At 41.7% G+C, this 144,179-nt stretch overlaps 6 protein-coding genes across 7 annotated transcripts; 2 read left to right on the top strand and 4 right to left on the bottom strand.

Moving 5' to 3' along the window:
- The first annotated feature begins 5,672 nt into the window (after positions 1-5,672).
- PEX13 (peroxin 13) lies at positions 5,673-9,385 on the top strand. Its single transcript, XM_078581110.1, has 5 exons — positions 5,673-5,858; positions 7,059-7,283; positions 8,517-8,827; positions 8,914-9,006; positions 9,090-9,385. The coding sequence occupies exons 1-5, from the start codon at positions 5,849-5,851 to the stop codon at positions 9,288-9,290; spliced, it is 840 nt and encodes a 279-aa protein (XP_078437236.1). The 5' UTR covers positions 5,673-5,848; the 3' UTR covers positions 9,291-9,385.
- A 372-nt stretch (positions 9,386-9,757) lies between these two features.
- On the top strand, positions 9,758-12,804 carry AAT1 (amino acid transporter 1). Its single transcript, XM_078581109.1, has 2 exons — positions 9,758-9,915; positions 10,472-12,804. Exon 2 carries the CDS (start codon positions 10,483-10,485, stop codon positions 12,253-12,255), a length of 1,773 nt encoding a protein of 590 aa, XP_078437235.1. The 5' UTR covers positions 9,758-9,915; positions 10,472-10,482; the 3' UTR covers positions 12,256-12,804.
- Positions 12,805-44,645: 31,841 nt separating this feature from the next.
- AIR9 (Outer arm dynein light chain 1 protein) lies at positions 44,646-83,702 on the bottom strand. Of its 2 annotated transcripts, none has more exons than XM_078580555.1 (38): positions 83,544-83,702; positions 82,698-83,446; positions 81,816-81,887; positions 81,468-81,533; positions 81,225-81,296; positions 81,062-81,127; positions 80,911-80,973; positions 80,776-80,841; positions 78,998-79,097; positions 73,817-73,918; positions 72,064-72,296; positions 71,869-71,983; positions 70,891-71,011; positions 70,301-70,476; positions 62,599-62,734; positions 61,835-61,935; positions 61,707-61,754; positions 61,427-61,611; positions 61,228-61,345; positions 61,011-61,138; positions 54,839-55,007; positions 54,643-54,761; positions 54,391-54,559; positions 53,795-53,879; positions 53,623-53,696; positions 52,315-52,434; positions 52,047-52,239; positions 51,500-51,621; positions 51,216-51,423; positions 48,620-48,693; positions 48,364-48,502; positions 48,100-48,284; positions 47,836-47,991; positions 46,572-46,703; positions 46,429-46,487; positions 45,728-45,760; positions 45,521-45,658; positions 44,646-45,095 (listed from the first exon to the last, which is right to left on the bottom strand). In XM_078580555.1, the coding sequence occupies exons 2-38, from the start codon at positions 83,439-83,441 to the stop codon at positions 44,919-44,921; spliced, it is 5,064 nt and encodes a 1,687-aa protein (XP_078436681.1). In that variant the 5' UTR covers positions 83,442-83,446; positions 83,544-83,702; the 3' UTR covers positions 44,646-44,918. The 2 variants fall into 2 exon arrangements, with proteins under 2 accessions (XP_078436681.1, XP_078436682.1); XM_078580556.1 differs by having other exon boundaries at positions 45,521-45,652.
- A 439-nt stretch (positions 83,703-84,141) lies between these two features.
- On the bottom strand, positions 84,142-100,336 carry LOC144707447 (uncharacterized). The gene is made up of 19 exons (XM_078580557.1): positions 99,961-100,336; positions 99,131-99,234; positions 97,367-97,453; positions 97,208-97,283; positions 97,030-97,104; positions 96,518-96,571; positions 94,995-95,054; positions 94,769-94,885; positions 94,022-94,116; positions 93,721-93,923; positions 93,362-93,459; positions 90,495-90,598; positions 90,252-90,417; positions 89,997-90,119; positions 89,735-89,817; positions 87,510-87,648; positions 87,399-87,428; positions 84,804-84,877; positions 84,142-84,729 (listed from the first exon to the last, which is right to left on the bottom strand). Exons 1-19 carry the CDS (start codon positions 99,997-99,999, stop codon positions 84,363-84,365), a joined length of 2,094 nt encoding a protein of 697 aa, XP_078436683.1. The 5' UTR covers positions 100,000-100,336; the 3' UTR covers positions 84,142-84,362.
- Positions 100,337-102,740: 2,404 nt separating this feature from the next.
- Positions 102,741-105,038, bottom strand: LOC144708021 (pollen-specific leucine-rich repeat extensin-like protein 4). The gene has a single exon (XM_078581316.1). The coding sequence runs from the start codon at positions 105,026-105,028 to the stop codon at positions 102,992-102,994; it is 2,037 nt and encodes a 678-aa protein (XP_078437442.1). The 5' UTR covers positions 105,029-105,038; the 3' UTR covers positions 102,741-102,991.
- A 1,584-nt stretch (positions 105,039-106,622) lies between these two features.
- LOC144707620 (thiosulfate sulfurtransferase 18-like) lies at positions 106,623-109,698 on the bottom strand. Its single transcript, XM_078580827.1, has 7 exons — positions 109,561-109,698; positions 109,407-109,484; positions 108,650-108,727; positions 107,250-107,326; positions 107,091-107,161; positions 106,949-107,002; positions 106,623-106,857 (listed from the first exon to the last, which is right to left on the bottom strand). The coding sequence occupies exons 1-7, from the start codon at positions 109,578-109,580 to the stop codon at positions 106,738-106,740; spliced, it is 498 nt and encodes a 165-aa protein (XP_078436953.1). The 5' UTR covers positions 109,581-109,698; the 3' UTR covers positions 106,623-106,737.
- Between the last annotated feature and the right edge of the window lie 34,481 nt (positions 109,699-144,179).

The raw sequence follows: 144,179 nt of genomic DNA, 5'->3' as shown, positions 1-144,179 counted from the left end.
ACAAAAATATGAAACAAATTACCTCACCACAAATGTCATTTATGATTTCCTTTATCCTTGAATGAGTTCTGTAAACTTGCTCTTGCGTGCAACCTCTAGAAGTATCCCCGAAATCCTTGGCATGCCAAATCTCCTCCTTCCCCTTGATGTGCTTCGTACACTTGTTGTCATTAGGATGTCCCAATCGCATTGGGATTTGGAAGGAGCTATGGGGAAAAGAGAGAAGAAGGGGGAAGACCCCTGAAAAATTTTATCCTAGGTGAATTTCATCAAGGCCTTCCCCTATTTCTACTTTATGGATATTTCCAAAAAACCATTTGTGTGTGACCCTCTAGGCCTAATGTCAGTCTAGTTAATCAATCCATTGGACCAATAACATTTATTAGAATTTTAAATTAATTAATTATATCATCATTTGGATAAAAATATGTCAGAACCGATTTAACCCAACTAATAGGTTGACTCTCAAGACCATGGGGTGCCAAGCCACACCTAGTGCTCTAAAAGATAAAATAAACTAAAGTTTGTGTTCAATAAGTCATTTTGAGGCTCTAATTTATGCAACAATTCTTATAAAATTTTCCTTAGTTAGAATAAGGGACAGGTGGAATCCACAAGGAGCAGGTAATGAAAGATTAATTTGTAATTAAAATATATTTTAAAAGTTGTTTTAGGTGATTTTATATTTTCTTGGATTTTAAACAATTTTATAAAAAACAAATAAATGAAATGAAGGAAAACTGGTAAATTTTTTTTGAATAAATGAAATAAATATTTACGTTGTTTACGATAAGTCATAACAATTGATTATGATTTTAAATAATTTTGGGTATATTTTACGGCAAGAAATAAAATTTACGGACAAGTAGAACCTTAAGCCACCCTTCCTATAGCAAAGTTTGCATGCGGCGATTGTCCTCTGGCCAACAGAATTGGGTAGAAATGGGTACTTGACGAAAAATGCTGTAACTATCCACTATAATATTTACCTAAAGAAAAAGTGAAAAGAAAAAAAACAAACATTCAAAAGATCATTGATAAGTTCAAAAATATGAGTTTATATGTCGTTATTTTAAGGGTTTTTTGAACTTAATCAATAAAATTTATTTATCCCTTAGTGCTTAAGTAAGGGGTCGAACCTAGGGAGGCAATAGTGACGTTCAATTTTTGATCGAATAAGGTTCTAGAAATCCAAATGTAAATGAGATGAGTATTACTTAGGTGATAGGAAGTGCGTGCACCTTGCATTTGCCACTCTAATCTTTCTTTTTTAAAAATTCAAACTATCAAAATGAACCCTCTATTATTTATCAACAGAGAGTTAAAATGCCTTAATTTCTGTATTCTTGGTAATCCATGAGAATTAAATTTATGTTTACTTAGCAATTCTTGTTAAGATTTGCTAAATAGTCACCTATTTGGATCAATCATGTGCCAAATTGATTTTAGAAATGTATTTAGAAAATTTGATAAATTCTAATGGATTTATTACAATTTGTTTTGATAACTCATGCTCAATGTTTCTCACGGATTTAGATTGTTAAGAAGGTTTTTATTAAAATTTTATTTTATTCTGATTAATTCAAAATGGCAAAGATGTCCTCAATTAGCAAATCGTGAATACGATTTGCCAATTTGAGAAATAAGGGACTAAAATGAGTGAATTAAGGGCCGAATATAATTCAAAATGGATTATTCTAAACTCAACAAACACTAATTGAATTCAAAACAAGGTGAATTTCAAAATTAAGATGATTAAAATCAGAATTTAGGGGAAAACGGCGAACATGAACAGAACTACAAAATCACTAAAATTGAGTACGAAATCAGGTGTAAAATCAAAGCAATAAGAGCCTAGGGGTACCAGGAGTGATTCTGAATCAACTGAATGGAATCCTGCACAAAAAAAACCGAATCTCCCGCGAATAGGTGCTTCAATCTGGGAACGAATACGGTGCCGAATCGTCAAAATTCTCGTCCAAATTGAGCTCCAAAATGCACCTAGGGCGTTCTTGAGTCTTTGAGGAGGCTAGGTGATCATTCGTCGAGCTTAAAAATCAAGAATACAAACTCCATATCGATTTTCCCCTTTTATTGCCGTGCAATCGGAAAAACTTGTTCTTCCAATTCTGTTACTAACTTTGTCCATGTCGCTTTGTATGCAGTTGGCACGAAGCAGCGCGATTGGTCTGCGTGGTGCCGTGTACATGTCTTCCTTCGTACGCACGACGCTGCGTGCATTCGATTTGCACAGCTGAGAATTCACAGTCAGCATCAGATCTGAAAAATGATTGGTCCACGTCGCGCGTTGCACACGACAGAATTATGTCGAGTGTGATTGGTCCATGTTGTGTGGCGTGTTCTGCGCGTCATGCTTGATGTGGTGCGCACCACGCACGGCCTTGCGTGCGTGCGTGTTACGCACCAAAACCTGGTTCTGGATTCTGATTCGCCCGCGCGCCGCTCGGTGCATTTCCCTATGCATTTAACAAACATTTAGTGCTTAAACCGGCCCAATAAGGGCCAGTTTCAATAAAAAAGAGTTTCTATTAAAAAACACTTAAAATAAATCGTAAAAATTGCTTCTTAATGCATAAGAACTAATTTATTAATTTCTAAAATATGTTTCATTGTTTACTTGCTTTTTATTTATAGAAATAGGTCAATTAAACATTTAACTTATTTTAAAATTCATTTAAAAATGTTTAAAATCTATATATCGACGTAATTATTTATCAAACGTATTATTTAACTTGAAATTTAAGAAATTCTTCTTTTAACCTAAAATCATGATAACATGCATTAAAACTTAATGTTTTATGTATTAAAAGCCCAAAAATAGGATGAAATTAACACTTTATCAGCTCCTATTTGCATGTTATCAATCACAAAAACCTTGTTGTCACTTCCCTCAAGGACCAAGTGGTGCACTTTTTCCAATTATCTTGATCAGCTTTGAAATCTCTCTCCCACATTCTTTTAGAGCAAGAATGGATCAAAGAAACCTCAAATACTAGTTCTCTAAAAACAAGTTGGGAGAAGAAATCCAAGATGAGATACAAAGAGAGGGGATGAGAGACTAAATAGAAGTGCCCTACTCTCCAAGCCATTTATCTAATTCCAAATATTTGGAGTTTTTTCAGTACTTGATTACCGTCTAAATACATGTTATATCCTTCCTGAATTTGAAAACATACCTTTCAGATTCAATTTGTGGGGTATTTCCATTAATTCTCGTCTTTGGTTAACCCAATTCTTAAAGAGGTCGGAATGTGCTCCAAGAGTGTACTTCTTGCGTATTGGGCATCTTCTTATTATCTATGAGATGGCTTAGGTTTCTCCTTTCTTCCCATTTGTATCTCAAATTCACCATTGCATTTACCTAACTCCTGTTTTTCAAATACTCTCCAAGAAGATGTGAGATATTCACTTGACTATGAGGAGTCAAACGGGGTTAGTCTATAAAATCAGTAAAAATATCTGAAAATAGACATTAGGAAGCAAAATCATAAATTTCATATTTTATCCTTAAATGGTGAATAATACTAGTGCAAATCTAAAAATAAGTGGTAAAAAAGAAGTATAAAAGCATAATATTACTGATCTTATTTGATGTTATCAAGATACAAAGGAATGCATATCAACTAACTCATAGAACTTGTCCGTAAGCGACTATTGTGTATGTATAGTTCCTCATATGCTTGATGCTCCTAGGATGACTTAGGGTATGGTCAACTATCAAACCGTAATCGATTGTTTGAGTTAGTATGGATACGTTCAAAAATAATCATATAACTCTTTTATGATATTTCATAACCTTGACCAAGGACTTCATCACATTGTCTTCCTTGAGATATTTCATCTTATAATGAGGGTGGACGATCCCATCTTGACCACTCAATTGTCTTCGTGAACTTCTTGATGCACCCGAACTAAGATTTTTAGAATCCCATGATTAGGAACTCGTAGGTCATAGTTAAAGTATAATTGTATGTTTACAAGAGTTCCTTGGTGGTTTAGGTCCAATGATCATTTACATAACCATGACATCAACCTAATTGACAGTTTGGTATAAGAGATTTCTACGGATCAATTGAGTGAATTCTTTTTGTCGAGAGCACAAACTATTTATCCTTAGTGCTTCTACACCAATGGCTACCTGAACAACAATACTCATCATATGGGTGAATCTAGATAGTCCTATTCTATCTGGATACTTTGATGTCCTTCTTGAGTACCCTTTGAAAAATAATATTTAAAACATATGCTTAAAGACTAGTGATCTCCATATTACAATCTCATCATAACTCACTAAGTCCAATCATGCATTAATGGACTTCATTATAAGCATCACATGCGCACTATAATACATACATTCTATGAATGAACATGGAATGAGACATGGAATGATATCTAGATAGTTGGTCACATTAATTTCCATCATTACAGTGGTCAAATACCAAACCAAGATAAATGAATACCCTTGATTGGTCAATCTTTATATTTCTGACTCAATTTTTACTAGTTTTTTGTGGTTTTTTTGGTTGATAAATTAGCTGTTCTAAAAAAAAAAATTTCTAGAAATTTTTTGCAAAAAATTAGCGGATCCAAAAAAATATATCTCGTTGCAAAAAATTTTATGGATATTTTTTAAATTATTCTTGTTGGATGATAGATCAATTGGCTGAAAAAGCAGCTTTGAATTCACTAACCTAACCAAATGATGATAGTGTTTAATATGCATATTTGCAACAAGCTGCCAAATATCTCTCCAATTGAAAAGTGCCAAGATTTTTCCCAAAGATGAACATGCCTGGCCAGGAAAAAATATATTTTTTTCCAAATCATGATACAAATCGATGTATAACTTATGTTAGTACATGCAAACTTACCTCAATATAGAAATATACTTAAATATAAAATATTTGGTCAATAGACTATCATATAATTAAGTGCAAATTCTGGATCCCAAGCTATTGCAAAAAGGGAACAAGTCCCACTTTTGGAATCACTGCCATGATAGTAAGTGCCCATCATCTGCCACCATCAAGCCTCGTCGACTGCCACTCCACAAGGCAGACAACACATCAAGTGTGCATGTTAATTCAGACACTGGTCGACGTCAACATCGTTGACCCTCATTGACGACACTATTGGTGGTTGATGGGGTGTCATGGACGGTAAACATCATTCATCAACCAATTAAAGTCTGCTCAATGTAGGAGTTAACCTCAACAGCCCCAGTCGAAGACAACGTAGCCAAAAAACTTAACACTACTCAAAATATCACTATGCTTTAGGCGTAGTATCTCGACTTCATCAGTAAAGATGTACACAACTACGAAGACCACATTGACGTCTCGTTGGCATCAATATCACGGGGGCAAAGTTATATTTTTTTTAATTTTTAGCAAACTATTTAGCAGGGAGCTTTTTAATTTTTGAGGCTTGATAATGCCGGAAGAAGAGAATTATGCATTTTTAATGTTGATTTAGTCTCCCCTATCCGGTGAGGGATCGAACGGCGGTGATACGACCGAGTCAATAACGGCGTCCGGCCGGCGGGCGAGACAAAGAAGGCGGCCGCCACGTCATTGTGGGACCCATTCAAATTTCTTTTTCTTTATTTCGATAATAGAACAAGGGAGAAAATAAGATAAAATTTAGCGCTGTTCTTCCTCTCTCGATAACCACAACTTCTCGCGGCGTTCGTCTTCTTCTCATCGGCGACGCGTACATCGCTTATCGGAGGAGATTTGTCGGATTCAAGCCTTCGAGAGGCGGCGCCGCCGCCTGATGCAGTAGCCGTATCGAAGAGCTTGACGACGACGCCGCCGCGATCTTCTCGATGGCGTCCGGTACCGTTGATTTCCTTTTCGCCTGGTTTTTTCTATTTTTTGTTTTTCTTTTCTGTAGAATGGTTTGTTATCCCCTATCCAATGATTTCGCCCTGTTTTTCTGTCCCGGGATTGGTTTTCTCTGAGGATGCGCGCGTGTTTTCTATTGTTGTGTGTTCTGCTCTGAATCCGCTCTCTTCAATCGTACGTGGTGTGGCAGAGTAGAATTAATGGCCTCTGAAATCATTGGATAATGTATAATTTTATGTAATTGATTATTCGCCATCAAATAATTCTTGGGGAAACCGTGGATTCAGAACATTTTCTTCAGCCTTTGTTCTATTTTTGTGTTCTCCACTCTGAATTTCTGTGTTCATCCCTATCCGGTCCATCTGTGTAGAATTAATGGACATAGAATAGTTAATTGGTCTCACCAATGACAGGATGATGTCTAACCCTCTATAATTGAAAGTTCGCCTTCGATGATTTTTTGGGGAGATAGAATTTGAATTCCCTTAAAGAAACCCTTAATTCAGTAGAATTCCTTAGCCTATTTCTACTGTTGTGAATTCAACTCCGACCCATTGTTATCTGAAATCACAGGGTGATATCTAATTTTCTATTATTTCATAGACGTTCAAACAATGTTCCAGTGAGCTGGAATTTTGATTCCCTTTTCAAAAACTTTAAATTCAGAATCAATTCTTTAGCCTATTTTCCACTATCGTGTGTTACCTCTGAACCGCCCAGCGACGATCCGTCTGAGTAAAATTATGGGCCATAGAGAATGGAATTGGTCTCTGTAACTACTGGATAATATCTAGTTTTCCATAATTCCCTTTTCATAAACTCCAAATTCAGTTCTTCAGCCTATTTTCCATAATTGTGTGTTCCCTCTGAAACCGTCCGGCGTCGACCCGCGCTGTCTTATTAGAATATCGGGCCATTTAGGAGATAATTGTTGTCTGCAACCACATGATGATATTTAGTTTTCTATAATTGATAATACACCTTTAAATCATTTACCAATGAGCAAGAATGAGAAGGAATTTCATTTAAATTGAATATTTAAACCTTCTCAAGAACAACCTTCTATATTTAGTTTTCTATATAATTTTTAATTCGCTTTAAATCATTTACCAATGAGCAAGAATGAGAAAGAATTTCATTTAAATTGAATATTTAAACCCTCTCAGGAACAACCTTCTAATGAATTTCCAGGTGGCGCGCCTCCAAGGAAGCCCTGGGAGCAGGCCGGAGGATCGTCGGGCCCTATGCCGTTCAATCCTCCATCAAATGGCAGCACGAGCGAGGTCGTGGAGGCCTCTGGGACCTCCAGGCCCGGCGAAGTCGTGTCTGCAACAGACAGCGCTGCTGCTAACATAAACCCTGTTGGCAGACCAGTCCCCAATAGGCCATGGACATCAAGCTACGGAAACACAGGAGGTAAAATTCCTTATCCATAAGTATAGTTCCAGATCGTTCGGGACGTGTACGATGGACGGGACATGATGAAGATCGTCCCGTCTGACGTGCGGAATCTGTTCAGGGACGCGGACGGGACAGTTTTTTCATCCAAGACCTCCGGATGGGACGGTTTTTTTTGTCCGAGTGGACGAAAACCGTCCCGTCCGGAGGTCTCGGGATGAATTTCCGTCGAGGTTTTCGTCCAACCTCGCGTACGGGACGATTTTTTCGTCGTGGGATGAAAAAACCGTCCCGTCCGCGTCCCTGCACTATATCCACAAGCTGCCGTCTTCAAAATAGTTATTTTTTTAAAAAATTGTATCATCTTGATTTTCTGAGTTTCTAAGACAAGGTTTCTCTATCCGATACAGGCTAAAAAAAATCCCCATTAGCTACAATGTTAAAGTAGTTACCTTTTTTCAAGTCATGTATTTTGGTTTTCTTTGAGTTGATCATCGATTCCGGGTGGTCTTCTCATTTTTTCTTAAAAAAATGTTTTTTTTTGTTTTCTGAGTACCAAACACTAAAATTCTCAATCCAAAGTTTCGATCTGTTGGTCGAGCAGGAGGGACCCATCATGATCTTAATCCTGATCGAGTAAAAACACTCGATCATTTTCGATCGATCGAGCAAGATCCATTGGACCGATAGAGCGGGTTTCTTGGAACCATTCTGAACGATGAAGAATGAATATAAATAAGATTTATCTGGCTTACCACGCAGCCAATGCCATATCGGCAAGTTACTTTTTAATCGTCGATTAATGGTTCAATCGACCCTGCTCGATCGGGACTTAGATCACGGTGGATCGGATTGAGCAGTCGTGATCGATCTATCTCGATCTGATTTTTTCTTATCTATCGCTCTACTCTATAGATAGAATCAGATCAGAATGAATCAATCATAATTGATCTACCCGATCCTCATTATTAAAAAACGATCGATTAGACAATCGATATCCACTGAACCGATCGAGCACGATTGATTGAACAATTATTTAACGATTAAAAAGTGCCTTGCGTGAATAGATCATTTGCCATTCGATTGATCGAGATTTTCAACTCCAACCGACTAATGATCCCAATCCCAACCCTAGTCCATGGTACAAAAAACAAAAATGAAAAAAACCTTTCCATAAACTACTATCTTCCTTGGATTCATATTCTTAAAAAAATACATTTTCAAAAAGATTATGCTTTCTCTCTGATACAGGCTATGGCTCATCGATGAACGTCAATGGCATGGGCTACGGGTCGAGCACGTACGGGTCAAGCTATGGAGGATATGGTGGAATGTACGGTAACAGCATGTATCGCAGCCCGTACGGAGGAGGCATGGGCGGTGGTATGTATGGTGGGGGGGGAATGTATGGTGGAGGCGGTATGTATGGTGGTGGCGGATATGGCATGGGCATGGGCATGGGCATGGGAATGGGCATGGGTCCACCTGGAAGTCAAGATCCTAATAACCCATTCGGCGGCCCAGCCTCTCCTCCTGGCTTCTGGATGTCTCTCATGAGAGTGGTATGCCTTAATCCACATGCCCATCTATCTCTCCTCTGACGATTTAGCTATTTATCTCTCCTAAGATGCGCTCTTGAACATGGCAGATGCATGGGGTGGTGGAGTTCTTCGGAAGGATCGCATTTCTCATCGATCAGAACACATTTGCTTTCCACGCCTTCATGTCTGCGCTTCTCCAGGTTAGCGGCATCATCACATCACATCATCATCATGATCATCATGGGCATTATGATGAGATCATCATTTCATTATAATCGATCAGCTGTTCGATCGGTCGGGCATGCTGTACGGTGAGCTGGCGAGGTTCGTGCTGAGGCTGCTGGGCGTCAGGACGCGGCCCAGGAAATCGATGCAGCAGCAGCCCGGTGGGCTTCCGGCCCAAAACGGCCCAATGCCGATTGAAGGCCCAAAAGCGGAGGCCGGCTCCTGGGACAACGTGTGGGGCACGCAACCTGCCAACTAGGCTTTCTGTGTGAATAAATATAAAGGACGGTTCAGATTTGTTCATCTCTTCTTGAACTGTACGATGATAAGATCCCTACGGCTCGGATTTGTTTAGTCGATGGTCGGCACAAGTTGACTGATTTGCTCACGTAGTCGCCGGAGACTTCAACTCAAAGTGTGGGTCCCACCCAGATCAACGGCTGAGATTTTCTTTCTTACGGTTCGGATTTGTATATTCTTCGATCGGCACAAGTTGACTCATCTTGCTCACGTACTCCAGGGAGATTCATAATCAATTTGTGGGTCCCACATTCAGATCGACGGTTGAGATTTTCCCACCGATCGATCGATATCTGTTACCCGTCCGATGAATGAATCCAGAAACAACCCGGTCGCATCGGGGTTTACAGGTCAACGGCGCTGAGTTTGGAAGTTCAGAAGGTGACACGTGTCGGTTTCCCTCTCGCCGATTGAATCTCTGGCCAGGCTGGGCCCGTTCTACATAAAAAGCTGGGCCCGTTCTATCGGATACTCTTGAAATCTCTTCGCCCGAGCCGGATTGAAAGACAACGACGGCGACTGAATCCTTCGCAAAGATCACTACGCTTGTTGCAGATCAGGAACTTTGCCCGGAGATTCCTGCGGTAATTTAATTTATTCTTCAGAGATGCACTTCCTCTGCCGTTTGAATCGAGATCTTTGTGGATCTCAATTTGCCTTATTTTTTCGGCGTATTCTGTGATTTAATTAGGTCAATTTGCGGTGTTTCTCCTCCTGGCCAGTGATACTAGAGAAATTTCGGACGAACCGAGTGATTACGCACTAGCTGTTGTGATTTCCGAATCTTCTGGTTATGTTCTTGACGCGCGCTACATCTTTGGGGTCCTGCCTCTCGGTTTTTGATTTCTTCCTTCTCACTCCGAGTCCATTCAACGAATCAATTTCATAAACTTAATTTTTCCGTGTATTCTGTTCCCTTCCAGTGACAGTCGTGAAATTTCGGACGAACCGAGTGATTTCGGCCGCGGATTTCTCTCTTCCTGTTGTGTTTCTCTCGTCAAACAAGATTTCCGAATTTTCCGATCTAAGCTTCCGACATACGCTACATTTCCGCGGTTCTGCCGCTCGAATTTTGAATTCTTCCTTCTCTCTCTGTGGCCACCCAAACTATTTATTCTTCATTTCTCGTCATCGTTGCAGAACACAACGCGATGGGCGCCGTCGGCGACGAATCCTCCAGCGGCGGAGCGAAGCGGCGGGGCTGCAGCGGGTGCAAGGAAGCGTTCCTGCCGGAGGAGTCGTTCCAGAGCTGGGGGGCGTACCGGAGCGCGGTGAGGCAGACGATCCCACGGCTGTGGGACCGCGTGACCACCAGATCAACGGACGAGATGGAGACGACGGAGATGAAGGCGCGGAGCGGGTACGAGATGAAGAAGAACCTCTCGTGGTGGGACCTCATGTGGTTCGGCATCGGCGCCGTCATCGGGGCCGGCATCTTCGTCCTGACGGGCCTCGAAGCGAGGACCGTGGCCGGCCCCGCCGTCGTCCTCTCGTACGTCGTCTCCGGCATCTCCGCCATGCTCTCCGTCTTCTGCTACACCGAGTTCGCGGTGGACATCCCCGTGGCCGGCGGCTCCTTCGCGTACCTCCGCGTCGAGCTCGGCGACTTCGCCGCCTTCATCGCCGCCGGCAACATCGTCCTCGAGTACGTCATCGGCGGCGCCGCCGTGGCCCGCGCCTGGACCTCCTACTTCGCCACGCTGCTCAACCACCACCCCAACGACTTCCGCTTCCACGCCGCCGCGCTCTCCGAGGACTACAACCGGCTCGACCCCATCGCCGTCGCCGTCATCGTTGCCGTCTGCGTCTTCGCCACGCTGAGCACCAAAGGCACCTCCCGCTTCAACGTCGTCGCGTCCGTCCTCCACGTCGCCGTCATCCTCTTCATCGTCGTCGCGGGGCTGACCAAGGCGGACCCGAAGAACCTGACCGGGGACTTCGCGCCGTTCGGCGCGCGGGGGGTGTTCAGCGCGGCGGCGGTGCTCTTCTTCGCGTACGTGGGGTTCGACGCGGTCGCGACCATGGCGGAGGAGACGAGGAACCCGGCTCGGGACATCCCGCTGGGGCTGGTCGGCGCCATGGGGGCCACCACGGTGGTGTACTGCGCTATGGCGCTGACCCTCTGCCTGATGGTGCCGCACCAGAGCATCGACCCGGACGCGCCGTTCTCGGTCGCGTTCTCGGCCGTGGGCATGGACTGGGCCAAGTACGTGGTGGCCTTCGGCGCGCTCAAGGGGATGACCACGGTGCTGCTTGTCTCCGCGGTGGGGCAGGCGCGGTACCTGACCCACATCGCGCGGGCCCACATGGTCCCGCCGTGGCTCGCGCGGGTGCACCCGCGGACCGGGACCCCGGTCAACGCGACGGTGGTCATGCTGGGCGCGACCGCGGTCATCGCGCTGTTCACGGAGCTGAGCGTGCTGTCCGAACTGCTGTCCATCTCCACGCTGTTTATATTCATGCTGGTGGCGGTGGCGCTGCTGGTGCGGCGGTACTACGCGGTAGGGGAGACGGGGGCGAGGGAGAGGAATTTGCTGGGGTTGTGGTTGGCGGTGATAGTGGGGAGCTCGGCGGCGACGGCGGGGTGGTGGGCGAGCGGGCGGGGGGGGTGGGGGGCGTACGTGGGGACGGTGGGGGGGTGGGCGGCGGGGACGGGGGGGTTGCAGTGGGCGGTGCCGCGGGCGAGGGAGCCCAAGGTGTGGGGGGTGCCGATGGTGCCGTGGCTGCCGTCGGCGTCGATCGCCATCAACGTGTTCTTGATGGGGTCCATCGACGGGAAGTCGTTCGTGAGGTTCGGGGTGTGGACGGGGCTTCTGCTCGTCTACTATCTCTTCGTCGGGCTTCACTCCTCGTACGACGCCGCCAAGGCCGCCCCCTCCCTCCCCCCTCTCAAGAGCTCCGACCGCGGCCCCGCTGCCGTTTAGCTCTCTCTCTCTCTCTCTCTCTCTCTACCTCTTTCTCTCTCCCCCCCCTCTCTCTCTCTCTACCTCTTTCTCTCTTCCCTCCCTCTCCCTCTCTCTCTTTCTCTCTACCGCTTTCTCCCTCTCTCTAACTCCATTTTTCTCTCTTCCACCCTTCTCCCTCTCTCTCTCTAACTCCATCTTTTTCTTTTCCCCGTCTCCCTCTCTCTCTGACTCACTCTCTCTCTCTCTCTCCCTAACTCCATTTTTCTCTCTTCCACCCTTCTCCCTCTCTCTCTGACTCACTCTTTCAATCTCTCTCTCTATAAATCCCTCTTTCTCTCTTCCCCCTTCTCCCTCTCTCTGACTCCCTCTCTCTCTCTCTTCCTCTCTGGCTCCCTCTCTCTCTCTCTCACTCTTTCAATCTCTCTCTCTATAAATCCCTCTTTCTCTCTTCCCCCTTCTCCCTCTCTCTGACTCCCTCTCTCTCTCTCTTCCTCTCTGGCTCCCTCTCTCTCTCTCTGTCTCCCGCTTTCTAGAATATATCTGAATCTACGACTCTCTCTCTGTTTAGCCCTCTCTCTCTATGACTCCCTCTTGAAAGGACTGGAGATCTTGCGCAAGAACAAGAAGAAGAGAGAGGAAAAGGAGTAGAGAGAGAAAGAGAGATAGAGAGTTGTTAAATAATCAGTTTCTATAACTTAATCATAGCTGTTATAACAAAGTATAACGGCCATGTTAAAACAAATCATTTACCCTTGGATTAACCCCCATCTATCTTGGATCCTAACCACCAGGTTGTTTCCTATCTATGTTTAATCCTGACCATCTATCTTTGAACTTATATTTAATCCTAGCCTCTAATTTCTCATAATGAGTTTATAGAGTAGGTGGCTCACTTTTTGCTAGCTATAGGGCGGTCTTCTATAGATACTTGTATCTCTTTGAGAAGGGATTGTACCCAGATAACTTCTGAGGCGCAGTTCGTTAAAGCCTTGTGTTCTGCTTCCGTACTTGAACGAGCTACTGTTGGCTCTTCTTTGAACTCCAGGAAGTGATTTTTGCCAATGGATAGTAAGAAAGCTCAGGTAGAACGCCAGTCAGTGCTGTCACCTGCCCAATCTGCATCGCTAAAAGCATTGATTGTGAAGTCTGAGTTACGATGAATGAACCACCCACACATAATTCTTCCTTTTAGATATCATAGGAGGTGCTTGAGAGCCTGCCAGTTGCTATTAGATGGAAATGCATCTTTTGACACGCTTTATTTTCCACAACGGCGATGTCAGGTCGTGTACAAGTAAGATACTGAAGTGAGCCAACTATTTGTCAGTATATTGTAACATCATTGGATGATTTTTCATTGTCCAAAATAGGAGAGACAGCACACGGTGTATAGAAAGATTTACGGTGTTCCATGCTTGCACGATGTAAACTTGATGCCATATATTTTGATTGAGATAAAACAGATCCTTTTTCATGTTTAATCAACTCGATACCAAGAAAATAATGTGTCGGACCTAAGTCCTTAATGTCACATTGAGAGTTCAAATGATGCATGGGTGTAGAGATTTCAGAGATGTTTGGACAGATGATGAAAATATCATCAACGTAAATTAGTATAGATGGGATTATTTTGTAATTTAAAGAATAACAACGTGTCAGTTTTTGAAGCAATAAATCAGAGAGCTGAAAGACACATGGTGAGTTGGTCTGGGAGATTTCTTAAAGAGATATAGTGATTTGTGCAAGTAACACATGATGCAGATAGAGTTTACTATTGAATCCTGGAGGCTGCTTCATGTAGATCGTTTCATTGAGATCGCCATGTAGAAAGGTATTGGATACATTTAATTGGTGTATTTTCCAACCATTGCTTATAACCAATGACAACAGTAATAAAATGATTTTGTCTTTAGCTAGTGGGTTAAAAGTTTCATGAAAATCAAATCCCTCCTGCTGGTTCTATCCTTTTGCAACTAATCTTGCTTTATTCTTGTCTATTTCTACAGTAGGTTTATATTTTAATTCGTACACCCATTTACATCGAATGACATGAAAGTTGGTATTTCTAGGTACCAATGTCCAAGTATTATTGGATGGTAAATCAGGATTAAACATAGATAGGAAACAATCTAGCATTTAGGATCAAAGATAAATAGGGGTTAATCCAATGGTCATGATTCGTGGGTAGGAAGGAAGTTTTCGTGACTTTGAATTCTTACAAGAATCACATACAAAATTCTTGTTTGAATGAGTGGCTGGTAATCCATATTTCCTAATAATAGAAAGTAAAGTTTGTAGTTGTGGATGTCCAGCCTGCTATCCCAGGTTTCCATTGATGCTTTTTCACCAACAAGAGCAGACTTATTCCAAAGATGTGGCTTAAGGTAGTAGAGGCCGACTCTAACTGTTCCTCTGAGGAAGATCTGATGTGTAGCTTTGTCCTTCAAAAGACAATAAGAATCAAGAATTTCAACGTAGACATTTTTATCCACAGTTAGTTTTTGTATGGATAACAAGTTTTTGGTAATATCAGGAACATGTAATATATCTTTTAAATCTAGAGTACGATTTGAAGTAGAAATTTTAAAGGAGCCAATATAAAGAATTTAGAAACATGCAACATTACCCGACTTAAAGTGTGTCATTTCCATGATACTCTTGAATTATTGTGATGGTATTCTGATTTGGTGTAATGTGATGTGTTGCACCACTGTCAGGGTACCATGATTGATTCTCCGTCAGACTTGCATTAAATGCTTGTGCTGTGTGCGCTTCTTTATTGAAATTTGAGGATTTCCAGCCTTGAGAACTTTTATGAAGATCTGGAGACTCTCAAGGCCTGTGTTCGAATTGTGAGCACAGTTATTATAACTTTTATTAAAATTCTTTAAATACGTACAAATAGGAGGAATCAACCATTTTAGGTGCCCATGTTTGCCAAACCTGTCCCCTCTCCTTATCTTCTTCTAAAAATACTCCATCTAATTAGTGAGACTTTATGGTGCAAAGACCTACAAGATCGTCAATGAGAGTAAATAAGTTTAAAAGGAGATCCAACAATTCATCGATGACATGTGTACATCTAGATGTCAGCCTAAGGAGATTTCCCTAAGGAGCAAGTCAAGAGCGTACCAGGTTCCACAAAATTTATTGATAGTTTTGATCATTTTTGTTTGATTTTTATTTATTTCACTGCAATTTACATGTTTGCATTACATATAAAGCCAAAGAACCCCAAAAAAATTCCTAGTTTTGAAGGGGTAAATGGCAGAACTTTTTATTTTTTATTATTTAAAGATAACTAAAGATATTTATGGGATTGTAGGGAGAGAAAGTGATGTATCAGAGAAAGATAATATATATTCATGTCCAAAGGATGGTGAAAAAGGCCCCATAAAATCTAAACCCCATAAATCAAAGATCTCTATTTCTATAATCAGTTTTAGTGGCATGGCATCATTCTTTCTTAGATTGGTCATATATTGGCATTTTAAAGAATTTTTGAAAAATTCTTATGAATCTCAAAATAATGTAGGCCAAAAAAAACCGCATTGAAGAATTTTTGAAGCAGTATTTTTTGATGAAAAATGTCCCCCACAGAAAGATGAATGACATAACTCTAGGATATTCTCATGTCCGTCTTCTAGAACACATCTCCTCAAGATTTGATCAGCCCCTAAATGAAATAATTCAGGATCTTCCCAAAAATAGTATTGGACTTCTCTCATAAATTTCTTCTTTTCTTGTTCAGACCAATCCTCTAGGGTTCTACCTGAAGCTAAATAGTTAACCATGGGACTTTTCAAGTGCTAATCTTGAAGATATGCTCATTAGGGAAATTTTCAACGATAGGGATTGGGTCACTAATATTTAATCGGGATAAATGATCAGCTACATAATTTTCAGATCCTCGTTTATCCTTAATCTCTAGGTAAAATTCTTGCATTAATAATATCCACCTAATTAACCTAGGTTTTGCCTCTTTTTTATTTATTAAATATCTAATAGCTGCATGATCAGAAAATACTACTATTTTACTACCTAATAAGTAAGATTGGAATTGATCTAATGCAAACACAATCGCTAGCAATTCCTTTTCAGTTGTAGTGTAGTGTACCTGAACGCCTCCTAAGGTTTAGCATAGTAGATGGCCACAGGCTTCTTGTCAATTTGTTGACCAAGCACTGCTCCTACTACAAAGTCGAAAGCATCACACATAAGCTCAAATGGGTAGTTCCAGTTTGGAGTTTGTAATATTGGTGTTTTCACTAGAGCCTCCTTTATCTGGAAAAATGTGTGGTTCCCTGCATCGTCAATTATGAAGTCCAAATCTTTAGCCAACAAGTTAGTCAACAGTTTTGATAATTTATCAAAATCTTTAATGAACCATCTGTAGAAGTCTGCGTGGCTGAGTAACCCTCAAAGTTCCTTGGTGTTGGTGGGAATTGGAAGGTTCTGGATCACCTCCACTTTGGCATTCTCCACCTCTAACCCACGGCTGCTGACCATGCGTCCCAGTACTATTCCCTCTTGGACCATAAAGTGGGACTTTTTTTGATCGAGCACTAGCCGTATCCCCATGCAAATCTGCAAAACCTTTTCTAAATTAGTCAAACATGTGTTAAAATTTTGTCCAAAAACAAAGAAATCATCCATATAAATCTCTAGACAGTGTCCAACTAAATCTAAAAATAAAGTCGTCATGCATCTTTGAAATGTAGCTGGTGCGTCACACAGTCCAAATGGCATTCTTCTCAATACAAAAGTTCCAAAAGGGCAAGTAAAAGTAGTTTTTCCTGATCATCAGGGTGAATTTCTATCTGGTTGTATCCTGATTATCCATCTAAGAAAGAAAAATAGTTTTGTCCTGCTAATTTTTCTCATATTTGATCAAGAAAAAGGAGCGGATAGTGATCTTTCTTTGTGATTGGATTAAGCTTTCTACAATCAATGCATATCCTCCAACTAGCGGGCAATCTGGTTTGAATTTATTCCCCTTGATCATTTTGAGTTACAGTGATTCCTGTTTTCTTAGGGACTACATGCACATGACTTACCCAAGGACTGTCAGAAATGGAGTAAATAAATTCATCTTCTAACCATTTTAATATTTCCTTTCCAACTACATCTTGCATGATGGGATTAATTTTCTTTGACATTCTCCAGTAGGCCTAGAATTTTCCTCTATAAAAATTCTATGAACACATGTAGATGCACTAATGCCTTTGATATCAGAAATAGACCATGCAATGGCAGATTTATCTTTTCTAAGCATGTCGAGTAATTCTTTCTCTTGTTTCAAAGATAAAGATGATGAAATGATAACTGGAAAATCATTGTTTACTCCTAGAAATGCATACTTTAAAGTTGATGGTAATGATTTTAAATCAATATTTGCATCAAGAGAGCATACATCCATATCAACAATTGAAGAGTCTGAAATTTCTTGAGGAGATTCATACAAAGAGTTTTTTATCAATATGCTCAAAAACATCGAGAAAACATAAGTTTTCGGATGATTTTTCCGGATATTTCATTAACTTGGATATGTTAATCTCCACTTTTTATTTACCAACTTTCAGTTCTACTATTCCTTTTTTCCCAATTCGTGTTTGCCCTAGCTGTGGCCAAGAAGGGTCTTCCTAAAATGATAGGAGCATTTCTAATGTCATCGGTCACTTTCATATCGGCGATAATGAAATCAACAAGAAAATAACATTGTTCTATTTTGACGACAATGTCTTCTAATAATCCATGTCTGCCTAATAGAACCATCTACTAATTGTAACTCTAAGACAATCGGTTCTAATTCCCCAAACTTAAATTTATCATACAAGGCTTTTGGCAAAATATTCACACTAGCTCCTGAATCAAGAAGTGATTTAGAAAAAATCATTCCTCCTATCTCTCACTTGATTAGGGGGGATCCTGGATCCCTATGTATTTCTGGAAGATTTTGAGAAATAGAACTAATCAATTTTGGATAATTGAATTCTCTTATGCTTTCAGCTAGGTGTGCATGATTTTTCAAAAAATTTCAATAAGAAGGAATATGTTGGATTGCTTCAGTCAAGAGAATATTGATAGTTACTTGTAGGGATCGTCAAATGTCATCCGTCACGTCACGCGTCACCGTGACGGACACATGATAGATGTGACGTTGACGGTGACGGTGACACGTGATGGGTTGCCCGTGACGGTGACGTGACGATGACGGGGTAGTCCGGACGCGTGACTTGACAAAAGGTCCGTCATGAATGACGTCCGTGATGGAATTTCAATACAATTATATTTTTTATTAAATAGATGTTAATAATTAATTAGTTTAATATGAGATGTATGGTTTAATATGTTATGATAATAAAATTATTGACCTAAAATTTGGAATGTAGATAATTTATTAATTAAGTTCTTGAATAAAAAATTGAAGAATATAATAATTAATTTCTTGACAGAAAAGTGAAGACATTTATATATTTTTTATATATAGTTAAATAACTAATTTTTTGCCACTTTCCAGGGGATGTAAGAAATTTGTTGTACTAATTAATTTATTGACCGAGAAATTAAGGATTTATTAACGCAAAGTACAGTAGAATTGAATCATTTTTTACAGATTTAAAAGTTTTAGTTACATTTAAATAATGAAAAATCCGAGTATAAGAATTTAATAAATTAATATCATGTTGGAAAAATGTAATATTTACTGTCTTATGGTTTGATATGTTAGTATACCAAAATTGTTGACGTAATATAAGTAACTTAAGATTTAAGTTCTTGGTTGGGAATTCAATATTTAGCTAAAATATTTTGAAAAAAGTAGAATTTTTTTTAAGAATGTGAAATTATGAATGTAATATTTAACCTGTTGATGCAGTCTTCAAAAAGTCATATTATCATATTAATTTAATAATTTATTGAACAATTTAGTGACTCACGAGGGATAGAGAAAATATATAATAAATTAATATAACGATAGAGGAAATGCCAAAATTCAGAAACTGATTATAAAAAAGGTATCTGTTTTGAAGTTTGCTCAAGATAACGTAATGATAAAAGGAATTTGAAACTGTAAAAATATCTAATCAGCTCATTTTTCTTGTAACCAAGGCCCTCTCTCCTCCAGGCTCCAACCAACTGCTCTTGTTAGTTGAAGAGTGGCGTTTGGCACCGGCTTCTCCACATGCTATGCAATCAAAAGCATAATTGAAGAAATGAAAGAGATTAATTGAATGAAAATTCAAAAAGTCTACGGTGTATCCATTTTGAACAGAGATTGTACCTTTGAAGAAAGCGGAGACCTGATCCCGTCTTGAGTGATGTACAGTTTCAATATTTGTGGTGGCAGATTTTGCGGATACCCAAAATCCATAATTTTCTATTCAAATTTCATAGGAACACCTCAAGGAAAAAAATTGGAACAAAGAACCATATTGGTCAAAAATTTTCATGATACGATTGTCATCAAAACGGTTTTCAATGATGTTTTCATACACCTATATGTTGAACCAATAAACCACTTGGATGTTAAAAAATGAAGAAAAAAATCCATTGGCTTAATATAATTAGAGAACGTACGATTATAAAATCATGGACTTTATTCTTGAGAAAGTACGATTATATAATTATTCTAAATTAACTTCCTGTGATTAAATTCAAGCGACTCGATTCCAGAAAGGTCTTTCCCCGAATTAGGAAATTTTCTTGGATCTAGAAATAGAGTTATAACGTAGAAAAATAGAGGAAAATTGAGAAAATTTGGATCTAGAAATAGATGTAAATTTATACATGTTTGATATGATTCGATCAAGAGTTAAAATAGAGAGCGGAAAAAATGGATCTAGAAATAGATGTAAATTTATACATGTTTGATATGATTCGATCAAAAGTTAAAATAGAGAGCAGAAAAAATGGATCTAGAAATAGATGTAAATTTATACAAGTTTTAAACAATTAGATATGAAACCTTATACCATAAACTCCATGATCCTGACCACCACAGATCAGTTTAGCAAATACAACAGCATGTGTAGAAACTTTCCCCAGACCTCCAGGCCACCACTGTTCACAATAATACAGAAAACCATTTAGTTTTCAAAATTTTCTCTACAATTTAAGCGTAAAGAGATGTTTGATTCTGAAGAAATGTAGCGGTATTCATTTTTCATATATCATTGATAAGAGACAAGGCCTTCTAGGCCTTCCTTGACTACTTAACATGACTTGCAGCAGTTAGAGGACTCGTGGAAATGAAGCATTGTTGTAGACATTCCCTGATCAGTTACTTGTTAGAGAAGCTTCCCTACTAAAAACTGAAAACTGATAGAAGGCAACAAAAGTAAAAGAAAAATAAAAATATTCACTCCACTGACAAGTACAAGAAAAATATTTTGAGTACAAAGGATCCTCAAACATGTAAGGACAGAAACTTGGCGGACTAGTCAATGATAAATGAAAGAAAGAATGTAAAAGCTCTGTAATATATCGACTAATGTGACGAGGAAAATCATTAGAAATGTTTCAGAGAAACACAAGAAGGAGACAGAGAAATAACATATGCTGTCATCAAATTGAAAGAACCTAGAGAATGTAAATAAGATAAAATCAATCACAAAATTACTGTTGAATAGATGACATTCCACCTCAAGAAGAGCCCATTTCCTATGCTTTGCCAAAATAGGGCGAGTAAGTGGAACTTCCTTTTCTGGTTTCGTAAATTGGAAATGAAAAGAAAAAGACTGTCTTCCTAGGGTAACTGTTTTTCATAGAAATATGTTTCGTTGAAATGAAATATTCATACAAAGTGCTAAGCTAATAAACCAGGATCAATTATGTCACAAAAAAATAAATGGGTTAATTTTTTGTTCATGACAAAGTTAAGAACACGACAACAAAAGATGGAGCACAATCGGCCAAAAGAAACTTACTGTGTCAATTTTCCCCACCAAGATTGATCCTGCTGCAAAACAATTGCCCATTGAAATTACATTAGAAGATTGGATCGATAGAAGTAAATTAAGAGTAAAGACTTACACTAGTCTTCGTCGTCAAGAAAGTCATCCGCCCTATCTCCATCGCACAGCTGAGTGTTCTTGGCACGTAACCAACACTTGATTATGACAAGAAGCTCGATGCTTTCAGCACTAAGACGTGCCCGCTTGAAAGTGACAATTGCACGTCCCGCCGAGAATAAACGTTCTGCTAGGGCACTGGTTGCACATACTGAGAGAAATTCTTGCGTAAGTGTAGAAAGCCGTGGGTAGGTTTGTGCACCCATACGTGCCCACCATCCCAACGGTGTCTCGTTGTCCTTCCTCTCTGTTGATTGTAGATACGCCTCCAATTCCTCGGCTAGAGTTGGTACTCGTCATTCCTTCTCTCTAGCTGGTGCTACGCCATAAATAAGTTCTGCGAGCTAGTCCTCATCCTCGGGGTCGCTACAGATTGGGTCTTGCTCACCATGTTGGGGCATAAGTCGGCCAAAAAATGCCAGTGCATCCTGAATGCCACTAGAATCAAGTGACGCTCAATTGTTGAAAGGGTCAAGAATTACAGGTGTTGTCATTACTCGGTTTTTCGAAATCATCTTCTCATATTTGAACATCTTCGACTCCATGCTCTCACAAGCTTTGCGGATGGAAGCAATTTGTGCGGCAGTCATCCTTCTTCCCGATGCAAATATTGTAGACATATCAAACTTCAGCAAGATCGTGTCGATATGTCGCATCAGCGTCTTCAAGCTGCGGATCACTTCCACGACTCTCACTGTCTTCAAGCCACTAACGTATTTTGTCGTCTGATAAAAGGGCCCTAAAATGTTGATAAAAGGGACTCTCACTGTCTTCACGTGAGATTCTGATGTCCTTATTGGTCACCGACATGCTTTGTAACGCCATAAAGTCCACGACTTCTCGCTTCTCCAATGTGGCATGCAACATGTTATGCGTACTGTTACACCTCGTCGGGCAATCTAACAGAAGTTGGTTGTGATTCTTCCCCATGTTGTTGCACGTCTTCACGTACTATTGTCGTCGTTGTGTCGATGCTCAGATGCTCGTGACTAATTTCCAAACACAGGCAATCACATCTCCCAGGACGAGGCTAGTATCATGGCTGACCATTTCTGCATGACTTGCCGCAGCCTCTCGCGTGGCATCCAAGTTGTCTATGTCAGCATCGTAATCAGGTTCATATATTGCGTCTGATGCGCTGCTGTCAGTAGTCTTAGGAGGATGTGTGGTCACTGATATATTTAATGACTCTAGTGCAGCCTGGACGATGATGTTCAACACGTGGGCAGCACAAGGGACATGTTGGTCCTCAGTGAAACAGTCGTTAATCGGCTTGAGTTCTTTTGCGAGTAGTGCTATCATCTGCCCGTTGCTTGATGCATTGTCCGTAGTGATCGATCCAACCTGCATGATAAAAATGTTAGTTTTTCAATACGGTAGTACGAACCTAAAATGAAGCAAGACTAGAAGCTACTGACCTTCGTCTTCAATCCGAAGTCTTCCAATGCTTGGATCACTACTGCGCTCATATTCTCGCCATTGTGTTTGCCGACTAGCTTGCGTATAGCAAGTACACGTTTGCATAGTTCCCACGAATTGTTCACCCAATGAACCGTGATGCTGAGAAGACCACATGAATTCTCAGCGGTCCACGTATCAACTGTCATGGAGACCATGGGGACATCTGCCAATAAATCTACGAACCAGGCGTCGCATCCTTTATTGCCTTCGAACCAGGCGGGTCGACTGTCATCTCCACGGCGTACTTCCACATAATCTTGAACCCTACGGGGATTCCGTGAGGCAGACAAATTGCGCTATAATCTCCTTAGTCTTCTCCAGTGTCTTCTTGACGGCACCATCCTACCCGTACGCCTCAGTTATTGTACGTTGATCGAGATTAGTCCCCTTCATCTCATGGTATATTCTGCTATGACTAAACTCCAAATGCCTCCAGAAGATGTTTGTAGACCTGTCTTTTTGCCGCTTCGACCTATTGCGCAATGGGTCAACTTTTTGGTCGCGACATAATAGGCACGTCCACACGCCTGACCCTACCTCTGTGAAGTATCAAAGTATTTCAGCCTTCCCTTTACGTTTGGGACGTGACGGCCCTACCACCGGTAGAGGCATTTCTTGAATGTCCTCATCCAAGGACTCTACGTCCAAGTCAACGCACTCATCGCCGCTTGGAGTGCCCATTGCAGACTATGTCCTAGGGAATAGGTGAAAGAACTCATTTATTCATTCATAAATTTATCTTTGAATGAAAGACTAAATGCTTCACATTAAAATCCATGGAGAATATAACCTTAAACATCCATCTGACAAAGTGACATCATTGAGGGATCCATCTAACTTGAAGATCTAAGGATGCCCTATCCTCTATTAGCTTATCTAAAAAAACATACCTTTTCAAAGCAGATTCAACATCCAATCTCCATGTATTTCACAGTCACTAACTTTTCATCCTAATTTCTAATAATGATATAATTCAAATCTATGGATGCTTCATCTATGAATTAAAATTTGTGACTAAAGTGGTGACACTTTTCACATTCCTAATTTCTAATAATGATAAAATTTGTAAGGCATTTGCAAGCATTTTCCACAAAAACCAATAATAACTATTAAATCAAGTAGCAGTTTAACTCTCAGTCTCATGCATTGCCGTAGTGAATGATGAGATGAGAGGGTGGAGTAGAATAATGAATAATCCCTTTGTAGGTTTTCAAAACTAAAATAAAATAATCCCATGGTAGGAATGGGAATGGGAGGATACATAGAGTCTAATGGATTGCCATAGTGCATGATGAGATGAGATGATATAAGTATGGACTCTACCACCTTCTGCCCAGAACAACCTCTATAGAGTATGGACTCTACCACCTTCTGTTTAAGGTGCAAGCCTTCTTCCTCTACCCAGAAAAAAACTCTATAGAATAAGGACTCTACTACCTTCTCTTTAAAATGCAGGCCATCTTTGTCTACCCAAAACAACCGCTGTACATAATTTCCCAAAAAATTCCCAAAAATCCTATATTAATTTTGGATCATTAAGTTTTATCCAAGTCACCGTCATTTCTATACTTTATTCATTAGTCCTACAGAAATAAGGATTCCATATTCCATGATCAAAAGAAGACAACTTTCCTCGTGCCCTGTAAAAGGGCAGGAAAGATGTGGTGGGTTGGCGTATTTGGCAAGAACGGAGAAAAAGAAAAATATCCTAATACAAATGGTGGAAAAACTATAGAGATGGGTCGGTAATCGTGGCACAAACCAAGATTTTGAGTAAGAATAAGCAGACCCACAACAGACAAGACATTTTCTCAGAAAAATTAGTGAGACATTCATAAAATAAGAAGAATTCCCTCAAAAAGAAAATAAGAAAGTTGAACATTCTCAAGGATAAGCATTTATCAAATGACCCAAAAATTAAAAAATCCTACAAGATCAAGTTTGTTTTTTTTGCTCTGAAAAATGGCCAGAACTTCATCCGGGTTTAAATCCTACGGAGCGGACCTCAGGAGACGAGACATTTTTTCAGAAAATTTAGCAAGCCATTCATAACATAAAGAAGAACAAGATCAAAAGCAAATAAGAGAGCTGAAGAGAGTACCTTATGAGGGATCGGAGACGTTGTCGCCTCGTCTTCAGGCCCAACTACCTTCTCCACACTTGCCCCTTCCATTCCATTACCCATATAGTTTAATATCACGTGACGGACAAAAATATAAGTTTTGTATGACAATTTATTTTTTGTAGAAAAAAAATTCAGAATTTAATGGTTTAATGGGTGGATATAAATAGCCCTCTAACCATTTGTTTTACTTGGGAAAAAATGCAATTTCATTTGGTCTTTTTATAAGAGGGAGGAAATATTTATTAGTATGGAATATGGAATATTTATTAATTCTTTCCCCCCATAAATAGCAGAAAAAAGAGGGATCTAAGAAAAGATAACGCCCATTCAATTTCCTTCCAGAGCAGTAAGAATATCGAATTGAAATGAAACAAGGTAAATAGAATAATTAGAGAATGAAATTTACATCCATTCCCTTTCCCTAAAAATCAACAGAAATCAAATGGGGATCTAAGATGAAGATCAAGCCCATTTGAAATAATCCGATGACTAAAAGAATATGAAAAAGCAATTTAATTATATTGATACTCAAATTGAGATGAGAATGCTCGGCCAACCTTCTCAGGTGTCACGCCTTCGTAGACACTAATCATGTCAGCGTAGAAAACTGTCAGCTCTTCTGATCTGCAGTGGACGTTCAACCTAAGGGCCGCCCTTGAGAAGATCTGTGAAGTGTGAACTACGAGTTCATCCACGGTCATTCAACCTAAGGGCCAGGGGGCTTCGACGCAGAGATCTTCCCACGGTCATTCATCCACGGTCATTCCCTGGCCCTTAGAGGAGCATAAAAGTTAGATAGTAAGTGAAATAATAACATATTATAAGAAAAAATAATTATTATCATTATTTTCCCTTAATTTAGTAATTTCCGTCAACAGTGACAGTGATGTTGTCACCGTGATGCTGACATGATGGAACGAGGAAGCATGGACGCGTGACGGGTACATGAGGGATTTTTTTGAAAATCCTTTGACGCGTGACATGACGGTGACGTGACAAACATTTTGTCACGTCATCGTTCATCACGGCTCATCATCCGTCCCGTCACATCCGGGGTGTTGCGTTCCGGACGTGCCGTTCCCTAGTTACTTGTTTAAAAATCTCTAGAAGCCTGATAACACCCTGATTTCGGTCTTTATTTCATGTTATTAGCATGATTTCATGCATTTAAAGAGCTTAAAATTGGGCTGTTATCATATATTTGCATGAAAATAATGTTTGCAAGTAATTTCTGATTTTTCCCTAATTTTCTGTTAATTAAATGAATTTTTAAGGATTTATTGAAGCTTAAAATAATTATTTTTGAATTAAAATGACATATTTAATATTTTGTTTTGACATTTATCAGCATGGGAATGAATCAGGGAATTTTCTAGAATTTTTTACGAATTTTTAGGAATTTTCTGGGATTTATTTCAAGAAGAAATGCCTTTATTCTATTAAAAAGGGCATATTTATAAGAGAAAAAATGTATTTATGCAATTTCTAGACTTTTCGGGGCCTTTTTGCAACGTTTTGTTGCAAAAAGACCCTGAAAACAGCTCTCGGTCGCCACGGCAGGCGTAAAGATCCTATTTAAAATCATTCAGGGTTTTATTGCAATTCCATTTTTAATTGTTTTAATATTTTAGAGAAAATCGGAGGAGAGAGAAGGCGAAAACGATATATGTATAAATACATTTAAGCGGCGTTTATTTGCAAAAGAATGATTTGTAAGGGGTTTCGCGCAAAAAAAAGTCGGAAAGAAGCTTGGCAGGGGCGACGTGGCGCATCGGTGGCCGTCGGATGCAGATCGAATGGATTTTGAAGAAAGAGAGGGTGCGGACGGTAAGATCACCGCCCGTGCGGCGCATGCGAAGCACTCGCACGGGGGGTGACGTGGCGACTTCTCAATGGGTCTTCCTGCGACCAGACGCACGCAAAGGCGCACAGCAATACGTATGCATTTTTCGCACTTTCGATTTTTCTTATGTTTTCTTTTTTTTCGCAGGGGGTACGTGGCACCACGAGAGAGCATCTGCCAAAAAAGATTTAAAACGTCGCAGCCAATTGGCTGTCGACACGTCATGGCGTGTATTATTAAATAAATCAAACTTTAATCCAATGGCTAAAATTGGTTAAAATTGATTTATTAATAACTTTTGATCCTGAAGTCTGATTGAGATGCTTTTTTATGGATTTGCTCGTCCTGATCCCCTCTTTCTATCTGTATGGTTGGATCATTCAGATCTAGCCTACATTGATAGATAAAAATTAATTACTAAATGGGGGTAAAATGGTGATTTTCACCATGTGACCTAGGTATAAAAGCTGAATTTCGAGAGGAGGGGCTCATTCTGGAGGGTGCTTCATCACAGCTGCAAGACAGAGAGGAGTCCCAGCCTGGATCAAAAGTTTTGGTATTTTTTTCTTTCATTGTATTCAAACTTTTGTGCATTTTGAATGAAATAGGTTAAGTTGTTTGTTTCTTCATCTCCATTCTAGTCTGAACTTCTAAATCGCTTGGCTTGAGCGGCATGTACAAGCCCGGATTAGGATTGAGAGGAGAAATTGAGAAATTTTACCTGGGCATTCAATTGCATTACAAAAGAAAATTATAAAAAAATTTAGTTTTAATTCTTAGAATTCTCAATTTCCCCATTTTAGTTCTGAATTATCAATCTGCAAAAATCAACCCAACTCATTTTAAGAACCCTCTTTCAACCTCTCTAAATGATTTCTTGGATCCTTTAATTAGGATCAAAGAAGGAAATTTAGAGCCCTTAATTCTTCTAGTCTTCTCATCTCTTCTATCCCCCTCTCTAAATTCTCACCTAATTAGGGTGACTTGATCCTCATTGAAGATCAAATTCACTCTAATTAGGATCTAAAACACCAAAAATAAAATCAAATTGAAATTCCTACTTGCCTCCCTTGGACGAAACTCATACTTATCACTATACATATTAAGTAGAGTTTTATAAATTTTATTGCATAAGCCAAAAATTCACAACGACAAGGGCTAAAAAATTTGCGTAATTTTCACCCCTATTTTTGGCTTATCAAAGCCTTTCCCCATGAGGGCTTGGTTTAACTCTAGAGTTTTTTAGAGCATCAGGGAAAGGAATGGGTGGAACATAACCTATTGGATTAGGCTCTATTTTGGTAGAATCATCATTATCTTCCTGAGATATTTCTACTTCTTCTCTTTGAACTTCAGAAATATCTGGCAAAAATTTCACATTTCGTAATTTAGAAATTGCATGCATGGCTTCGTGCGAAGATGAATCATGACTTTCAATAAAATGTAAATTCCTAGGATTAATTTGGGGTTGAGTTGGTAGTCGACCTGTTTCATGGATAGGGAATCCGTTCTCGTCCATTTTACCTTTTTTTTTAGGTCGGCTCTTGAGTTATTTTCTTCTCTCATTCGCTCCATTTCCTTCTCGAATTCTTGTAGCATTCCGATCATTTGTGCTTGCATCTGCTCCATTTTCTCTTGTTTCTCCTGCACATTCCTGTAGAGCTCATCATACTAAGGATTAGTAGCTTGGTGAAAGGTATTGTGATTATGCCTTGGATAGAAATTTCTCTGTTTCTGTTGAAAAGGAATAGGATTTTGATATTTATTTATTGGCATATTATTCTTTAGATTGCCACTATCTCTAGGATTCCAGGAATTTTGAGCTATAGGTCTATTCATTGTGGATCGATCAATAGCCATGATTTGCTCATGCATTGGACAATCTATTTCTACGTGATCAGCACTAGAGCAATGATGGCAAAGTGACGTATGCATTTGCAAAGAATGAGAGAATTTAGGTGATTTTAAACTATCAATTCGTGTAGTTAGATCAGAAACAGTTTTTACTAATTGCTCAATTCGTATATCAGGTTCAATGGCATTCAGGTCAATCATCCCTCCCTTCTTAGGATTTGCATTTATCCCATTATGATTATGAGAAGCATAATATGCATCATTTTATGCAAGTGTTTCTAACATGCCTAGTGCTTCATCAAAATATATATGCATAAACGTACCTCCACTAGCCACGTCGATCATCTTCCGATCGTGATCTCGTAATCCTGCATAAAATGTTTGAACTATCTCCCATTCTTCTATGCCATGGTGTGGACATTTTATACTTAATTCTGTTAACCTTTCCCATGCTTCTCCTAAAGATTTGTGGGGCCCTTGACAAAATTCTCTTATCGCTTGTCGATATGAATTCATTTTTCCAACGGAGTAGAATTTTTTTAGGAATGCAATTTCCATCTCTTTCCATGAATCAAAATTCATAGATAGAGATGTAAACCAACTTCTAGCTTTATCTCTAAGACTGAAAGGAAATAACCACATTTTAATAACCTCATTCGTAACATTACGGAAGTGAAATGATTGGCAAATCAAAGTAAATTCTTCCAAATGTTTATACGGCTCTTCTTAAGATAAACCATGGAAATTAAGGAGCGATTGAATCATATGATAATCAATTTTAAAATTTGAACCCTCGTCAATTGGTGCATTAATTGTAGTAAGAGGATCGTATCCTAAAGGAGCAGAAAATTTGTTAAGTCTATGTCTTCTATTTCCTTCTTTAATACCACAATTCTCAAGGTGGTTGTTTTGATTATTCAAACCCTCTTTTTTATCTCTTTCACTTTCAGTCTCATTCTTTTTTTGTGATTGTCTACCGTTCATGATGAGCTATATCCTTAAATTGTAAAAAAATATAGAGTTTTTAAGATGAGAGTTGTACCTTTTCTTCGTGTCTTTGTCCGTCTCGTCCAGCTGATTGCACTACTCTGATAACGATTACTAATAGAATGAAAATCACCAAAATAAGAAAAATTAAATCATTAATGGCTACCGTTCCCCGGAAACGGTGCCCATTGATAATTTCAATTTTAGGGTTAAAATTCGTCGTTGATGATTGAGATTATTCAATAAAATTATAGTTAACCGTACTTAAAAATACTCAGCTAGTGATGAATACGGATCGTCTCCACAGGGAACGATGATTAAGGAATTACTTTCTTATACTAGTGATTATCAATGAGAGGATTGATGAAAAAATATTTGAGGACGTGAGCTAGTGGTATCGATTAAAAATACATAAGTTATAAGTTAATTTAACTTAAAGAAAAGAGTAAGTGCACATGGCGGACATGATGGTGGATGATGGCACAAACGTTGATAGTGATTAGATGTGGAGTGGTATGGTGGAGAGGATGGAGAGACGAGAAAAGAGATTTAAAGTACGATTGTAAATCCTAATTATGTTTAACTATAGTGTCGGGAAAGAGACAACGTAAGGCGAAGACACTTACCTTAGATCCTTATGTTCCACCAGGATCATGGCAACTTACGAGGGCCAATAACCTCCCCCTCTTCACCAATGCTTCTTCCCACACACTTAGGACACCAAGAACACTCTTGATGGATCTCAAAACTCACTATCTTTCAATCAGCCCACAAAACTAGGAAGCAAGTTCAAGATGAATTTTATATTGATCCAGTCCTCTATTTATAGATCAGAGGGTATGGATAGAAAGAGGAGCGGAAGACGAAGCAACGCTTAAAATTTCATCTCAATTGGAATTGTAGATCAAAAGTTATGGTTTTTTGAAGTTAGAGAAATCCTAGCCCTTGAAATTTTCTCTCTCCTCATCATCGTCATCCTTTTTCGAGCACGTTGAGAAGTCAAGGCACCCTGGATTCCATGCCGCTTGGTCTTCTGTGCGTCCTTTTCATATCCTGAGCGGCGCCTATTGTTTTCCGCATCACGTGCGCCTAGAAGGAAGACAAAAGGACAAAAAAAATAAAAAAAGAAAAGAAGAAGATTCGTGTTGACGTGGCGGCGTGTCAACGCGCACCACGTTAGGCACGCTGAATAATTTTTTTACTAATGGTGGCTGCACGCGCGCCACAGCATCGCCGCCGGAATCCAAAGAGAAAGAACGAGAAAAGTCAGTTCTTGTCTTATCTCCGTCGGTTTTCGAAACATTTATTATGAAAAAAGGTTCTTTTTTTTGGTTCGTCCACGTCACCCTACGCAGAAAAATCAAAATTTGTTTTTTATTAGTATTGATTGCAATCATCGCTTTGTGAATCGTGAAGCGATGATTGTGTGCTTAAATGATTGGTTGTCGCCAACCATTAAAATAGCTTCTAATTCATCGCCTTTCGACGAATAAAAGAGCGACATGTGGCGCGCAAAGTAAAAAATGTTAAAATATATATTAAATATTTAAAATTTCTTATGAATTAAAATAAAATCCCAAAAAATACATATGAATATATATTTCGACATAGAAAAATCATATCTTTCCAAATTTAATGTCAAAAATTCCAGAAAAATCATATTCTGTCTCAAAAATAGTATTCTTTTAGAATATATGGTTAGAAAAATACCTAAATAATGCAAATAATTCAGAATTTCATTCTAAAAATATATTTAATCATTTTAAGCTTGATAAAATGCAATTATGTGTAATTTAATGCAGATAAATATGTAAATATAATCTTATAAGGTATTAGAAATGCATGTTATCAAGCACCCACTATCTGTCCTTAGTGTCTCCACACTAATGGCTACAGGAACACATGCTTAAAGACTAGTGATCTCCGTATTACGATCTCATCATAATTCACTAATTCAAATCATGAGTTCATTATCTTCATTATAAGCCTTACACGTGCACTATAATAAATATGTTCTATTAATCAGCATGGAATGAGATGTATAATGTGTGATTGGCTTGCTGGCCACATATGTTTCCATCAACTATGATACTCCATCCTTCCATATTTCCTTTAAGTATTCATACTTTCTGTTATTAGTATATTATCACTTCTTAATATAACCATTTAAATTATTTTTACCCTCTTATTTTTAAAATTATCTCTTCTCATCTCCTAAAATCCATTAAAAGAAAATTGAAATTAAGTTCCTTGTGGATATGGCCCTTTCTCATCTAGATTTATTCTATAAATATAATTTCAAAACTCAATTAATTAAAAAAACCTAAAACCCTATACTTTAGTTTATAAGTAAGTTTCATGCTGGCTGATAGACCTGACCCTAGAAATGCCTTTTGGTAGATTAAGGTTATAACAAGCAAATAATATTATGAATTATATGGATTTTTGTATGAATGTGTCAAAAATTTCCATAAAATACCGAATAATCCATATAATTCATAATATTATTGTAAAAATATTTTTTTAGCATTGTAATCTTGATAACATGCATGTATGCTCATTTTATTCAAACAAAAATAGAAATTGTGTCTTATAAATATAATATAAATGTGTTATCAACATCATAACACTACTATCTCAGAAAAAAATGAAGGAGAAGGTGACCCTGAGAGGATAAGATGACAATATAAGAAGTGCATATTTTAATATAAGGGGATTATACATTCAAGTATATGTTGACTTATTTTATATGAGTTCAGTATTTCAGGATCATCTAAACTCAGATAAATATTCATGATGAATTAATTGATAAATATGTGAGAAAGTTTTACTTGTGAAACATCATCTTTATTTTGTTTTGAATAGATTATCATAATTATATTTAATTATTCTGTGAGTTGACCAAAATATTTATTGAATTAAATTATTATCTCTATTATGCATACTTGCAAAGAAATACTACATATAAATTTATTATTTCCTAGAAGGCTGTGGGAGAAAACATGAGAAGGCTTTGGGGGAAAGGTTAGAGAAAGCTTTGGCGAATGAATTGAAGGATGTGGTTTTTTTATCATCCATAGAAGAATGTGGGGTTCACGGAGATAAGAGATTCATGAAGATTATGAATTTCTTGGTCTCCAAGTTAAAGCACGTCATATTGGCTTGGGGGGGCCTTACACAAATGCAATAGTTAGGGGTTTTAATACCCTAGACTGGATATCCATCAATCATCAAGGACTAGCCTAAGATGTATAAATACAATTGATTCCACCATATCCTCTGTATCATTTCACACATGTGTCATAGATAGTATAACCACTTAATTTATATTTGGTCAAATTTAGAAGGGCCTACGACCTCTCCCTCTTAGGTTAATCCTTAGCCAGTAAACCGACACTTTCTCTACAAAAATAAAAAGGTAGGAACATCTGAAACACATGAAATAATGTGTGTACGATCAGAATTGGGCGGTATGAATGTGTGTGTTCATCAGGGGGCTTGTTGACGTGCTTATCACATCTTAAGTTAAATAAGTGGGATCTGTCTCAACTCATGAACCACAACCCACAAGCATCCATTAACAACATGATGGATTGCTGTTGCAACGCTCAACCTGCCAAGCCAACCCACTGGACCCTTTGACAATCCAATAAGCTTAAAGATCAAATGATATGTCAAGCTGACCTGTGACAGCTTTGCCAATCCAACATGCTCAAACTTCCAATGTGCTGGAAAGCTGATCTGATATAGCTTTGCTAATCCAATTAATACCTCTTCAAACACACATTGACCTATAAGACAATTCATATGTTTAGAAATTGTTGCAAGTTCATAAAAACGTATATGACTCCACTTGATATATAGTATTTTATATTTAATCAATAAATATGATAACAAGAGATAAATTGGGATATACTAAGTTACATTGAATCCCAAAATATTACAAGTCCGTGCAGTAGATTGTAAAAATATTCAAGAGTGTTTTTGTAAGATAATTTTCAAGAGTATTTTTGAGGTGCAATTTCTGGAGTCTGATCAATAATTCTTAAGTGACATAGGATTTGCACCAAAAATGGGGTTTGTGTCACTTTCTTACTGGGGATCTTCATTTTATCTTGAAAATTGTTGAGACCCATCCCATTATGAAGCCAATGCCCACAGAAAACCAAAAAAGAACCATTTTTTAGTTTCACCTATAATCTCCATTGTGCCTCTACAAAGTCACTACATGCTATTTTTCCACTCAAGTCTGGTTGTAAATTCGAACCCGACAAAGGTGCCTTAGGGCAGATTATGTGTTTGACTGTCTGACGCCTATTGAGGCAACATATCATGTTCAACTGAATCTGATTCTTTGAGCCACTCAGCGCTGATGACGGAACATATCAGGTTTAGTTACCCCAAGTCAGTACAACTTGTGCCCACCACTGTATGTCATGCATCCACCATCCACACTCCTGCATATCACACTACGTACCTAGCAGCTTCCAACACACCATCTCATGTACCATTTACACTCAGCCAGTGCGTAGAGTTTCTAGAGCACTAATAGAGGCCCATTTTCACTCTTTCTGTAGTATTCATTTTCAAAAAAAATAAAAGCATAAATTTTTTGTAATGTCTTATTCTAATTTTTTCTAGTTTCCTTCTAAGAAGTAAAGTAAAAGAGAGATATGTAAAAAACTTGTCGAAATAGCAAATATTAAATAATTTTCTTCATTTGGATTTGACCATTACTCTATACTAAGTAAAATTATATATATATTACTATTGCATTAACCATGGTTCCTCAATAAAAATTTTAACTGTAAAATCCTAACATATCTCTTGTGGGTAGTAACGATATACAGCCTTTAATTAATGATGACTCAAATAAGTTTACAACAAAATTTAATATAATTTTCCTAGGTTTAAGGGAACCCATTGCGACACTCTAGCGTGCAGTCTGCGCGATGCCGCCGCGTTCGGCGCCCCCGAGCTGGGCGCAGCACGCCCAGCACTACCCACCGGAGCACTACACGCCCGCTGTGCTGTCTCGGCGCTCTCAGTGCGCCACATGCCTTAGTCTCCTGGCGGGATGTCTCCCAGCCCCGCGCCCCGCACGCGTAATGCGCGCGCTGCCCGCGCGGCCACTGCGCGGCACCCCGCACAACTCCGCGCGCTGCAACTGCGGCATGCCGCCCGACCTGCGCATCCCGCACCCGCACGTAGTGCTTCCCGCTCCGGCGCACAGCGCTCGACGCTGGCGGGTAGCGTTGGCGCTTGCGCGTGGCGCTTGGCGTTGGTGCGCGACGCTTGGCGCGCGGCGCACACACACTGTTCAGCCCGCGTGCCCAGCACGCGCGGACCGTTCCTGATCCGTCCCACCGTGGGCGTGGACGGGCACGTGCACAGTCTGCCGTGAATCACCATCGACAGTGGCAATGGCCTGAAAGATCAGGTATGTGGGCATCGTACCCATTATGACTCAGTCCTTAAAATGTCGTGAGCCAAAATACAACGGACATACCCTCCCAATAAGCACGTAGGCCTCTGGGCAGGGAATGCCGCCTAGTTAAGGGCCTAACACCGAGACATCAAGTATGTAATATGGATGAATGCTTATGTTTTGACTATGAACTATAAAGCCCTAATCACACTATTCAAACAAGCTTCTTGCGGATACATCAACAAGTTCATGAAGGTACCAAAATGGTCAATATGGGATAATCATTGATATAAGATGATAATACAATGATGTATATGGCTGATGTAGTGGACATATCCTTGGACTCCTAAATAATGATATTAAGTTTTGACAGTTGGTTGATGTAGTTAATTCAGTCTAAGAGTGCCACACATATTGATAACTTCAAATGAAGACCATAGCCTTTATATTTGGTATTGCCCCTTTTCTTAGGTTTTTACTTGCATTATTCAAAATTCAAGATTAAAATGCCACAATTTAAATTTATTTCCCTAATTACTATTTTATTTTTTATTGACCTCTAATACAAACTGGACTTTAATCCTTAGATGTAAGTAAACTTTTCTGACACCTTTTGGAGTTGTATTTGAAATACAGGATTTCGGTGAATAAAATGGTGAATTTTAGACCCAAATGGGAGTAACTAGAAGTTCCTGGTGCAGAACAAGAAATCCAAGGCATGTTCCATATCACAAGAAGAGGCCCAATGCACAATAAGTCCATTCTTCAAGCCCATGTTAGTCTCTTTTTAAGAACGGGTACAAGTAAATGCAAGAGTGGTGGAACTAACCCAAATCTGAAAATAATATTTACAAATATGGGTAGGAAGGCACAAGGATCAAGACTTGAAATCAAGTCATCCTAACCCTCCAAAGAAAAGACATGGATATTTAGGGCACTCCTATTAAAAATTGTCTCCCCCACTTGGTATCCCTGCTTGGATTTCTATTGTCAACCTATCATTGGTGGCCTAGTGCATCAGATTTCTTTCATCCAATCTTTTTCTACAAAATTGTGGGAAACACAGTTCAAGTTTGATCAAGATTCTCAGAGGAAAAAAGAACCACTTAGCCCTTTAGAGAAATAAAAAAAATTCAACATGACAAGATGGTTTGTGTGATATGCGGTGTGTTTGATTTCAACTTATTCCCTTTACGCCTAGATGACTAGCTTTCTAGCACGTAAAACTGCATTTAAAAATTCCTTCTGTACCCAAAAGTCATATACTATTTGTTTTTCCTCTACCCATCTCTGTCCCATTCTACTCTATAATGATGTGCCATCACCCCACGAATTGTGTGTCATTTATTGAAACAGCCCCCAAATTCTACAACTAGCATGTCGTTAAAAGGTACTTCAATTTATTAAAGTTGATTTCATTGTCTAAAAAATATGAAAATTTCCTTAAAATCATATAAGTTATTAATAAATAAAAAATTAAACAACTCTAAAATTATTATAAAGTATATACTGCAAACATTTTAGTCTTTCGGTACCTGCTCCTTGTGAATTTCACCCTTACCATGTCCAAAGGATTTAAAGGAAATTGTTTCATGTGATACATGGGCTTAGAGGGTGACGCAATTTTTTTGAGTTATGAGGATATGCCTTAAGTGTAGAGAGTTTTATAAAAAAACATTTAAGTATTAAAGGAAGTAAGCCCTAAACAAAATATGCCCATGCCAATCTGAGTATCCCTCCTCCCTCTCTCATTGGACACCCTCCCCTCCCTGTTGTGATTTGAATGATGAGAAGATCACCTCCGATTCATGATGACAATTATCAACATGCTGAGATCTGCATGGGTATGGCTACATGATAGACAGTTGTGCTGCTTGTGATGATTTATTGGACAAGCCAAAATGGCTCCAGATTCAATTCGGTGTGAGGTGATCTGATTATCATGTTTTTTAATGTCTGCCACTATTTATTGTAATTTATCTGCTATGAACCATCTTTGAATCATTGATGATGACCCATAACCAACATAAGTTTAAGGTATTTGATGTGCACAAACTAGGAATAAATTTGTAGGATTAAAATATATATTTATCAATTTATTATTTCCACTACTACATGTTCGAAAACTATTTGTTCCTAAAATAATGGTTATATAAAGTCATAACCTAATATTATTTTTCATGATTTTATTTATTGATTTTAGGAGACTTCTACGCTTGATTTCCTCAAAGTCAAGTAGGAAAGATTTCAAATCTTATTTGGTTCACAATAATGAAAAGGCATATGTGAATTTAATAATGATTTAAAGAGCCATTTTAGGGAGATGAAAATCTCAAACACACAACCAGCCCAAAGAAGAACGTACAAACACAACCCAAGGACTTAAATGGCCCAATAAAATGAATTAAAGAGCACCCAATGCCCAATAAAAGGATGTCAAAACTCATCTTTATCCTAAATTTGGGTGATAAAATGAAATGATCTAAATTGTTTAAATGAATCAATATCTCTAATTTCATGTTAAAGGAAGCCTTTTGTTTTCACAAGAAAAGAGGCTTTATGAATGAAGCAGTGAGAACCAGAGTCTAATCATATTCAAGAGTCCAATGGAGGTTAGATTTCTAAAAGTTGTTTAAGTGATGAAGTGCATGTAAATCACAGCTTATGACACACATCGAAAAGAAATTTGTACCAACCCCTCCCCTTGGCTTTGACTGATTTCCTGCTTTATAGATTATATTAGGAATTGATATCAGCCATTATCACACAAATATTCACAAATATACATCCTCTTTCAATAGCACCTCTATCTTCTCAATATAATCGTTATATAAAAATAAATATATAGAAAGTCATCTCTAATCAATCTAGTCACCTTTCTAAAATTAGACAGGTCATAATATCTGTCAACGTCATAATTATATTATTATCCAATACCATGCCATTTCTAAAAAATCTCCCATTTTTCACTACATATCCAAACTATATCTCAGATAAATAATTTTTTTATTATTTTTCTAAATTATTTTATTCGAGAATTAAACAAATGGATTAGCAAATAAAAGTGCTAACGCCACAACTAGTCCATAAATTGTTAAAGCTTCCATAAAAGCCAAACTTAACAATAAAGTACTTCATATTTTACCTTCTGCAAACACATATATGATGTATAACCTTACAAAAATGATTTACCATCTCCAAATTCACATCCCCTATTCATACTTCTTTATCCTTAGTCTCCCAGGTTCACCTTTCGTACTAGAGAACATAGTCTTACTCTGCTTATAATAATAATTTTTTTATAGAAAATATAATTTTTAATTACTTTTTTTGAAAAAATAAAAAATTAACATTAAATTTTGTTGAATTCATAATAGTGATGTTTTTGGGGAACAGTGTGTGAAACAACAAATTTCTTATATATTGTATTTTTGGAATTGCACTGTAGCATCACAGGAAATTTGATAAAATTAATATTATTTTAATGCTTTTATTTTTATTCGAATGGCCCTTAAAATAATTTTATGAACCATAGTGGATCAAAAAGACCTAAGCGGATGCACCTTGATTCTGTTATAATGTAGGAGGTATAAAGATGAAAAATAGAGAATAATAATTGGGTTTATTTAAAAATAAGGAAAAATGGCCTTACCTTAAATGCAATAAAATACAATAATAAATTTTTGAGAGCATTATGCCCATTTTTTGATGAAAAAGCATCACACTAATCCATGATTCAAGGAGATAAGTGTGTCTTTTAAAATATAATGCATTTATGATTATTTTACCTAATTCTAATTGATTATCATATCAATATTGGAATAATAATTTGTATGTATATACTTAAAATATTTTTAAAACAATAATCCTGGAATTAATATTAAAATTATTAAAATGAATTTTTTCCTCACTCTTTGAGATAAATAAGAGGAAGGGTTTAGGAATTTGGGTCTGAGATATGAATTGTGTGATGATATAAATAAATTATTAATGAATTAATTATTCATTGATTAATACAAATACTAATAAATATTGATAAGAGCATTTAGTAAGGATGAGACTTCAGAGGAATTTTCGGTCCTCATCTAGAAGGACACTCGATGGGGAAATTATATTTTTTAAATAATGAAAAATATTCCACAATTTAGTGAAAATAAAATTAAAAACTTGACATGACTTTGTATAGAAATATTTTTTGATAAATATGACAGGCTTGTCAAATTTATGGTGAAGTTTCCAGAAAACGACTTTAAATTTATTTTATGATAAATGTGACAAAGAAAATTATTTTTACATGTCAAATGAAGGTAAACTAAAATTGAGATGAATAAATGGATGGAGAAATTAGAAAACTGTGCCAAAGCTTTTATAAATTATCCATAAGTTTAGGAAAAAATTTTACTATGATCATGAATATGGATAAGGTCAATAAAATTAATAAGTGAATACATTGCATTGTGATCATCCTGAAACATCATGGGCTAGAAGAGGAAATAAGATCTGAATAAAATTCCTAGAGATGGAGAAAATATCACTACTATCAAACTCAAAAATAAAATTTAGATCAAATAACATTCATGAGACTATGATTAAGTTATTGAAGGAATTAATGGAGAAGCAGGCAAGGCAGATACAACAGAAAATTCAGACAGACTATTCAAGAGATGGAGAGAGACATGTAGAACACACATAGAAGTTATATCACACAGAATAATTTTTAAAATGTAATTTTCCTACGCAATCTGATCTTAATCATAAATATTATGTCATGATTCATCGTCTTTGAATCTCCTAATGAAATTTATGCATGGATTAATAACATCGCTGAGTTCAGAAATAGAAAATGTAGTTAAGATTACGTTTTTCAAATATTTATAATTTTTGAGGAAAAAATCATAGGTTTATCATAAATGAAGTTATTGTTTCTATGTTCTCAAAGGAGTGACATATTAGTGGGAAGAACAAAATAAGCCATTTTCTACCATGCATTCTTAGACCATGGTTCAGTATGTCTTTATATAATGTAAATAGTGTTACATTATCTAAGAAATACTTAATAATATATTATATATCTTTAAATGTAATTTTTGTACTTTTTTACAAATTCCTAAAAATAAGGACATGATAAATTATGATAAAATATGAATTCATACTTTGATACTCATTGTATGTCATATAATTGGAATAAATTATCAAAATATTAGTAAATACTTTTTTAAAAGATTAAATGATATGTAATGCTCATAACCATAATTTTTAAAGATCAATTTCTAATTTTTTAAGCCTCAATTTACAAGATAATGCTAGAGTCTCTACATAGTTGGCGAGGGAATTTGTCTACCTTATGACTGATGAGTCTCCTTGGATTGATTTGGATTCAGACCCATGGGTAGTTTCTCGCACTTTGTCATTGGTATTTAAGCTTCCCTTGCATCCCTCTATGGTACATCTAGTCCATCTACACCCACATTCAAAAGTTTCAGAAAATTCTCAGGTGGTGACTGTGCCTGATGCTCCAATGGATATATCTGGCTGTCAAGCCAATCACATTTCTATGTCATGATTAAGTTCATCAAAAGGATCATTTATTCATGTGTCATGTTTATAATGAAGCCTTTGAATATATGCAATGACTTAAGGACATAACATGACACCACAATACATTGATCATTAGTCTTTAAACATGTATTCTTAGTCTTCAATTTTGAAGGACACTTGAGACAAACATCAAAATATCCAAACATAATAGCACTATCTAATGCTCCTTATATGATAAGTGTGGCTGATCATGTTGAAATTGATCTAAAGACACCAAGGACAAACAATGGGCGCACTTTAGGAAAAGATTTCACTTAATTGATTATTTTGAATTCCTAAATGGTATTATACCTAAATGGAATTCCTTAGACCTAAGACACTAAAGACATATTCTGGATGGACAAGTATGTTTTGACTATGACTTACAAGTCCATAATCATATGATCCACATCAGTCTTAGCTCTGATATTGCAAGAAGTACACAAAGGTTTTTGAGTGGTCAGATAGGACAGTCCACCCTTAATATAAAATGATATTGACTCAAAGAAGAAGTGGCATTAAATCCTAGATTACTGTAGTGAAGATATTGGAAAAAATGTTCTCCAATAATCTCCATTATGAATCAATACCAAATGGAAGGAAGGATTAGGGTTTGACTATTAAGTATACCTTGCGTTTTTCATGAGTCTCGCACAGATTAAAGTTTATACATATCAGTAACAGATGATTGTAAAGTTTCCATGACATAGCACAAGGGGTAACTTAGCACCCAATGAGCTGGAAAGTTGACATATTGATCAGGTTACATTGATCCTTGATTAATTAATTTATATGGTGTTACATTTAATTAATAAAATTGACTAATAAATGTTATTGGGTCATTAACATTATTAATTAGACTGATACATGGGCATAAAGGGTCATATGCACAAAATCTAAGGACATTGGTGGATATACTTAAAATAAGAACTATTGCTAAATTTTCAAATTTAAATATAAATTTATCTGGCATGGTGAAGGTGTATTCTGGTGATAATTTTAATATTATCGTAAATTTTAATTTGCCTAAAGCAAATAAAAATTGTAATCATCTAGTATCAATCTAATATGTATAGGAGTAAGGTTGTCTCCATTGGGCTGGCCTATAAGATGGATCTAATCTATGAGTTAGGGTTGGGGAAAATAAGATGATGAGTTAAGTACTAAGAAGATAAGTGAGTAATAAGATAGCATAAGGGATGGAGTAATAATAATGAGATGGTATTGATAAGGTAGATGCATTGTAATATGTGGAAAGAAGTACTTGAATCAGAGAAGAGATCAGGATGATATATAATAATAACTAATAATATGTAAGGTTCAGGAGAGCTAGAGATGTGAAACCTAATATATCTATAACAAAATATATTATTATTATTAAGATTAACATATTTTACAGATATTAGAGATAGTAAGTAAGTGGGACGTGAAATTTGTTTGTAGTACCATAATAAAGGGAGAGAGTAGAAGAGTTATTACTTACATATAAGACTAATATTGTAGGTATAAATAAGATACTATTCTTAAGAGAAGATATTTTTGTGTTATTATTTATTTTTATTCATATTTAGGTTATATGTAGGATAGGATAGTATTGGAAGAAGTTAATAGATAGGGATTTACTGAATAGGGATATTTTATTTTAGTAGAATATAAGAGGAATGATAGAGAAGAAAGGGATATTTTATGTAAGATAGATTGGGGAAAGATATTATCTAATCATCTCTAGATTAATTGAGGGATAGAGGTTACACTTTTTTTATTCGCAAAAATACGGTGCCAAGTATGACCAATCAAAAGGTTGTGCTCGTAGACCAATCCAGCTATGCCCTGGACGCCACCTAGGGGGGTTTTATATTTTAAGTGAAGTGTTTATAAGCATTTATTGGTGTGGAGTGAGTGTAAATGTCCTAACTACACACAGACCCTACTCATCCACACCCATGATACAAAAGGAAAAAGATACAAGAGTGATATTGATAACTTGCAAATTATAATGTTAAATTGATGAATATTACATTACAGATATGTGTTTAATAAGCCATATTTGCATGTTATCATACATAAATGGACATAAATGATTTTTAATATGATTTTATGATTTTTTTTTAATTTTTTAGTATTGTTTACATGACATTTAACCTAAATGCGTTGAAGAATTATTTTTTCCAGGGCGTAAAACACTTGGCTAGAGGTTGTTAATGGTTTTAGTAATTTTTCTAGAATTTTTCCATATTTTTTATACTTTTTCCATATTTGCTATGGTGATGTGTAGATAAAGGCTAGGTTTGGAGCGTGTTGATGAGATAAAGATCTTGTCAAAACACTCTATCGATATTAGTGTAGTATGGGTGCGTAAGAGTGTACGCCAATGGTGAATAAATTGGTGCCAGAAGTCTATAGAAATCTTCCTACAGAAGAAAGGTGTTCATAGTCTCAACCTGAGGAGATATTTGGCAACAATGGCAGTGCAAACTAAGAAAAATTTAAGAAATTAGGTACATTAAGAGAGGATAAGAGAAAATAGTAATCACTAAAAGGAGTAATTGAGAGGTAAGTACTTATATTGTTATAGGGTTTGGGGTAATGAAATACAATTTATATGGTTTACATATTTAATAAGTAACCCTTAATATATATAATATAAATTGAGGTAAATATGAGAAAATCAAAGAGCAAAGGTCATATATGATAGACCTTTGATGAAATGCCTCAAAGATGTTGATCTATAACACTCACTTCAAAGTCCAAATCAACAGGTGATTTAAAGAAAACTTGTTTAACCTAAGATGTTTCTCTACTAATCTCCATCCATATAAATTTCAGAAGATATCAGATCTTCTGGTATTTGAAGAACAAAGGGTGGGGATGCTCCCCCTCCCTCCTCTTCTCCTCCATGCTGGCGTGGATCATCATCTACATGCATTTCCGCTGGAACTGACCTGAAGCTACCGACCTCCTCCGACGTTGTCATGCCCCGGGATGCACTAAGAAATCTCTAAAAGGGACTCCATCATTGCTCCTCTTCCTAAAACAGGATATTGGGATCGAATTGGGGCTTAAATAGGGTCCAGAGATATCTTTATAGACCCTGGATTTCATGAACCTTGATTTAACAGCTCTCTTAGGGTCATTGTATCAGATTACATCCTCTCATCGTTGATCTCCATTAGCCTGCCGATGGGGGCAACAGCCGGGGGTCAAGATGGTTTGGTTTACCCACTGGCCGTTTAATATTCATTATAGGGCTCCAACAGCCGCAATTAAGTTGTAGTTGTGGACCCCTTCTCTTCTGGTGTACCCGATCTCACCAGATCAGCTAACCCATCGACTGTCCAGTCGGCCGCCCAGTTAGCATATCATGTTATGATTCTCTTGTCGAGGGGACCCCCATCCTCATCCGCGGCCATCAATGAATCAGAAGCCTACAAAAAACAGATATAAAAAAAAGAGTCAGTTATAAGTTTGGCCATCCAATCTTCTTAAACAAGATCATTTGAGAGATTAAGTCTAGACGCCTATCAAAATAATCTTTTTTGTATTTGTTACGGGTTTCGTACTGATACTATTGAATCAATAACCTGTTACACATAAAACTTATACGGGGGATTCAGCGATATTGCTCTATGCACATCTTAGAATTTGAAATCCCATGGAAGATTTTCAATCAAAGCATGAATAATCTTGGATTTTAGAAGCCTAACACATGATACCAACAAAAACCTCAATATTTCTCTCAAATGATAGAATCTTAGGGACTTCACACGGAACTATAGTCTCCAAAATAGAGCTCATCGTTTTTCAAAATTATAAATATATATACAAGGGTTCAGGTTGTGCTACATAATGACTAAACCATTAGTATATGCTATTTAAATCTTGAATATCTTTGCTATGACACACTCAAGGATCTTTCAAATCATAAAACAACGAAGTTCCAACATCAAACAGGTTGATTCCTGTTATCACTTGATTTGAATGTGAACAAATTCTTGAAAATCATCTATCTCAAATTTTTTGGCATGCTACACTTTATTCTGTAAAACCAATTAGAAACCCAAATTAAAACAAAGATATTTTGATTTCATTGAAAGGCAACAAATAATTCACATTAGTTCTCAATATGGGCCCAGACCAGTAAATCATATATGCATGTTCCTTTCTTTATCTTTATTACACGGTCTTACTCTTGCGCTGGACCCAGATTGGGAAACTGCGGCTATACCAATACAATACTTGATAGATAGACAGATAGATAGATAGATAGATCGTGGGCGAGGGAAGAGAGAGAGAGAGAGGGAGAGAGAGAGAGAGAGAGAGCATGGGTTTGGTTTCCTAGGTTTCAATCTTGAGGAGGGAGTTGAGGGAGGTGCTGTTGAATCGCTGGGCAAGGCCACGGATGACAAGGACAACAATATCTCGGATGTGTCGCGACTGGGCAATCAGCTCCATCTCATTCTCTCCGTCCACCACAACCTTGAACCGGTGTGGATCGCTCCGTACCACCTCCACCTATCATAATCAGGCAATTCTCTCAGAGTTCTCAACATACTTAAAAATCCTAACCCATAAATAGATAATTAGGCATTTTTATACAGATGAAAATATTGATTCCCCTAGATAAATAAACATACCTATAACTAGGTAGATAGTTATATGTAGAAGCTCTATTGATTCACCAACGTATGTTTAAAATCAGACGCATATGTGGAGATACACTACAAATGCATGTATACGAATGCGGTGAACCAAGAAATTTATAATTACCACAAGGTAAATATGGATGTGGATTCAACATATATATCCAGTTTGATAACTGGAGATACATGCGCATTTATAGAAACATATATTGATGCACCTAGACAGATTAAAATACCTAAAGATAGATAGGTAGAGAGAGAATTATATATATAGAGAGAGAGAAAAGAGAGACTCACATGGAAGGGAGGGGAATAGGAGCCGCGGATTTCCGTGGTGGGAAAGGAGGTCTTGGAGCCCGGCTTGACGACTTTGACCCGTTTCCTGTTGACTTCGAGAATTCTCCTCTCTAAATTTCCAGTGCCTGGAGCCTGTGACTATTAACAACCCATCTCAATTTAATCTTGCAAGAACTCTGCTCGATGATAAATTAAACAGCCAGTTACCTTCTTCCCGCTTTGGTTCCTCTCGCACAGCACCTGAACACCAAGGAGGAAAAACAGAAAGGGACACGGAGAGAGAGATAGATAGAGGAGAGGGACATAGGGAGAAGGAGAGAGATAGAGAGACAGATAGTGGTGGAGGGATAGAGCGATCGACAGAGGTAAATGGATAGAGAAAAGAGTGAGAGAAGAGAGGAGAGAAATAAAGAGAGAGAGAGTGAGAAGAGAGAAGAATAGAAATAAATAGAGAGCAAGAAGAGAGAAAGAAAAGAGAACGAGAGAAACAGAGAGAGGAGAGGAGAGAAATAGGGAGAGTGAGTGAGAAGGGAGAGAGAGAAAAGAGAGAAGAGAAATAGAGAGAGAGAGAAGAGTGGGAGAGCAGAGGGGAGAAATAAATAGAGGGAGGAGAAAAAGAGGAGAGAGAGAGAGAGAAGAAGAAAGAGTCAGTAGTAAAAAAGGAGAGGGAAAGAGGAAGAAAGAGAGAGTAGAAAAAAGGGAGATAGAGAGAGAAGAGGATAAATGGAGAGAGATAGAGGGAGAGAGAAAAAAAGAGAGGAGAGGAGAGAGGAGAAAAAAAGAAGAGAGAAAATGAGAGAGGAAGAAAGAGGAGAGAGGAGAAAAAGAGGAGAGAGCTGCGAGTTAATTTCTTTCTCTTCGGAAGAGAACAATACAAGAAAAAAAAACATTGAGCAAGGAAAATGCACCTCAAACTTCATGGATCCGAGCTCAACTTTCTGCTTCACTTCACTGTAGACCTCCGGTTCTGACAAAAACCAGAAACTTAGAGAGAGAAACTAACCTGAATGGGAGTTTTAAGAGAGTGGATTGATATCCAGGATGAACATACCCACGGTGATAGGATCGGTGGATGCAGAAACAGGCTCGCCCTCCATTCCATCCTCCCTCACTGGAGTATAGACCACTACCAGCCGATAACCCACATCATCGACATTTGCCTCATACATCTTTCCGGTTTCACCTGCAGTCACCATTCCATCACTTTGTTAAAAGACCCCATCTTACTTCTTCCTCTCATAAACAATCCAGAGTAACTACCGATCAGAGCATGTATCTTTTCTTCTTGACGCAATTTCATCAGGAAAAGGTTCGTGAGGATAAATTGTAGAGGCTGATCTCAATTTTAATCCAAAAATGTACAACTTTTACACAAGACTAAAATAACTTTGGGTTGAATGACAATGACGAGCAGACGATGGTGATGATGAATCCCCTTTGTCCTCCGGCTTTTAATAGCCGTCATCATCGCCATCATCCATTGGTCGTTAAGAAATCGTTATCATCATTGCCATTTGGTTTCCATGAGGCAATCACAATCACCATTATCCACTGGTCGATAAGGAATCATTATAATCATTGTAATCTGGTTTCCAGGATCCATCATCCTCCCCATCATCCATCAGTTAAATCATCCTTGACATCGCCATACGGCTTCTAAGAGTCATCCTTGTCACTATCATCAAGTGGTTGATAATGAATCATCATCATCTGGTTTCCGAGAACCATCATTATCACCATCGACCATATGTTGATAAGCAAACCCTTGGTGTCATCATCGTCCATCAGTGACCAATCTAAAATAGAACATTTAATCATGAAGCCATCATGAACATCGTCCTCCTTTTTCTGGAGCCATCATGATCAATGTCATTGACATCCATCTATTGAATTCATCATTGCCATCGTCATCCTTCGAAACAACACGTGGATTCATTTACGATGATGGCAATGAAGAATTCTTCATCGAATGCCAGCCCTAAATATAACAGGGAGAAAAAACTATAATACTAAATATCAATAGATCTTATGACTTGCATGGAAAATAATAAGAGGAGAGGCAGAATATAAGAAAAAGTAAAGATATAATACCTAGAAAACTTTCCAATCTTTATGAATCGTCGAAAAGACAATTCAAAGAGAAAATAAATTGTAAGATATAAGTCCATGAAAAATAGAGCCAAAGTTTGTTTAGGTGTACTTTCTCCGGTTATAGCCAGAGTTTATAGAGGACAAGGCACCCATCGGAAAGAAAAAAATAGAAAATTATGGGCTGTTACGCATGTTTGATAAATAATAATAAAAGACATCCGCACCGAGTATGGAGATGAGATCTGGGCTGCCAACCATGGATCTGAGCCACTGGATCTTGCTCTTGCCTTCCCTGCCCCCAAAATATATGCCACGGGCAGCGTACAGGTTTGTGTGGAAGCCTCTTCCTTCAATCTCCAGCTTGCTGATTCTAGGGACGCCTGCCCAAATCAAAATTAAGACAAGGCAAACATTTTTTTGGAAATTCCACAAAAGAGTAATTATCAATATTAATAGAGATTAATATGAGTAACAAGTTTATAAAAAACCTGGAATTATAGGAGATGTGATAGCTGAAACAGGTTTGCTGGATCTTCCGAATACATCTGTGGCTATGCACTCACATCTTAGTCGCCGACCAATGTCCGTAAACTCTAATCTAAATGAGCACGAACGTTGGGAGGGTAAATCCACAAAACTTAAGGAATTATCCTCGTCATTTTCCACAAAGAACCTGAGGAGTAACATATTTATGCGGATTATGAAAAGAATTATGACGAAACAAACACAGAGACAGTATATTTCATCATTACCATTGATACGTAACCTCCTTTTTGTAGTTTGTCCAAATATTTTGTTGACAAGCAGTCTCAGGGATAATTATTACTGCCGTCAGAGTCTCTCCTTCGACTGCTCTCCCAGAAATGGAAAGTTTTTCAATCTTTGGAATTGCTGCAAAACGAGGGCAATCAAGGACAATCGTTGATAAGTAACACTCTCAAGTAGAACAATAAAGAACATGGGGATAAAAAAATGATAGATTAGGCAGCGGAAAGTTAGATGAAGTACCCGGAAGAATTACATCAGTGGGATCGGAGAGTTTCAAGGCACCAACCAATGAATCAGAACGAACAGGCGTATAGCTGTAATAAAAATTTGAGTTCAATTAATTTTTTTCACGTTACCCCTTAAAACATTTTGCGCTCCCTTATTAAAAAGAAACAAAAGGGGAAGCAAAATCTCAAATATTATAGACAATTTTACAAATATTTCTAAATAAAATTGGAACAATTACGATATCCAAGATTATTGGTTAAAAACAACAATAACGAAAATAAAATCCAACAGTTACAATCCCCAAGATTACCAATAAAAAAAATTATGACGAAAAAATGCAACAGTTGCAATCTCCAAAATAACGGTCGGGGATCCATTGAAAATTTTGATCTCACTGCTCCAGTCACCCAAGCCTTCAGAGCACGACCTAGGCATATACCCAATTGATTGATGATTTTAATCAAAGCATGGCCAAGTGATACTAATCGATCAAAATATTTGATCCATCGATGAACAACCAATCAATACCTATTGATTGGATCGGTCCTCATCGGAATTTTAACAAAATAAAATTAACGAACTCTCCTTCCAATCAATGGTACCATTAGCTTCCTAAAAAAGACAGAAAAGAGGAGGGAGGGAGATCATCCCGCTCCAATCAATGGGCCAATCAAGATCTGGTTGATTGAATCTGACCGATAAGACAATAATCTGGATCGTCCGATTGGTCTAATGTTTTGGTTAGGAGTCAATCAGACCTGGTTGCTACGTCCAGATTATTGTTACAGTTATAATCTACATGATTATACACAAGAGACAACAATTATGACCAAAAAGCTCAGAATCTTGGGCTTGCAACAAGTTCTAAATCAGATCCGCCCTAACCCGGGGGAATTAGATGGCTGGGATTGGACAAGAGCTCCTTTCTCAGTGGGGAAAGCCTATGCACAGATCTGACAGGACAACAAGGAAGACAAAAATATGATCCAAGTGTGTCGAGCCATCTGACATCTAAGGTTCCGCTTAAGGCCAAGATTTTTGGGTGGCTCTTGCTCCGAATGAGACTGATGACCGGCGTCTTTCTCAAGAGGATGTATCCAGATGCCCTGACGGTATGCGCGTTGTGCACGAGAGATGACGAAGAGTGTAATCATTTATTTTTTGGATGCCCTTTCGCACGCACAGTTTGGGCCACCCAAGCACAGTTGGCGGTGAACCGGTCCCAGACATAGAGAAGTGGGGGGCTGAGCACTGACAGTAATCTGGGGAATTTGGCTACACAGTAATGAGGTGATCTTCCGAGAGGGGAAGGCCTCTACAGACGGGCTCGCCCATGAGATAGAAGGTCTCATAGCATCATGGTTTTCCTCGTGATGGGGATGAAGAGGGAAGAGGAAAATGTATACATGTAATAGAGTCCTAGGGCTCGAACCATGTACTTGTCAGGTGGTTACCGATTTCTTCGGGTGACCACCTCATATGTTTTCAAAAAAAAAAAATTATGACCAAAAAATCGCCACAGAAGCGATGTCCAAGATTCCAATTATAACTTCCTGTGAGTTTCTGAGTGGGGATACGAGCCAATACCTTAAGGCTTAGGAGCCCTAGATGACAGGAGGTAGAAGGAACAAAAATGATTTTCCTTACTTACCCTAGAACCACGTACCCCTTGTATATTTATAGGGTACTAATATGGGCTATGTAGTAATAAGCCTATCATAATGGGCCATACACGACATAAAGAAAAGTACAAACATATAAGTGTAAACATCATTGGTTGACTGCAGCTAACAATCCCAAATAGTGGACTAGTAACTAGAATTATATCCAAGATTATAGCTACAATTGCAACCTCCAAGATTGTGATCCTAAAATAGTATTAATACTCATATGTCATTCTGATACACCTTGTTCGTGTCAACGAAACATTCCCCCATTCCAATTCAAGAAACACAATAGATCGCCAATGTTGAATCGATAAACTCGATCAATAGAAAAAATACAAAGAATAAGAACCACAACTGTAATGTAGAGATGCTCCTTCCTCCTAGCTGGAGCTTCCCGCCTCTGGTTCAGGAGGCTGACTCCTGCTGGTCCAGCCCCTCTGACAGACATAACTGTCAGCCTTCAAGATTTCAAAACAAAACAAGATGTCCTCCCACTCTCCTCTTTATGTTATTTACAGGGGTTCCACCCCCCTTAGTCAGCACGTGCAGCCAATGGCCCTTGACTGGATCTCTTCTTATTTTTTCTTTTATATTTCCTCGAATAGAACATATCACGCTCCCATTACAATTTCCAAGATTATGAACTAAAAACTACAGTCATAGCAAAAAATCGTTTTAGTTACAATTCCTAAGATTATGAACCAGAAACTACGCTTATACCCAAAAACTGCGACAGCTATGATCAACAAGACACGAAACTAAAACCTACAGTCATATAAAAAAACTGCAACGGCTACAATCCACAAGATGATGAACCAAAGACAATCACCAACATTATGTACTAAAAACAAAAATTACAAATAAAAATCGCCCCTTTACCAATTCTCAAGATAATGAAATAAAAAAAAAATTATAACCAAAAATTGGAGGCAGAAATTTACCCAAATGATAGCCGGCAATTGTAGTCAAGATCTGTAACTTCATATACGGTTGAGTCTGCTCCGTCAATTTGGGTAACTGTTCCGTCGTTTGTTTCTCTATACCAACTGAATAAGCTTGTCCCCTCATACCCTCCATAGTAAATACCTTCGCCAACATATACTCCTACTGACAGCTCTCTGATTTGGACAGCAGATACCACCGGTGGGGCTACACATTATTTTCAGGAATAAAGCATTAATTAACAAATAAAGTAGCATTCAATAAAATGAAGAAAACAAATTACCTGCCGCAACAGGGGAGTTGCTGATGGCAACAAAAGGCTCGCCCTTTCTTCCATCAATACGCGTTGGCACCCAATGAAGTACAAGATATGAACCAACATCTCCAAGGGAAGGAGTATATTTCCTGATATAGAAAGGTAAAAATGAATTTAGAGAACAGTTTACCATCACAGATGACAACGGGAAGTCAGTCATCGTTCCCATCATTTCTTCTGCACCATGAAGGCGATGATGATGAAATCATTATCATCATTGTCTCTCATCAGCAGGTAGGAAGACAATATGAAAGCATTTTTTCTCGATTTGGCCCTCGTCATGCTCTCTCTGTTAAACTCGCTCTGAAGACAGAGATGATCATAAAAATAATCATTGTATTGCCATTCGTCTGCAAACAGGATGAGTATGACGATGAAAAAATCATCGTCATCACTCAAGATGCAGAAGACAATGACGATATTTTGGATGACGATTCTCGTCATCATTCACAAAACTAGTTGAGAACGGATGCTCAAATAAACTACGATATACTATGTAGCTATGTGGACTTACAATGTCTTTCCACATACAACAGCCTCGCTAGAGAGTGAGATACTGTGAATCTCTGAATCAAGAAGCTTTCTCCTGCTTTTGTACCATATAAATATCCCCTCACCCTCTTGGCCACCATAATAAGACCTTTGAGGAACAATTTCTTCATCCTCCAAGCAATCCGGAATAATAAGTTCACAACCCTTGGGCTCCGCTGTTTAAATTAAATATAAAGATAAAAACAAAATTAGATGATTCCAAAATAAATATCTTTAAAAGAAGTACACACCTGGAGATACCAGGAAGGAGGTTATAGTGACTGGAGTTCCTCCCACTCCATCCTTCCTTACAGGGGTGTAAACGAGTTCAATGCAACTGCCGACGTCAGAAAGAGTCAAATCCAAGGACTCTGAAAATGCAAACCCTGCATCAGCTTTATCCTCTTTGTAACTAGGACAAATCAACAGATACTTTGGCGATGAGGATGTGATGTTTGAGCTAAACTGATGAGCATTAGGGAAAAGGCATTAAGAATCATAGCATGCAATTCATACGGCATTCATTAGAAAATTGATACGACCCACAGGGCGTTTAAATGGATAGAGAAGTAAACTCAAAATATGCTTCAAAAGTTGCCGGACTGTCTGATAACCAAGAGGATGTGAGAGAAAAGAGTAGAGAGAGAAGTCGAGGATCATGCGGCAAAGGAACATATCAAAGATGAAGAAAGACTGTCTGCCAGAAGAGAGAAGGGGGGAAGAGGGATCACGGTAATAAAGAGAGATAGAGGGACCAATCAAACTTTAAATTACTCTAAAAAAACTTCAACTCTTTGATGTCCTTTGAGGAGAGCTACATATATTTGAAGGAGACTAACCAAACTGTAAACGACAACAATGTCCCTGCTGGGCTAAATGACAGAAATACCTCTTGATAGGATGGGGACTGTATCAAACAATCTCTAAAATAGAGCGCAAAAACAAGATGAATCTCAACAACATGAAACTTTGAAATATCAAAGTATTGCCACCTACAGTGCCGAATGGGCAAACACTCATTGGATCTAGTAGTAAATGCTCAATGACTTACACCTCACTCCGAGGGATTATATTTTGCACAGGAAGAAAACGGCGGTCATGAATTTAAACGAATAAAGAAAGTCCATATTTTGCAGACGGTAGTCCCAGAAGATGATCACAATGATCAGTGAGAAAAGATACAAAATAGTAGGCTGTTTAAAAAAAATTTAGACAGTAGGGTTTTGAATTTGATGATAACCCCTATCAGGTTTGACAAAAAGTGAGATCACATCGAAAGAGACTTTTAGAACAGAGATGAAAGGAAAATTTATGTAAAGCTGTAATAAAGACAGATACTATGCAAAAAAAAATGCATAACTTTCTTACTGGCAGAATCAGCAAAGAGAATCTCAAAGCTACGGTCAAAGATATTATAAATATCTTTACCAAATCACCATCATTCTACAGTACGTGGGTTCGAAGATGGTAACAAAACCAATAATCACTATCCCAGGAGATGAACATGAGGATTATATGGCCTACTTGTCCAGTTAGAATTCTAAAAATAAATGGCTCACCAGCACTACTCAATTTCTCCCTGAATCTTTTGTTCTTGACCCGATACCATTCATGCAAGCAGGTCCCCCTCTCCCTGGAAATAAGGTAAAAATAAATATCAATTATTTTTGCAACATATCTATAATACCTAATCACCAAAATGTTCCAATAGATTATCGTTCACTGCAGTACCCTCCGGCATATGAGGCAGAAAAGTTTAGACGTTCCCCTTCCATCATTGTGCCCAAAAATTTGAGGGAACAACACACAGGTGGGCCTATAGATAAATCAAGTCAGAATGAAATCTTGAGATCAGAAGTATGCGCTGAAACTAAAACACATTTTTTTGATTCCAAACATAAAAACTAAAGAAAGAGTTATACCCCAAAAACTCTCATTCTATTCGTTCAATGTTAAACTGTGCTGCAAAAGCATGAAAGATGAACAAAAGTGATGATATAGTGCTTGTTTACAATTAAGTGTACAATTGCTGCGGAAGTTTTCAGCTAACTTGGGATAGGTGTCAACAAGACGATACTAATTCTGAAATAAACGAATTAAAAAAGAAATTTCCTGAATAGACTAATGATTACAGAAATAAGTGGATGATTAATCAAAATAAACCAAGAGCTGACTGGCTGAGAACATTTTTTTCTATAAAACCCTTCTAAAATTGAGATCAAGCACCCTACCCCTGTCTTCTGACACAAATATAAGGTAGTAAATGTCACGAGTAAAGCAATTACTGCATCCTTCATCACATTATGTCAATGTTGAAGACATCTCACCCAGTAAAACAGGCCCAACACGTTCTGACAAAACAATTGGACCGCGAGCTTCATCCTTCCTCACAGGCTGGCATGAGACAAATATTGCGAACCCAATATCATTACGGGACAGCGTGTAGTGAGCAGTTGATGCATCTTTAATCTCATTTTCTAGTCCATCAGAGCTTCTCTATAAAAGAAAAAGGGAAATTTTAAATTAAAAACATTTTTAAAAAGAATTGGAATAAATCAATAAAAAAACTAATCCCGTACCCTGTACCAACGAAATAATGAGTCACCTTCTTCCCCTCCCCAATATTCTTTATCAGCCAATAGAGTCACACCTTCGATTGCCTCACCTATTATCCTTAGCGATAACAACCTCGGACTACCTACAAATAGATTTGAAATAACACCAATGAAACAGTAATAAATAATACACTGGAGTGACCAAGTTTGACATTATCACCAGGCTGAATTTTGTCTAATCCAAAGCAGGTTTTTGGCTCGCCGATGCTGCCATCATCTCTCATAGGGGTACATTCAAAAGAAACAAATTTGCCAATCGCCTCTTTGGTTATTCGGTACTGAAGAGATCCCGATGCCTCCAGAATTAAGGAACCTGGATCTGTTTCACTCTGCAAACAGTATAAATTAAAGATAAACTGGGAGGATATGTAATACAATCTATTTGAGAATGTACCGACGGGAAGCAAGAGAAAGCACCGAGATTATTTTTAAGAGAAGTCATAGGAGAGGCCTGAGACCAGAAGAGAGAAGAATCGATCTGATTCTTCTCAATCTATAACCCTTTTCTTCTTCCATGTGCTTGTTCTCTATTTCTTCTCTGTGGACATTTACCCATTTTGATGTGAACAATGGGATTGCTGAGTATACATCTCTTGATTCTTGTATGAAATTCCAAATCAGGAATATTATTTCAACGGAGGGCTATTGCAGAACTCCCTACTTGATACCCTGACAGTATCAGCATGAGCTCTTCGTATGGAGGGAAGCATATAGGAGTCTGTACATACTACTAGCGTTGATCGTGGGCATTGACTATTTGACGATGATCAAATCCATATCAACAGCCTTAGATGTCAGCGTCAACATGAATTAGGGTCCGGCATGTTCTAATGATGTTGACATTGACATTGGTCGGCAGTTTTTAGATCGTCACCAAAACCAATGCCAATGTCATCATCACTATCAACCATCCACATATTAAGAAAAATTTTGTCAATATCAATGGCATCATCAACTTGGCCAGTTGACGTAGATGACCACCTTGATATTGACAGTATCGACAATTTTTGAAACCAGAACTTTATTAAGTTGACAGCCGAAGTTGACTGAAGGCGTCAAACATCTGTGATACTCATTGAGGGCGTCAACATTAACCTTGTTGATCTGAGTATTACATGTCTTTATTTTCTCTCTCTTGTTAGCCCATTAAGGGCCCTCTCTAGTCAGCCCATTAGGGCTTCCTATAAAACCCTGTAATCTCTTTCATTTGCTATCAAGAATTGTTCTTTTCTTGTTTACATGGTATCAGAGCCCTAACCCTAACCCTAATCTGGGTTTCCTGGGCTCGACCTTGCGCTCCGATCTTCGGCGGTTCTCACGACCGCCTGATCTCGCGCTCCGGTCTCTCGCCATCTCGCTCCGGGCCTCCCAGGCGCTCGCCGTTCTGACGTCCGCCGTCCCAGCGTCTTCCGCTCCGGCGCCCGCCGTCCCGGCCCGCGCCGCCTCGGCTTGCGCCCTCCCGGCTCGCGCCTCCCCGGCTCGCGCCGCCCCGGCGACCGACGTCCCGGCGCGCCGTCCCCGCGACCGCCGTCCGGCGCCCGACGCCCCAGCGCCTGCAGTCCCGGCTTCGCTGCTCCGCGCCTTCTAACTGTGGTCTACTCTGCTTTCATCATGATGAACCCGGTTGAAGCCCAGACCTCTACTGTTACGCCAGACTCGACGCCGGTATCTACGCCACATGCATCTGCGGTGCCTCTCGAGCCCGGGAATTGGTCGTCCTCCTCTGGACCATCCTCTTTGCCTCGGATGCCTCCGGATGGTATGTTTACTTGATTCAATCTCCTGCAATGGCGCCAGTACGTCCAGATAACTTTAAAAGGGCGTCTCATGCGCCATCTTCTAGAAGACGGACCTTCCCAGACCGATCCCAAGTATTATGACTGGCTGGACGTTGAGGGGGTAGTTCATCGTTGGCTCTTGGACAGTATTTCACCTAGTGTTAAAGGTGAATTCATGTCTCTAGAGTCGGCTCGGGCGGTCTGGGAAGCAGCACTTGAGAGCCACTCCAAGAAGCACAACATTGCGACTCTGCATGCAATTGGTACATCGGGCCGCTAACCTACGTCAAGGGGACCGGTCTATCATGGAGTACAGTACGGAGCTCATTTCGTTGTGGAATGAAATTGACTACTACATGCCGCCCGACCCCCATTCGGTGGACCGCCAATATACTCTTCAACTTCGGGTTTTCCAGTTTCTTATGGGACTGAACCCGGAATATGAAGTTGTACGGGCTCAGCTTATTCATCGGGAGACTAGTCCTACCTTCAAGGATGCGCTCCACAGTGTGCGGGTTGAAGAATCCCGCTCAGCAGGCCCAGAACTCGGCCGCACTTGTAGCTCATTCCGCTTCGCCTGCCCGCCCCTCGTCCACTCCACCACCCGGCTCTTTGCCACGTGGACCGACGGCTCGGACGGCGGACTCTCCAAAGGGTGATCCTTCGCTGTTTTGCAATTACTGCAAGAAGCGAGGTCACTCTAAGGAGACGTGCTACAAGCTTCAACGGAAACGCGCACAACCGAGCAACCTTGCTGCAGCCGCCTCGTTCGTGCCCCCCCCGGGTCAAGTGCCTATGCTGTACGGTCTTCTCCCGACTAGTGCCTCGCCCGCTAGCTTCACTCCGGAAGAGATGGAGCGTCTACGCCGCTTGCTTGATCCTCCAGTCGTGGGCTCATGCTCCTTGGCCCACGCAGGTATGTCCACCAGTCTTCCCACACCTACATCCTCCTGGCCATTCTTTTTCCTCTTCCACTTGGCTTGATTCCGGTGCCACCGCCCACATGACCCCAAATCCTCGAGCCTTTCAAACTTATGCACCCGTTTCTGGCTCCTCCAAAGTTAAAACAGCCTCCGGTGATCTTCTCACCGTGGCGGGTATTGGTCGTGTGGCCCTTTCCTCTTCTATGCATCTATCTAAAGTTCTTCATGTTCCTCGCCTTACTCATCATCTTCTCTCCCTATCTAGCCTTGTTCATGACTTGAAACAAGACCTTACCTTCTCTCCTAATTCATGTTTTTATCGTGATAAGGTGTCGGGAGGACGATTTCCATTGCTGAGGAGCATGAGGGGCTCTATCTTGTCTCGCCCTTGTTCGAGTTCTCTTGCTTTTGCTGCTGCGGCAGGTTCCCTTTCGGCTTCCCACGAGCGTTTGTGGCTTCTTCATCGACGTCTCGGCCATCCTTCTTTTGCTACTCTTTATCGTCTCTTTCCTAAACTCTTTCAAGGCCATTCTGTGGACCGCTTTGTTTGTACTGCTTGTCGAATTGCCAAACATCATCGCATCACGTATCCTATCTCGTCTTCTCATTCTTCACCCCATTCTCCTTATTCACACCGATGTGTGGGGCCTTCCCTATTCATAGTACTTCCGGTTCTCGGTGGTTGTGGATCTTTATTGACGACGCTACTCGATTCACGTGGGCATATTTCTTGAAGAACAAATCGGAGATATCTTGTGTCATTCCTCACTTTTACTCCCTTATCCAAACGCAATTCTCTATATCGATTCGTCGCTTCCGCTCCGACAATGCGAAAGAATACGTTAACACCAGGTTAAGCAAGTGCGTACAAGACAAAGGAATCATCCATGAAACATCTTGTCCCTATACACCACAGCAAAATGGCGTTGCGAAGAAAATTCAGTCACATCTTTGAAATGACTCGGAGCCTTCTCTTCCATATGCATATGCCCAAGTATTTTTGGCGGGAAGCCGCCTCCACCGCCATCCCTCTTCTTCATTGCCTTCCATCTCGAGTGCTTGACTACTCCACTCCCATTGACCGTCTTCAGCATTCCTTTCCAACTCTCTCTCTCCGAACTCATCTTACTCCTCGTGTATTTGGATGTGTATGCTATGCGCCCAACCACCAACTTGGTCGTGATAAACTGGATCCCCGTGCTATCAAGTGTGTGTTTGTTGGCTATTCTTCCACCCAAAAAGGCTGTTTATGCTATCATCCACCCTCTCGCCGCTCAGCTCACCAAAGATGCCACGCTTGATGAATTGCTTCCCTACTATTCCTCCTCCTCTCCTGAACCTCATCGTCCCCATCTCCCTCCGATCCACTCGAATTCCTCATCCTCGTCCCTCGTCCCTCTTCACCGGCCCCGCCCGACGTGTCTCCGCCTGTTGCTCCAGCAATTGTGCCTCCCGACCCGCCTCCGGCCGCCGTCTCAGTCCCTCCTGTGGAGCCTCCTCCAGTATCTGCTCCTGCGCTCGACCCTTCTGCTGCACCGTCTTCGATTCCTCTGCTCCCTATCCGTCGCTGCCCGCCTGAAAACGCTATGGTATTACCCTTGCTCGCCGCAAGCCTCGGCTTCCTTCTTCGCCTCCTGCTGCCCGTCTCCTCAACCTCCACCCTCCTGCCACCTCCTCATTAGCCGTGCTGCCCTCTTCCCTGCCTCTCCTCTATCCGTTGGCGGAATCTATCTCCTCTCATCGCTCTCACCCTCTTATCATGCCCTTCTCACCTCCCTTGATGCCACTTCCTTCCCAAGACGGTGGACATTGCCCTTTCATTTCCGCATTGGCGTCAGGCCATGGCGGAAGAACTTCAGGCTCTTGCTCACAATGAAACGTGGGATCTGGTTCCTCTACCGCCGAAGCATCTCGTGGGTAGCCGTGGGGTGTATGCTGTGAAGCATAATGCTGACGGTTCTATTGAGCGCCACAAAGCCCGGGTTGTGGCACAAGGGTTCACTCAGAAACATGGCATTGATTATCAGGAGACCTTTGCTCCCGTCGCCAAGCTGAACACTGTGCGGATCTTATTGGCCCTTGCTGCGGATCGGGGCTGGATTTTGCAACAATATGATGTGAAGAATGCTTTTCTGCATGGAGAGTTGACTGAGGAGATCTACATGGCATTACCTCCTGGCTACACTTCCTTAGTGCCATCGTCTCCGCAGTCTGTTGTCTGTCGCCTGAAGAAAGCATTATATGGCTTGAAGCAATCTCCTCGTGCCTGGTTTGGTCGTTTCACGACGGCCATGCAGAGTCGTGGATACCGTCAGTGTAATGGTGATCACACCCTTTTCTACCGCCATTCCACGTCAGGGGGAGTCGCTATTCTTCTTGTGTACGTGGATGACATCATTATTACGGGTGATGATACGACGACCATTACTGAGCTGGCTATGTATCTCTCGTCGGAATTTGCTATTCGCCATCTTGGCCCGTTGAGGTGGCCTATTCTTCCAGCGGGATCTTTATTTGTCAGAGAAAGTATACGGTGGACCTTCTCTGTGAGCTTGGAAAGGAGGACGCCAAGCCTGCTTCGACACCGATTGATGCGAACCATCGACTTGGTGCCGATGCGGATGAGGAGTTTGCTGAGCCTGGCCCATATAGAAGACTTGTGGGAAAACTGCTTTATCTCACCCACACTCGCCCGGACATTGCATATTCAGTGGGTGTTCTGAGTCAGTTCATGCAGACTCCTCACATGAGCCATTTTCATGCTACTCATCGGCTCCTCCGTTTCCTGAAGGGCACCATTGGCCGTGGATTATTGTTTCGTCGCCATACCGGCCTGCGTCTTGAAGTCTACACCGATGCAGATTATGCCGGCTCTGTGGTTGATCGTCGGTCCACATCTGGGTATAGCACCTTCTTGGGCGGCAATCTGATTACTTGGAGGAGCAAGAAGCAGAAAGTGGTCTCTCGATCGAGTGCTGAAGCGGAGTTCCGTGCCCTTGCGCATGGTCTGTGTGAAGCACTTTGGATTACCCAGCTTCTTCGTGAGCTACGGTGTCCAATTCCCTCTCCTGTCCAGCTGTTCTGCGACAACAAATCGGCGATTAGCATTGCTCATGACCCCGTTCAGCATGACCGTACAAAGCACATCAAGATCGATCGCCATTTCATCAAAGAGAAGCTTGAATCGGGAGATTTTTGCACGCCTTATGTTCCGTCCGCTGAACAGCTTGCAGATATCTTCACCAAAGGGCTTCATGCCCCTAGGTTTGAGGAGCTCTGTTCCAAGCTGGGTGTGGATAACATCCACGCTCCAGCTTGAGGGGGAGTGTTGATCTGAGTATTACATGTCTTTATTTTCTCTCTCTTGTTAGCCCATTAAGGGCCCTCTCTAGTCAGCCCATTAGGGCTTCCTATAAAACCCTGTAATCTCTTTCATTTGCTATCAAGAATTGTTCTTTTCTTGTTTACAAACCTCATCAACTTCATAGTCATCAACAACAACCCTAACATGCATCAACAGTGACGTCATAATCAACTTCAAATAGGGTTGCTGAAATTGCCGAAGACAATGACGTTGACAAGTGCCAAATCCTGATGTTAACTTCAATCTGCTAGCAAAACCCAAAATTACCTCATGAAGGAACCATTTGTAAAGGCTTGCACCCTCATGCCCTCCTATATAACCATACGATGCCGTTAACACGTCGCCCTCAAAGTAGTTGCCAACCACAGACAGGAAATTCAGGCTTGGCGGCAAAGCTGTGAAAAAGTTTGGTCTAGTTCAGAGAAAACTATAAATACGACCTAAATATCTCTAAAGAAACCTCATCCAATAGAAAGACCCTTACTTTCAACTGGTGTCTCCGAAACAACATACACAGGCTCTCCTGATTCACCATCTGGAGCAGTAGGAGTGAACTTAGTGACCAAGTAGTAGCCAAAAGCACCAAGGGGAATGCGAAATGCCTGACAGAAATATACAAATTTAGAGAAAAATAGCATCAGCATAAAAAAATGAATATGAAAAATTGTATTCCGTTTTCCCACCTTTGCATTTTTAGAAATACCCATCGCTTCAAGCGAACTCTCGCCTTTGAATGTTGATGTGTTGGACTTAAACCACTGAACCTTGCTTGACGCTTCAGTTGCTCCAGTAACAATGGCAGTCACAGTCACCTTACTGCCTTCTCGCACATCCCCGACTATTTTCAAATTACTCACCCTTGGAGAGGCTACAATTTAATATCGATGCAAGAAAAAGGAATTATTAAGAAAGGGCACAATGTCGCCTGGAAATAAAGATGCAAGTATCAGAGACTGAATGTACCCTTTTTAACTTTTTCACTGACTACACTCACAGATTCGCCCTCTTGCCCTGAAAGTGTATCATACAGTGATGATCAAAGGCAAAGGATAACTTCAGGAAAAATAATTCCATACGATAAATTTTAATACCTTCAAAATTTATGGGAATATACACAAACGATAATCTCCGATCAATATCATCTTTGGTCAGTGTATACTCTGCCGCGCCAACAGATACTACATGAAATTCTCTGCAATTGGATAGCATGGATGTCATTTGAACATGAATCCGACTGTTCATATAGCATTTATTCATTATGGTCAGATTTCTGTTTCAAGCATGAAGTAAAAGCACCTGATAGAACTCAAGTATGAAAGAAATAAAAAGCAACTGTGATTGTATGCATCGATCCAAAAGATAATAATTTAACATTTGCGAGGGATTTGCTATTGTAATACGTAGTATTTGGACCAAAAGAACTTTTTTAAGGACAAAGTCCATCGCAGAAGGTATAATTTCATTCATACGATAGAATAACATAAATTTTTGAGCTTGGGGAAGAAACGAAATGCAGTAAAATTTATAGAATATTTAAGTTACTGTGGGGGCCCAAAATTTATACTTCTCTCAAAATTTTATCCTCTTGGATTGAATAACAACAAATTTACAGAATGTGTTTTTCGAAATCTGCATTGGAACATACTTTTGATATTTCTATCACATACTAGATGAATGACCCCCGGCTCAAAGATTTTGAGTTCTTATGGGCTTAAGGATGAGGAAACTAAGAAAGAAATTATACCTGCATAGTGATGGCCAATTTTTAATAATGAGAGGAAGATCACCCCAAATCGGTGGTCCTCCCAAAGTGATAGATTGATATTCATTATCAATGGGAGGAAAGAAAACTAACCCATTATCTCTCTCTTCCCGTAACCATTCAAATTTGCTTGGACCTTCTTTCCCGCCAAAATATTCACCAACGCCTTTGATAGTACTCCCTTCAACAGCATCACCCAATATCCTCACATTACGCACTGATGGTGAAGCTGCAAAAATAAGAAAGTTCAGGGAACGGGACAAAAATCATTTCAAATTCCCATTTTGGAGATTTAAAAGAGCCCATTAAAAAGTGACAATAAAAAACAAAAAGCTATTTTGCGAGGAAATATAAAGAGAAGTTTTTCAAAGATGTAATTCAACCGGCACACTAGTCTGTTACAATCTACTGCCTCTTGTAAGCCCACAAGGGGCATTCTCCCCTTTGCATTCTCATCTTGCATCTCCCTTTAACTTCATGTCATGCCCTCTTTGTTGAAGGACAGGACATGAAGTTACAATTTAGCGTTTCCCCTCGGTGGCTACTAGCTCACTCGACGACACCCACTCCGTCGGGTCTCTTCCCCTCCGGCAATGTCCACTCTGCTGCCCTCATCCCCCTTGGCGTTGTCCATTCCGCCAGGGTTACCTCATCCCCCTTCCTTCTCGATACGATCCCTGGCAGGGATCGTATCATAGTCCTTGATTAAAATAGTATTAGAACCACTAGCTACAAGGCCAATGTGTCGTGACTACTCATTGTCTCTGTCATTTGTTTGCACCAGGATGATTACAAAATCATCGTTGAGTTCATCTCTCATCTGAAGTTAGGATGACAATGATGATGACAATTTCGCTCGTCCTTGCCCTCATTGCCCTCTGATATGGGTAGTCAAACTAGCCATTAGAACTAGTAGTTAGAGGCGCATATATAAATGTAACCAATTTGTTTAATGAAAGTGCTATCTTTTTGCTGTTCTATCTTCTCTTTTCTTCTCTATTCCCTCTCTCTCTCAAGACATCAGTCTAAATCGTCAAGAACCACTAGCTACAAGGCCAATGTGTCATGACTACTCATTGTCTCTGTCATTTGTCTGCACCAGGATGATTACAAAATCGTCGTTGAGTTCATCTCTCATCAGAAGTTAGGATGACAATGATGATGACAATTTTGGTTGTCCTTGCCCTCATTGCCCTCTGATACGGGTCCCCCTAGGACATACATGGAGAAAAGAAGGAAACGAAGCTGTCTTTGGTGCCATATCAGACTGTGTGAGACAGCTGAGAAGGGGACATCTCGTCAATAAATATGAAAGACAGCCTCAGACGGGAGGGAAATTTTTTTTGGAAGTGGTTGCTGCAGCAATAGAGCAGGGGTGTGATTCTCCTCTGCAGAAGATCAGGCAATCTGCCTCGTCTCCCTACACCTCTCTTGTCATCTCTCATCTTCCTCATTATTTTGGTTTTGATTCTACTTCTGTCCTCCATTCAATCCACTCTCTTCTTCACCAGTTATTGGGTGATCTTCTTCATTTGGGAAATCCCATGTTTTCTTGGGAACGGGAACTACAAATTGCAAATCTGAAGATTCATATTGAGATATACTTCTGGGAGTATATCAACCTGCCTCTGTTAACCTTCTTCATAACATGAGAGATGATGACGCAAACATTATCGGTTATTGTCACTCATCTACAATAATCTATCACTTGGGAGGTCGGGAGGTCGGAGGTCGGGAGGTCGGAGGTCAGGAGGTTGGAGGTCGGAGGTCGGGAGGTCGGAGGTCGGAGGTCGGAGGTCGGGAGGTCGGAGGTCGGAGGTCGGGAGGTCGGGAGGTCTGAGGTCGGGAGGTCGACGGGAGAGGTCGACGGGGAGAGGTCGACGGGGAGAGGTCGACGGGGGAGAGGCCGACAGGAGGGAGGTCGACGGAGGTCGGGAGGTCGACGAGAGGAGGGGGAGGTCGACGGAGGTCGGGAGGTCAACGGCGGGCGACGAAGGGCGACGGAGAGGAATCTGGCGATGGAGGAGGCTGACGATGGTCGTCGGTGAAAGAAAGGGGGAAGGCCATCTGCGGAAGCTGAAGGAGAAGGAGCATGAAGGAGCGTAGAAGAAAAAAAAAAAAAATTGTTTGGGGGTGGTCGATAGGAGGAGCACGAAGGAGGACCGTAGGGAAGAAAAAAAAAAAGGGAGAGACAGTCCGGGGAAGACCAGAGGTGCATGGCATTGGTGAAGGGGAGTCGGAGGTGGGGGAGAGGACCTTTGGAGGAGGTACTGAGCAGGGCGTGACAGACATGCCGGGGCAAGAGAAGGGGTGGACGGAGGTGAGAAAGCGCGGGGGAAGGGAGCCAGGATGGGCGGAGGATGGCAATGGGCATGGACAGCCGTGGCGAAGGAGGAGCGAGACGGTGGGGGGCAGGGGTCGAGAGAAGGGGTCTATTTGCTTCAGGTGTTTGGGGTGGGGGCATCATGCACGTGATTGCCGGAGTTCGTTCATTTGCAGGCGATGTCGGAGGGTGGGACATCGACAAGTGCAATGCCCAGAAGTGGCCTCGGATCATAGAAAAACAAACAAATTATTGATTGCGAGGCAGGTGAGCATTACCCAGGCCGTGTGCATTGTTGGGAAGATTGAAGCCGGTGAAGTGAGAGAAGAGGAAGTACGAGGGGCATTGGTGAGGAAATTCCCGGAGATGAAGGGGGCGGAAGTAAAGAAATTGGAGACGGGAGAGATATTGATCCGACAAGTTCCGGTGGCTGAATGCATAGCAGTGTGTGGGTGGAGGCAGGTGATTGGGGAAGCCAGACTCACTTGGCAGCGCATCATCTGGACAGGGAAGGTCGTGGATAGAGCATCGAGGCTGGCTATTATTGACGTCAGGGGAGTACTAGCTGCATATCGTTCCACCCGGAATATGGAGGCATTGGTCCGATCTTTCGGGCGGCTGCGAGGGGTCGTCTCATCGGGCCTAGAGTCGGGTGATCCGGATTTGGCGGTGTTGGATGTGGCAGTGAAGGAGGATGCGGTGGCGTCGGCGCGGGTTCTGCTGCAGGGTCGAAACGGCACATATAATGTTAGAGTACTGGAGCGTCAACCACCAGCCCCACCTGATATGGGAGGTCAGGATTCTGGGGATGGGCCGGCCGGTGGCGAGAGGCGAAAGAGGCTGTCTGAAAGGGAAGGGGAGATGGTGACGGATGTAAAGGATGGCGAAGGGGAGGTGGAAGAGAGGGAGGCAGGAAGCAGGAAGGTGATGGCAGAGGGGAATAATGTGGCGGAGAGCCCGCGAGTATCGCAGGATGTGAATGTAAGTGATAATGCAAGTGATGGCAGGATGGAGATCCAGAGTTCGGGAGCGAGTGACCAGAAAGGGGCTAGGAGAAAGGGCATAATGCGATTGCCCAGAGGGAGACGGCTATTAAGGGGTGATTTACTGGGTCGGAGCATTGGTTATGAGCGGCAGCAAATCTTTATCAAGAACGTCGACGGAGAGAAGATATGGCTGGAGGTTGAGAAAGGTGGGAGGATGCAGTTCCCCCCAGAATGGATGGCAGTAAGAGTGGGAAAGACGAGGCGAGACAAGATGGAGAGGAAAGCAAATAAATTGAGAAGCAGGGCAATGGAGGAGAGTGTGATAGAGGAGACACTTGAGCCGGAGAGGGAGGCGGTGGTGACCGAGGTCGACAATGCGACACAAGACAGAATTGTGGGTGTGCTCAGAGGCTTCGTGGAGACTCAAAAGGACCGAAGGGGTCTGTGTCGGTCCCCATGAAATGCATATCATGGAATGTGTGGGGGCTCTGGGATGCCAAGAGGAGAGGGATTGTGGGCAAATACTTAAGGGAGTGGGGTGCCACAGTGTTGTCCTTGCAGGAGACGATGCTGGAAGAGTGTGGAGCAGGGGACTGGCGTGGGGTTGGAGGAAGTCTGCTGGAGGGGTTCGAGTCGGTGAATGCAATCGGGCGATCAGGGGGGGTGCTGGTTGCTTGGAACGAGGCGGTCTTAAAGAAGGAGGAGGCATGGCATGGCCAATTCACAGTGGCAGTAAGGTTGACACGAAATGATGGTTTGGGGATGGTTATAGCTTCAGTGTATGGACCTGTGAACGTCAGTCTGAGGGAGGGGCTATGGTTGGAGCTGGCGGAACTTGTGGAAAAATTCCGAGGGATGCCATTGTTGATCGGGGGGATTTTAATGTGACCTTGAGGGCAGATGATAGGCCTAATGGGGGGGGGGGACGAGACCAAGGGTCGGAGGAGTTCTGGGCATTTTTGGCGGAAGCAGGGCTGCAGGAGATGGGGCCAAGTGACTGTTGTTTCACATGGAGGAGTTCGGCGAGAGCGGCTTATAAGTCCCGGCTGGATAGGTTCTTATGCTCAGTGGAGTTGATGGAGAGGTGCCCGGGGGCAGATGTAAGAGCCCTGCCTAGGCCTATATCGGACCATACACCGATCATGTGGCAGTCCCATGAGGGCCATGGGCGGACCACATACTTTAAATTTGACAAGTCATGGTTACGAGAAGGGGGTTTCAAAGAGGAGGTAAAGGACATATGGCGGACACATTCTGAGCAGGAGCCAGGGGCGAGCAGATTGGCATCTCGCATTGATGGGCTGAGAGATCACTTGAAAAGCTACAGAAGGAGGATAAGGGAGGCGAGATGTAAAGTGAGAGTCGAGGCCCTCACAAGAATTAGAGAACTGGATGAGTTGGAGGACGGTCGGACATTAATGGGTGTGGAGATTCAGGAGCGAAAGAAGTGGAGATGTGTGGTGGCAGGAGGATAGGAAGGAGGAAATGGATTGGAGACAAAGATCCCGGCAGCTATGGCTAAAGGAGGGGGATGCAAACACGAGGTTTTTCCACCTTGCAGCAAATGGCCGAAGAAGAGTGAATCAGATATTATCAGTGCAGGTCGGTTCGCAAAGGGTTACAGGGACACAGTCAGTGGGTCGAGCAATGGCGGAGCACTTTAGATCGATGTCACGGCAGGGGGGTCAGAACAGTTGGCGGTGGACGGGACAAGGGGCGTCTCAGTTAACGCAAGGGCAGAGAGATGGTCTGGTGCGGCCTTTTGATATGGAGGAGGTTAGGGCAGCTATGGCAGGGCTGAATGGCGAAGGCGCCCCAGGACCGGACGGCATACCGGTATTTTTCTACAAGGAGTTCTGGAGTGAGGTTAAAGATGATGTGTTCGCCACATTGGGGGAGCTCAGGAACCCTCAAGCTAATATGGAAAGGATAAACAAATCCTTCTTATTCTTACTACCGAAGCGGCAAGGAGCAGAGAATGTAGGCGACTACCGGCCCATATCGTTATCCAACTCCATATATCTTATTGTGGTTAAGGTACTGGCTAATAGATTACAAGGGGTACTTGGGGACTTGGTTGGGCCGTTTCAGTCTGCTTTTGTTCCGGGGAGACAGCTGGTTGATTGTGCAGTCCTGGCAGGGGAGATTATTGCTTCGTGGAAGAAGAATGGAACCAAGGGGTTCATGTGGAAGGTAGATTTTGCGAAGGCATATGATTCTTTGGATTGGCGGTTCCTATGGGCAGCATTACGAAGGAGGGGTTTCCCGGAGGAATGGATCAAATGGGTGAAGCGATGTGTGACGTCTCAGTCGTTTGCCGTGTTGGTAAATGGACACCCAGAAGGGGGGTGGATCAGACCGCAGAGAGGGCTCAGACAAGGGTGTCCACTAGCGCTGATGCTTTTTGTTCTGGCAGCTGATGTACTAGCCATAAGTACTTCTTTGGTATGTGGAAGGGGTTGTATTAAAGGTTTTCAGACGCCGAGCCAGCCATTGGGCATCCCTCTGCTACAATATGCCGATGATACACTGTTCTTAATCGAGGGATCGGTAGAGGAGGCCAAGAATTTGGCGGCACTCTTGCGGGTGTTCGCAGAGTGTTCGGGACTGCACATCAACAAAGGAAAATTGGAATTTGTGGATTTCGGCCTCTCGATGGAGGAGGAGACCCAGTGTGCCAGTGCGCTTGAGACGCCAGCGGGTTCACTGCCTATGAGATACCTGGGGCTACCCCTGTCGGTTGATAGCCTACAACAAGCATACTGGCAACCAGTGGTGGAGAAGGTGGAGAGACGGTTGGAGGGGTGGAAGCAAAGAGTCTTGTCGCGAGGGGGGAGACTAGTGCTGCTGCGATCGGTATTATCAGCAATTCCATCTTTTTATCTATCCGTGTTTAAAATCCCGATGGGTGTTGAGAAACGCCTGAGCGGGATCATGCGGAGATTTTTCTGGAAGGGGGCAAATGCGGGGGAAGGACGGGTCATGGCGCTGGTGTCATGGAATGACATCTGCACGCCAACTAAACAGGGGGGACTTGGGGTGCCTGACCTAAATACACTAAATGTGGCATTATTGACGAAATGGGTTAGACGGATTGTGGGACCGGAGGATGACTTGATTAAGGAGGTGGTGAGGGACAGATACGGATCCAATTTGGATTGGGAGATGATGCGTAATGTGCGAGTGAAGTCGGCTTTTTAGAGAGGGCTGAGGAAGGTATGGACAGTGGTCAAGGAGTTTTTCCGGGCTCAATTGGGGAATGGCACCGGCTTCAGGTTCTGGACGGACAATTGGTCGTCGCATGGACGACTCTGTGATCTGTTCCCTCGCCTATATTCCCTTGCCCGTCACCGGCATGCCTTGGTGGAAGAGTATTGGGATGGAGTGTGGTGTCCAACTTTTGCGGCCATCTTATCTAGTCAACGGGTGGAGGATTTCTTACGCCTTCAGCAAACTCTGAGCAACTGGAGGCCAATGGAGGGGACGACAGATGGGTGGGTATGGGCATCGGGTCCGTTCTCCAGCCGAGGTGTTTACCAGATTTTGAGACCACACCACTATGAGGACCCAATCATCTTAAGGGCATGTCGCTCAATTTGGAGGCAAAAGATTCCCTTAAAGGTTAGGGTGTTTGTATGGTTGCTCGCCAGGAAGCGGACAATGACCCGTGTGAGACGGCGAAGGTTCTTCCCTGCTGAATCCTCACTATGCCTTGTGTGTAGTGAAGAGGAAGAGGAGTGCGAGCATCTGTTCTTCCAGTGTCGGCTTGCTCGGGCGCTGTGGGCTAGCCAGGGGCTGGCAGAGGTTACGTCGAGCTCGCAGCTATGGGCCACACTGTCGCGGCGCAAGCAGGGGACTGACAAGGAGCGGGGGCTAAGATTCGCGGTGCTTTGGGCGATATGGACTCACCGCAACGAGGTCGTTTCCAAGGGGGCGGCAATGTCGGTGGAAAGGGCAAAAAATGATGTTGAGAGACTGGTTTTTTGTTTGTTTGGTCCTGGATGAGGGGGTGGATAGGGGCGGAAGGATGGGCTTTTTGGCCTAGACCCGTCCATGTGCACGGAGGGTCACCAAGTTGGGTGATCTTCTATATTATTCAAAAAAAAAATTGTCACTCATCTACAAGTAGGATGATGGAACCATCATCATCACTCGCGTTGCAGATGATTTTTTTTTGAAAGATGATTTAAGCTGTAACCACCCAAAGGTACACGTGAAGAGCCCCAAAGCTCTACTCGTACAAGCTCTACTCAAGCTGCAGATGATGATGACTAGATTTTTTATGATAATGCCAAATTTGCCATCATCTCCAAAGACCACAGACAACAATAAGAATTTTTCATATCCTTTCAATTCAAAATTAAAATGTGTTCTTTTAGCACAGAAAAAACCCAGAAATACGAAACGAAGGAAAAAATCATAACCAGAAAAAATCATGTTGAAAGAGAAATATGCAGCTGAAAAATAATCTCCTGAAAATACCCACCTGCTTTTACAAAATCAGTCATCGCATACTGTGTCTCCCCTTTGACGCCCTCTTCTGTCACGGGTGTGCACATGAAAACCAGACTACAGTCTATGTCATCGGCCCTCAAGATATAGTCTTCATCTTCTGCTCCAGGTATTACAACAGGACTGCTGTTCCACCTTCTCCTCAACCAGCTGAAACATAAGATCGAACCACATTAAATCTGCCATAAAATGCAGATAGGTACGTGAGAAGTTTAAGCTGTAAATAAGATTTGCTGACACCACAGGTAAGAATGAGAGGATGATGAAGACTTGTCATTGTCCTTCAGCCACAAATTATTGATGCTTGATAATGATGAGTCATAATTGTTCTCTCATCACTTTCTCTATTCTTACTCTGTCAGAAGACAAAGGATGATGATGTGTTGTCTTTGTCCTCATCATTTTTTCTGCTGCTAGGATGCCAATTTTGACATTGCCATCCTAGCCGTGAATGAGGACGGCTTCATTTCACCCCTTGTAGTTGAGGAACTTGTCATCCTTGGCAAACCCTGGCTGAAAAAATTGTTCAAAAAAAACACTGGCTGAAAAAAGATGATTGTTCACCTTACAACGCATTTCCCAGGTGGCCCCCCACACCATGCAATCTCTGCAGAGCCTCTGATTGTATTGCCTTCCACTAGTACCCCCGAGACATTAAGACTAACAACTTTTGGACATCTAGTGCCTGCAGATTCCATTGATGTAAGCTCACGGCAGTTTTATGGGAAGTCAAATCAAAATATTTGATATTCTCAGAACATCAAGAGATAATAGTAATCTTTCAAAATTTTCAGCTGCAGGGTTTCTACAGTTCTTTCTTCACACAGGAAAGATGGGATGGTTGAGCTTAAAGCCCTTGAAACAAGATATTAAATTCAAATGTGAAAGTCATTCATCCGCAGACAAATGTACAAAAAATCTCTTGATAGGTAAAAGATGGATACCCCATCGTTTATCTGTAGCACAGTAAACCACATTGCTTCTTCTCTGTTATTGGAAGGGAGAGCTGGGCAATCCTAATTCTGAATGCAGGTTACCAGGGCAAAGAATTTTAACCAAAAATTACATGGCATGCCCTTAGCGGGCTGAGTAAACGAGTTTAATTTGGGAGGTCAAAAAGCCATTTACAGTGAACTTGGGCATATTTGATAGAGTTGAGTCAATCTAAGAATTAACTTAAAACGACAACACTCTTACAACAATATACCTGGAATTTTAAAAGTAAAAAGTTCATGATTCCCTGATATAAGATGGTTATCATAAAAAGAAGAGTGATTACAGACTCAAACCTACTAAGAAACGTGCTTAGGTGTAATATGAGATTCATTTCCCAGTTCCTTTTAAAAATAAAATCTATAGACTCGTTAAGAGTAATCTAACCAATAATCAATCTCATACCCAATATTTACACATGATATCAACATACTATAGAAGAATAATCGCAATAAATTCAAACAAGGACCCAATTAACGAACTTCACATTCATTCGAACAAAAAGTATGAACTGAAGAATATTACAATATGGACTAAAATCAAATAGACCTGGAGAAACCGGCGATGAAATAGCAAATATAGGGGAATGCTCAACTCCCTCCAAAATTGGAGTGCATTCAACCTTAATATATCTACCAATATCCTCATGCTTTGGCCAGTAAACCTGCTCCAAAAAAGCACAACGAAAAGAGAATAGTAAATGATTAAACTAGTATCGTTCCCCCTTCCCAATTCAGAGCATACCTCAGTGGCAGCCCCAGTGATAGGGACAAAGTTAGTAGGTGTTTTCTCTCCAATGAACCACTGATACTTGAGGCACAGCTCAGCGACGTTGCTGGTCGTTGAATCCTTAACAAATATGAAATGACATCGACATTCATCTTCCTCAAATGGTCGGTCGACTGAAGCTTTCTTGAGTAAGTAGCCGGGTGGCACATGGTCCTTCCAATATTCAGTAAGGAAGCGAAACGTTGATTCTGTTTAGTAAAAGGAATGGGAACGAAATTAGAAACGGCATCAAATTGATTGATCTCCAAGTCCAGCGAAGTCATAAGCTGATGAAGAAAATTAGGTTAAGCGCAAGACACTAGACGTTAAAGATATACCGATGGAATATATTCGATGAAAAGCATAAAATCAAGAGCACGTAAAAGAGCCTTGGAGACACCACTAAAAATCGTTTAAGCCTTCTTTGAACGAGAAAGAGCTCAAAAGATCAGAGTTTCTATTCACAATCTACAACAAAGCAATGAACAGTTCTTCCGGAGGAGATTTAATTGTGACGGATTAATCATCAAAATAAAACCCCATCTTCCATGATTCAAATTCCATGGACGTTAATCAAATGTAAGTTGGAAGATATAATATTTGTACAGAAAAAATGTGCGAAGGTTTCAATTCAAAACAGGGCCGATCCTCACTTTATAAATATACCGAGGTCAGTAAATGGAGTAAGATCCACAGAGACTTAGATACACATTAGAAAAACCTAAAAATTGATCCCCACAAGCTGAAGCTTAGAGAAAATCTAGGTTCCGAGCTTCTTACACATTCACCCAAGTCAAATTATCAGCAAAGAGTTTCTAGGAAAGAGTTTCCAGCTTCAGAATGCAAACAAACAGCAGCACGAAGCAAGTCTCACATGCACCCCTTATATTACATCATGCAGCAGTTTGTTGGATGTGGCCAAAACCTATATAAATAGTGAACTGTCGTCTCATGGAAGACAAACTGGCGAGCTGACCTAAATCTGAAGCTCATGCAGAACAGGTTAATCGAGATGCCTTCACAAACCACTTGGCACGTGACACAAAATTCTGCTTCCGAATTTTAAACAAGGATTGACAGTTAGAAATAGATAGTAAGGACCGACAAAGGTAGTCCACAAGAGGGGCCTCCCACCACCATCGAATGACAATTTTAAGAGGACCGGGAGATCCCGACACACAGCAATGGGATACGAATTGAAGAATCAGAAGATTCCAATAAAATGAGTTCACGGCCTAGCAGATGGGGAAAACTCCTACGAAACAAAGAAGAGCGGGCAACAATATTATTGAAACGAAGCTAGAGCAGAAGTGATGCCCTCTATATCAGGGTTCTCTTCTCTGCCAAGATCAATAAGTTGAGATTCTGCTAGATTACAAATGATCCCCTCCTTTTCTCACTTCTCAATAGTCGCCAACAAACTAACTTCATCTCCTAAATAAATTACAAAATAACTCGACGAATCCCACTATCCACTTTTCACACGCTTATCGCTGCAAGTCCTTGACAAAGAAGTCATGGGTGAGCATCGTAGCAAATAAATGAAAACGCAATGATAAAAAAAATCCCATACTTAATACAACAAGATGTAAAAAAAAAAGTAACCGAACATTAAAATAAGATCTTGCAAATATTGACAGTCATACAACAAGCACAGTTCAACAGAGCCAAGCAAAAAATCTAGTTTCTCTGGTGATCAATTTGGAGAACCAGGGAAAAAGGAGGTTACCCATGGAACGATCAGGGGGAGTAAGCTCCCAACCATATCTGATGCATAATGCCGCATGTGCTGGGTACTTTTTCGCCAGATCAACCTCTTCGAGAGAAAGATCTGCATAGAAATATTACAAAGCCGTTATGATGACGGACAGAAAAATAGAAAGAGATATTGATGTTGAAAATCCATAGCATAATAATTTACTCAATATAAGACTGTAACAATATTAGCTTGTTGTTGCTGAAATAATGTTTGATCTTTGACACTCTGATGTTCTTTTTTTGAAAGATAGACGTTCTGACATTATAGATCTAGAATAATAAGTCGAACAGTAAGTTTAACTATAAAGGACAAAAGGTACAACCTGAGAACACAAGTACGACTGTGAAGATCAAAGGCTGTGTTATCAATAGAATATGCATAAAAGACAATATATAACTCCTGAATCTCAAGACACTGTGCCAGTGGTTGATAATCATAGATGAAACCCGTAGATGAGAATAAGTAAAGATCAATGATATCAATCTAGACATTGATATCAAGTTCAAGATAAATTACATCTCACTCTCTTTTGATGTTGGTGCTCGAAAGGTGTGGATTAAGCCGCAACAAGGGGTCAGACTAGGATACCCTCTAGCACCGCTGCTTTTTGTCTTGGCATTGGATTCCTTTGCCATAAGCAAAACAGAGGCTTGCTCAAACAAGCTGCTGAAAGGATTTCGGACCCCTAGCTTCCTGGCGAGTATCCGTCTATTACAATATGCAGATGATACCATACTGCCGGAACTGTTTGAAACTCATTTGATTACATTTCAACGGCACTGAGTCAGCCTTTGTCGGCTTTTGGGGTATAGCAAGAGGAGGAAGTCTTATGTTTCAAGGCCTTGGGAACGTCGAATGGGACATTATCCATGAATTATTTGGGTCTGCCATTGACTGGGGTTTGTATCAAGAACACGGATTGGCAACCAGAACTGGAGAAGGGATGGGATACCCATCTTCTGCCTCTAGGCAGTGAAATTACCAGTGAGGGTCAACAAGCACCTGGAGGGTATAATGAGAAGATTACTATCGAAAAGCTCAGGGTCAGAGGAAGGATGAGGGATGCCCCTCATGTGGTGGGACATTGTGTGCAAACCAATCCATTTAAGGGGGCTAGGAGTATTTAAAATGCAAGATTTGAACATAGCATTATTGGCCGAGTAGGAGAACATACTTATGGGACCAGAGACAGATATGGTTACAGGGGTTATAAGGACAACTATGGATCTAGTTTGGACTTGGAGAGTTGCACTGCTCCACTCTGAAGGTCCTCTGCATTCTGGCAGGGACTGAGGCTATGTATTTCCTCAAGTTCAGGAATTCTTCAAAGCCAGGCTAGGGGACAACATTGCATTCTGATCTTGGCTAGACCCATGGTCGGCTCTGGGTATGCTAAAGACAAGTATTCCCATGCATGTTCACCCTTACACCAAACCCTCGTGCCACCACTTGGGAGTTCTAGGATGGCTTCTGGATTCCATGCTTGGCCAACACCCCGTCCAAGCCAGCAAACTTTAATCCATTTACGTCCATTGAGAGGAACACAAGAAGGATGGGGTTGGATCAGCACATCCTTCTCAGTGTGGGATGCTTACGCGAGGCTAAGCCGCAAACACATATTAGAAGAACTGAAGGTCATCTGCGCGTGTTGGACCATATGGAGACAAAAGATCCCCTCAAAGGTGAGGTTCATGTGTTGGCTGTTCCTTCAACGAAAACTAGCAACGACGGTTGTCAGGAAGAAGCAGCTACCAGAAGCCTCAGCGGAAAGAGCTATGTGCGCAAGCGGCGAAGAAGACTGTGGCCATCTCTTACTCAATTGCTCGTTTGGCCGAGCTGTGTTGGCCCACCAGCAAACCACAGGGGTGGACGTCTCCTTAGAAGAGGCCAGCTGGGACTCTATACAAAGGGATGCCCTCATTGTTAAAATGGCATGGAGATGGTTGGATGAGAGGAGGGAAGGAGTTCCTGCCAGGAGCGGCCCAGATCTGGAATAACCACTTCAAGAAAAAAAGCCAAAAGAATATCTCTTCAGGCGGTTAGGGCTGGGCCTTTTAAAAGGCGTACAGCTGTCTCCCACGTGGGTTATTTAAAGAACCTCCCCATGGGAGGTTTAGTAGTGGATCCTCCCCCGTGTGTGATCACTTTATTACCAAATCACACGAAGTGTCTGATAGTCTGGCAGAGAGAAATAGAGAGGCCTTGGTGGTGGCTTATAACCCGTGTGGCCCACCAGTGGAGGTGGAGAGAGATTTTTTCCCAACACCCCAAGCAAGCTGTGGATGTTATCCATGCCGAGCTTTGATCACCAACTGGAACCGTGCTGTTGGAAAAGTGCCGTCCGAGTCAATGTTCTCAGCAAGATAATGTCTGTTCAGAGCCATATGCTTCGCTCTGTCATTGTTAATGATTTCTAATAAATCCAACGCTGACTGATTGTCACAATATAGTCGACCTCTCTTCCATCGTACAGTCCATCTTCTCCAAAAAGATGCTTCAGCCATCGTCAAACGAAAACTTAGTCGATTCCTCTTCCATCGCATAGTCCCATGTCCTCCAAAAGATGCTTCAGCCATCGAACATTCAGAAACTCCTCTTTTAAAAACAGTTCTGCTCCCAGAAATGTGCAGTAGCCGGAGTGTGGATCTCGATCGACAGACCCTGCCCAGTCCGAGTCAGTGAAGGCTTCTAGGTAAACTCCTCCTCCCGTGTAAAAGAGGAGTCCCGTCCCCACTGTGTGCTTCCCCAATGCCAAGAAACGAGCTGCCTGCAGATGGATCCCATCTTCCCCAGTCCCAATTTTCACATTCGGGTCAAGGGGGTACGCTTACATCCCAATTGTGCTTGATAAATAGCGTGTGATCCTCCTTTGATGATGATACCCCAAAGCCCAGCATCGTCGTCGTGTGAAGCCAAACCATGCCTCCATGAAGAAATGCATTCATTGCATTTAGCAGCTGCAGCGATCAGTACGATCAGCACCAACAGTGTTGAACTTTGCAACAGGCGCAAACGTTTCTCATAATCGATACCTTCCCGCTGTAAACCCTTTGCTACAGTCGGTCGGGCAACCAGCCCACAGTTTTCTTTCCCTTCTAGACAATGAATGTCCATGTGTCGCTTCTTCAGGGCCTCGTGAGCTTCTTTTTGTTGGGTTGTGGAGATTAATTCATTTGGTAGCATCGGTAGCTTTTCTGCGTGCCTGAGTACCGACAAATACACACTTTCAGGGCGCGACAAATATCCGCGCTGGAGTCCTGAAAAACAACTTGATGTGAGAATTTCGCTTAAAAGACAGAGAGAGGTACGGTATCCCAAAATTTTCATCGAAGGTCCGGTTGATTAGATACTGCTTCCCAGAAATGCTTTGGGAGATGATGAGTCTGAAATAATGACCTGGTCACGGCTAGATATACATATGCAAGGCAGCCTGCCAGGCCGCTTTGCTGAGGATATTAACACCCTACCTTCGTGCTGTACACAATTCCCCGAGAGGAATTAATGAATTTTCACGTCACGTTGAAAAATTCTCGCCATTAATTTCGGTCACATTTCGCTTCCAAACTGTGGCCCAAAATCTGCAAAATCAATGCAAAATGCACCATAAACTTCCAACTTCCTCAGCAGGTAGGTCCATGGCAGGTCCCACAAATCGCTCGCATACACAATCCAGTACCGTCAAAAAATATTCCACAAAAAACAAAGGATAGCAAGAGTCTAACAAGTCAAATGGAGATGTCCCCCAATTCGGTGCAGCCGTATCACCCCCCTCTTCCGCCCCCGACTCCCTCCGGCCCCCAGGCACTACCATTATATCTCCCACTCCCGACCGTAGGGTAGGATCCTCCGTCTGTACTGTGAGATTTGATTCGTTCTAACATAGTTTACTTTGGGACACATGACGGTGGAATTTGAGCCGCTCGGCTGTGGCGATACTGCTGCCTTTTCTTTGCCGCTGAGTTCTGGTTTTCTTCCCCAATTTCAGCAGTTTTCTTTCGTATGTGCGGCTTCTTTTGCAAACATAGTTGTTGATGATGAATATTGTCGAATGTTCTCAGACACTTTGACGGGCCTGAGCCTCTGACTCTCAGCTCTAGAATCCCGCGCCAATCATGAGACTGCTCGCGGGTATATTCATTCTTTTTCATCCCATAATTTTTTGACAGTATTGCAATAGTCCCTCCTCATCTCTGGTGTCTGCTTGACCGGAGGATCCAGCAGCTAAGAAGATTGGACTTCTCCTTCTCCACTTGGAATTCGGATCATCACTAGTGGCGGTGGATCAGACAGGCGTCATGATCCACAGTCAGGACACCAGGGTCAGGTCAGAGTGACCATCTCCTTTCCATATTTCCCTGGTCCGTAAATCCGGCCGCTGGAGGAAAAATCTTGATCTTCCCAAATCTTGAGTTTGGACTGCAGATCCATTCACTCTCTGAATTCTTCTCTTCCTGCTTTGAACGGGCTTCCTAGCCTTCTTCCCCATGAAGCTATGTTATAGATCACACAAACAAGATCTTCTGAAAGATTTCTTGACCAAAATGAAAAAACTGGGAAAAAAAATGAAAAAGGATCAAAATCAGGCGAGAAGATACCAAGAGAGACAGAGGAGATGGAAGAGATCAGGAGCAGCAGCAGATCGAGATGAGAAGTTAAAATTATGGCAGAATGTATTGGATGAGTTCCTGCCAGGGCGGCCCCCCAGATCTGGAATAACACTCAAGGTTCAACACTCATGGACCAAGAGGCACATGCTTGAATCTTCGCGGTGTTCTGGGCAATATGGCTGCGTAGAAATGAGGTCATCTTCACTCAACAGGAAACATCGTTGGACGCAGTTGTACAAGCAATAGAGAGTCTTACCTTTGCATGCTTTAAAGGGCCGCTTTCAGGGCACAGGCAGCCCTTTAGGCCTTAACATTTATATTTATTTATCACATTGGAAGGGTCATTGATTTTGTTTGATCTCTCTATATTTATTTTTAAAAAATGTTCATGACAACCAACATGGACACATACTTCAATTAAAGAAAATAAATCTAACCATCTGTCTACAAATAGAAAATGTAAGAAAAATATGTAGAATGAAACTCAACCTACACGATAATTAATTTTGGACAAAAAAGGAAAATAAATAGAATTTCACAATACCTCGGTCATTGAATTTTTTGAGCGTTGGACCGATAAGCAATATTGAAGCAGCTTCTAGATGTGGCATCTCCAATATAGGATTTTCTTCAACACGTAAATGCTGTGAGCATGGCCGTATAAAACTTCAAACTTGGTTTCCAAAATACTAATTCAAGATAGACGTATCTCAGCAGCAATGCAATAAAGGCACAGGAAACAACAAGGCAGAGTTGAAACAAGACTAAGGACACAATGATGGTTCATATATTGGTACAGTTTTTCAGGTGAAAATAGTGTGGAACTGACTACTTCTAACATACTCATGACTCTGCAGCAGACAGTCATCTAAAAGCAAATAATTTTATAAAATATGATCTAGGTGGGCCCTAATGTTTTTTGTTTGGACCTTTCAGACAGATTTTGCTAGAAGAACTCAGATGGATAGTTTCCAAAATCCAACGACCAAAAAACTGCCCCATATGGGGTTCCATCTGATAGGTGGTTTCCAAAATCCAACAACCAAAAAGCTGCACCCTACGGGTTCCCTCTTCTTTATTTATACTGCCAACCAGAGTGACTGTGGGCTATGGGACCCACAACTACTTTATTCTCATAAAAGAAATACCGGGGACCCAAATATGTCGTTAAATAGGCAACTGTGGAAAAAGAAACTAATATGTATGATGAAGTGCCTCAAAAACCCAGCTCACTAGAGGAAAGAAAGAGAAGCCACACATTGAACGCCCCATGTATCAGCCCTGTTATTTGGGTTCAATCCCACTGGGAGTTTCATGGACATGGCCTACTCTATGGTCTATAATTCTCCAGTGGGACTTTAAGTGAGATGGGGCATGCCTTTAATGCGGCTCTTGTGAGTTCATTAAATAAATTGGGGCTCTTGTGGGGCATGACTTTAAGTGAGACTTAAAGGGGGAAAATAACTAAGCGATGGACTGTGTCTACACAGATATCTGAAAATGATGTAGGTGCAACTGCTTGTGAAATCCAGTTTTCTTATTTCTTTTTCTCTCAAATACTCTAGTTCAGACGGATAATGTTTTTTTTTCTTTTTCATCCATCGTCTATTTGTCAAAGTCCCTTTATGAGATCCGTATTAAGGGCCCATTTGGAATTCCATTTATAAAAGGAAAACTGGACAAGCCTTTCTTTGAATTAGATTTTTGTCTTTATTTATTTGTTGGTTAATCGACTGGGTGATGGGTTTAAGGTTTCCAAGAGAGAGCACACAGAAGCATTCGGTGGCTAGCACCCCGACAAGCTTTGACAGATATAGAAGAACTTGATTGGATCGTTGGGCCTCTTACTTTCCATCAGCATGTTCCATTGATTTAAGACCAGCAACGAACGCCTATGTGAAAAACCGTGGAAGAAGAACTCCTAAACGTCTCTTTAGTTAATGTAATGAGGAGAATGATAAAGAATCCAATCTTTTCCTGAAATACAGGCTCGGCAAAGAATCCATTTTTTTAGAAAAATATGACATTTTGCAGAAAGCATCATATCTTTATTAATAAATCTAAACTGATAGCCGGCAGATAGTCCCCACAGATGTGCAATCCGTGTTTGAAAGCAGAAGATGAAATATCAAGTTGTATCTTGACTAGCTATAGCTAAAGACCCGGCAAAAGATCCTCAAGATTACATATTCCCATTTTTTATCATACTAAACCTTGGGCAGAAAAATAAACGCTACAGATTGTGTTTACATGATGAAATAAACTTGGGAAGATATTTCAATGGAAACTAGGTTAGTGAAAGATTAACAAAAGGAAGCTAACCTCAAGAACGGGTAAATGAGGGAACCCTTTCAGAGTAGATATTTTGTTTTTACTAGCAGCGAGCACCTGAGAAGAAGAAAAGCTATCAAATGACCAAACTACGACATGCTGGAAAAAAAACGTACCCATACAGACCTGCAGACGGGGCTGGCATTTCATGGAAAGGGATTTCAATTTGTTTTGTGCAACCGAAAGAAACTGAAATAAGATAGTTTCAGAAAAAAAAACTCAATTGAAATGCCCTTAAGGGGAAACAGTATCTGGGCGTGGATAATTTGTTGCATACTTCTAAGTTTGGAAGCTCCGGCAGGCTGGCCAGCGAAGTTATTTGATTTCCAGCTAAGTATAGTTGCTGCACAATCAAGGTTACCACTATTGCGCATTTGAATGACTGTGAATTAAAAAAACAACTTTTTACACGGACTAATCAAATCTTAGAACGTGCATACCTGGAGTGCTTTACAATTCTCCAGCGGCTCAAATCCATTTCCTTTGAAATGATTGAAGCTCAAATCAAGCACCTAGGGACAAATAAGAATACAACGCAATGACCAACATTCCAGTCAAACTCAAATCTCAAAATCTTAAAATGTTATTGAGCCATGCAAATGAATGTGATTGTGTTTTTCAGTAAAAAACTGGTGCTAATAGGAGTATTAACAAAATGCAATAAAAGAAGACGTCTTTTGCACCTTTACTCTCTGTAGCGCTTGAATTCCCTCTATAGATGATAAGAGATTGTCCCTCAGATACACAAACTGCAGAGATAAAAACACAACTTATCGATAATACGATTTAATAGAAATAAGCATTCAAAAAGACACCAACCCAAGGACTTCAACAAACATTAAGAGGCTAATAAGGCCCTGCCCAGTTCCAAAGTTTGATAACATATCATAACCAAATAAATATTGCAGAATGAAGCCCAATGTTCAGGGAATAAGATCTTCAAAATGTGAGTCAAGTAATCATGAAACTATTTTCCTCATTGCCGGAAGAAAAATGAATATCATAAAAGAAAAGAAAGATCATAAGCTTACCTCTAAGTTTTGTGACAGGTTCAACTCACTGGAATTGAGACTTTTAATCCTGTGTCCTCGAAGATCCAACCTCTGAGAAGAATAGATACCAAGAGGTCTTAGGATATCTCATGGATCGTTGGAATCCACTCAATTTTGAAGAATACTAAATCTTAACGAATAGAATTGAAAGAAATTGCAAATGGTTGGTAAAATATAACAAGCAGATCATAAGAGACAACACAAAGTACTGAAATTGAAAATATAACCAGTTCACTGCCCAGCTGCAGTTCATCGGGAATTCAGACTTGGTTCAAACCCCTCGGGTTATCCGTTGTCCGGTCCACAGCCAAGTCCTGGGTCCTGCCACTGCCCAACCCAGGGTCCATCTGGTCCTAGCCTCTGGACCACCAGGCTATGGGACCCAGGGGACTCACATCGAAGACTGAAGCCGAAGGATAGCCCTCCCCTTCTACGTAATGGGCTTTCCATTTTTTTGTGCAGGCCCAAAAGAGGCAGGGGAAACTCACCTATCTATCGTCGCTATCTACTACCACGCTTATTGAGCTATGGAGATACTCGACAAACACATTAGCTCAAGACAGGAATGGGAAGACGAATTAGCTTAGGGACAAAGTATTCGATACCGTGCGTGATTGAAGCACCTTAACGATGCGACCAGACAGGCTTGTCACGGATCCAACTGGTTTGCTTTGTTCTATCTTTTTCTACCTCCCACTCACTATCTTCCAATATCATTCCAAATGGAGACCTACCCCAGGTCTCAATCATGAATGTTAACCAACATGGTAAAAACAACTTCCACTGATTGGCTAAAAAAAACAACCAGATCATAAGAAACAACACAAAGCACTGAAATTTGACGTATTTAAGCAAGCATACCACATCATCAGTAGACTTAGCCTCCACCACTGGAGGCACAGTTAATTGTGGCTCTGCAGTCTCCTTAGGAGAAGGTTTCTCCTTCTCCACCGAAGAAACCTTCTCAGCCGACCCCGCTTTCGCACCCCCAGAGACCACTGGCGAACGAGCCGATGCTGGAGAAGCTTTGGAAGTAGAGATTCCAGAACGAGCACTACCCTTCTTCTGATTACCAGGGGGCGTGGATGAAACACTCTTTGAAGCAGAGTGGGAAGCAGAATTCTTGGCTAAAACCTTCTTTGCAGACTCTCCCTTGACGCTCTCTAGCTTGGCTGCCAACCGTGCTGCCGGTAATGCAGTATTCTTCACTTCTGGAGTTGACACCCTCGAGCTTGCAGAAGACAATGAAGACCTTCTGCTCGCCAATGTCGCCGTCTTAACAGGCTCCGGAGTAGAAACCTTCTTCCCAGATAATGAAGCAGCACCTTCAAGCGGCGTAGGAAGCGCAGCAACAGATTTCTGCCTCTCCGGCAACCCACCGGTGCTATTTCTCCTCTTCACCAAAGACCCATCTGGAGTAACAGGGGAAGAAGACTTCGTTGAAGCGACCCGTGGCTTGACCGCACTCAACTCGGATCCATCGGCATTCCTCCTAGAAGACGACACAGTAGGCCTCGCAAAATCAGACACACTCGTTTTGGACGGCTTCTTCTTCTCGCTAACCTTAGCGGAAACCTCCGCATCGCCGGGAGAACCAGCTTCCATCACTCCTGCAACAAAAAAACTGATTCTCACCCCAAAGAAACCGCAAAATCAACGATAATTTCCCAAAATTCCATCAAAGAACGCCAAATTTCTCCGACTTACAGCAGTAATGCCGGCTCTCCCCGCTGCTGAAGAGCTCAATCTTAACAAATTTCGCCTCTTCCGCCAGATCGTTGTCAGATCTCAGAGAGAGATTGAAGAAGAAATCAGCCGCCGGAGAGAAGAAAAGAATAGGGAAGATTAAACGCAAAGCGATCGACTGTGGACCAACTGAACAGTTTTTATAGTCCAGCGTAGCGCGGGACCCACGTTTTATATGAAATGACCAAAACACCCTTACGGTCAAATTTCCAGATTCACTGTTGTAACCGGTCGAGTCGTCACGTGGCTAGCTGGACGGTCAGATCTGAACTTCAATAATGGGCCTTAATCCTATCCATCTTATCTATTACCCAAAACAATTCTAAAACGATTCTGTTTTTAATTATCGTAGATAGATCTATCCGTGCCCTAGATCCATCCGATTAAAATAGTTTTCCGCATGGAGCAAGCATAGATATCCCAAGTTAACGGTTGCATCGTCTGCCTGATCTAAAAAGAGTGTTTAACAGTTGTTTTTAGAGAACTAATCACATTTTTGACCTGGTTGGGATCTTTATATTTGAAAAAAAAAATTCATTTTTCAGTGGAGACTTGCATAGGAATATTCTAAGGGCCAAGTGAAAGGGTAAAAAGGAGCAACCAGAGTGAGTTTTTTTGAAGAATTACATTAAATGAATAGAACGAGGCAATCAAAGAAAAAAAAAAAGGAAATACCCAGAAGTACAGCAAAACAAGGGACAAGAACAGGAGAGAGAGAGAGAGAGAGGTGGCAAGACAGAGAAACCCCTTGATCCAGATGTACAAGGCTAAGCTGACCTTTCACTCCGCCGTCGCCGACCCCGCCGCCACAACCGCCGTCGTCGCCACCGTCGCCTTGGCTGGCTCGGCCTCGACTGTTCCCCCACGATGAGAATTATCCGACGGGTCCTCCGCCACGTCAGCGGCGGCCGCAGCGGTTGTCTCTCTCCACTCCACCCACTCCGGCGGCTTCGGGTCCTCGGCCACATCGGCGACCCCGTTCTCTAGATTCTCTATCGCAGTGCTGTCGTCCGCAGCTGCCAGTCGAGAGGCGTCGTCGTCACCATCAGGGCTCGGAGACGGCGAGCCCAGAGTCACCGTTGCATGTTCATGCACCGCCCTGTCGTCTTCGAAGGTGAACCAGTTGGAGTTGGTGAAGAGAGACCCCCTGCCAGTACTGATAGAGGTTAGAGAGAGAAAGAGGGCAGAGAGAAATTGGAGAGAGAATGGGGGAGGGGGTACGTGTCCTGGTGGTCGTCCCGTAGACGCAAGGAAGAGATGATGACTTCTGCGGACTCGTCGTCGAAGTAGACATCCTGTAGAGTAAGACTTGTCAACAGGACGGACTGGATGAGACCGGATGGAAGAGCATTTTGGTCTGTCATCCATATGGTGCAGGGAAGCGGACGGGACGATCTTTTCATCCCGGGACGAAAAAATCGTCCGCTCCGAGGATATGGACGAATTTTGGGACGAAAATTCATCCCTGGGACCCCCAAACGGGATGGTTTTCGTCCCGTGGGACTAAAACCCGTCCGTCCGGAGGTTTCGGATGATGGACGGACGAATCTGGACGGAAACCCGCTGGATTCACATCCGACGGTTGAGATGTTGCCACGTGGCCTCACAATGACAATTAGCATCAAAGTCCCTGTACTTTTAGGTGCGCGCAAATGGACTCCACTCAGAAATAATTGTACATATGTCCCTTTGCATTCTATCTCCTCAGTAATTCCCTAAAAAACTTGAAAAAAATTATATTAATATATTAAAAATATAAAATGGGTTTTTTTTGTCCAGGACAAATTTAGGGACGAAAATTCGTCCGGGGAGGACTGGACGGGACGGTTTTTTTATCGTTGGATAAAAAATCATCCCGTCCTTCGTCCCTGAACTTACTCTGGACGTCGGACGGGATGAAATTCGTCCTGTCCCGTCCATCGCCCACGTCCGGGACGATCCGGAACTATAGTCAGCCATCATAGGGTCTGCAATACCAGTGTTTGATGACGGAATGGAATGGAAACAAAAGGCAAGTAGGCTTTTGCTCATTTCCCATTCCAATGTCAGGAGGGATGACTGATGATGGTGAGGGATGGAACGGGGGACCGATTGCGATCCACTTGCAAAACATTACTACTATGGATGTTGCAGAAATTCACCCAATGTGGGCAAATTTCCAGACTGCCACAAACCCCTTGCATCGTAAGTGAGGGAGGTTGTGAGGCAGAAATCTGAGCTGCGCGCCCCTCCAACCCACCAGAGAGAGATGAGCAACTAGAAACGAGAGAGAGAGAGAGAGAGAGAGAGAGAGAGATATGAGAAAGATGAACAATGAGAGAGAAAGAATGACCAACAAAATCCGTGTGACAGAAATAAGGGAAAAATGAGCAACGCAATAGAGAGAGAGAGATGAGCAACGCAGTAGAGAGAGATAAGAGAGACATGAGCAAGGCAAGAGAGAGATAAGAGAGAGGAGCAATGAGAAACATTAAGACATAGAGATATGAGCATTGCAAAAGAGAGAAAGAGAGATGAGAAACAATATGAGAGAGAGAGAGATACGAGAGAGATGAGCAGGGCGAGAGAGAGAAAAGAGAGATGAGCAATGAGAGAGAGAGAGAAAAGAGAGATGAACAATGACAGAGAGAGAGAAAAGAGAGATGAACAATGAGAGAGAGAGGGAGATGAGCAACAAAAGAGACAGAGATGACTAACAAGAGAGAGAAAAGAAGAAATAAGAAGGATAGCGAGAGAGGGAAGAAATGAGAGAGAGAGAGAGACAGAGATGAGCAATGTGAAAGAGAGACGAGCAACAAAAGAGACAGAGATGACTAACAAGAGAGAGAAAAGAAGAAATAAGAAGGATAACGAGAGAGGGAAGAAATGAGAGAGAGAGAGAGACAGAGATGAGCAATGTGAAAGAGAAGAGACAAGCAACAAAAGGGACAGAGATGACTAACAAGATAGAAAAGAAGAAATAAGAAGGATAACGAGAGAGGGAAGAAATGAGAGAGAGAGAGAGACAGAGATGAGCAATGTGAAAGAGAGACGAGCAACAAAAGAGACAGAGATGACTAACAATAGAGAGAAAAGAAGAAATAAGAGGGATAACAAGAGAGGGAAGTAATGAGAGAGAGAGAGATGAGGAACAAGAGAGAGACACACACAAGAGAGAGAAGAGAAACGAGAAAAAGATTGACGAGAAACGAGAAAGAACGAGAGAGATAAGAGAGATGAGCGACGAGAAAAAGACTGGCGAGAAACGGGAGAGAAAATGAGAGAAATAAGAGCGATGAGCAATGAGAAACAGATTGACGAGAAACATGAGAGAAAGAGAGAGATAAGAGAGATGAGCAACGAGAAAAAGATTGTCGATAAATGAGAACGAAAGAGAGATATGAGCGATGAGCAAAGAGAAAAGGATAGACAAGAAACGAGCAAGAACGAGATAAGAGAGATGAGAAGGAGAAAATGATAGACGAGAAACGAGAGGAGAGAGAGATGAGAGAGATGCGCAAGAAGAGAGAGAGAGAGAGAGACGAGAGATGAGCAGGAGAAGAGTGAAAGATAGAGACAGAAACAAGGAGAAGATAGAGAGAGATGAAAAACGCGAGAAATCAACAAAACCGAACCGCCCAGGAATCACACAATCGCTCCACCAGAGGGTCGGCGCGCTCTCAAGGGAAATGCTCTGCGGGTTGCACGAAGTGCTGTTCGAGAAATCGAACCACACAGTGCAACCACGCTCCACATGTTATCAGACCATCGCAAACCGTGGTGCTGAACTATATCCAAAAGGCCTCCCAAATATTAGAAAATGGAGAAGTGACCAACCTCGTCGTCTCTCTCCAGCTGCCCGTGGCCCTGAAGACATCATAAAATGCAGACCACTTAGGGCTGAATTTAACATAAAAGATGAAAAATGAAAATAAAAAAGGTGAGTACCTCCACATCATCGTTGCTGTAGATATCGTAGCGGAAGGCCTGGCTGAGGTTATTGGCAAGAGTTGCCACGTCATAATCTCTGTCTCTCGGATCTTCATCATCACTGTCTCTGTTACGGTCTTGCATAGCTGAGGGACGCCTGTCAAAAATAGCGGACAGAAATACCATTTTGTTAGGATTTATATATTAAAAATATTTCTTTTATTCAGAAATGTTCAACTACCTATGATTCTCCCACAATTAAAAACAAAGGAGTGATTTCCGGACGACAAAAGAACATTATAAGTATAATAAATAAAAATCACTTTTTCTCTAATTGAGAGAAGTTCAACTTTAATAACGATTTGACCGCACCAAAAATTAATGCATGCTTTCTAGCAGAGCAAAGAAAAAAATTAGTTTTGACTAATAAAATAAACCACTATATTTTATCTCTGTATTCAAGATGCCTACTGGAATCGGCCAGAGTATTGCATATCCAAAGCATGAATACGGCATTATTAGCAAAGTGGGAGACTAGATCATGCAACCAAGCGATGACCTCACCATACGGATCTTGAGAGACAAGTGTTGAAAAATATGCGCCACATTAGTCCAAGCCCAAAGACATTAGTCCAAGCCCAAAGAAAATGGTCCAAATCCACGAGGAGCTCTATCGGGCCCCACTAGAAGAAAATATCAGGCGATAAGTGGGGCTCACCGCAAAAACTAACGGCTAGTAAGAACTAGCCGTTAAATAGCCATTTGGCAACTGCCCAGGCAGCCGCTATAAGTACTGGATGTAGATCATTTTTCATGTATCTTTTTTAGTGAAATAATATTATCTTCTTTTCTTATCTTCTTTCTCCACTTTCTGTACTTCAACGATCTTCACAATTATTGACAACAAGTATGGTCGGGATTGAACTGGGATGAGAAAATAGACCAATAAAGGGGGCGTCAGCATTTTGGCAAGGCCTCAGACAAATCTTCCCCAAGGTTTGGGAGTTTTACTCTGTCCGCATAGGCAATGGCTCTCTATTTAAATTCTGGACATACCCCTAGTCGTCGCGCGGCCCCTTGCGAGAAGCATTCCCTCGGCTATTTGCACTCGCGCAATGCCCCGAGGCTACAGAAGGTGAATGCTGGGACAGTACCTGGAATCCGAGGGTTGAAGGTGCCTTGTCAGACCAACGACTAACTGATTTCTCTGGCTTGCAACAAGCCCTAGATCAGATCCGCCCTAACCTGGGGGAATTAGATGGCTGGGATTGGACAATAGCTCCTTTCTTAGTGGGGAAAGCCTATGCACGGATCCGACAGGGCAACGAGGAAGACAAAAATATGATCCAAGCATGTCGAGCCATCTGGCATCTTAAGGTTCCGCTTAAGGCCAAGATTTTTGGGTGGCTCTTGCTCCGAAAGAGACTGATGACCGGCGTCTTTCTCAAGAGGATGTATCCAGATGCCCCGACGGTACGCGTGTCGTGCACGAGAGATGATGAAGATTGTAATCATTTTTTTTTCTGGATGTCCTTTTGCATGCACAGTTTGTGTCACCAAAGCACAGTTGGCAGTGAACATGTCATCAGAAGAGGCTTTTTGGGAGTCCATGCAGAGGACCGGTCCCAGACATAGAGAAGTGGGGGGCCAAGCGTTGACAGTGCTTTGGGGAATCTGGCTACACAGAAATGAGGTGATCTTCCGAGGGGGGAAGGCCTCTACATACGGGATCGCCCATGAGATAGAAGGTCTCGTAGCATCATGGTTTTCCTCGTGACGGGGATGAAGAGGGAAGACAAAAACATATACATGTAATAGAGTCTTAGGGCTCGAACCATGTACCTGTCAGGTGGTTACAGATTTGTTCGGGTGACCGCCTCATATGTTTTTCAAAAAAAAACTTTAATTGAGGAAAGGTTAAACTTATTTACAGTTGTCCCACATTGAAAAACAAATGAATAACTTCCAGGAGGGGAAAGAAAATTATTAGATTTGTAAATAAAAAACCCTTTTCCTCTGACAGAGAAAAGTTCAACTTTAAATACAATTCGATCCCATTAAAAAACAAATGAATGCATCCCGGGAGAGGAAAGCAATTTATTTGTATTCGTCAATACATAAATCATTTCTTTAATAGAGAAATTTTCAACATTAACTGCAACTTTCCCACAATAAAAAACAATTGTATAAGTTATGACCGAGGAAATAAAAACCAGCAAACAAATCAGAAAGTAAAGACTTACCCACAAGCCCACTGGTAGACATTTTCCACCGCATTGCGTTTCATTAACACGTTTGCATGCCAATCCGTCCACTCATCATTATTCTACAAAGGAAACCCAAATGAACCGTCTTAATTATTCGAAAAATATGATTTTTGATGGCTGCATCGATGATTTCAAATTTCATTAAATATTCCATAAGATAAATATTTTCTTCTCTTGAAAAAGCAGGAATAATACTTCTTGAGAGAAAATAAAACAGCAGAAAAATAAAGAAATATACCTGCAAACGTGTTTGTATGAGAGCATTGCTGCTCTCCAACTGAACAAGCTTGTTTACAATGCGCGTTATATGCCCAATATTCCCTATTCTAGGAGGGCACCTTCCATCTGCAGACTTTGTTGGCTACACAAAAAATAGGTCTATACTTCAGAGTACGCATCAATATTTTTTTTGAATAAAAGAATATGCATCAAGAACAAAAACAGTTTTCTTTCAAAATATACAATAAAAAGCAAATTAGAAAACTAAGGTTACCCCTTCGGAATTCAATGACAGTGACGCTTTTTTCTCTGCTTCCAGAATTTTGTGGATAATGTCACATTCTCCTAGTAGATGCTCAAGAAGTAAATTCCTCTTGCTCTCTAAACATGAGATTATAATATTCTCCACGTGATGATGTAAGAAGTTGTTGAAAGGGTACCTGCGATTGTGTCAGTATCAAGGCACACGCGCCAACATAGAAAGATAAAAATAAACTCATGTAAAAGGTAAACTCACTCGAAAAAAAGATCGAGGATACGTTTGATTGCCCCCAAGTCAATCAAGACCTTTTCAGCAGCTTCACTACCCGTGGTCAAAAGAACGGCAATAAACTCAACTACCTGAAAAGATTATACAGTAATAATTCAAATATACACGAGGTGAGACCTTCCCTTTATTTTTCGAAATAATAATAATAATAATAATTCACAGATTCAAGAGGTAGGTGGTCAATTTCTGATACGTTAGATAGAAAACAAGGTCAATCATTGGTGGCCTAGTTTTGGAGGCAATCAAGTGAACACAAATACACCACGTTTCTAAAACTAGTGGAATGTAGTAAGCACGAAGGAAACCTTAATTGATGTTTTATTTAAAAGCTTTAGAGCATTGTATCCACGCAAATGCGACATAGCAGAGAAGACTAAATGCTCAACAAGTAAACCTTAATAGAGCATTCTAAAAGAAGACTAAATGCAACACAGCAGAGAGACCCGGTGCGTCCTTTCTCAGAAACAGAAGTCCTTGCTGCAATCAAGGGACTAAATGGGGAAGGAGCCCTGCGGTCTGATGGCCTCCCAGTCTTCTTTTCTAATGTCTTTTGGGAGACAATCAAGGCAGAGGTAACGGCTACGGTGGAAGAATTTCGACAAGGAAACTTTGGGTTGGAAAAAATCAATCGTGATTATTTGGTTCTCCTCCCAAAATGTCAAGGAGCTACTAGAGTGGGAAATTTTCTACCTATAGCGCTATCCAATTCCATATATCTTATCATAGCCAAGGTCTTGGCCAATCGGCTCAGGGAAGTGATAGGTGACTTGGTAGGTCCTTTTCAATCTGCCTTTATTCCTGGGAGACAACTGATTGATGGTGCAGTCGTTGCATCAGAAATCTTGACCACATGGAAAAGATTGAAAGTTAGAGGGTTCATATGGAAAGTTGATTTTGCAAAGGCATACGACTGCCTTGACTGGGAATTCTCATGGGCCTCTCTAAGGCGTCGTGGTTTTCCAGCCAAATGGGTAGGATGGACGAAAAGATGTATTACATCCCACTCTTTTGTGGTGCTTGTGAATGGATGCCCTGAAGGAGATTGGATTCAACCGCAACAAGGATGCCCTCTAGACCCGCGACTTTTTGTCTTGGCCGTGGATGCCCTTTCCAATAGAGGCTTGCTCCAATGGTCTGCTAAACGGTTTTCGGAACCCAAGTTTCCCCGCAGGTATTCCTCTTCTACAATATGCGGACAATACCACCTTTTTCATAGAGGGGGCTGAGGAGGAGGCCAAAATCTATCCATCCTACTTGACCTTTTCGCAGACTGTTCGGGACTACACATTAACCGTGCCAAATCAGCCTTTGTCGCGTTCGGATTATCGCAAGAGGAGGAAGCTCTCTGTTCTAGAGCCTTGGGGACACCTAGTGGTACACTTCCCATGAAATATCTGGGTCTTCCATTGACAGGGGGTCGGATCAAAGCTATAGACTGGCATCCAGTAGTGGAGAAGATAGAGCGGTAGTTGGAGGGATGGCAAAGCAGAGTGTTATCGGGGGGGACGATTGGTGCTTCTACGCCACGTGCTGTCAGCAATACCTATTTTCTACCTCTCAGTGTTGAAACTACCAGTGGGAACCAAGAAGCATCTCGCATAAGCATAAGCATGGGATATTGTATGCAGACCAGTTCGCTTGGGGGGACTAGGAGTTCTTAAATTACAAGATCTCAACCTAGCATTACTGGCCAAGTGGGTGTACAGACTTATGGGACAGGATACATCGATGGCTACACTAGTTTTGAAAGACATGTATGGCTCGAGCTTGAACTGGGAAGTTCGCGGATATCCAGTCTGAGCAGCTTCAGCATTTTGGCAAGGGTTGAGGTATGTGTTTCCTTAACTACGTGATTTCTTCAAAGCCAAGCTCGGAGATGGCACGTCATTTCGGTTTTGGCTAGACGCATGGATCCCCCTGGGCACATTGAAGACAAAATTCCCATGCTTGTATGCCCTTCCAAGGACCCCCCATGCCACAGTGAGCAAGTGTTGGGATGGCACATGGACCCCACGCCTAGGCGACACCTTATCCGACCAAAGACTGGAAGACTATACAAGGTTGCAACAAACACTAATCCACCTATATCCGCGAGGAGGGATACAGGATGGGTGGAAGTGGATAGGCGCATCCTTTTATGTTCGAGATGCTTATGCGAAGCTTAGCCGCAGACAGGAAGGGGAGGAACCGAGGATACTTTACACGTGTCGCACCATATGGAGACAAAAGTTTCCCCTTAAGGTGAAAATATTCTGTTGGCTGCACCACTGACGAAGAATAGTGACGAAGGTTTTTCGGAGGAGATGGCTCCCAGAAGCTTCGGCATTGTGTGCTATGTGTGCAAACGGTGATGAGGATTGCGCTCACCTCTTTTTTGATTGTTCCTTTGCCCGAACGGTATGGACCTGTGAGCCACTCAAGGGGGTGGATATCTCATCAGAGGTGGCGTTTTGGGACTCACTACAAAATGGAGCACCTAGGGGGCGAGCTGGACAGGTTCGGCCCTTCGCAGTGCTATGGGCACTATGGCTGCACAGGAATGAAGTCATCTTCAATGAACGGGAAGCATCGACGGATGCGGTGATACAAGCAGCCGCGGGTTTTACTGTTGCATGGTGTAAAATCCCAAGGCCAAGGCCCTGGACGGCCTTTTAGGCCCTTCATGTACTTATCATTTATATTTTTATCTCACTGGGAAGGTCACCGACTTTGTGTGATCTCCGCTATCCTTATTTCAAAAAAAAAATTGTATCCACGCAAATTCGAATACAGAAACATTGAATACTTATACCAGGATAAAAATAAAGTTGGAAGAACGAAAAATAGTCAAGTACCTTCAAACGGTGCTTCCCCAGAGGAGGTTGCAAGCTCCCATAAGTAGTGGGCAACACAGTTTCAGCGGATGAAATATCCAACAATTTTAGGAGTTCGCCTGAAATTATGTCCAAATTACTTCTGAGTGCTTCATTAAAACAATATCCCTCTCTACTCTCTTGCTTAATCCATCCTTCCTCTCATTACTCTCAGGCTGACTCTACCCACTCTCTATATGTACCTCCCTCTCTCTACTCTCTTCTTTCACTACCCTCTCTCTCTCTAAAACAGAATTAGAGCAGGAAATTTGACCAAGAATTCGTTCTGTCATGCCCAGAAAATTATATGAAAGTACTCACTGACCCAAGCAGTCACTCACCAATACTCTCGAGCATTCCATCAACCATCTCCGGATTGGCTGATACTGGTGAACCGTAGTTCATATAATTTCGGTACGAAGTATACGAACTCGAAACCAACCGTTTGGGGTCTAACAGCGAGATGCAAACGGTCAAAGAGTGGACCAGAACAGACTTCGGCCTGGAACCTTCCAAGGCATGACGAAACAACCTCCCCACAAAGCTGAAAATAGGTCAAACGTCGTCTGAAGTTGATGAATTTCGTGGCTACAGATTGAAAAAACAGCTCAAGTTCATTAAAATGGGAATAAAGAAAGGCACCTAGGGCTGTAGATTTTAGCAGAAAGCCCAGGAGGAGCATAGCGAGTAATTGCACACAAAGTTTCAGCTCCATTGGCATGTACTTCGGGACAATCCTGCATTAAATTCCCATAAATGTATCTTAACAATTAAATCACGGTCAATGAGGCGATAAGATTTTAGAATTGTGAAACTGGATAGGAAAAGGATTCACATCTTTAGAAATCCATTGAGAAATTCGTAGCCTTCTCCATCACCGATGATAATGACGAGAGGCCTTTGATTGAATTCATACTGGCATTCGTCGTAGACAGGATAATGATGACAAAACAAATTTGTCATCGCCTCTCCTCATTGTATCTTTGTTAACCTTGCTCAGGTCACAAGAAACAATGACGGAATCTTCATCGTCATTTGTTTGCATGAGGATGGCAATGACGATGACTAGACAAAATCACCAACACGTCTCCACATTGTCCATTTGTGAACCTCGCTCAGATGACGCAATCGCCATCATTATCCGTCTTCAGGCAGATGATGATACTGAAATGCCTCCTACAGATAATGACGATACTGAAATGGCCAATGACGATGGCAGGTTCTAGATGCCTATTTTGGAGTGTCAGCTTTCTGATAATTTGTGAATATTGACACAGGATATTGCTTTTTGTATGGCATCATGAGAGAAATAAACATGTAAAATGAAGATTAATGAAGAGTCAAGCAAAAAAATTAGAATTGAATAGAAAGAAAGTCAACAACACTCACAGATGAGCTGAACTTGTCCACAATCATCTCCAGCACATCGGTGTTTTCCAGCCATTGCATTGCATCCATATAGTTAGAATACATGTGCTCATCGGCGCCAATAAGCCGAATCAATATCTGTAGGAGGCATTATTGGATAGTTACAAACTGCAGAATTCATAACCAAAGAAATAATTTTGGAAAAGAGAAATGAGGAAGTTTTTTTGCACGAGAAAGCATCGCCAACCTCCATGATGGAAGTGATCCCTATGAGATCAACAAGTCGGGAAAATATCTCCTGATGGCCCTGGAATTGAAACAAAACAGTGATGCGACAGTAAGAGATGGACAATGAAATTATAGAATGTTTAAGAAAAATATGTAAACACGTAAAGGCAAATCATGTCCATTTCTTGAGATCCTTTGCACTGTCAAAAAAAATGTCAACGGCAAAAAAAGTAGTCACGATGATTGACTTTTGTTGAGTGTAGAGGTCCCCCTATAATTTTTCAGCAGGTTTCCTACTGGCACGAACATTCTAGTTTGTATCGTAAAAGGGGGAATAGAGAGAGGTATAGGCAGGATGAATGTCGTCAAGAGGAAGATGGTAGGCGGGCAGAGTGGATGTCCCCTCGGAGAGGTGATTCCAATTGAGTGGATATCACCAGCAAGAGCACGACACGGTGTGTCGCTCAATTTGGAGGCAAAAGATACCTCTAAAGGTTATGGTGTTTGACTGGATGCTCGCCAGGAAGCGGACAATGACCCGCGTGAGACATCGAAGGTTTTTCCCAGCTGAATCATCATTGTGCCTTCTGTGTACCGAGGAGGAAGAGGAGTGCGAGCATCTTTTTTTCCAATGTCGGCTCGCTCGGGCGCTATGGGTTAGACAGGGGCTAGCAGAGATTACGTCGAGCTCGGTCTTATGGGCCACACTGCCGCGGCGTCAACGTGGGTATGAGAAGGAGCGGGGGCTGAGATTCGCATGCTTTGGGTGATATGGTCCCACCGCAACGAGGTCGTATTCAAGGGGACGGCAATGTCTGTGGACAGGGCTATTAATGAAGTGGAGAGATGTGTGTTTTGTTGGTTTGGTCCTGGCTGAGGTGGAGAGTATGGGGGGCATGATGGGCCATTTGTTTTTGGCCCAGATCCCTCCTGCCCTCGTGTACGGAGGATCACCAAGCTGGGTGATCTTCTTTATTGTTCAAAAAAAAAAAAGAGCACGACACGGTGGACACCAACATACAAGATTTACTTGACCCCAATAGTTCCTTCCAACCCTCTATTGAGGACGGCGGGATGATGAAATAACAAAAATACACCCGTAAAAGGATTAGGAAACTAGATGTTAAATTAGTTTGGACTGCTCATTCACAATTCCCAGGGCAGTGGGATCATCCCACAGCCCTGCTCTCATCTCTCTTTTTCCTACTCACTCACTCTCCCTATCCTATAATCTCTCTCCTTCGCTTCCATTTCCTGACATATAAGGAGTTTTTACAACCTTGAAACCCAATGAAAATGAGTTCCATAGAAAATAGAATTATATTATGGACAAATATAACCAAAAGGATGCCATCAGGTATACATGAAACTTAACTTGAGGGACTAAGATTTGGTGATGAGCAATTCTTATCAACCTCGTAAACCCTTTTTAGCTTTTTTAATGAAGAAATATTAAGTTGCGGGGAGTAAAAACTAATTTGATCGTTTAAGGTAAAAAGATGTCGCAACGGTAAACTTCATAAGATAAAAAAGAACACTTACTTGAACGTAGTTCATAAATAAAACAGTTTTCCGCAAAAGTAGACAAACAACAACCTACGGTAGAGGAGAAAAGAGAAGAACATCGTCAGAATACGTCCCAAAAAAGAAAAAAACACATTCCCAAACATTATAGAATCAAATTAAAATCAGAAACATAAATGAAACAGGAGGCAAAGCCCAACCATGAAACTCGATGATAAAAACAAAAGATACAATCCCTATCGTACCTAGGAGCACTTTCATATTTTCACCCATAGTGAACACTCAAATCATTTCGGCACTTTTTCATTTCCAGCATTTTCTCTCTTTAAATAGCCAGCACCCTCCTCGAAGGACGGAAGACAAGACATAATTGAAGTCGATGATATGGTAGCTCTCTCTCCCTCTCTTCCCGCCCTCTCAACGATAAGAACACCTACGTTCTTATCAATAGAAGAATTGCTATGCCGAACGAAGAAAAATGAATAGTCATGGAGAAACGATATTTCAGTAGTTATTGACATTAAAAATACCTTACTAAAATAACCAGCCAGCAGCGTGCTGTGGGAACGCCCAGGCATCAGAAAGGAAAATAAGAGATTCATCAACTGCACATCATCAAAAAGAATACAAAAAGTATATCAAAAACATGGAAAGATCAAATTCACAGATAAAGTGACAGCTGGAAACTTTCAAAACATAAAAAATGACCTCTTCGTCTTCCACTAAAGTTTTCAGTATAATGTCAACCTCACAAGTGAAAATTTCACAGGCAATGAATGGAAACCTGTACAGAGCAACAAACACGGAACGAAGTCAGTGTCCACTTTTTCTCGTGCTTTCATGGAGAACGGATCTACAAAAGGTTACTTGAAGGAATTCCTATTTTCAGCATCATCAGGCGATTCCTCCACAATATGTCGAACCAGCCTCTCAACTTGAGTTCTTTCTCTCAGACTGTGAAAAGAAACATTGTCAGAGAGCCCCACCAATAAGTCGGAAAAAATATGCAACATAACTTTAATTAAAGAGTCCTTTATGACATTCGTTCAAAAAAAAAGAGTCATTTATGACAAAAATAGTACACATGACAAATGATACATACAGTTTACGTCTTTTTTGAAAGAGATTCATACAGTTACTGTAAATGAAATTTTGAACACAATTTGTTCTGAAGAACGGAATAGTTAGAGAACGAAAAGGTGAGAGAAGAACCATCAGAGACAACTATACTGGAGACCCGACTTAATAAAAATGAAGAAAATACCCCTGAGCAGCAAAAAGAGAGATTTTTTTTTGAAAGAAAAGACAGAGATGCCCCTTGATACAATGAGGATTGTCTCAAATACCCCACTTTTTAAGTACAAACACATCCTTAAGTTGGTGTATCTTCCTCCTCCTCCCCATCCATGGGGTTGACTTTACAGGATTGGGTCAGTTTGATATGTGACCACCATTAGGCGGAGGTCCTTGCTGCACCGATAACAAAGTCCTAGAACCTTCAGATTTGATGTTCCGATTCCACGAGCTTCAACTACCATCGCCTCTTTCGACGCCCAGAGGACGGATGTCTGGTAGCATCTTGTATGCCGAGTGCTCACCACTGGAGTGAGAGAAGCATACAGTCACATGGTCCTGTTTCTCCTCCACCTCAGTTAAAAAATCTTATGCAGATTCGGCAGCCAGAGCATGTTTTGAATAAGGTTTCAGGCGACTGCAAACACTGCATTCATGGTTATCACCTCCTCCTGCTAGAACAGATATCCCACCTACGCGACAAAATCCATGACGATGACTTCCACACACTCAGTTTGGCAAAAACGGAATTGTCCAGCATTGGCTTGATGTTGGGCTGAGGCTGAAGAGACGACATAACCTGAACTTGAAGTCGAATTTCAATGGAGAAATGGCAAGGGCCAACGTATTCACTGTAACGATGGGTTCAAACCAATATTTCAAATGTTATTGATGTTTCTGACAGGGGAAGTGTATTCACCAGTTCCTTCAGGAAGGCGTTACACCAACCACAAGGAACCCGTCTTCACCAACCACAAGGCGTTACATCAGAGGCTTATCCGCATTGATTTGCAGGTGACAGACCAAAGTAAAGGCACAAGTGGCTCCCTTGGTCGGATTCAAGTGTAATTGAGCTTTGCATCAACAACTTCCAGTTCCGCGTAGTCTATAAAAGAGATCCTTTGACTTTGATCCACTTCAGTTCCTCATCCTCTGACCAGTTCCTCTTACGAGCCCGTTGGCTTGCCAATACATCATTGAAATTGCAATCGGACAAGTAGAGATAAAACAGGTCAACTCGTAAAATTAGCTACTCCTCTACTATGTATCTCACATTCAATTCTGCTGGGCAAACAGCAGAGAGAAACTATCAACCTAGGCAAGGAAATAGTCGTGACTAGTGTCCCGCCATCCGACTTCACTAAAGCACGAAAGAATGAATTAAACAGTCGATTATTTCAGCGCTACAAGAAAAGGTTGCCCTAAAAATAGAACTAAACATTCCCGTGCTCTATAGAAAAATGAATTCAATATAGATTTTTTCTATATCAATCAAGATTTTAACGATGGTAAACATGAAAATGACATGAAAGAAAGATTAAAAATTTAGCCAATTACAAGTTAATCAGACGAGTATTTAATGCTTTGCACTCTTGAATTATCTCATCCTCATCCAACAGCTCCTCCAAAGTGTAATTTTCTTTGTCCAATATGGTATCCACCTGAAACTCGAATCAAGGTATCATCAGACGATGGCTTCAGGAAAAAGTACGGGTACAAAAGGAGATTCCCAAGACCAAAGAAATGAAATAAAGATCCCGATTATGGAGTTCTTAAAAAAAGTACATGTTTTTTTACGTTGACAAAAACCCTAACGCAATGAGCATGAATAATACAGAGTAATCAATGCACAGGCAAATGCTAACCACCTTCCCCTGATCAAGATTCAAGGCATCAAAGAACGAACTTCCATATAAATAGTAAACCACAAAATAATGCCATAAAATGTTCCGCAAAGTCAGATTCATTATTGCCATCTACGATAATTTGCACCCATCTTAAATACACCAACACGAACATTCTAAACGACGAAATTCAACTTTGAGACAACACGACGCGCCAGGAAACTCAACTTTCCCCGTTTTACGTCGTTTGACATTCTATATTTCTCCCACTGCAAATGAACGATAACAAAAGGAGCAAAATCCTAGAGAAGAACAATTCGAGACAAACAAAAGAGTGGTGTTTCGACAAGAAACATAACCGATGGCGAAGAAATTTTCTCTACAGATCAAAGAACGCTCAAACAATAACAAAACCCACTTTTTCACGATCAGCCCAACAGCGCCGGCGTAAAGCAAAACTTGAAAGACGAGAGCGAGGAACAGAAAAAAAAAGCCGGGGGAGGAGATGAATGGCGATTTCCGAGAAACAGTAGACGAACTCACCGGGGAGGCTGTAGACAGCCCAGTCATACGCCAGAACATCTTGCCACGTCCGAGCTCGAATCCTCGGATCTGAGCGCTCGTCTAGCTTATCAGATCCGTCGAATAGGGCAGACCCAGTAGACCAAATCGGACGAGAAGAAGCCCCCTCTCCCGGAATTATCGCAAACCCTAGAGCGATAACATCACAGGGAAGAATCGCAGCGAGGAGAAATCCAACCGTAGGAGTAGAAACGAGCGCAAAGGAGAGAGGAAAAGCGAAGAGCCGGCGAAGAACACGAGCTATGAATCTCTCGTCGCAGTCGCCGTCGCAGGAGGAAGAGAGGGACAGCGAAGAGGGACGAAGGGGAAGAGAGAAGAATAGCCTTAGGTCCGCCTGGTCTGGAGAGAACCGATCTACAAGTGATTTTTTGTAAATTCCCATCTTTCAGTCCTTTTTTCTATTTCCCTCTTTTTCAAAGGGCTTTTCCCTAACTCACCCCACATTCCTTCAATCTTGGCATTAAGCCGTGAGAAATTATGAAAAAAAATATCAACGGACAAACATTTATATCCTTACACCTAAAAAACTAGGCAAAACTCCAGCAAATATCAACGACTCTGAACAACTAATCCTCGCGTCTTTTCATATTTTATATTTGACTTTTGATAACCTTTGCGCATTTTCTTTTACTTGTTAATTGACACTTTCGTTATTATTTTATTATTTTAAAAAAATTATTAGGTTAAATGTATTTTCATTTTATTTATATTGATTTTTCAAATTCATTATGTTTATTTCATTTTATTCTACTTTATAACTTCTTTTATGTTATTTTTCCAATGTCTTTCACTCTTTTCATTCTTAATTAAATAGTATTCTTTTATTTCATGTCACTTTATTATTTTTTAATGCAACCTTTGTAATTTAACTTTTAAATCTATTACGATTTCTATTTATTTTTTATTTTCTTACTTCATACATGGTTTTTATTTTACTTTATATTCTGATTTTTAGTTTATACTTTTTCTTTTTATATTTTTTCATTTATATTTGTAGTTTATATTTTTCATTTATATTTGTCAGTTTAATTTTCATTTTAATTGTCCATTTGCATTTTTCACTTTTCTGTTTTAATCGTTCATTTATATTTTTACTTTTTAATTCTTATTTTTCATTATTATTTTCTGTTCTTAAATTTACTTTTAGTGTACTTTTTATTTTCATTCAAATTTTTTTTTTTGTTTTAATATTTTTTTAGTACGGCTACTTTATTTTTTTGCAGTACTTTTAAATTTATTTTAATTCTATTATTTTTACTGTGCATCTTTATTCTTATTCTTATGTTTATATCGTTAGTTTTACTTTATTTTTTAAATTAATTCATTTATTTTATTTTGGGTTGTTTTGTTCTTTTACTTATGTTTATTTTTATGAAATACCATTATTCAATTGTTTAGAATTTATTCACATCTCAAATTAATTTTAATTTCATATAGTTTAGTTTTCATCTATTTTTCACTTGAATTTTCATTTTCATTGTTCGTTTATATTTTTCATTTTTATTTTTTAATTCTTAATTTTCATTCTGATTTTTCAGTCCTAAATTTCATTGTTATTTTTCAATTTTTATTTTTCCATTTTTCACGTAATTTACCTTTAATGTGCTATACTATTTTTTCTTTTATTTGGCATTTCTATTATTTCTATTAATTTAATTTCGTCAAATATTTTCTTTCCTAATTTATCTTTTTATGTACCTTTACTTTAATTTTCTTTTCTATGCTTTTTTTTTTGTTCTTCTGTGTAGTTTTACGTAATTTTATTTTTATTGTTTTTTCAAATATTTTTATCATTATTCTCGACTTGGTTTGATATTATTAGTTTATTTTATTTTCATTTTCATTATTTTCAATCTATCTCATTTTATCTTCCTGGTTTGATTTTCCATATTCTTTTACGTTTTGTTTTCACTTCGCTTTTATTTTTATTTGATTTTATTTACTACTTTTAGTTTTATTTCAATTCAATTTCATCGAGTATTTGTTTTATTTCTAATTCCATTAAAATTAAAGGTTTTATTTTTTGTTATCTGTCTGACAGTTCAATGTGTTTCCATGACCTAGGATCGAGGAGAAATAAAGAGACAGGCGAAGTATTCAGTTTACTTCCACACCATTTATCTTCATAGTTTCATTCTTCGTTTTTAATTAAAAATTTTATTATATTTTTATTCTGTCACACTTAGCTTTGTTTTCTATTCTTAGTATTAGTATTACCAGTTGTTAAATTTTCTTTTTATTCCCATTGAACTTTCAAAATAATTTTAATTATTCATCTACGATTATTTATTATTATCATACCTTATCACTTATTTTATTTTATTTTTCAGTGACCTTAATTCTTTTATTTTATTTACATGTTATTATTTTTACTTTTATATATATTATCTAAATTTATTTCTATCTGTTCGTTTTGTATTTTCTTATTTTAAGCATTGATTTTTATATTATCTCTATTTTTTTCTCATTTTCGTTTTTCAAGCACGACGAAACAGAATTAAAGAGACAGGTGAAAGGAGAAATGACTCCTGCATTACACAATATTATTTTGCAATAAGAGAAGTTGCGGGGGGAGGAAGGAGAAGGATTCAGTTTGCTTCCATATCATTTATTTTCATAGTTGCATTTTTCATTTTAGGTTTCGTCATTCTATTTATCATGTTGTATTTTAATTATTATTATCAGTTTCACTGTTATCATCGTGTTATTAATACGGAAACACAGAGATAGGCGAAGGGACAAATAGTTAAAGCATTGCAGGAGATTATTTTAAAATAAGAGAAGCAGCGGGGAGAAGAGTAAATCTGCACAAGGGATAATATCATTTTACTTCTTTTTTTTCTTTTTTTTTTCTTTTTGTTTTTTGTGTGGTTCGTCTCGTAGGCTACGGGGTGGTCAGTCGATCTGTGCTGGGTTGGGCGCCGGCGATCGCTCTGGTTTTCGGTAGAAGACGCCCGCAGAGACAAATTTCAGTAGCAAAGCCTTCACCAGATCAGTACCCTCTGTAGATCGGCGGCGGCGGCGACGCGTACGAGAACCCTTCCACCGGCGGCATCGAGAAAGCCGGCGGCGGAGGACCCGACACCAGCGGCGGAGGACCCGACCTCGCCGGCGGCGGAGGCGGCAACTTCACCGCTGGCGCGGGCGGAGGCGGCAGAGAACGAGCCGCCGGCGCCGGCGGGAACCGCACCGGAGCGACCGGCGGCGACTGCACCGGCGGCGGCGGAGATCGCACCGGGGCGACCGGCGGCGACTGCACCGGCGGCGGCGGGGATCGCACCGGGGCGACCGGCGGCGACTGTAGCGGCGATGGAAGTGGAGATTGTGCCGGCGGCGGAGAAGGCGGCTGGACCGGCGACGGGACCGGCGGCGGCGACTGGACCGGCGGGGGAGCCTGCGGCGGGTACGCCGGCGCAGGAAGCGGAGAGCCCGCCGGAGAAGGCAGCGGTGAGTGCACCGGCGGCGGCGGGATCGGAGAGCTCGCCGGCGAAGGCACCGGCGGCGCTGACCTGGCAGGCGGCGGCGGTTCCACCTGTGGCGGCGGAGGCGGGGATCTCTCCGGCGGAGGCGGCGGCGGAGGAGAGCTCACCCGACGTGGCGGCGGAGAATGCGGCGGCGGCGGCGGCGGAAAAAGGACCGGCGGCGGCGGTGGAGGTGGCGGCGGAGAATGCACGACTGGCGGCGGCGGAGGAGGCGAACGGTCCGCCGGCGACGGCGGCGGAGGAGGAGAATAGACGGGCGGCGGCGGCGGCGGAGGCGAGGAAGTCACAGTAGTAACCGGCGGAGGAGGCGAGTGGACCCGGTAAACGGGGCTACTCCCCTCCGCCGGCGGCGGAGGCGGCCAGTGAACAGTCACCGGCGACGGCGGCGACCGGGGGTTGACCCCCGGAGTTGACCCACCACCGCCGCCGCCGCCGCCGCAGTTGGAGCGGCTGCAGTCAACGGGACTTGAGACGACCTTCCGGCACTCTTCCCCCGTCCGCTGACCAGGCCGGGAAGCCACGCAGTTGCCCCGATCGTCGAACACGAGCCCCCCCCTCCGCCGGCAGGCCGCATCCTCGCCGTCGAAATAGTTGAACGCGACGGTCAAGTTCCCCAGCCGCGGGAGCCCGCAGACCCCGGAGTCAACCAACCCGGTCAAACGATTGACCCCCAAGTCAAGCTCCTCCACGGAAGTCAGCCCCCGGAAGCTCCAGGGCAGCCGCCCCACGAGGGCGTTTCGGGACAGGTCCAGGACCCGGGCCCGGGCCAGCCGGCCGAGCTCGGCCGGGAGGCAGCCCTCGAGCTCGTTGTTGGCTAGCACGAGCTCCTCCAGCGAGCCGGCCATGGCGCCGACGGTCCGGGGCACGCAGCCGGCGAGCCGGTTGTTGGCCAGGACCATGACCGAGGCGGGCGAGCTGCCGAGCGTGTCGGGAATAACGGAGGAGAAGCGGTTGTCGTTGAGGAAGACGGCGTCGAGCTGCTTGGCGAAGAGCTGGGCCGGCAGCGGGCCTTCGAAGTCGTTGAAACGGAGGTCCAGGAAACGGAGCAGGGGCAGGCCCAACGTCACCGTCGGGAACGGACCGGCGAAACGGTTGTTGCTCACGTCCAGCTCGTGGAGGAGGACGAGCTTGGACAGCGACGCGGGGAGCACCCCGCAGAAGCGGTTCGAGTTGATGTGGAAGAGGGCCAGGTCGGTCAGCAGGCCGAGCTCCGCCGGGAGGTGCCCGGCGAGATCCGCGCCGTTGAGATCGATCCCGGCCACCGCCTCCGCCGTCGGATCGTCCAGCGCCGGCGCGCAGAACACGCCAGCGTAGCCGCAGACGTCGGGGCCGATCCAGTTCCCCGTGAAATTGAACGGATCGGAGATTATCGCCGATTTCCAAGCTTGCAGCGCGATGTACGCTCGCCGAAGCCGCGGGCTGCGGATCTTCACGTGAACTCTCACGTCGAACTCGAAGTCGTCCGGGAGATCGCCGCCGCCGCCGCCGGCGGCGGCGCCGCCGGCGAGAAGGAAGAGGAAGAAGAGGAGGAGATTTGGGGGCGCCATGGCCCCGGCGGCGGGTGGGAGTAACGGCGGTGGCGGGTGGGAATAGCGGTGGGACGCCGGGGCAGAGGGAGATGGCCGGACTGTTATAAGACCACCGGCCTGCTAAATTCACCCCCTGTTGCCTATTCTTAGCCTCCCTATTCTTGTTCTTTGCTCTCTCCCACTCCGTCCGATGAATAACCGATTTGAGAAGAATTTGAAACTGGCGGGCGCCGTTGGAGCGTAACAGAACGTTGCTGCTTGGCGTTTGGTGTGTGTATTTTTTTTTTTTAATTTGGGAGTTTGGGGCGTTCTAATTTGAAGTTTATGTTAAAATATTGATTAATTATGGTTAAGACCATTAATACCCTGGATTCGCTGACAAATGAAAGACAAAAAATTGTAGGTTTGTGTAATTTGTAATCTTGTATTTGTATAAATATTTATGTTTCTTCTTGTGTTTTTGTTTTTGTTTTTGTTTTTCGTACATTTACTGGTTTCACGTGAAACTATTGCTCGTTTGAATTCATTGATAAAATCCGTAGGAGCATAACAGAAACATACTGTTTGCTCTACCTTTCGCTGGGGAATAAATGTTGATTAATCCTGTGCCAAAACTTCAGTATGGTCTACCCTTCGCTAAGACATATAATTTCAGTTATGTGAATTAGACAAATCTAATTCGAAGATTGAAAAAAAAGAATCAACGTGAGGACAAAATGCTGATTAATGGCATGGATCGCTGCAAAACCAAAGAGAAGAGCATAGTTTTATTGATTGGTGTATTTAAATTTGTATCAGTGCTTGCAATAATATTTATGATTTTGCTTGTGTTTTTGTATCTGTGCGTGTACTGGTTTCGTGTGTAATTATTGTTGGATTGAATTAATTGATATTAATCATGTTCGATGTTTATAATGAAGTTTAAGGATATGTGAGATGATTAGTGGATTACGACAAGTCTGGTGCGACGGTGGCGATTGATTACCTCTAAATGTGTATCCTAAACATTCGTATTTGTAGTATATTCAATAAGGACACCGAGATATCGATATAGAATAGGAACAAGGATATCAAGATATCCGGATAGAGTAGGATTAAGAACCGAGACCCATTTTTTAGATTGTTGTCCGTGGCATATTCATTTGCGTACTTTAATTGTTTTGACTTCTTCCCGTCATATGACTAATAACTGTTACACTTTAACTGTTTTAACTTCTCTCACGTTATATGATTAATAAGTGCGGCGTAGTATTTCGATTGTTGGCTGCTGTTTGTAGAATTTTTCAGTTAATATTTTTTACTTGTCTCATTTAAATGATTAATAACTGTGGCCTAATATTTTTCAGTTAATAAATGTGGCCTAATATTTGGATTGTTGGTAGAACTTTATTCTAAACGTTCTCACATCTTTCATTTTGTATGATCAAGAATCGTAAATCTTGCGAGTTAAGCATTTGCCAGTCGTAGAAACATAATATTGACCTAGGAATATTCGCAGAAATTTTATCTTATTATAATTTTTCACTTTAGACGAATAATAATTGTTGACCGGTAAGAAGCAAAAATCTAGTAAACAACACCCTCAAAAGCTACTGAAAAACAAAACCACGTCTCTAAAGAACATCAATGATGTGTTATTAAAATAATGCAAAATACTTCTGAAGGTGCAGTGACGTGGCGCCACGTGTAAGCGAGGGAAGTGTTTATTGGTGGAAACTGTACAAAGATCATTGCTGACGTGGAGCTAGGTCATATTCAGAGCCACGAACTGCTGACGTTGACTCCGCGGCTTTCTTCTCCACCCAGGACTTGTACCCGTTCTTCATGTTCTTCACGTTCAAGAAGCCCTGCAAAGTGGATTATTATTGGGCCTGATTAGCCCAATAAGCCCATATTGGACCATTAAGGAGGTGTAAATAGTGGGCAAGTGAAGTTTACAGCGTGGAGAATATCGGCCGTCGCCAGGCGTGAGCGGTTCCCGGTCATGCAACCCTTTCAGATACAGAGGAGAGAGACATACATGAGAGAAGCAGTAAGAGAGAGAGATAGAATCATGCACAGGGAGTGGGATATTATTTACCACGATGAAGGTATCGTCATGGCCGAATACCGCAGAAACCTTGTTTAGGAACTCGGGATTCTTAACCTTTTCTATGGCGATGTTATTGGATCCATGTTAGAGAGAGAGAGATACAAGGGAGGGGTAGAGAGAGAAAGAGACTGAGTGTGAGGATGGAACCTTCGGCAGTGACAGAAGAATAGTAGGGGATGTTCAGAGCTCCCTCGACGTGGCCCTTGAGGAAGTCCTCTTCCATCCTTTCAGTCCCAAGATGACCCAAGTTATGTAAGATAGACAGAGAGAAGAAGAAGACACAAGAGAGAGAAACCCAAGTTATGTAGGAGAGATAGAGAGAAGAAGAAGACACAAGAGAGAGAAACCCAAGTTATGTATGAGAGAGATAGAGAGAAGAAGAAGACACAAGAGAGAGAAACCCAAGTTATGTAAGAGAGATAGAGAGAAGAAGAAGAGGACACAAGAGAGAGAAACCCAAGTTATGTAAGAGAGATAGTGTTAGTGAGATAGGCTAATGGGCCCTGTTCTATTAGCCCATTAGCCTTACCCATCTTCTCTCTCCTAGGGTACAAAGACCCTTCTCGTGTAACCTCTCAGGTATCTGATTCTTGTTCTTCTTCTCCCTCTGGTTTCAGATCTCCTTCCTCCTAACCTAACCTAGGTTAGGATTCCACAGATAGAGAAAAGAAGAAGAGGACACAAGAGAGAGAAACCCAAGTTATGTAAGAGAGAGAGAGAGAGAAGAAGAAGATGTTGAGGAGTGAGCAAACTCCTCAAAAGACACAAGAGGGAGAAACCCAAGTAATGTAAGACAGATAAAGAGGAGAAGAAGATGTTGAGGAGTCAGCAAATTCCTCAACAGAAGACACAAGAGAGAGAAACCCAAGTAATGTAAGAGAGATAGAGAGAAGAAAAGACATAAGAGAGAGAAACCCAAGTACAGGAGAGATGGAGAGAAGAAAAAGACATAAGAGAGAAAAACCCAAGTTATATAAAAGGGATGGAGTGAAGAAGACAGAAGAGAGAGAAACCCAAGTTGTGTAAGATAGATCGAGAGAAGGAGAAGAAATAAGAGAAAGAAACCCAAGTTCTGTAAGAGAGGTAGAGATAAGAAGAGAACAAAAGAGAGAAACCCAAGTTCTGTAAGAGAGGTAGAGAGAAGAAGAGAACGAAAGAGAGAGACACCCAAGTTCTGTAAGAGAGGTAGAGAGAAGAAGAGAACGAAAGAGAGAGACACCCAAGTTCTGTAAGAGAGGTAGAGAGAAGAAGAGAACGAAAGAGAGAGAAACCCAAGTTATGTAAGAGAGGTAGAGAGAAGAAGAGAACGAAAGAGAGAGAAACCCAAGTTGTGTAAGAGAGGTAGAGAGAAGAAGAGAACGAAAGAGAGAGAAACCCAAGTTATGTAAGAGAGGTACAGAGAAGAAGAGAACGAAAGAGAGAGAAACCCAAGTTATGTAAGAGAGGTAGAGAGAAGGAGAAGAAATAAGAGAGAGAAACCCAAGTCATGTAAGAGAGATAGAATGAAGAAGTAGACAAGAGAAGAGAATGCGAGGGTGAGAATTTACCGGACGTCCAAGTAGCGCGAGCCGGAATGAAGTAGATTCGCCGCTTCGTCTGCATTGACGGATACAATCTCTTCTACCCTGTGCAGAAAAAGATTATTAATCGATCTTCTCCTTGTCGAACAACAAGCCATGCAGCTGTTATGGAGTTACTCACTTCTTCTCAACCTATGCCATTTACCCTTCTTCTCTATATACACCGATTTATCTTTCAATCTACCCCTTTAACTATTCATCTATGTCTCTCTACCACACACACATTCAACTCTTGGCTCCCCCTCAATTTAAGATAACCCAAGCTATGTGAGAGTCCGAGAGAGATAGACAGAAAAATACATAAGAGAGAGAAACCCGAATCATGCAAGAGAGATAGAGAAGAAGAAGAAGACAGGAGAGAGAAGAACCCAAGTTATGTAATCGATATAGAGAGAAGAAAATGACGTAAGAGAGAGAAACCCAAGTTCTGTAAGAGAGATTGAGAGCAGAAGACGAAAGAGAGAATCCCAAGTTATGTAAGAGAGATTGAGAGAAGAAGAAGACACGAGAGAAAGAAACCCAAGTGTTGTAAGAGAGATAGAGAGAAGAAGGCATAAGCGAGACAATCCCATGAAATGTTAGAGAGATAGAGAGAAGAATAAGAAATAAGAGAGAGAAACCCAAGCTATGTAAGAGAGATGGAGCGGAGAAGAAGAAGACATAAGAGAGAGAAACCCAAGTGTTGTAAGGAGATAGAGAAGAACATTAGGGTGAGAATTTTTACCTTACATCCACGCTGCGCGAGCCGGCATTGAGTGGATTTGCAGCTTCGTCTGCATTCACGGATACAATATCTTCTACCCTGTGGAGAAAAAGATCATCAATCAACCTTCTCATCGTTGAGCAAGAAGGCAAACCTCTGCTGTGGAGTTACTCACTTATTCTCGACCTCTGCCATTTACCCTTTTCTCTCTCTCTATCTCTCTCTCTCTCTAGCTCTCTCTCTCTCTAACACACATTCAGCTATTGGCTCTCCCCTCAGTTTATGGTAAGAAGCTTGGACTCTGGTATGGCGTGGATAATGCTGCCGAAGGGTTGTGAATTATGAAGTCAACGGTGGGCAAACGCATGGGTTGAGATATTTTGGATGTTCAAGAAAAGTTTAATTTGTGGACTGGGCCATGAGTAATCAAATTATGTTAGACCGGAAAAATAAAAAAACAGCAATAAGTTTGATATCAAGCAGAAGATTCCCACAAGCAGCTTCTGAGTAATTTGAGAACAAGCCTAATCACCCACACAACTTAGGCAAATACCTTGATTTCCATTGTTTCTAATGAACAAAAAAGTTAAATTTGTGTTTTACTTAGGAAAATGAAGATATTCACCAAAAGCTAGTTGCGCTGTCACCCATGCCCAAATGACCAAATTGGGTTTTTGTGCACTGTATTTGGTCGCCTCTATGAGGACAAAATTATCATTTGAACGTTCAACGTTTACTTTAATCGGGCCACATATTCAATCTGAAAAGCATAGGTATTAAAATCCAATTTCCACTGATACTCGACAATAATTGAAATTTAAAAGGGGTTCAGAAATAGACCTGGATAACTTTAAATAAGATCAACCTCAATAAATCAATACTTTCATAAATAAGGAGGATACATAGGAGAGAATATGTGTTTTAGAAGGTGAGCATATTTATGGGATAATGACTTGATCATACTCCCCCTCAAGCTCGAGTGTGGATGCAGATTGAGTTGATGAAGATTGAGTTGTAGGTTGATGGTTCATATCCAAATTCCTACTCAATTTGATAATAAATGACTTAGAAATCACTGGGTAAATAGGTTCCCCTTGGGATATATCCTACGTGTGCCATATTTATGGATTTACACAATTAAAATTGAGCTGAAGATCACATGATTCATGCAGCATTTCCTCCTTCCACTATGGATAAAATATGTTCAAGCTTATGCTTAGGAGCAGAATCTGGATCTTAGCTTTCCAACGAGCCTGAACTTGCTGTCTGGAATTATGTTGTTTTGTCTCACTGTCCAAATGAACCATTCTTATATAGGTAAAAGAATATGTCCATTCGATAAGAGTTAACGACCTTGAAATCAGGTGTTCTTGAATGCTCATGAGGATTTACCTTATTTATTGCATGCCACATATCCACAGTCGCCTAAAATCTGGATAAACTCAGTCCAAACTAAGACAACTTGATCAATTCAAGAACTTAAAAATCACTTTTTCAGTTTAATTGACCCCCTCATTTTGACCACTAATCCCCCACCCGACTAGCATACCAATGATCTATTTTTTAGAGTCTGCTCCATGGTCCACTCCAAGATCTCTGTTTGTATTCATTTATAACATAAAAAATTAATTTCCGAGTTAATGAATAAGAAATGAGAATATGTATAAAATAATAGATATCTTACATTATTTCAGTAATTGACTTGTTTGAAAATATGATAAACTATGTGTAAATTCGTCATACTAATGCATGATATCATACTTAATGATGTTCATTGTGTTGTGCAGATTTCTGCAAGCCATTCTGATGAGATCTCATGAGGATTAATAATGACCTCTTGTGGGCCTCATTATGAACATAGTGATAGCTCATATTAAGATCCTCGTATGCTTATATCGGTCAGAAGCAAGACTTTCACCTAGTTCTTAAAGTACATGGGCATGAATGATTCTACAGTTAAACCCAAGGTCGGAAGAATATATATGATTCATCTTGCAAGCTATGTCTATCATAGCCTAGTACTCAGCCTTTATACTTGATTGAGATAATAGCATTGCTATGTGCTTCTCTAAAAAACTATATTCCAACTTATGAGATGATAATTGTGATCATATTTCCATGTATTTTATGTTTTAAGGTTTTTCCAAAAGATGAATATATCATGTTGGTAGCAATTTATTTTAGGCATGGATGAGCGAGGTCTGTGTGTAATTTGGTATTTCAGCTCATACCATGCTTAAAAAATATTTCATGAATACTAATCTTATCATAAATAAGATCTCTCTTGAACGAGGGTACATGAATTCAGATGTGGATGCCCCCAACTAGTGAGAAAATGAGTAAGAAATGACAAGGAAACAATAAAGAATATCTTGAAGGATTGTTTGAGTGATTATATCATATGTAGTAATACTATTTTTCCCTCTCTTTTTCACTGATTCTGGTTGGCCAAGGCTTCCTAGGATCTAGATTTTTCATCCTGGTTCATTAAAGTGTTCTGAAGAGTTTACTCTTTGTTAACCTCCTTGAAAATGAAAAACACCTCATACTGCTGAAATATAAGGATCTAAAATGAGGGAAGGCAAGGTAAATTTACTAGTCTCTACATTTTAGGGTGTTGATGTTTATGATCTTAGTACCTAGATATTTGACAATCTAGAAGGCCAATCGAGCTGAAAATTTCTGGGAAGATTTTTCTTACTTCCCCCTCCTCATCCATATCCCTTGATATAAAAAGCAAGTTCAGGATGAATTTCACAGTGATCCATGCCTCTATTTATAGATCACAGGGTATGGATGAAAAGAGGAGGGATAGACAAATCAGTGCTGTAAATTTTAGCTCAATCAGAGCTGTAGATCGTCCACAGCATAGAGAGAGAAAGGGTAGAATCTGCCGCAGTCGAGTTTGGACTTATTGTTGGAATTGGGTTTGGCAGGATGGGCGCAGAAGCGTCGGAGAAGAGGAAGAGAAGAGAGGGCCTGTCCGGGGGAAAGGGGAAGAAGCTGCGGAGCCCGGCGGTGCTGATGAGTCTGGTCAAGTATCGAGGCGATGCTCTAATACCAAGATGATGGCAGACGTCGTCGGTGACGTCGTCTTGTCGGTACCGAGGTGATACTCGGATACCATGATGTGTTATCGAATGGTGTCGTCGACTGACTTTTAGGACTACTTCATATAAAATTTACTTAATATCATGATTTAGAGTTAAATTTTCAAATCAACATGTATAACCTGACATTTGTGTTAAACTCTCAGAATTTTTGTCAAACACAATACGTTTACACAGTAATTTTTAGTGACACAAAATAAAAAATGATATTCTTAGCTTTTAAAATGGATATCTCAGGTTGGCCTCGGTTCAAGGGGATGGTTAAGTTTTGTTGGATGCCTTTGTTTTACTAGTTTATGAGTAATATACTAAGATATTGATAATATATTTATTAAACTGTAGTTAAGAGGAATAGAATCTCTTCTTTCTCTTGTTCTTACCCAGATGCATTGGCAAAGTGGTGGATTGTGAATTGAGAAATCTGAAAAAGATTTTCAATTTTCCAATCCACCACTTTGCCAATGCATCTGGGTAAGAACAAGAGAAAGAAGAGATTCTATTCCTCTTAACTACAGTTTAATAAATATATTATCAATATCTTAGTATATTACTCATAAACTAGTAAAACAAAGGCATCCAACAAAACTTAACCATCCCCTTGAACCGAGGCCAACCTGAGATATCCATTTTAAAAGCTAAGAATATCATTTTTTATTTTGTGTCACTAAAAATTACTGTGTAAACGTATTGTGTTTGACAAAAATTCTGAGAGTTTAACACAAATGTCAGGTTATACATGTAACCTAAGTCCTATTTTCAAATAAAACTCCAAGAAGATATGAGAAATCCACTCAACTCTAAGAGAAGTCAAGTAGGATTGGTCTCAAAAATCTATAAAGTTTATTAAATAGAGCTTAGGAAAATAAATGATAAATGTCTCAAAAATCAATAAAACTTGACTTCTCTTAGAGTTGAGTGGATTTCTCATATCTTCTTGGAGTTTTATTTGAAAATAGGACTTAGGTTACATGTATAACCTGACATTTGTGTTAAACTCTCAAAATTTTTGTCAAACACAATACGTTTACACAGTAATTTTTAGTGACACAACTCTAAGAGATTCCAAAGGATGGGTTTACCTGGTAATGGCCGAGAGAATTCGAGATTAAGGGCTGTCGCTAGAACAAGGTGAAGAGCTTGTCGTCGGTTTTAGATTTGCACTAGCATATTCACCATTTAAGGATAAAATGAGACATTTATCATTTATTTTCCTAAGCTCTATTTAATAAATTTTATTGATTTTTGAGACTAATCCTGCTTGACTTCTCTTAGAGTTTAGTGGATTTCTAGAAATTTGTTCGGACACTGATCAAGACTGAACTTGTCTCCTTTAGCAATAGGAGCGTCTAGAGGTTTACAATCTTCCATGCCATATCGTTTAAGGATTTTCTCAATATATCCCTTTTGAGACAAACCTAAGATATTTTGAGAGCGATTATGATATATCTGAAGGCCCAATACATTTGAGGCTTCACCGAGATTCTTCGTGTCATGAAGTAGGTTTGTATCGTTTGTGGCAAGTAATATGTCATCGACATATAGGACGAGAAATATGCATTTACTCCCACTAAACTTATGGTACACACATTCATCTGCTAAATTTGCCTCAAAACCGAACGCGACAATAATTCGATGAAATTTTTGATACCATTGACGAGAAGCTTGCTTTAGACCATAGATGGACTTCTTTGACTTTGGATCTCCGATCTCAAAGTGTTCTGGTTGAACCATATATATGGTCTCATTAATGTCTCCGTTAAGAAACGCAGTCTTGACATCCATCTGGTGTAGTTCAAGATTAAAATGCGCTACAAGTGCCATTATAATTCTAAAGGAGTCTTTCGATGAAATTGGAGAGAAAGTCTCATTATAATATATGCCTTCTCGTTGAGTAAAACCTTTGGCAACAAGACGAGCTTTATATCTTTCCATATTACCCTTTGAATCCCTTTTGGTTTTAAATATCCATTTGCAGCCAATGGGCTTCTTACCTTCGGGTAATGGGACAAGATCCCAAACGTCATTGTCAACCATAGATTTTATTTCTTTGTTCAAATTCTATCCACCTTTGAGAGTTAAAATTCTGCATGGCCTGTTTTATATTAAGAGGATCATCTTCCATGATCTCAAAATCAGCCTCATGTTCCTAGAGAAAAACAATATAGTCATCCGGAATTGCAGATTTTCTTTCTCTAGTGGATCTTCTTTAAGGGCACTTGTATTTGAGGTTGTGATGTTTATTTAACTAGAATAGAGGAGCATGAAGCATTATCTTGAATTAGTGGTGCCTTTGTTGGTGGGTCAAGTGTGATTAATTCATCTTCTTGGTCATCAACAATAACTAAAGGGGCATCCTCTAATTCTTCTGTAAAGACAATGTCATGAACTTTATCTCCCCCTGCAAACTCAACATCCTCAAAGAAATGAGCATTTCCCGTCTCAAAAATGGCTTTAGTAGTGGGGTCGTAAAATTTAAAACCTCTAGACATTTCAGAATATCCAACAAAATAGCAAGTGACAGTTCTGGAGTCAAGCTTTAAGTTCATCGCGCAATAAGGGTCGTGCTTCTGCTTGACAACCCCAAATGTGTAAATGTTTCAAACTTGGTTTGCGAGTTGTCCAAAGCTCATATGGAGTTTTCTTAGTCGCCTTTGTTGGAATTCGATTAAGTAAATAGGCAGCCATCTTGAGTGCTTCGCCCCCGAGGTTCATTGGAAGAGGTGATTCTGCAAGCATACTTCTAACCATATCTTGGAGTGTTCTATTTCGCCTCTCGGCAACACCATTCATGTGGGGTGAACCTGGCATGGTGCATTGAGGAACAATAACACATTCTGATAGATATTTAGCAAAAGGTCCTAGACATTGTTCACCTGAACCATCATATCGGCCATAGAATTCTCCTCCACGATCGGATTTTATGGTCTTAATCCGCTTGTTATGCTGATTTTCAACTTCGGCTTTATATTTCTGAAATATTTACAGAGATTCTGATTTCTCATGAATGAAAGCCAGGGCCGCAGGCGGTGGGTCAGCGTCCCGACGGTCGTTGCCCCGGCCCTGACGGCTGCCGCGATGGTCGCTGCCCTAGCCCCGACGGTCGCCGCGGCGAGGGCCGTTGCGCTAGCCCCGACGGCCACCATCCTACCTGCCACCAAGCAAATGGCGGACTAGTGGCAATATTTGGGCATACTGGTATCAATTTAAGGTCTAGCCTTCTCAAGTTTTCTCTAAATATTGTGTAAAAATAAGGGTATGGGATATGAATATTTACCCCCATGATTAAAAATATTAATTTTCTTTTTTAATATTATAATTGACAAAAAACACGGGGTCGGGTTATGCTTGTAGACCGATCCAACCATATTCTGATTAGACACAAATGCGCCTCTTAGACAGGCAGCGCTACAGACGAAAAGGAAATGGCGGACTTGAAAATGTCTGATCCTTGATAAATATAAAGATCCAAACTTGAGAGGAAGTATTGAGGGCTCACCATACTTGCATTGAGGTTTTGGTAACCTTGGTTTCCATTTTCATATCATCATCTATCCCTGTCCCTTAAAATCCATTATTTTCTCACTCTAGACATTTGCTTTTCCCTACTTTCTCTCCATATAATAATTTTATTTTCCCACTCTATATTTATACATATCCCTAGTTTATCCTCTCAAGGTTTCATAAAGAGTAACTTTAATTTTCACCTTCAAATTCTATCTCATACTTCTTCTACACCCTCCCTTCATTTTCTCTCTCTGTCTCTTCATTTTAAAAAAATTTCTCTCGCTAAAACTTTTATTCATGAGATTCTAAAAAATATCACTTTATCCACAATATGATGTTTTCAACTAACCATGTTTGACTTCATACAATTCAATTAGTCTTATTAATTTAAATATCTGCTAGCTCTGTGTGTCGGATTGAAGTAACTTAACTCTGAATTTATTTTATGGGCCATAACACTTTATGGTGGCGACCATGACTGCACATTGGAACCGGACATGCCTCCACCTCCATACGAGACGTCTCGTGTCATGACATGTCATCAACGCCAACTCCAGAACTGCCCTTTGATGTGACACGTCGACATGTCGTCTATTTTTGTCTTTTTTTTTCTCTTACTTTCTCTTTCCTCCAAGGTCTATACATAGGCCAAAGTTGCTTGAAACACTTGGTGAATTTTATTTCAAGAATTGAAATTTTCTTCTTGAGAGATTTTCCCTAACCATCTTCCCTTCCTAGGCGCTGTCGCCGTTGTCGACGCCAAGGGAAGAACCTTTGTTCCTCGCTCTCTGATCGTCTACACCGCCTGCGCTTGCGCCTGCGCCCACGTGTACGATCTTCCACCAACGCCACCGACCGCTTGCCTGCGCAGGTTGCTAGCCGCCCTCGCAGGCCGCCTGCCCGCGCAGGCTGTCCACCCGCACAGGCCGCCACTGCGCAGGTCGTCTGCCCACAGGCCGCCCGCCCTCACGGACCGCCGCCTGCGCAGATAGTCTGCCCGCACAGGCCGCCGCCGCGTAGGCCGTCTGCTAGCAGGCCGCCCGCCCTCACCGACCGCCGTCCGTGCAAGTTGTCTGCCTGCAAAGGCCGGCCGTCCGCGCGCAGACCGTCGCCCTTGCGGGCCACCCACCCGCACAGGCCGCCATCGCACAGGCCGCCATCGCACAGGCCGCTCGCCCGCACGCAGGGCGCCTGCCCTCGTGGACCATTGCCCGTGCAGGCCGTCTGCCCTCATAGGCCACCTTCCCGCACAGGCCGCTGCCCGCACAGACCACCCACCTATGCTGGTCACCGCCACCGCGAGTAGGCCACCTGCCTGCGCAGGCCACTGCCCGCGCAGACCACCCACCTATGCTGGGCACCGCCACCGTGAGTAAGCCACCCGCCTGCGCAGGCCGCCGCCTTGCCCATTGCCCTCCAGCCGCGTGCGCCACCCTAAGGGCTGCCCACTCCCATCCTCACGTCTGCCCACTCCTGCATTCACGCCGCCTGCTCACGCCCTCGTGCTCGTCTCGCCGTCCATAAAAATAAATTTTTCCTGATTTAGATTTCCAATCAAAATAAAAATACATTTCACAACAAAATATTACTAAAATTTAATATAATCAATTAGGCTCACTTTCTCTCCCTATATTTCTGTTCCCTCATTTGAAGACTCTTAATGCCTGATTTAAATTTCTAATCAAAATCAACAACATTTCAAAACCACATATCACTAAAATTTGATCAAACTGATTAAGCTCACCTTCTCTCTCTACCATTCGGCGTTCTAATCCAAAGATTGATAATACCTGACTTAAATTTCCAATCAAAATAAAAAAAATTTCAAAACTAACTATCAGTAAAATTTGATCCAACCGTTTAGGATCACTTTCTCTCTCTAGATTTTGGTGCCCTAATCCAAAGACTGATAATGCCTTATTTAAATTTTGAATCAATATAAAAATAGATTTCAAAACAAAAAATCACTAAAATTTCATAAAACCGATTAGGCTTGCTTTCTCTCTCTAGATTTTGGAGCCCTAATCCGAAGATGGATAATGCCTGATTTAAATTTCCAATCAAAATAAAAGACACTTCAAACTAATCATTAGTAAAAATTGATATAATCGATTAGGCTCACTTTTTCTCCCTAGATTTCTGTGCCCTAATCCAAAGACTGATAATGCCTAATTTAAATTTCTAATCAATATAAAAATAGATTTCAAAACTAATCTTTGCTAAAATATTATATAACCGATTGGGCTCCCTTTCTCTCTGTAGATTTCTGTGCCCTAATTGGAAATATTGATAATGCCTCATTTAAATATCCAATAAAAATAAAAATAAATTTCAAAACTTAATATTACTAAAATTTAATAGAACTGATTAGGGTTACTTTCTCTCTCTAGATTTATGTGCACTCATTTGAAGACTCTTAATGCCTGATTTAATTTCCAATCAAAATCAAGAGCCTTTCAAAACCACAGATCACTGAAATTTGATGAAACTATTTTGGTTCACTTTCTCTCTCTAGATTTCGGCACCCTAATCCAAAAATTCAAAATTTGATTTAAATTTCCAATTAAAATAAAAAAAAACATTTCAAAACTAAATAACAGTAAATTTTGATATAACCGATGCGGCTCACTTTCTCTTTGTAGATTTCTATGCCCTAATTCGAATACTGATAATGCCTAATTTAAATATCCAATCAATATAAAAAATAAAGTTGAAATTTGAGTATTACTAAAATTTAATAAAACCGATTAGGCCCATTTTCTCTCCCAAGATTTCTGTGCCCTCATTTGAAGACTCTTAATGTCTGATTTAAATTGTAATCAAAATCAAGAACATTTCAAAACAACATATCACTAAAATTTGATAAAACTGATTAGGCTCACTTTCGCTCTCTACAGTTCGGTGCCCTAATCTGAAGACTGATAATGACTCACTTAAATTTCCAATCAAAATAAAAAACATTCCAAAACTAAACAACAGTAAATTTGATATAACCGATTAGGCTCACTTTCTATCTCTAGATTTTGGTGCCCTAATCCAAAGACTCATAATGCCTAATTTAAATTTCCGATCACTATAAAAATAGATTTCGAAACTAAATATTACTATAATTTGATATAACCGAATAGGCTCACTTTCTCTTTGTAGATTTCTGTGCCCTAATTCGAATACTTACAATGCCTAATTCAAATATCTGATCGGAATAAAAACAAATTTCAAAACTTAATATTACTAAAATTTCAAAGAACCGGTTACGCTCACTCTCTCTCCCTAGATTTCTGTGCCCTCATCCGAAGATTGATAATGTGTGATTTAAATTTCTAATATAAATCAAGAACAGTTTGTGGAACATTTGGGAAGAGATTATAATAATTTACTAGTGATAAGAGAGGGGTTGCCTCCCTTATACAGAGGAGAGGAAACCCTAGAGAGAGAGAGAGAGAGAAAGAGAGAGTGAATTACAAGAGTACCCCTCCGGGGGGGTATATTCACTCACACTCCCCCTCAAGCTCGAGCGTAGATATCAAACATGCCCAGCTTGCGAGAGATTACGTCATATGCCATGGTGCTCAGTCCTTTAGTGAAAATGTCCGCCAACTGCTACGACGAGCTCACATGTGGAGTAGTGATGAGACCGGCGAGCACGCGATCACGAATCGCATGACAGTCAATCTCAATGTGCTTCGTCCACTCATGAAACGTGGGATTGTTGGCGATGAAGATAGCGGCTTGATTGTCACAGTACATTGGCATAGCCTCCTGCACAGGAAAATCAAGCTCGCGAAGGAGAGAGCGGATCCACAGTAGCTCCGAAGAGGCTTGCGTCATGGCACGATACTCAGATTCCGCACTCGAGAGGGAGACCACCCGCTGTTTCTGACTCCTCCACGTAACTAGGTTACCGCCAACAAAAGTGCAGAAACTGGAAGTGGACTTCCAATCACCGCGATCCCCAGCATAACCAGCATCTGAGTACGCCTCCACGCGGAGATGTCCATGGCGCTGGTAAAGAAGCCCCCGGCCAGGGGCATGCTTCAAATAGGCAAGGACGCGTAACGCGGCTTGCCAATGTATGTCCTGAGGAGCATGCATGAACTGACTGAGGAGTGCCACTGGGTAAGCAATGTCCGGACGGGTGACTGTCAGATAGATAAGTTTCCCCACCAAGCGTCGATAAGGCTCAACGTCAGTCAGGAGCGGAGAAGTAGTATCCCAGAAGCAAGGTTTATTGTCAATAGGTGAACTACGAGGTTTGCACCCCAGTAACCTGGCTTCCTCCAGCATATCCAGGACATACTTTCGTTGATTCAAGATCAACTTACCCGGCTGATGAGCAAACTCAATGCCGAGAAAATATTTGGGCGTACCCAAGTCCCGAATGGTAAGATGCTGGTGAAGATAAGCTTTTACCTGAGCAATACCCGACTGATCACTGCCCGTAAGGAGAATATCATCCACGTATACCGCAAGTATAACCGTGCCGGTGGATCCATGCTGACGAAACACCGTAGGGTCCACCGTGCATGGGGTGAGGCCCATAGTACGTACAAGTTCGCTGAACTTGGCGAACCAGGCGCGTGGACTCTGTTTGAGGCCGTACAGAGCACGCCGGAGATGACATACCTTGCCGGTCGAGCCGAGAGTGGAATATCCGGGCGGTTGCTCCATGAAAACCTGCTCGGTGAGTTCCCCATAAAGAAAGGCGTTGGAAACATCCAACTGATGTAGCGGCCACCCCTGATTCACCGCAATGGAGAGAAGAACCCGAATAGAGTTCAGACGTACCACATGAGAGAAGGTCTCCTTGTAGTCGATGCCGTATGTCTGGGTGAAGCCGCATGCCACTAAACGAGCCTTGTACCGATCGACGAGGCCATCTGGCTTATACTTCACCGTGAATATCCATCTGCATGTGATGATATTTGTATCTCGCGGACGAGGAACAAGAATCCACGTGCGACGCTCGGTGAGTGCGGCATACTCCTGGTCCATAGCTGCCTTCCAGTGGGGAATGCGCAGGGCCTCCACATGGGACCGTGGTATCGACTCGGAGGTGAGGGATAGGGAAAAGGCACGATAGGTGGGGTGAAGACGGTCATAATGGACATAGTGAGAAATAGGATGAAGGGTACAGGAGCGAGTACCTTTCCGTAAGGAGACGGGTAAATGGAGGTCATCCGTGGCCGATGCAAGTGGTGTGGAACCTGCGGACAGGGGCGAGGACCCGCCTGGTGGCTCGACGGAGTCCGGCTCCGGGGCAAGTACCGACTGAGCTGGAGGTCCTAAGCGAGGAGGTGTAGTAGATGAGGAGGAGGGTGTCTCACGTGGGAGCTCCAAGAGATGTGGAGGAGTAGGCTCAAGTGGAGGAGGAGCCAAAGGAGGAGCGGTAGACTGTGGCGTCATAGTAGACAATATAGGTGGAGTAGTGGTCGGAGGGGAAGGGGTGGTGAAGTAGCGAGTGGATTCAAAAAAAGGTGACGTCGGCCAAGACGAGATATCGGCGCTGATCAGGAAGGTATACACGATAACCTTTCTGAGTGCGTGAGTAGCCGACGAAGACTCCTTTAATGGATCGAGGAGCCAATTTGGACAAGTTGGGTGTGTGGTCATGGACAAACGCCACACACCCAAACGTCCGAGGAGGCAGTATAAATAGCTCGCGATCGGGGTGAAGACGACGAAGAGGAACATCACCACCGAGAGGGGAGGAGGGTAAGCGGTTAAGAAGGTAAGCGGAGGTAAGGAGGGCATCCGACCAGAGGTAGTGTGGAACGCCCATCTCAATGAGGAGAGTACGGGTCATATCCAGAAGGTGACGGTGTTTCCACTCGGTGACACCGTTCTGCTGAGATGTGTAGGGGCACGTGGTCTGGTGGATGATGCCAAGCGAGGAGCAAGTATCTTGGAGAGCGAACTGAACAAACTCCAAGGCATTGTCCGTGCGAAGAATTTTAGGGGTGGAAGAATATTGAGTGGATATCTCTTGGAGGAACTGACGAACCGAGGAGAGAATGTCAGTGCGATCATGGAGTAGGTAAACCCACGAGAGACGAGAGAAGTCATCGACAAATACGATGTAATAGCGGAAGTTAGAAATAGAAGAGACACGAGATGGTCCCCAAACATCACAATGTACGAGATCAAAAGCCTTCGTACTAGGGATAGAATCCAGACGATAGTAAGTGGAACGGAAATGCTTGCCTAACTGACAAGACTCACACTCAAAAGGAGATAGACTAATCCAGGGAAGGGCCTGTCGAAGTTTGGTAATACCAGGATGGCCCAAACGACGATGCCATTGGAGAGAAGAGTCTGACTGTGAAAGGAGACAACGAAAGCTAGGAGAAGGAATATCAGGAACGAGCTCGTAGATGCCCCGGCCGGTCTCACGTCCCAAACCAATCCTCTTGCCCGTCCGCAGGTCCTGAAAGGTACAGTGATAAGGAAAGAAGGACACCGAGCAGAAGAGAGATTTAGTGATAGCACTGATGGAGAGGAGATTAACAGGAAAATTACGGACATAAAGGACATCGGATAAGGGAAGTGAGGGAGTCGGGAGAGAAAGTCCTTTGCCCTGAACGGGACAAGCACGACCGTCCGCAATGGTGACAGTCTCAGGGTGGGGGAGGCTAGATATACGGGAGAGGAGAGAGGAGGTACCTGACATGTGTGCAGAGGCTCCCGAGTCGATGATCCAGGAACCCAGAGAGGAGGCAAGAAGAGCCATACCTGAGGTCGAAGTCGACGCAATATGTGAAGTATGAGATCCCGCGGAACTGGACGAAACCGTCAGAGCCCGAGGGGCAATGAGGCGGGCATATTCCTCCCTGGATATAGTGAGGACGCCTGAAGCCGAGGAGGAGGCCGTCGTGGCGGGGTTGGCGACCCGGCGGGGTCTACCAAACTTCTTCCAGCACTTTTCGGAAGGATGACCATACTTCTGGCAATGCATGCATGGGGGGTACTGACTGCGTTCCTTGTCCCGACTAGGTCCACCGCCATTCAATTCGCGACTGTAAGGTCGAGTCTCGGAGGAAAGGGCAGTGGATTATGTTGATAATGGAGCGAGAACGGGAAGTGCGGACACCGGGGGGGGTGACCCGTAAAGCCGTGGAGAAGGCCTCACCCAAGGTAGGCAGAGTGGCGGAGCTCAGAATGTGACCCCGAATCTGTGCGCCAAGAGTGGGATCAATGCCTGCCAAGAATAAACCAACTGCAATCTCCTCGCGATAGCGTCGCTGAATAGTGAGATAGGCCGTATACGGCTGATAGATCTCGAGTTGGTTGAGGAGAGATCGCAGGGTGGCATAAAATTCCTGGAGTGGCCGGGTGCCCTGGCGCGCACGGAACATCCCTTCCACTATCTCCACCGTCCGACCGATATGGGAGCGATACCCGTACATGCGGTCCCATTCATCCCAAATGGCCTTTGACGGAGAGATGAGCTGCATCGGCTCTGCGATGACCGGAATCGCCATCTTTAGGAGCCAGGCAGTGACCGCCTGATCTTGAGTGACCCAGGTGGGAAATCTGGGGTCGTCAAGAGAGGGCCGTTCGTCGGTGAGGAAAGAGAGACGTCCATGAATTTCCAGAAACCGACGAAATCCCGTGGACCACGTCACGTAATTAGTGCCGTCCAGTAGTGCCGTCGGACCTTGAATTCCGGTAATGAAGCTGTGTGAAGGAATATAAGGGTCCGGAGGCATACCCGGGTACTGAGTCAGAGGCGGAAGCGACGACGAGGCAGAGGAACCGTCCCGACGCTCCATGAATCCCCGAATAGAATATAGAATAGGCGACGCCGGAAAGCGTCAATAGGCGGCTGGAATCCGCAGAGAGGCGCCGATTGGATGGAGATAGCAATCGGATGGCAGCGATCTGGATCGGTAGGCAGTGATCCCGAGCGGCAGCGATCACGATCGGCAGCGATCCCGATCGGCGGAGGGCAGCAATCGACGATCGGCGGCGGAGGGCAGCGATCCCGATCGGCGGGAGGCTGCTGGTGGCGCCGATCGACAGCAATCCGATCGGCGGCTGCTGTAGCCGATCGGCGGCAGCTGCTGCTGTAGGGGATCGGCGGCGGCGGCTGCTGCTGTAGAACTCCACTATAGAGCTCACTCTCTCTCTACAACTCTCAGGATGTCTTCTTGCGGTCTGCCAGAGAGAAGAAGCCCAACTGCTGGAGAAGACTCGTAAAGTATATCGAGCTGCGGTCTGGTTCTGCAGTTGCCCGCTGGCGTGCTGTCTCCCCGTCGCTTTACTCTACCCTTCTTTCTAGAGAAGCTCTGCTTCTTTAATGGCGGAGGACATGGCCGACGAGCGTGATTGCCGACGGAGTTTCGCCACGACTTCTTCTCGGAGAAGAACAGTAACGGGGACTTAGCTTTCGCGGAGTTCCCGCTCGTGGAGTACGGTTCTCCGCTGGAATCGGAGGCCAGCGACGAGGAAGACTACATGGCCGGGTTAACTCGCCGGATGATAGGCGTCACGAGGATATGGCGTCCGAGAACAAGGTGCCTCTCAAGCAACGGCGGCTACCTTGGCTCTGATACCATGTGGAACATTTGGGAAGAGATTATAATAATGTACTAGTGATAAGAGAGGGGTTGCCTCCCTTATACAGAGGAGAGGAAACCCTAGAGAGAGAGAGAGAAAGTGATGCCGGGCCATAGTATCTGAGATCGCGTTGATGCAACTACCGCTATCCACGATCACCTTGCACGCCTTGCCATTGATCTTGATGTACGTGTAGAAGATTGATGTACGGGTGGCCGCATCAACGAACGGTGTCGGCTGATGAGCAGCCTGTGGAAGTCTAGCGGGGTTGTCAACCCGCGGTGATGTCCTATCTCTACTGCTGCCGGGTGTGTCGACAGCGATGTTGGCCAACGGCCGGACGGACGCACGGCCTGTCACGGGTGGGGCTCCTCGCGCCTCGATGATCTGAATGAATCCTATCTGTCCATCGGGCTCCTCGTACTCAAGGGCGCATTCTCGCTCCGTGATAGTGGTCCTCCCGGGTACGCCGGCTCCATCGCAATAATCCTGTTCGGTTTCCCGACATCAATCAAAAGTGTAGATGGGCATTGGTGTGCCCGGTGCCCTCGCCCTGGCACTTGTAGCACGTGATGTGTGCTTGACTTGGTGCAGCGCCACGGGCCGGGGCATCGCCGGTCGAGGCCCGGCTTCGGTAGACCCCACCGAGGTGGTTGGGGTCGCCTGGCCCCGGTGACCGGTGTGACCCGAGTGGTCGCGGTAGGGTGGAACGAGCGGTGTAGGCCAACCGTAGGAACTCGCGGCGCGTGTGCGCGTTGGCGCCGGGCGCTTCGACGGGCGGATCCAGGTGTTCCACTAGGTGGTATGCCTCGCCGACCTCTGCCGTTGGCAGTCGAGACCTTGCTGCGCAAGGCGGCCAAGGCCGGGCGAAGAGGCCGATGATGACGCGGGATCCTCCACGAAACGGCAACGCATCCGCATTCCTCGAAAGCCTCGATGTACTCCGACACCGAGTCGACCTTGCTTAAGGTCGAGCCACGAGAGGAAGAGTGTCATCTGGTACTGACGAGGAACGATTTGTTCCTTAGCTTCCGCGCCATTTCTGCCCACGACATGATGGGCTGTCCTTGTCGCTCGCCGAGCATTGCTCATTCTCCCAGAATATCTTGGCTTGTCCGTCAAGCCGTGTCTCCGTGTACTCGACGCAAAGGTCATCATCCATCATGTACCACCTGAAATACGAGTTCATTTTTGATTCCCAGTCAATGAACTCCTTGGGCTTCCTCGAGCCCTCGTAGACGGGTACGCCGGGCGCCGCACGCCTCTGGATGTGTGCACGATGCTCCTCGCGCGACGCCGTTGCCATCATAGTGCCTCCGGCACGGATAGTCCCCTCGCCGCTGGTCCATGGGGCGACGGGCGGAATGGGTCGGTCCGCGTCGCCCCCGCGTGGTAGGAAGACCATCCCGCGGTGCTCGGTCCAAAGGCACCGGACGATGTGGTGGTGGGTATGCACCGCCAGCCCCGTAATATGGCGGGGTGGCGGCCGTGGGTAGTCTCGCGTCGTGCGGTGGCTCGCCGAACCGCGGACCACGGGAGGGACGGGTCGAACCGACGAGCCGGGTAGTCACGCTCGGTCGCGCCAGACTGGCGTATAGGAGATCAGGTCGAGCATAAGGGTCCCCGCCGTAGCCACGGCGTAGTCGCCCCGCTGGCGATGCATGTCCCAAGCGTGGACATCCTGTGGGTCGCGCTGGTTCTCTAGCTAGGCGCATCGTGGCGGTACGCCGTAAAATGGGCGTCAGGGACCTCGTAATCATCAGCGAGGTCCGGGTCGGGTGACCACGGTATTCGGGTCTACCAGCCCCGTAAGGGGGCGAGGGGCTCGGGCAACTGGTCCCGCCAACCGTGCTCGGACACTCGGGTGTCGGCGAGCATCCGCTCAAGCGCCCGCCCTAGCTGCCGGCGCGCGACGATGAGCTCCTTGGTCTTCCGGAAGTTCTTCTCTTGGCGGGTACTGGCGAGTGGCGCCTTCGCCTCGTCCTCTACCCCGCAGGGGTCGCCTGGGGTGTACTGACGACGGAGTTTTCCCGTGGTCGCCGCCTCGTGGTATCCCGGTCTTCATAGTCACTCGATCGGAGTCGCCGAGGACGCGCGTGTGCCGCGTGGGGAGTGCTGTGATCGGCGTGAACCACCGGCGATGCCGGTGATCTCGATGCGCCTGGGCACCCGTGACGCCGGGTGGGACCGGCGTGTCTCGATATGGTGTAAGGTAGGATCCGCGAACCGCGAGGCCGGTTGAGGTCCCGAGGGCAATCTCGTTGCCTCTCGCCTCGCGACGGTTCGACTTCGCCACGGGAGGTAGAACCTCCGCGTTGCGCCATCCGCGCGGATCGCGCTCTACGCCATTCCTGGGTACCTATATGAATGCACGTAAATCGATGGATGCGATGCACTAGATGCGTGCGATGCGATGCGACGCCGAGACGCGTCTGTGGCGACCACAGCCGGGCTCGATACCATTTGATGCCGGACGTCGTCTCAACGGCGTCCGACCGTCACCGAGGGTAGGAACTCGGTGTCGTATCACTAACTAATCGGTTCACGTCCGCGACGTCAACCGATGGATATGCGGAGAACAGGAATGTATGTATGACGATAACGAGGATGATGGTCCTACTTTGGTACGTGCAATGCGCCGACAAGCTATGAGAGCCAACCCGAGCGGGATGGGTCGCCAAGCTGGGTCGAACCAGCCTCCAAGTCGCCCGAGGTGGGTCGAGGGCGCGCGACGCCGCCGAATGGGATAACTCCACTGGAATGCTCACACGCGCGGGGCGCCCCGAATCGCATCGACAGGTAAGACGCCATCTTTGTTTCATCGTTCTCTCAATCTGTCTCACTCACCTATCTAACCCGAGCGGTGGAGGCAATACGAAAGAGTACTGTAAGAAATAAGGACCGAAGAAGCGAGGTAGCAGCAGTACCTACGCCGGGCGACGGTTGACTCGGTAGGAGCTTCCATGAGAGGAGCCACTGGTGAGGAGTATGCCAATCACGAGCATGTGACAAGGAGGCGACCGGGCGCAGCAGCAGCAGTGCAGCAGCAAGAGCGGGCGGCGCGCGCGCGCAGCTCGGCGGTGACGATCGATGCGACTCACGGTGCAAGCTCACGGCGGACCGGCAGTTGTGCTTGCGGCGCGCCGGTCGAGCAGGTCGCACTCACGGTCGGCTCGGCGGCAGTGTGGCAGCACGCGGCGCCGCGCGACAGCAGGAATGGCGGCAGCACGCGGCGCGGCTGGCGGCGGCGGTCGGGCAGGCACACGGCGGCGGCACGACCAGGTCGGCGCAGCTGGTGGCCCTGCTGGTCGCGCAGCGAAGTCGCGCGCGGCAGCGCAGCTGATCGGCGGCCAGCGCGAAGCGCGGCTGCGGTGCGCGGCTCGAAGCGGTGGCGCGGCGGCCCTAGCGGCAGCGAAGCGCGGCGCGGCGGCGGCGGCGCAGCGGCCTGGCGGCGCGGCGCGCGAGGCGGCCGCGCGACTCGACAGCAGGAGCGGTCGCGGCGGCCCGGCGAGCGCGCGCAGGCTCGTGAGGCGCAGCGCGGCTCGGTAGCGGCGCGGGCAGTGGACGGCCGCTGAGCGCGCGCGGCGGCGGGCAGAGGAGCGCGCGGTGGCCTTATCGGCGCGGGACGCGAGGCGGTCATGGGCTCGGCGGCGACGTGACTCGAGCGAGGGGCGGTGCAGCGGTGGTCTCCTTCCCTTCCCCTTCTCTTCTCCTTCTCTTCTTCCTTTCTTCTTCTTCTTCTTTCTTCTCTTCTTCTTCTTTCTTCTCTTCTTCTCCACGACCTGACCCTTCTTTCTCAAAGTGCAATTCTTCAAAATTAGGTCAAAGGTGAGGGAAGCGCCCACCTCTTCCCCTTATATATGGGTGAAGATGGCCCCTTCCTTAAGTCCAAAAACACAAAAGAAAAGGAAAGGAAAATAAGGAAAGAAAGTATGGAAACAGGCTTGTCAGGCCTAACATAGAAAAAGGGGGAGGGGTTCCTCATATGTGCCCTTCCCCCGCTACACGACAATACGAATAAAGTGAAAAACTATAGAATAAAGTAACTGACGGTATCGTGTGCTCCGGTGGTCGGCGCCGCCATGCCGAGTAACGGAATGCGGATCCCGTGTTGCCGCGCGGCTCGTCGTGGTAGCTGGACTCGCCTCGGTGGCGAGCTGGGTAGTGACGGCTCCTCGGGTGCTGAGTCGGGGACGTCCTGCTGCTCCTCTGCTGCTGGCTCGATGACGACCGGTGGTGACGCGCCATCAGAAAGAGAGAGTGAATTACAAGAGTACCCCTCCGGGGGGGTATATTCACTCACACAGTTCAAAACTAGATATCCCTAAACTTCGATATCACCGACTAGGCTCACTTTGTCCCTGTAGTCTTTGGTGCCCTAATCCGAATACTGATAACGCCTAATCTAAATTCGAATCAATATAAAAGTAGATTTTAAAACTCAATATCACTAAAATTTAATATAACCGATTGGGCTCGCTTTCTCTCTGTAGATTTCTGTGCCCTCATTCGAATACTGATATTGCCTGATTTAAATTTCCAATCAAAATAAAAATAAAATTCACAACTAAATATTACTAAAATTTAATATAACCAATTAGGCTCACTTTCTCTCCCTATATTTCTGTTCCCTCATTTGAAGACTCTTAATGTCTGATTTAAATTTCTAATCAAAATCAACAACATTTCAAAACCACATATCATCGCCCTCGTATACCATTTTCCATAGTCATCCTGCATCATTTTATTTAACAAGTTGAAAGGCGATCTGACGTAGGACGACTATGGGATGGACGATTTAGGGCGGATGACGAGGCTATGGGTAGGAATGGGTTAAGGGATAAAACAATCCACAGAAATCACGGTCGATTCTCGGACTTAAAACCGATGAAATCTGGTGGTGCAGCTCCGACCCTTATCGAGGGCGGGAGTACTGTCTTCCCCCACCGCGACGATGCCTAAGCACCGAAATCAATACCTCGAATTCACGTCGCGAAGAAACACTCGAAAAAAGGAGAGAAGAAGAGGAAATCCAAGTCTAATTCTGACGGCAGTGGAAACTTCCCGAGAAAATACTGAGCGGAGAACACGTCGACACCACAGGGTTCAGGTATACCTCAGCACCGTAGTGCGTGTAGAGGCTGCAGGTAATTCTGCTCGTGGCGACGAAGGCGCGCGTGATATCGAACGGCGCCCGGCGTTGTCCGCCCTGGTTGACGCGGAAGCGGGACGCGGGTCGGGCGCGACGAACTCCGCGCGCTGAGGCGCGAGCGCCGCACGCGCGCAGCGCGCCAGCGCGATCGCGGCGTACGGAGGCACGCGGCGCGGGGATGGCAGCGGGATGGCGCGCGTGGCGTCGCGCGGCAGTGACGCGCGGCGCGCGCGGTGATGACGACGGCGGCGGCGGCGTGGTGGCGGCGGCGACGACGGTGATGACGACGCAGCGGCGACGACGGGGAAGGTTAGGGCAAGATGAGGGGTAGGGCAATCCTCCAAGAAGAGTTAGAAAGAAAACTCAATTCTTGAATTATGATTGCCTCATGAGTTCTTGAAACAAATGACCTTATATAGGCCTTGGAGGAAAGAGAAAATAACTAGAAAATAAGACACGCAAGGGAAAACGTGCATCACGTCACGCTAAAGGGCAGTTGTGGATCTGCCTTTGGCGTCGTGTCATGACGCGCGTGGAGACGCGGCGCGGTGGTGACGTGGCGGACGACGGTTGTGGCGTGTTGACTTCTTTGTTGACTCCTGTTGACCGAGGTGGGTTGACTTCTGTTGACTTCATCTTTGGATCCGTAACGTCTGTGTTGACCCCGACTGCCTGCGGTGACGTGTCCTGGGCTGATGCATTGGCGTCCTCGCCATCACGATCCATCGGGTTTTTTGGCTAAGAAGGATCAAGTGTGGCCTTGAGCCTGAACGGAGCCCCAAAGGGGTGTGAGCCATCACTACATACATGCACATGAATAAAATGATGAAAATATCATGTCATTAACAATATATTATATACATTCATGCAATTCTAAGAAATATTCACTTTTTGACACTGTTTTTTTCAACCAACCCCATTTGAATTCATAAAAGTAAGCATTTATCTAACTAATAAATATTTTAAAGCTCCATGTGTGCTGGATTGCTGTAATCTAATTCTGAGTTTATTTACGGGATAGAATATTTTATTGGACATTGAAGGTGATCCATTAAGTGTATTGGCCAAAGGAGGAAATGTGCCCTTGGTCTTCAAAGGAGCAGCTAGAGGGGCGTGAGCCATGACTTGTCTCTGCCACTCACATTTAAACTTCGCTCATTAAGGTGGATCATGCAATTTAACTATTGGAGCTCTCAAAAAAAGGAAAAATAAATGAGTAACAAAGGATTAGGACAGGAGAGATAGACATTTCAATAATTGGACCACATATAAATATGTTTTCTCTACCTCTTCGCTCATATTGAATGAGTTCCATCAGAGGTCTCCCATAGTTAGCTATGGGGCCTTGATTGAGATAAAACTTAATCAATTCAAGCAACAGACGATGAATAATGAAATTTTTACAACATTCCAAAGCCTATGATCAAATCACTTGTGCACAGATCATATTTGTGATTTCTTAGATCCTCGAGAAAGATGTGTAAAGATGTTCAAGTGTCCATCCTCAAGATGTATCCACATGATCCCCGACATGTCATGTATCCACATCCATTTTGACGATCCCATTATTACTCCATCGTCATTGTTATGATGTATCAGTTGCATTGGGCATGGAGAGCATTCAATGGGAAAATGTAGAAGATTGGTCGATACCTACAAAATTTATGGCAGAGTAAACTTTGTTTGGGGCCTTTCCCTACTTACACTAAGCAAGGTATTTCCATTTTAGTGTGACCCTCTAAACTGATGTATCAGTCCAATTAAGGACTCTAGTGGCCCAGTAATATCTATTGGCCTTTAAAAGTAATTTTCTACGTTAACATATAGCCAAGTTAATCATGGATCACTAATAAATTCAAAATTAGGGTTTTAATTTGTTGTTGATTTTTTAATGTTTAATCAATAAAATATAAACAACACTCAATTAGGTAAATCTAGCTAGTCATGAGTATGGATTGTCTCCACATGAATGGTAAATAAGGATTTAATACTATTAATAGTGATTAATGAGATGTGTCTCCATAGGGAATGGAAATTATGAATTTAATATCAATTTTATAGTGATTAATAAGATGCGAAGAGAAACAAATAAAGTATGAAGAGATACAAATTGAGAGATGAGGAAATGTGAGATGACAAGGTGGTACTTATAAAACAAATGTTATTATATTAGGGAGTATATGTTGATAATGAAGATGCTAGAAGAACGAGTGAGAAGGAGAAAAGGAGGGACAAAAATGAGATAAGAAAGGGAATAGATATGAGTGATGTGATAAAAAGGCGTGATACTTTATCAGAATGTACAAAGATGTGAAACTATGGTAGAATGTAACGATGAAAGGGATCTAACCTACGACAATGACTAAAAGAAACAATGTAACACGATTTTGCTTATTGTAGATCCTTACGTTCCACCAAGATCAAGACAATTTGTGACCGCAAGTGAGCTCCTCTTCTTATCCATTACCTCATGTCACATGCCCAAGACACCAAGAACAAGCTTAATGGATCTCAAAAACTCATCATCTTTCAATCAACCCGTAAAAATGTTGGACACAACTTTAAAAATGAATTTTAAAAATCTCAACACCTACATTTATAGATCAGAGGGCATGTATAGAAATAGGGGGTGAAGACAAAGTGAACCTCAAAATTTCAGCTCAATCAACCTTTTGGGTTGTCTGATATCAACGAAAGAAGGGTCTTTTCATTACTACATTTAAATCTAATTTCATATAACAAAAGATATAAATTAATACATAATTGATCTTATAAACCTTATACAATCACATCACCTTGAGTGGAATGTATCACACACTAACATTTCTTTGTTAAGTTTCTTCAAGTCATTCATGTGCTCGTCATGTAGACATTCCTCTGCAATCAATGCAATGACGAGCCTCTTCTTTAACTTCTTTAATTTTCATCAAACAATTATAGATTTTCACACCATAGGACTGCTTATATTAATATTAAAATTGAGGCAAAGAGAAGATATGGGGGGCCACCAAGGTTTCGGTGGCATGAGAAACTAAAACGGGTGCCCCGTCTTTATACTTAGTTTATTTCTTTTCATAAAAGTCCTTATACATTTCGATATAGTCACAATCATACATAGATCCTATTAGTGTGAGCCTACATGCTAATGTATTAGTCTATTTAATGACTTTAAAGGTCCGTCAATGAGGTATCTTTGGTGTTTCACGTACAAGAGCTGCTTTAATGTCCGTGACCTGAATCAGTCTAATTTAAATTAAGTTATAATACCATAGTGTCTCTACACTAATGAAGACATGTTGACCATATTTATCACATAAATTGGATTAGACAGTGCTACTCTTTTTGGATGGTTTGACATCAATCTCGAGTGTCTTTCAAATAGAAATATTTATAACACATGTTTGAATACTAATTATCACTTAATTATGATCAAATCACAATTCACTAAATCAATGAATGTATTCAAATACTTCATTATAAATAAAATTGTAGGGTCCTAATGAATAAACATATATTTCATTGAACTTCAATATGATATCGATGTGTGATTGGCTTGATGGACAAATTATATCCATCAAGCAGATATGCTGATAATGGAGTGGCACACAGCTTTGAGGCAGTGTCACATTGATAATGATACAATGGTGTGTGAATGTTTGCATGAACGTGAAAACTACAATGAGTGTGCTAGGGACAAGGCAGTGATACAATCACATTCTGATTTTTTGAAGAAAAGGAAGCTGAAAAAGTGAAGACTATATTTTAGGTTTTTAAGATGCTGAAGATATTTTTAACAAAATGTATTGATTCGTATAATTCACTTTTGGTTGAATATGGCTCCTAAATGTGTGCATTTTATGCATGAAATGGGACAATAAGAGATTAAAAGGCATCCATTGTAGTCTTCAACTAGGTGTATCAACATGGACCCATGAATTATCTTTGTCCTCATCCTATACCATTGATGACAGGCATTTATGCATCCAAACATAAACTAGTTGATTTTAATTGTTAATTATCACAGTTATGATGCATGTTCTTGTGATTTGACTAATTTTTCATAAAGCACGTGCCATTTAGAATGTCCTCAAAATGACATTATTTGGTGTTAAATTTTTTGTTTTTAATGAATTTTAACCTTTTCCAAGATCAAAGCACTAATGCGGTAACCCTATTTTTGAGTTTGATTGTTATAGGGCTTGAGTAATGAGGACTTGTGAAGAGAAAAGATACATGATTGGAATACCCAGCCAATCACACACACAGTGATGTTGGTTACAAAGATGAAAATCCAATGACCAAGATTTGATCTGATTGTCAATCTATCTATTTTAACAAAGGGGACGTGTGTTGGTGAGATTTTGCACAAGAAGCCTGAATGTGGCATAGATTTGAAAGATCCACCAATATATCCAAATTAGGAATGTATTTTGCTTCCACAATCCCACTTTGTTATGTTCTGGATTGCCAATGAAAGTATATTATTTACCATCATTCTTTGTTATGACTCATTTTCTCTCAATTTATTTCTTCAAAATCTTATTCATTCCTAGTCCTATTTATATCGTCTTGGACTCGTTGGAATCATTTTTGTCTAATTTAAAAATCTACATTAATCGTTATCATCTGACTACCTAATTCTTTTTATTTCTAAAAAACGCAGAGTATCTTCTTGCTTTTTCATAATTAGCTGTTACAGGAAACTGCAATTGATGTCCCATCTAGATTAGTGAGTTTGCATTTTGTTACACGTATTCATGTGTTTTTATAAGTGCACATCATCTACATGTCACCTGGACTAGGGAGACTCCAAAATGAGATGAGAGAAAAGAGAAAATTAACATTTATCAGTTTCCTTCTTTCCCTATTTGTTGAGGGCTCTAATTCATTCTCCCACTTTTGAGGGAAGTCGAGTGGCCTGAGTGACCGCATCTCTTTTGTTTCCTCTGATCCCACATCACTATCTCCTTCTTGGCCATCAAACTCCTTTAAGCCCAATATCTCTTCAAGATTTACAATATATAAGTAATTATATCCACCGGTAATAAAACTGCTACACTTATATGAATTGAATCAGGGTTGGTGATGAATGCACAGATTATTGAGCACGTGGATCTTTAGTTCTTAGATGTTTGATGACACAATCAAATAAAATGGCATAAGTTATTATGTGATATCATTGTTTTCATTAATATCTCGTAAAAACTGTTATTATATAAGTGGCATAAATAAAAAGGTATTTATAATCATAATAAGGATAAAAAATGATGTAAAATTCATGTGAATATTACTGAATTTTTTGCATTATTAGATAGAGCACAATTGTTCTAGGTTATTTTATTAACTAGTGGATTTATTGGATGAGATGGAATCAGTCTTCTTCAACTACGTCTACATAAATGACAAATCTGATAAGTTCAAAATCCTAACACTTATGAAGGCTATTAAAAATTTAATTTAGGAACCAAACGAGAGTTTTCATGAACCCTAGTAGCTGATATATGATAATAATTGCATATTTGGATGGTAAAATTGAGATGATTCAATGATTTCTGATGGTTTGAATGAAGCATATCAATACTTCATTGATAATTATTAAGACTATGATTGATAATAATACCACCTAAGATTTCCACTTACAAGTAAGAGGAAGGACCAAAGAATAAAAAATTTAGAGCCAAAGAATGGAGGGGGCATAACATTCTAAATGGTGGATACGATCACCATCATGACGATTTATTAGGGGGTGAAAGTAATGTTTTCAACATAACTTACATCCATCAATCAATCCTCTACCATTTGTATAAAAAGATTAATGTTTGTGCATGATGGATTAGAACTAAATCCATCGTCATCTTCCAAACAAAACGTGCAATTAAAATTCAAGTTCAATAAATTTATCGCACCGTCTTGTGTAAATGGACATTACCATAATGTTATAGATAACATCATCGGAATGAGCCCTTGTGATTGGATTAAAAATGCATTACAGGTAGGGCACTAAGCTTGAACCCCAAAGGTTATACTGGTGAAATTATAATTATATCTCTCTTGATGGAGATACACGAGAAAAAGGAGCTTGTGTTTCACATGCCTAGAATGCAACCTGAGTTCTTGAGTTGAAGAATGGCGGTTTTTGGGTTAAACTCCTTATTCTTAAAAAGTACATAATAATTTTTATTATTAAATTTAGAAATTTTGATTTTCTGTAATAATAATAATTTTTATTATTAAAATTTTATTGTTATATAATAATATTATGCCATGTCCACCCACAAAAATCTTGAGTTGGCTTGTTCTGCAATGTATAATACTCCCCATCTGAACCTTTGATCAAATGAGAGGCCCAAAAGACCTTAAAGGTTGAGAAATGAGGATAAATATGGAAATTTTACCAACATCAAGTCCAATATCTACCTCACAAATCTTATTCGAGATGGATGAAATTTATTTCAAAATGCATGTATGTTAAATGTATGGATCTTAAGCTTACAACATTTGAAAATAATGAACCATACGAGAATCCAAACAAGGTAGGTGAGAGAGATTAAATATGAACATAAACATAGAACGATAGAACAGGTCTTAGGGAATCCACGATAAAATTAAAGTATTTGGATGCACAATATAATTGTATTACGTTATAGAGTTATTTAGCCTTCAGATCATCTCCTAAGATTTCATTGATAATGTGCACATTATGATCATCTCCTAGGATTCCAATGTTAGCATCACCTGTCATTTTATAAAATTAGATTTTATGGCCTTTGAATCGGATATTTCCCCTAATTATCCAAGGTTATTTGAGGAAGAAACAAGCCTTCCAAGTGAGAGAGAGAAATGTATGTAGCTAAAAGAGGCGGCAAAAAGATGCCTCTAAAGCCATAATATACATAGTGAGAAGGTCTCTAAAAGCATTGTGGTGACTATACATCCCCAAAGTGAGAGAGAGATGAGAGTTAGAAAGAGGGAGAGAGTGAGAGTCCATAGAAATGTTTGTGTCATTTTATATTCATATTTAAATGTTTGGGGCTGTGTTAAGGTGCATTTTATTCAGTAATGTGTATAGGGTTACAATACTTGGAAAATAAACCAATAAAATACTAAGTTAATGGATCATGACTTAATGACCAGGATTCAGCCCCCTTTCTTTGGGGCAACATAACATAAAGGTGAAGTCTCATAGACAGATGTTAGACCAGCCCCCATCCAAAGTACCTAACAATGGCATGGGTGGGCAACGAGTTATGTCTCCTCTAAATGATGAGATTTTAGCACAAATGATATAGTTTCCCCTCTTTAACTTTATGTAATATGTAATATGGTGGCCTTTGGATGTATTTCCTAACCTACCTGAAAAGGAGGGGATGATTGGGTGACACACGACACGTGTGGTAGGCATGTGGTATAATTATTTGATGTATTTAAGCCTTTTTAGATGGAAGTCTAAATTAATCCAAAACCTAGAAATAAAACATTGAATTAATAAATTTTAGATTTAATTTAAAATCTCCCATCTTATTAATTAATATTCAAGTCTGAAACACAGACATGGAAAGATACATATCTATCTAAAATAATTTAAATAAATTGAATCAATATATGTTAATTGAGTTCAGGAATAAATCCATTTTCCACCTCATTGTATATCTAGGAGTAATTGCAATATCATGATATTGGGAGTTCAGTTAAGAAGGATGCCTTTCATTTTAGTTGGCAACAACACATGTGATGGAAATATATGTGGCCGGCAAGCCAATCCCACATTCCACAACTCGTTCCATGTTCATTAATGGAACATATTCATTATAGTGCATGAAGTTCACGAATACATGATCAGACTAAGTGAATTATGATCAGCTCGTAATACAGAGATCACTAGTCTTTAAGCATGTATTTTAAATATTCTTATTTGAAGGATACATGAGAAGGACATCGAAGTATCCAGATAGAATAACACTATCTAGCCTCCCTCATATGATGAGTATGGCCGTTCCCGTAGCCATTAGTGTGGAGACACTAAGGATAGATAGTGGGTGCTCTTTAGTGGAAAGAGTTCACTGAATTGATCTGTACGAATCCCTAAATGTTATTAACTCAAATTGTCAATAAGTTTGATTCACGTCATGGTTGTATAAGTAGTCCTTAGACCTGAGACACCAAAGATGTATTGTGGACAGAGATTTGTACTTTGACTATGACCTACGCTTCCCTAATCATGGGATTCTAAATAGTCTTAGTCCGGATACATCAAGAAGTTCACGAAGATGACTGAGTGGTCAAGATGGGATCGTCCACCCTTGGTATAAGAGGTGACAAATCAAGGAAGACAATGCGATTAAGTCCTTGGCCAAGGTAGTGGAATATTAGAGAAGAGTTCTCTCATGATTTCCAAATGCATCAGTACTAACTCGAATGACCGATTAGGGTTTGGTAGTTGACTATACCCTAAGTCGTCCTAGGAGCGTCAAGTGGATGAGGAACTATACATACACAATAACCGATGATGAACAGGTTCCATGAGTGAGTCGATACACACTCATTTGTATCTTCTAGAACACGAGGTGTAGCTTGGCACCCCATGTGCTGGAGACTCAACCTATCGATTAGTTTAAATGGATCCAAAATTATTTAATCTATATGTTGATATAGTTAATTAATTTGGAAGGCCAATAAATGTTATTGGGCCGTTGGAGTCATTAACTAGACTGATACATGGGCCCAGAGGATCACATGCAAATGGTCGTTTGGACGTCGGAATATATACTTAAGTTTTGGGGGTTTTTATTAAAAAAACTCACTTAGTATAAATAGGGGAAGACCCTGAATGAAATTCATCTAGGCCATAATTGTTCAAGGGACTTCCCCTTCTTCTCCCTTCTCCCCACACACCCTCTCCATGCCCGATGCGATTGGGACGGTGTAACGACGACGATGGAGGTAGAACGAGGCTCGTCAATGAGAAGGAGAAGATTTAACGTGTCGAGGACCGCGTGGATACGTCTAGAGGCTGCAGACTTGAGCAGCTCGACTCGTCTCGCTCTAAGATTGAAGAAATCACGGATGCAATCAGTGCACAAGTTCTTCAATTCAATATTTTTTTTGTTGTCATTCGATTCCGTTACGTCACTTCCACTACATGGCATCTTCATCTTCAACCAGATCTAGGCCTTTAGAACCCAACACCTAGAGCCCCTCAAAATCCTCTCACATATTTTCTTTGATAGGATTTTCTCTGACACGATCCTTTGAAAGATTTTCTTTGTCAGGATTTCTAACATATTCACCTATGACAAAATCCTCCAAATATTCTTCTTCTTCTAATATATGCATAATATATGTTCTCTAACTTGTCAGATCTGTAGATCTTCTGTTCTGTCCCATCCGAATCTTCTTGAGCCATACAAATATCTATTGACAGCTTCTATAAGCCCAAAATTTGCACAATATATCTACTCAGGCTTGTCAGGATGCTTATCATATGTTTTAGCTTGTCATTGTTTTTTTTCTCGATGTTTTGAGTTGTCCTTTCATGGGTACAACCATTATGGATGATCCTGGACTTGTTGTTTCCTATCTAAGCTCCATTGATAAGTCAAAATTTAGGTGGTTAACCTAATCGATGTGTAATTTTGAGACTTGGTGAGGAAGGGGTCAAACCACAGAGAAGGCTTAGTGATTAAGATTTATTTTAAAGAAATTAACATTGGAGAAAGAATATTAGGTATAAAGAGTGTGAAAGAAAAGATAATTAATATTATATGATCGTTTAATTCAAATATTTTATACGTACAAATTCTTAATTCTTACTCATAAAAATTACGAACTTATAACATGGTTTATTATGGTATTAAAATCATGAAATAAGGATAGGATAAGGGGAATGAATTGATGTGATCAAGAAACCCTAATTACATTTTCCTATGAAAACCCTAATTAGTAATTGGTGGTATAAGCCATTAATCCCTACTCATAGGGTTTAATAACTTATAAAAGAGAGTGAAGTGATATGAGATTGTGGAATTCATTTCAGATGGGGAAAATGGAATAAAAATCCTAATTAAATGTTTAGGACTTTCCTCTTCCTTTGGTGATGCTCGCAAGCATCAATCTCCCTTCATGGACCCGTATATTGCGCTCGGTGCCTTGGCCTGTTGCAATAGACACAAAGATAGATCAAGAGAGGGAAAAAACTCATTTTAGAAAGAAGAAAACCCTAAATTGGCACTCCAAAGCCTTTGTTCCAAAAGGTCCCCTAAATGGAGAAAGACAAAAAATACAAGAAGAGCCTGATTTCGGGATCTATTTGTAGGCTCATCCATAGGTCATGGAAATAAAAATAATATGTGGATCTTCCCACGAAATTTCAGCCAAAACTGCCCATGGGATCAACAGTTATGGCCATTTGAATTTTGAGCATTTATAGCCATTCATTTGTTTGAGTAGTTCCACCAGAATAGGGAGCCACCAGAGCATGCCACATCATCCATTCTTGTAGGGCACGAATTTGACTTGTTCTACAAGAAGAGAGAGCCAACTGTTGTTCGACATCACCCCTCTTGTAGGGCACGAAGTTGACTCGTTCCACAAGAAAAGAGAGCCACCAGTTGTTCCACATCATCCCTCAGTGGGCCTTGGTTTTCCCATTTTTTAACCTTAAAAAATACTTGAAAAATATCAATTATAGTCCTTAAAATTCCCTAAAATTCAAAATTAAATATCTCTTTATCTACAACTCCTTCTTGGATGAAATTTTTACCAATTTAATCTTTTTTAAACATACTATCCATTTCAATCATTATAAACATATAAATATACTGATTTTAATGTAAGAATAATTATTTAGTGGACTTATGTATTTTTGGTGAAAATTACATAAAATTCAAGATAACATGCATAAAATTATCTTAATTATGCTTTAAACTGCAATTAATAAACATGAATTATCCTGCTTATTTGCATATTATCACCCATGTACCCTTGAAGGATGATTATTGAAGTATATTTTTCTGTTGAAACTCTTGTTTCCCCTCTCTGAGTGTTCTCTTTGCTAGAGAGTGCTTTAGTGCTTGTGGATTCAAGTACAACCCTTGTGGACTCAAGAGTTGGAGAGGCTAGTTCTTTGGATTTAGGACTTGACTGCTTCAAGTAGAGTAAGGCTTATGGATTCAGGTCATGTTCCTATAATGTTTATGTACTGAAACTGCTCGACAAGCTTATGAAGAATTTATAAAATATAATCGTAACAGAATTCCTCTAATTCATGTGTAATAATTCCAACAAAGTATGGGTCAATCAAAGTTGCAGACTTTGGAAATTAGGATCTATTTTGTAAGACACTCTTCAAGCAAACTAAACGAAACACCTTATTGTTTATCCAATTTAAATTTAAATTTATTATAGGATGCTTTATATTTATTAAGATACCAAGTAATGATATTATAATACAAGAGCATCCTAATATCCCAAGTAATGATATCACATGAACAACTGGTAAAGTTTTTGACAACCAAGCAGTGCCCTTTGATTTTAAATGAAGTACCCATTCGTAGTATATTTATAACAATTGTTTGAATTTTTTCAGTCATAAATATATTTTAAGTGGATCTTTAAAAATATTTTAATTCAAATATAGGAATACATTTTAGAGCGTGGTATCTCTTTATGGATCTCACTGAAAGTGGTATCTCTTTCTCCGTCATGACTCACATCACTACATCTAAGTGGACATAATTTGGATGTCCCCTCAGGCGCTAGTTGTGTTTGCTCTTTACTACGTCAAAAAAATAATCAAACTCATCATATTCAAAAATAGAAAATCTAGAAAATATAAAATAAATTATGAAATAGTGGAAAAATGATTGTACATGTTCCACTCTTCGATTTCATCGACTCCCATGTCCTCCACTTCACTTTTCTCTCTATTACACTCCACGCCAATCTTTGAAGCCCAACATTTCAAAGGCATAGTGATGGATTTAATGTACTTAGAAAGGCATCCTCGTTTAAATGTTGCGAGCAGTCGTTATGTAAAGAAAAAAAACACTTTATTGGAGCATTCGAGGCAGAAATATGAAGAAAAAATTGCTTTGGAATCACTATAAAGAGTGGATATTTTCCCAACCCAATGGTACCATTAGAGTGCAGACTCATGAGAACCAGTTACTCTTCATTAAGGTAATCATCCAATTCAGTTCTAGCAGATTTCTATATTGATTTTTTACTCATTTTGTCGCGGCTCTGTAAATTCAATCATCAATTTTTATCTTTTGACATTCATAACAGGTGTATCATTGATATTTGTCTTGCCGCTTGAGGTTGATGAGCTGGGAAATATGTTGAAAAGCTAGACACTAGTGTCAATAACGATACATTTTTCATCCTCGTGGATGATCTGAAGCTTCCTTCTTGTATCTAACATAGTTGTAATGATGAACATAAGCTTTAGTACTGAGAGACATTGATACTCTACAAACCTCTCCTTCATCGTAGTGTACGAATGTTTAAGTAGACTGTTTCGTTGAGTGCCAAAGGGTACTCAAGGACACATTGAAAAGGTTGTCCAGTGCACCAATTGCATATTGAAATTGGTTTATTAAAAGTTGATACACCCTTGGGTAACATTAGATGTTGTAATTATTTTTAAGTAACCTCATGAAAAGGCAGGAGTCATTCTAAAAATATTTTCAAGAGACCCCACTCTTCAATCATGATGTAATTACGCATTATGTTTGTATTCTGCTAATCACTTGCCATTTTGTCTTATATTTCCCTCTTCTCCCAAGCTGCTTCAATCCGTGGAGTTCCACCTGGTGGAGACATATTTCCAGGAGTAAATTTGTATTGTGAAGGCTCAACTCATGGCATAATTTTTGATAGCAATGAACTCTCTTTGAAAAAGCCGCAACTGCAACGAAATTGATTTGAAACCTAAGAATGATTTCTCTGAATGAAAGATATATTTTTTCACTTAATTTTTATTCTCATCACCATTCTCCTCATTTGATCTCATAACCACTTTCAACATGAAAAATGATATACCAGATATTTATTAGACAGATAATTGAACAGAAGATACGTTAAAGACATACATAGCTCCGTCAAGCATCATTGTATATCTAAGTCGAGAACATGGGACATACATAGCATGCGATATTGATCAGTGAACTTGGAGTCAACATCCTTCAAAGACCTTTCCAAATCATTCACCATTATGCTGCTATTGCTAGCTTTATCAGTTGCAATGTAAAATACCTACAAAAGTAGAGAGGGCATTGAAATTAGGAAGGAATTAATTTGTAAGAACTTATAACTAAACTTCTAAGTGAGGTTATAATCCGTCATCATGGAGTGCAACACCTCTGCCAAGCATACACCTTAATGAGATCCAATTATTTCTCAAACAGCGCATGGTAATCCCAAGTATGGAGACATGGTTGGAGGAGGTCCAAGTATCCATTGTAAGTGACAATTTTCCAACAGGCCTGAGCAATTTAATTGATGGATTGAACCTTTTTATAATATCACACATGCCATTTTTTTAATACCACCTTTGATGAAACACACTTGGTAGTTTCTTAAGGCAATACGGTGGGTACTCCCTTCAATGATGTGGATGATGATTTAGTGGCTGTGCGGTTGTTCCACTATCATACCCTTTATACTACTCACACTTCTCATGGCCAATTCCATATAGAAGGGGTGGGGTATACTTTACCCTTGCCGCAGTCTTAGACTTGTCTCATGTGAAGCCCATTGAAGAAGGTTTTATTAAGGAGAAAGAGAAAGTAAATCAAAACTATTCTCAAAGTTCTCTTCCATGTGCATGTTGCGGTTAATAGCATTCTATTATAGCATTTAAATGGTGGATGACGGCAATGCATCAAATTATATTTGCAGGTTGATAAAAAACCTTTATATGGCTGTATTAGTCACAAAGACAACATCACATCTAACTATAAACTTTAGAACACAACTTTTTTGTCTCACAATACAAGTAATATTTGTGTTGACATCAGGAAACATATGTCAAACAGTTGATTATCATACTCAGAAGACTTAATGAACTATCATCAGTAACATGACTGTTTATGAATTCAGTTGATGTGAACTACTTGGATATCAGCTACTAAATTTTGAGGATTTGGTATCAATTTATGTCCCATTGTTTCCGATATAGTTTGTCGAGCTGCAATGTCTAAATGACCAATAGCCAGTCCGTCTAAATGAGTCCCCATGCTGGCAAGGCAGTGGACAGGGTGCTTTCCTAACACCTTCTCCATCATCAACGTTAAATCGCATGCAGCCAAATATCCTCTTGGCGTGTCCTGAAACACCCGTTCTGCATGACAAACACTAGTTTCATAAAAAAATAAGAGGAATCCAAGAGAACACTGGATACTTATCAGTTAAATAGACGTGTGTGCAAAGTCCATGCAGTCCATGGCAACATTACAGACACGAAGCAAAGTT

This window comes from Wolffia australiana, chromosome 9, assembly GCF_029677425.1.
Source record: "Wolffia australiana isolate 7733 chromosome 9, ASM2967742v1".
NCBI lineage: Eukaryota > Viridiplantae > Streptophyta > Magnoliopsida > Alismatales > Araceae > Wolffia > Wolffia australiana.
The sequence above is the reverse complement of the archived record's forward strand: the minus strand, read 5'-3'. Positions and strand labels throughout refer to the sequence as shown.

Bases quoted from the DNA above. Each gene is read 5' to 3' on its own strand.
- PEX13 (XM_078581110.1), top strand. The intron at 7,284-8,516 runs GTAAAATTCCTT...TCTCTGATACAG, and splicing joins AAGCTACGGAAACACAGGAG to GCTATGGCTCATCGATGAAC. The intron at 9,007-9,089 runs GTTAGCGGCATC...ATAATCGATCAG, and splicing joins TCATGTCTGCGCTTCTCCAG to CTGTTCGATCGGTCGGGCAT.
- AAT1 (XM_078581109.1), top strand. From the start codon at position 10,483: ATGGGCGCCGTCGGCGACGAATCCTCCAGCGGCGGAGCGAAGCGGCGG.
- AIR9 (XM_078580555.1), bottom strand. From the start codon at position 83,441: ATGGAAGCTGGTTCTCCCGGCGATGCGGAGGTTTCCGCTAAGGTTAGC. The intron at 47,992-48,099 runs GTTTTTTATAAA...TGATTTGGGCAG, and splicing joins CACATCTCCTATAATTCCAG to GCGTCCCTAGAATCAGCAAG. The intron at 46,704-47,835 runs GTGCGGATGTCT...TGGTGACTGCAG, and splicing joins AGATCTCATCTCCATACTCG to GTGAAACCGGAAAGATGTAT.
- LOC144707447 (XM_078580557.1), bottom strand. From the start codon at position 99,999: ATGTTCTGGCGTATGACTGGGCTGTCTACAGCCTCCCCG. The intron at 93,924-94,021 runs GTGCCTTTCTTT...ACCTATTTTCAG, and splicing joins GCTAAAATCTACAGCCCTAG to CTTTGTGGGGAGGTTGTTTC. The intron at 87,649-89,734 runs GTAAGTCTTTAC...TATTTTTGACAG, and splicing joins GTCTACCAGTGGGCTTGTGG to GCGTCCCTCAGCTATGCAAG.
- LOC144708021 (XM_078581316.1), bottom strand. From the start codon at position 105,028: ATGGCGCCCCCAAATCTCCTCCTCTTCTTCCTCTTCCTTCTCGCCGGC.
- LOC144707620 (XM_078580827.1), bottom strand. From the start codon at position 109,580: ATGGCAGAGGTCGAGAATAA. The intron at 107,327-108,649 runs GTAAATTCTCAC...TGGGACTGAAAG, and splicing joins TCGCGCTACTTGGACGTCCG to GATGGAAGAGGACTTCCTCA. The intron at 107,003-107,090 runs GTAAATAATATC...TGTATCTGAAAG, and splicing joins ATGACGATACCTTCATCGTG to GGTTGCATGACCGGGAACCG.